The sequence below is a fragment of the Phascolarctos cinereus genome, unplaced genomic scaffold (genome assembly GCF_003287225.1).
Source record: "Phascolarctos cinereus isolate Bilbo 61053 unplaced genomic scaffold, phaCin_HiC Scaffold_5;HRSCAF=322, whole genome shotgun sequence".
NCBI lineage: Eukaryota > Metazoa > Chordata > Mammalia > Diprotodontia > Phascolarctidae > Phascolarctos > Phascolarctos cinereus.
Window position 1 is genome coordinate 221,828,693 of NW_027555958.1, and position 144,179 is coordinate 221,972,871.

Below are 144,179 nucleotides of genomic sequence, written 5' to 3' on the forward strand. Positions count from 1 at the left end.
TGACAATAATTATATGTCCAGATCATATAAAAATTGTTGATAAAAGAATGCTGTCTTACCAAGTGCAGATGTTGACTGGCTGGCTTGTTTACCTTTTTTTTTTTTAATTTTTTTTTATTCATTTTTTTATTTTTTCCATATGCTTTTGAGTTGAAAATTTTTCTCCCTTTTCCTCCCCCCCTCCCTCCCCAAGACAGCACACAATCTGATATAGGCTTTATATTTACATACCCATTAAACATATTTTCACATTAGTGAAGTTGTAAGTAAAAATGAAAACCAATACGAGGAACCATCAGAAAGATGAAACAAAACTCAACTGAAGGTAAAAATAAGTGATAGCGATTCGACTTCCATAGTTCTTTCTTTGAATGTGAACAGCATTATCCATCCCAAGGCCTCTGGAAATGTCTTAGATCCTCATAATGCTGAGAAACGATCAGTTTAACGATCTTAGTCATTGCATAACGTGGCTGTTATTGTGTACAAAGTCCTCTTGGTTCTGCTCACTTAACTCAGCCTCAGACCATATAAGTCTTTCCAGGTTTTTCTGAAGTCAACCTGGTCATCATTTCTTATAGCGCAATAGTATTCTATTACATTCATATACCACAACTTCCTCAGCCATTCCCCAATTGATGGGCATCCTCTCAATTTCCAATTCTTTGCCACCACAAAAAGAGCTGCTATGAAGATTTTTGTACATATGGGTCCTTTTCCCATTTGTTTGATCTCTTTGGGATATAGCCCTAGAAGTGCTATTGCTGGATCAAAGGGTATGCACATTTTTGTAGCCCTTTGGGCATAGTTCCAAATTGTTCTCCAAAATGGTTGGATCATTTCACAACTCCACCAACAATGTATTAGTGTTCCAATTTTCCCACATCCTCTCCAACATTTATCATTTTCCTGTTTTGTCATATTGGCCAATCTGATAGGTGTGATGTGGTACCTCAGAGTTGTTTTGATTTGCATTTCTCTAATCAATAATGATTTAGAGCATTTTTTCATATGACTATAGATGGCTTTAATTTCTTCATCTGAGAACTGTCTGTTCATATCCTTTGGCCATTTATCACTTGGGGAATGGCTTGTGTTCTTATAAATTTGTCTTAATTCTCTATATATTTTAGAAATGAGACCTTTATCAGAGAGACTGGTTGTAAAAATTCTTTCCCAATTTTCTACCTTCCTTCTAATCTTAGTTGCATTGGCTTTGTTTGTGCAAAAACTTTCCAATTTAATATAATCCAAATTATCCATTTTGCTTTTCATAATGCTCTCCATCTCCTGTTTGGTCATGAATTCTTCTGTTCTCCATAGATCTGATAGATAAACTATTTCTTGTTCTCCCAGTTTACTTATGGTATCAGCCTTTATATTTAAGTCCTGAACCCATTTTGACTCTATTTTGGTATATGGTATGAGATTTGGGTCTATCTGGCTTGTTTACCTTGACCCATCCTCCTTCCCTCTCTCCCCATGGGTATGGGTTGGAAGATTCTTCCAAGGCTGAAGCTGCTGCCCCTCCCCCTTCTTCCTTTCCCCAGGTAGGGGAAGGTGAATTTGCAGGTGGGAACGGAAGGGCTTAACTCTTTCTAATCTGATCTGGGATGAGAAGGGTTGACAGAAAAAATACAGGACTGTTTGGAATCACCTTGCTGAGATATCTTTTTTACTTAAGAAAAGGGAGCTGGGGAAGGGAGTGACTAGGGTTGTAAGGAGGTGTTTTGAATCTCCTTAATGATCAATTTCAGGGGCAGCTAGGTGGCACAGAAGATAGAACACCAGCCCTGAAGTCAGGAGGACCTGAGTTCAAACGTGGCCTCAGTCCAAACACTTGACATTTACCAGCTGTGTGACCCTGGGCAAGTTACTTAACCCCAACTGCCTAAAAAAAAAATTAATAAAAATAAAATTAAAAAAAATCAAGCTGGAAACTTTCAGAAACTGCTAAGAAGTTTTAGCGGTTCTAACTTTCCTCAGCCTGGTCAGAGCCAGTCCCACTGAGTTGAGCTGTGAGGATCTGATGGCCCAGGAGATAAGGGAGATCCTGCCTGCATGGGAGTAGAGACAGGAAGTCTTGGGGTGTAGAGGGAAGGGAGTACTTGCAGTTTTCCCAATTCCCTAGTGCCCAGACAATTGAGAAAATTGACAGAATTAGGCATATGCTTCCAGATAGAGAGTCCATCCTCTACGCTGCAGAAGGTCAATGGCCTCTAACCACTGGACTAAGAGGTCAGGCCTTCCTAGGTGGTTGGAGAGCTATCTCAATGACAGGGTGAGAAAAGCGATAGGGAAAGAAAGGAGGCTTACATATCTTCCAGTCTTGGCTGGTAAGGAGCTGTAGTTCCTTGTGTCTTTTACCTTTGCACAGAGACCTAGAAACCGGGGTGCAGGGACCCCCAAAGAAAACCAGGTGCAAAGGCTCACTTCCCCAATGTCCCATAGGGGAGGGGAAGGAACAACACAGGGAAAATCAGGGTGCAGGTGGAATAAACGTCTGCTGAAGCAGAGCAAGGTGCCTTTTCTTTAAGTTTTGGAGACCAAATTTCTTACTGAGCTTGTCTTGTTTAGAAATCCCTTCACAAAGTATTTTTCTAGATTACATCGAGGTCAGGCTGTGTTACAATGGAACGCTAGGGACTTTTCCTTAAGAGCTCTTTCCCTGAATTTCCCATCCTAGCATTCTCCTAGCAGCCTCTCACTCGTCAAGGCACATGAGAGTAAAAATTGTGACCCACCCAACACAAAGGCATCCCCTTCCTTGTATGATGGTCAACAGTTCCACTGACTGTCCAGAGGTCAGTGTGTTATACTGAGAAATTAGCCAGTTGACCCAGACTAATTTAAATCATGGACTTTATTATATTAACGCGCGGCTGCCAGGGGTATTCACATCCAAATCAAGCCACAGCCATCAGGGGTCGAGCTACGGTTTATGTAGGGAGTATGCAGGACAGGGAGGGGGATGGATCTTTGAAGTCCGGCAAGAGGAAGAGTTTTTGGACTGGTCAAGGACACCCCTCTCCCTCTGTCTACACATGATAATGCTCTGCAACAAAGGAAAAAACTTTCTCACAATGGAGGCTTCCAGAGATATGATCTGAGGGCTGGGGCCTCAGCAGCCAGATAAGGATCTCGCTGAGGCCCATGCATGAATACTGCTAGGCACAGCGTCCTTGGGCTGGGGAGTGGTTGTCAGAGATAGTGTTTCTGAGACTAGGGAGGCATTTTTGGCGCAAAAGTATAAGCACAAGCATCCAAGCACCCCATCATTACAGGTCAGGGATCACACAAACCAGACCAGGTGTCCTGGTTTCTGGTATAAACATAATTATCTAAAGCCATTATATTGCAAGTTTTCTTATCCATTTGCATTGGAGGTATGGGCTATACTTAAGCTATGCAAGAGTACATTTCACTACTGTTTAGATTTAGGAGGAAAGAAGTCTGGGGCAAGATTAAGCAGCAACTTCTGTTTTCCATGGCCTAAAGGGCCCTACTACCTAAATGGTAAAATAATGTTCTGCATTACAAGTGGAGCTTCAGATGATGCTGGAAAGTGTCTGGGCACTCCAGGGGTCTCTCAGCCAGGGAGACAGTAGGAGCAAAAAGGTCTAGGAAAGAGAACAAAGAAAAGGGCGCCTACCTGTTATCCCAGTGGCCAGGAGAAGATCAGCAGAGTCCAATTAATATTAGGATTCCCCAGATTTCGGCACCATTTTACACTGAGGTTTAGAGTTGGGAGAGCTGGTTCAGGTGTGAAAGAATTCACTTAGTCCTTCTTTGTAACCATTGGAGCTTTATTTACATAAAAGCAGCAGAGTAGCCCTGGAAAGAGGACTAGCAACTTAAAGAGAGATAGGGTCTTGTTTTATAAGGACAGGATAAGGAAGATGGTTGCTTACAAGATAGTTTTAGATGTTTTTTTGGGGGGGGGGTTAAAGATTAGAGACAGGTGAAGGAAGGATTGTATGACATAGGATGAAGGAGAGGAAGGGAATTCTTTATGGTTTAAGGATTTAAGGACAGGGCACGAGGGCAGCAGGTTAGAAATTAAAGGACAAGTGGAACATAGGCTAAGGCACACAAAAGCAATTCTTTTGGTACTAGTTCAAGATAAGGGGAAAGGACTTTAGGACACCTTTCAAGTTACAAAATAAGCTAGGGTTTCAAAAAGTACTGGAAAAGCAACAAAATTCCCTTAACCCTTAGGGCACTGTATGTTTTCTGCATCATAGGGACATTTTTAAATTAAAAATCTCATTTGTTGTCCTTTTTTCCATTTTACCATTTTCTTTTTGTAATCAAAAATCCCATTTTCATTAAAGTTTTGAAATCACAAGAGTGTTTCTGCATCAGCAGTGACTTTATCAAAATATCACCTACAACTAGATAAGCATGTTTTTTTTTTCCAGTGATATCTACATGTATTCTGCACTGCAAGTAGAAAAGCAGAAAATTTTACTCAATAAACATACATGTTCTCTTTTGGTTCATTGAAGCAATGTTTGGCAGCACCATGTTGATACAGTCCAAATGGCTTCTATTTAGGGATGTGCTAGAACCACATAGGATTAAGAAAATCATTTGTTAAATATTCAATGTGGTTATACCTTGGAAATGTAGTAAACATTGCAAATCAGTGTTTAATTATTGCTTTGTTGATTGTTTAGACTTAAGAAGTGATGGAAAAATGTTAATAATTCAGGTTAAATTTAAAAATGTTTTGTGCATTTACCTTTTCCCCCACCACTTTTGTGTATCTATCTGCCACCAAATAACCCCTGTTCCATTCTCCCAAGTTATTTTTTTTGTTGTTGTTGTTGAGTCATTTCAGTTGTGTCTCTTTGTGACCCCAACTGGCATTTTCTTGGCAAAGATACTGGAGTGGCTTGCCATTTTCTTCTCCAGCTCATTTTATAGATGTGGAAACTGATGCAAGCGGGGTTTAAAGTGACTGCCCTCTCCCAAGTTTATATTTCTTTACACCCCTAGCCATGACTTCAGGTCTAAGAACATAGCCACACACATTACTTAATCAATGAGAAATGCTTCTTATAAAACATAGACATTTTAACCACAGGCATTTTTATTAACAGACCACTAGCAAAAATAGACATGGTAGCTACCTTTAGGGCACCTAGGTAGGACAGTGGATAGAACACTGGGCCTGAAGTCAGGAAGACTTATCTTCCTGATATTAGAAATACCCTTGAGGTGGTTCCCTCCCAAAAGTGGAAGGCAAATTCATCAACTATGTAAAGAATTGCTTCCGGATGTCTAATCAGGAGGCCATTCAAGATCTCTTTAAGAAAATAAGTTTGAACAGTTTGTTAAAATTTTCCATCTTATTTCTGTAACAGTTGATATCTGGCTGTCCTTCTTATAATGCAGGGTGAGAACTTTCCCTACCACGTCTGATAAATGTCATCCAGATTACTTTGACAAGAATGTGTTGTCCAAAATGCCTGTTTAGTTTTCAAAGATGGAACTCCACTGTTTGCTTCATTTGAGTATGTATGGAATGTTATGATAGGGCATGGTACTAGTGGTGGTCAGACAAATGGAAATGGTGGGAAGACTAAATATACATGTGAAATAAATTCAGTATTTTAATAAAGTTAAAAAAAAAAAGAAAGAAACACCCTTGCCAAAAGGTGAATGTTGAAGCAGCAAAATTTATTACAGGAGAATCTTAAGGAAGTTTTTACGTTTCTGGCTAGAAGTGGGCTACACTCTCCTTCAGGGAGGAGTGAGCACTGAGTACAGAAGTGAGAGAACCTTTATACTGTTAATTCGGGGGAAAGCCCTCCCGTCAGAAAGCTGGGTGGCCAACTTTCTTCCAGGTCACAATCAACCCCTCGTATGTTTGCTCCCAGATATGTCTAAACATGTTACCATGCGTTCCATGATCTGTTAATGAGGCTCTAATTTTATGCCGGGTGTGTCAGTTAATATTATATTAGCTAATTAAGCTTGTACAGTAGTAATTTTGAGCCATCATTGACCCCAACCGGTTTGAGCCAGATCGGCCCTTATTCTAAACTTGCATTTTTCTTGAAACGACCAGCTTACTGCTTATTGGCTAAGCCCACTTGCCGTGCAACTGTTTCTTTTTGCTTTGAAACAACTTGGTTGTTTTGTAATCCCAGCACTATTCTATCTTGGTGGAAATTTAACACTTATCTAACTCACACTGAGTTCAACTCTGGCCTCAGACACTTATCTATGTGACCCTGGGCAAGTCACTTAATCTTGTTTGCCTCAGTTCCTCATCTGCAAAATGAGCTGGAGAAGGAAATGGCAAACCACTTCAGTATCTTTCCCAAGAAAACCCCAAAATGTGGTCCTGAAGAGTGGAACATGACTGAAACGACTAAACAACAGCAAGATGTAATTAATCCATTCTTCTAATTAGCCTGTTTATGTGGTCTTCCTTGTTACCAGCCTTTATACCTTCCACAAAATGTGCCTTTTTTTCTTTTTTCTACCCTATGGACAAGATCATTTGAAGGGTCACAAGAAATAATTGGAAGTGTTGAAGTATAGATTTCATGGAGCAAGACCTTCATGAAGATGATTCTAAGAGATTTTGCAAAAAGGGGGTAATCAGTCCGTGTAATTTGCTTTTTCTTGATCTTGCCATAACTACATTTATAAATCCAAGTGAAAGTCAATCGTAGACTTTCGTTCTGAGTATGAAATGTATGATTTCATAATTCTCAGCATGTCAGTTGAAGCCTTGAGTTTAACAAATGGACCACTGAAGATCTGGCAAAAATACAGATGCTTCAATACCTTATGGATCTTTGGGCTGACACCATTTATTCTTATCTGATTCTAATTCTTAACTAATTATTATTACAAAAACAAATTTGGGTTCAACAGGTACATGAGTTGAAAGCTTTTTGTGTCCTTCTAGCCAGTCAAATTGGTACATCTGTGTGTATTCCTTATGGTAGACTTTGGTTCTTTCAAAGATAACTTTCTTCCTTACGTTCTTAAGTTCTTTTAAAATCATCTTCTTCTTTCAGGTATTTGACCTTCAGTTCTATAAAGGCCTTTTTGCCTTTTCAGAAGGGAATAAGGAATAAATGGCAGCTTTGTCTTCTTTTTTAAGTAAGAAGCAGAAGGTTCAGGCTACTATTGGATCAAAAGAGGCTGTGAACTGGGAAGGCTCAATTTTTGAGGATGGAGGATACTCAGGGGAAGCATCTCACTTTATCATTTTCAATATGGTCTTAAAAACTATATATATATATTTGTTATGAATTTTTTCCTTTTTTAATGGGGTAGGGGATATGAGGGAGAGAAAATAATTTATTAATTTAAAAACCAGAGTTGGGGCAGTGTAATGCAGATGTGAAATATTGTATGAACTTTCAGATGAAGTCCCTGTATTTTTAGTTTTATTTAAATGTTTTATTTTGTTATAAGAACCCTCTCATAAAGTGGGATTAATCTGTAAATGTTTATAATATAAAAACAAAACACATCAATAAAACTTTTGAAATGTGTTGGGGGGAAACAACATATTTACTAAAGTCCCTAAACATAAGTATAGGTTTTATAATAGAAAGCAAGCCCGTGAATCAGGTACTGAAATCTTTGATAAAGGTGGGAAAATAGACTAGGAATGAGTAATACTCACTAGGATAATAATGATAATAAAAATAATTAGTATTTATATAACACTTTACATTTTGCAAAGCACTTTAAAATATTATCTCATTTTATCTTGTCAACAATCTTGTGAGATAAGTGCTTCTATCCTCAATTTTATAGGTGGGGAAACTAGGACAGTCAGAGATTGACTGTGGCCCAGGGTCACAGATAATAAAATGTCAAAGTTGGATTCAAACTTGTCTTCCTGATTCTAGGCCCAGGACTTTATCTATTGTACCACCTAACTTCTTAGACAGGGTTGGACAGACAGAAGTGAACTTCAAAAAAATTTCTGAATCATCAGTAGGGGGTCTGGAAATGACACTGTAGGGCCATGAGTCCATTGCCTGACCCAATGAAATGGGAGTTAGGAGGGTTGGGTGGGAATGAAAACTACATGCAGTACTGGAGAAGGTAGACAGGGATAGTGTCTTCTGTGAGGTAGACAGGTTTCCACGGTTGTAAGACAGAAGGATAAAAAGAGGTCTAAGGCAAAGGGAGGATTATTTATAATAGAAAGGGTTCCTAGAGGGCACAATGGAAATGAAGGGCAAAGCAGAATGACTAAGGAAAGGTAAGGCTGGGAGGGATAGCAGGGGAAAAGGTTTTCTTGTAGGTGCCTCCAACCCTGACTCACAGATTCAGAGAACAGTTTGCTAGTCAAAAATTAGTTTTCTCATCTCACCCTGTCCCTTCTAACTCAGCTAAATTTGCCCTATATACCAAAATTCCCAGTAATAGCTCTAACATTGTACATCTGCTACTTTAGCAGTCTGAAGGTATGACATGGGTCACCATATCTAACCAGACTCAACCATACTTCACATTCTCTCTTTTTTCTTTTAAGATTATGGAGTACAGTTTATTTTTATTAAAACAATTTTTTTTTCTTGTTTTAGTTTTTAACATTCACTTCCATAGGATTTTGAGTTCTAAATTTTCTCCCCATCTTGTCCCTTCCCCCACCCCAAGATAGCATGCATTCTGCATACCCCTTGCCTTAATCTGCCTTCCCTTCTATCACCCCCCTTTCTCTTATCCTCCTCCCCTTCTATTCTCCTGTAGGACAGGATAGATTTCTATACCACATTGCCTGTATATCTTATTTCCCACTTGCATGTGAAAACAATTTTTAACATTTGTTTTTAAAACTTTGGGTTCCAGATTTTCTCCCTTCTTCCCTCCCCACCCTCCCTCATTGAGAAGGTGAGCAACACCATAGAGGTTATACAGGTGTAGTCATGCAAAACACTTCCACAGTAGTTATGTTGTGAAAAACTAAGTGTATTTCCCTTCATTTTATGCCAACCCCCATTTATTCTATTCTCTTTTTTGACCCTGTCCCTCCTCCAAAGTGTTTGCTTCTGATTACTCCCTCCCCCAATCTGTCCTCCCCTTTATCATCCCCCTGCTCTCTTATCCCCTTCCCCACTATTTTCCTGTAGGGTAAGATAGATTTCCATACCCAGTTGACTGTGTATGTTATTCTCTCCTTAGGCCAAATCCAATGAGAATAAGATTCACTCATTCCCTCTCACCTTCTTCCACTTCCCATCTACTGTAAAAGCGTTTTCTTGTCTGTTTTATGTGAGATAATTTATCCCATTTTACCTCTCCCTTTCTCCTTCTTCCAGTATAATCCTCTCTCACCTCTTATTTTTATTCTCCAGGTATCACCCCTTCATCTTTAACTGACCCTGTGCCATCTATCTATCTATCTATCTATCTATCTATCTATCTATCTATCTATCTATCTATCTATCTACATATATGTTTTTTTCCCTCCAAGTACCCTAATACTGACAAAGGTCTCATGAGTTACAAATATCGTCTTACCATGTAGGAATGTAAACAGTTCAGCCTTAATAAGTCCCTTATGATTTCTCTTTTCTGTTTACCTCTTCTTACCTCTTCTCTGTTTACCTACTTCTCTTGAATCTTGTATTTGAAAGTCACATTTTCTATTCAGCTCTGATCTTTTCATCAAGAATGCTTGAAAATCCTCTATTTCACTGAATGTTCATTTTTCCCCATGAAGGATTATACCCAGTTTTGCTGGGAAGGTGATTCTTGATTTTAATCCTAGCTCCTTTGGCCTCCAGAATATCCTATTCCAAGTCCTCTGGTCCCTTAATGTAGAAGCTGCTAAATCTTGTGCTATCCTGATTGTGTTTCTACCATACTTGAATTGTTTCTTTCTGCTTGCTTGCAATATTTTCTCCTTGACCTGGGAACTCTGGAATTTGGCTACAATATTCCTAGGAGTTTTCCTTTGGGGATCTCCTTCAGAAGGTGATTGATGGATTCTTTCCATTTCTATTTTAACCTCTGGTTCTAGAATATCAGGGCAGTTTTCCTTGATAATTTCTTGAAAGATGATATCTAGGCTCTTTTTTTGATCATGGCTTTCAGATAGTCCAATAATTTTTAAATTCTCTCCTGCATCTATTTTCCAGGTCAGTTGTTTTTTCAATGAGATATTTCACATTGTCTTCTATTTTTCATCCTTTTGGTTTTGTTTTACAATGTCTTGATTTCTCATGAAGTCACTAGCTTCTAATTGCTCCATTCTAATTTTTAAGGAAGTATTTTCTTCAATGAGCTTTTGGATTTCCTTTTCCATTTGGCCAAGTCTGCTTTTTAAGGCATTCTTCTTCTCGTGGTGTCTTTAGCCATTTGGGTTAGGCTATTTATTAAGGTGTTATTTTCTTCAGTATTTTGTTGGGTCTCCTTTAGCAAGCCGTTGAATTTTTTTCATGATTTTCTTGAATCACTTTCATTTTTTCCCCCAGTTTTTCCTCTACTTCTCTTATTGCTTCTCAAAAACAATTTTGAGTTCTTCCACTGTGGGGCACTGATTCATATTTTTCTTGGAGGCTCTGGATGTAGGAGCTTTGTTGTCTTCTTCTGCTTTTGTGTTTTGATCTTCTTTGTCACCAAAGTAAGATTCTATGGTCTGACTGTTTTTGTGCTGTTTGCTCATGATCCCAGCCAATTATTTGACTTTTTAACTCTTTGTTAAGGTAGGGGTCTGCTTCCATTGTGGAGAATGTACTGTCCCAAGCTTCAGAGGTTTTGTGCAGCTGTTTTCTGAGATACTTCTAGGGACTTGTAGATTTTCAGTTCTTCCAAGGTGCTATGATCAAGGGTGAGTTGTTTACTCCTTTCCTGGCCTGGGCTCTGGTCTGTGAATGATCATAAGCACTCTCTTCTGCCTTGGAACTGTGAGGATTCTCTCTTCACCATCAACACAAGCTCCACCACACCAGTGCTCCTCCTTGCCCCAGGATCACCACCCAGAACTTTGACCCAAATCCAAGCAAGGGTAAAGAAAGAGAATCCTGCCTTAGAACCAGCAAAGAGATCCCTGAAATCCCCCTCTGATCAGCCACTGGATTCCCCCTCTGTCTGTTGGCTGAGAGCTCCAGAAGTAGCCATGGCCCCAGGGCTGTGCCGGGACTGGGGCTAGGACCTAGCTTCTCTCTCATCACAGTCACAGACTTTTCCTACTGACCTTCTAAGTTGTGTTTGGCTTTTGTGGGTTGAGAAGTGTGGAAACTGCCACAGCTGTCTGTGATTCAGTCCTTTGAGGGCTGCTCCAGTTTTGCTGAAGCCTGGTCTTTGCCTGTGTGGCCCACATTGAACTATGTTTCTCTCCCAGCCTGGTGCGATAGACCTTTTCAATCAATTATCCACTTGTCTTGGGCTGGAAATTTGTTTCACGCTGTCTTTTTGTGGGTTCTGCTGCTCTAGAATTTGTTTAAGCCATTTTTTACAGGTATTTGGAGGAGTTTGGGGTAGAACTCAAGCAAGTTGCTGCTTTCACTTGCCATCTTGGCTCCACCCCCCACATTCTCTCTTGATCATCTTACCATCATCTGCCTTGAACCCATAGCCTCATCAACCCATCACCCAGTCCCCTTGCCCTGGAACTATAATCAAATCAAATCAAATCAAATCAAATCAGTACTGCTATTGCTACTAGGAAGGTCATCAACTCTTCTCTGGTTCTTAGTATCCCTGTGATTTCCCAAAACACTCTTTCTTGGCCACTACTCCTTTGTGTTATTTTCTCTAATTAGAATGTAAGCCCCTTACTGTCTTGCTTTTCTATTTTTATTCTTAGCACTTCATACAGTTTTTGGCACATATTACGGGCTTAATAAATGCCCATTCATTCATTAATTCATTTATGGTGTAGTGTGCTATAAGTCAAATCTATTTGGCTATTTCTGATGAATATCAGAATAACCTTTTAAAGTTTGTAAAGCATTTTACATATATTATTACATTTGATTTAAAAAAAATTACGCTCATCTCCATATAAACATCAAAATATTGAACACATCTCCAATGGGTTTACTTTAAAAACTAATTTTTTTGAGGGGGGAGGAAAAGATTTAGTATGGAATAGAAGATAAAATATAAACCCATTTTGTTAATTGTTACCACCACAAACTAGTACTTAGAATGCCTTGTACAACAAAACAGCAAAGGATTAAAGTTAGAGGTGTTCCCATGGCGAGGCTGAAGATTTGTCTCTAGTATACAGAGTACTAAGGTTAAGGTGAATGCTACAGTCCTCATTATTTGGATGGGTTGATGCTCTAATCAGACTTTGTAACAAGGTGCCATTCTGTTAAAACTTCAGTGACTTCCATTACTTCCAGAATCAAATATAAAATGCTGCTTGGTTTTTAAAGGTTTTCAAAACTTGGCCCCTTCTTTTCTTTCCTGTATTTTTATACTTGATTCCCCATCAGCACTCTAAGATCCAATGATACTGGCCTCCTGGCTGTTAATTGCCCATAATACTTCACTTCCCAATACTGCCATTTTCATGTCATTGGCTGTACCCCATGCCAAGTATTCTCTCCTTCCTAGTCTAGACTTCCTGGCTTCCTTGAAGTCTCAGAAACTCAAGCTCTGCAAATTCAGCCTTTCCCAATCTTCCTTAATGCTAGTGCCTTCTCTATGATTATCTCTGACTTATCCTGTATGTATCATTTATACATAATTGTATGTCTTTTTACCTATCTCCAGGGCTTAGCACAGTACCCAGCACATACTAGGTCCTTATTTAGTGCTTGTTGACTTGATTTGAATGGCAGAATAGAAATTTGACCCAGTAAAAGCGTTTAGTCTTATGCATCACATAACTGCCAAAGTTAATCCCAATAAGTGCCAGGTGGAGTCAAGCTCTTTTTTGAAGTGGATTTTTATTTCCTTCTCTATGTAGTACTTCTCTGAGGCATGAGTAGCACACCCCATAGAATCATGCTGTATCTCCTGTGAGGTGTCTTCATTTTGATTACAGCTTTGTAGTCATACATAATTACACTATCTGTTCCCAGATGGACTCAGAACTTTAGCTGGACAATGTATCTAATGCAAGTGATCTTCACAACTTTGTCAAAGAGGTTCTACAGGTATTACTAACCCCATTTTAAAGAAAAGGAAACTGAGGCTCAGAGAATTTAACTATTTGCCTGTGGTTACCACCTACTGTGTAGGCAGGATTCAATCCAGCTCTTGTCTTACTCCAAATTCAGTGCTCTTTTACTAACCATTTATTTGACATCTTTTTTCTAATCTGTAAATTGGGGAATTAGAAGATTTTCAAGGTCTCTTCCTATCTTAGGCATTTGTGATTTTAAATAATAAGATATAGCTTTTATATTAATTGATGTAGAAATACATAACAAAAAGAAAATGAATTACATGTTAATATTTTATTTCATAGACAAACAAAAACCAACAGACAATGCCCCAATTTCCCCAAAGAACCTATTTCAACTTGACAGCTAATTATACGACTATTACTTGAAACAGCTTTTAAACTATATCACTTCACTCTGGTCACTCTTTTTTTTTTTTAATCCCTTCTTTCGGCCCTGGCCTAAAAATCTATCTAAAAAATAGGCTTTAGTTATTGAAGTGTTAAATTATTTTTGAGTCAATACTCTAATGGGACATAGTACACATGCATTTCTTTAGTAATCAGTCATCTGGGACACAATCATGCCTTCATGATAATCTGGAGGGGAAAAAAGCATTCATTATTTATGTGCTCACAGAAATAAAATATTGATGCCATTAGACATCCCTTTTGACACAACAGTCATTTATAAATCCCTTGGTTTCTCCAGTTTACCAAAAACATGGATAATTGGTGAAAACTGAGCCAGCTCATTGGAGGAAGGCCAGGGCCGAAAGAAGGGATTAAAAATAAAAAGAGTGACCAGCCATTGAAAGTTCAGTTATTTCTTAAATGTACATTTTAATTGTCTCATATCCTGTTTTATTTGATTGATACTTCAATTAAAAATCATTGAGCTACATTCAGCTGAAACTCTTGTCCCAGAAAAGCCATGATAGCTGAACAAAGCTTGGTTTTTGGGTGTCTGGTCCTAAGGCACACATCAGAAAGATGTGGAATGGGGAGACTATAGCACCCAGACCTTGTCATTTCTGATCCAGGGCCTCCAGATATTAAATTGATAGGAGATGCCCATTTTTTAAAAAGTGCTTGTGATGAATGGGGGATTTGTAATTCCCATGATGGTCTTATCATCTATAATATCAAAAGACTTCATTAAAGGTAACAATCACTTTCATTGATTTATAAATGTTAAATTGTCCACAACTATACAGTACAAGAACTCAGGAGGCATCCAGCTTCTTATAGGCTTCTTTTATGAAAGTTAACATATTCTTCATCTCTGCTGAATTATTCATGACATGCAGATCCTTTAGAACATCTTTCTGATTTGGGATCCTCTTCAAAATTTCCTCCTGTGGCATAAGAATGAAGAAAAATGCAGACCAAAAAAATGAGGTAAATTTAAAATGAAGTTACCTCAATATAGATTAATGTTCTTAAAGAGAAATTCAAGTAAAAAGACTTTCTCTTCTCCACAGATGTTTACACAGCAGTGCATTTTGCACTACTATGAACAATAACAATCATCTCTGTCAAGTTTATGAAAATGTAACAAAGCTTTTAAATGCTGTATTAGAATAAATCACAACAAAGGGAAGTTAGTGATCACAATGCAAAAGAACAAAAAGAAGACAACTCATGAACAGAAGCAAACAGTAAGTGGTTCAGAGAGAAACACATATAAGTCTGGGCCCTGACATACTGAATTTATTATATATTTTAAAAAGCCAATTTGTATATAATGGAGATTTGTGATTTTATGTACAATCCTCTTGTTCTGTTTCTCTTTGTAAATGGAGATGCTCAATTCGGTGATTTTTGAGTTCAGAAAAAAAAAATAAAAAAATCACAATGGTTTAATTATCAGGACTTCCAAATTAAAGCATTAGCAATTGTCTATGGCTCTAGCAGAGAAGTCTTGATTGGAGAATAAATATTCTTTGCTGGGAAACGAGAGTTTGTATCTTTATCTGGGGTTCTTGATCTTTTTGTGTTAAGGAGCCCTTGAGAAATCTGGTAAAGTCTATAGAGTACTTCTCAGAATATTTTTAAATGCATAAAATAAAATACATAAGACTACAGAAAAAACCAATTACATTGAAATATAGTCATCAAAATACATTTTTTAAAAGATACAAGTTCCCAAGTTTAGTACTCCTGCTCTATATACTAATCCAATCAAAGAAAAAAAAATAGTGAAGCCAACTGGCAAAAGGAAAAGTGGAAATCATTTTATAATTTCTTTACCACCACAAATAGTTTTGAATGAACTGCCACACAGGGAGTAAAATGAAAGACAACAACAAAAATGTTATACTCATCTACTTAGAGACGGAGACACTCCTTCATCCCCCTCAATTTGCTAATTTGGGACTTAGGATATCATAAGATAGTTAGCTTCAAATACTTTTCTGTCTTTGAAAGACAAAGTGCCTTGTATAGTGCTTTAAACGTTTTTTAGAAGGTAGAAACGACTTGTAGATGAAAGGATCCCATACATACAGATGAGAAAACTGAAGCTCAGAGAGATAAAGAAACTGATTTTGGTATGAGATACAGCAAAGAAATTTCCAGTGTCAAAATAAAACAGTATTTATTAAAAACAAATACATCTATTTTAAATTACAATATCTGCCATTTTATATGCCATGTTGATCTCTCATTTTCCCCTCAATGTTGATTTTAAACTTATATTGGCTTTCTTCAATTGTTCCAAGTTATTCTCTTTCTCTCTATGGCCAGGTCTCCCATAAGGACTGACATCTAGAGCACTAGTCTCTAATTTAAAAAAAAAATTATACCTCTATCAGTAATTCTCCCCTCTTGTAAGCCTATAGTGAGGGGTTGGGTTATCCAGCTCAGAAGGTGGGGGGAGGGAAAGATTGCATAGCTCCAGGAGGGGCAATTTTGAATTGTACTTGGTAAAGAGTAGGTGTGGTTGTATTGGAGACAAGTCCCATGAATGGCTATCTCAGGGAAGACAGGATGCAATGCATTCTTCCTACCCTCCAACTGGCAGACCATACATCCCTGGGAATCATGCCATAACCTCCCATTTTGGTAACCATTGACCTGGAGAACAGTAGAGTGCAGAAGTCAGAACGAATTCCCAAACAGGAAGGAATTTCTTTGTTTTCATTTACTCCTATGAAATTTCTGTTATGTCCCCAAAATTGGGTTGCTAGTCATGGTAAACCACTTTTCCTTTTGCTACAAGGAGAAGTATTAGAAAAATCTCTTCTTAATCAAATTATATTTTAGAATTTGTATTTTAGAAATGAATTACCTAAGGACTGCCACACGTAGTTATTCCCCAGGAAAAGGAAAGACAGACCTTTTCTAGAAAAAGTTTCAACAGAAGACATTTAAACCACAATATAAAGAATAACTGGTTATAATCACAATAGGAGGAATAAATACTTACATGAAGTATTGGGGCTTTAATACTTTTCTTGGGGAGTTCTGGAAGAGAAAGGGCCTTGGTACCATCTAACTGAAGCACCTAGAGAGGGAAAATATATTTTTTGGAAACAGGTTCAGAGTCAATCCATAAACTGATCAAGTAGTTAGTAAGAATATACTACATACCAGGCACTGTGTTAGGTGGTAGGGATATAAATAACAACTAATTTAAAATAAACCCTTCTCCTAAGGAGTTTATACTCTAGCAGGGGAGACAACAGAGGCATCAAAGCATATACAAAAGAAATATAAAGAGAATGCATACAAGTAAATATATAGTGACTCAGTATAAAGTAGTTGAAGATAAGCACAGTATCATGTAGAAGGTGATACTTGAGTGGCATCTTGAAGGAAGATAGATTCTGTGAGGCACAGGTAAGGAGGGTGAGCATTCCAGGCAAGGTCAGCCAATGCAAAGACACAGGATTGGGAGAGGGGATATCTAGTGTGGGGTATAGTGAGAAGACCAGTTTGGCTTGGTGACACAATAAGGCTGGAAAGATAGCCTGGTGTAAGGTTGTAAAGGGTTTAAAAGCTAAAAAGAAGTTAAGGGATTGATTCCAGAGGCAAGCTTACTGAGTAGCAGAGTGATATTGTCAGAGTACTTAACAAACTCAATCCCTATTCTTTTACTACTACTACAGTCAAGAATTACATCTTTAAATCAATTGCATTAACTTAAGTGATTTCCTTCAGGATCCAGAATCCTATAATATCCTAGATATTATAATACATTTTGTTATGTATTACATACATTATTATGTATAATACATATACATATATGTATATATTTTATATATTTGGTATACATTGTAATACATTTTACTATGAGTACCTGCTTAGCCTTTTCTTCTTCTTCTTCCAATTCACTCTCAAGAATCCGAATTTTATCCTGAAGGTTCTGAATATTCTCATTTATTAATTCTGTGGCCTTCACTGCTTTTTCAGTTTCTTCCTAGGTTAGAGGGGAAAAAAACCAAACCAAAACAAAGCAAAATACCATGTCAAGAGAAGCTTTCTTCATACGCTACTTCACAAGCTTCACATTACTAGAAGAAATTTGTGAATTACAAATTTTTTAAAAATGTGATACAATAGAGGGGACAAAAGAATCTTCTACCATACTGAAAAGCTGCAGGAGAACTGTCTAAGTGGTATGCTATGGTTGCTACCATTAAAGGTCGTGGTTGGAATGCTGCTGCTTCTTGCTGTGGTAGCTTTCTTCAAGCATTACATTACAGCAGCTAATAGCTATAGTCCTTGAAGAGCAACAAGTATGAACATAGCATCAGAAGGATGCTGACAAATGGAAGGTGATCTGTCTTCAGAGTTGGTGCTACTGATGGTTTGGACCAGATCCTTGCCTATGAGTGTCCAGTAAGGCAATCTTTCCTAACTGCAAGTTTGAGGACTGGTACTAGGCTACATAACTTTTACTATAAAAGATCCAAATATCCTTACTCCTTAAAACCAATAAGTATAAAAAATGGATTTCTTCATTTATTTTTATCCTATATCTCTCATCCTAAGTTTCCTCTTTAGCTCTCCACTGCCTGGAATTCTAAAGTTACAGTGGAAAATTTAGATAATTTTGTAGGTCTACAGTATAGTGAGGTTCAAGAAACAACATGTTAAGAGCTACAAAGAATGAGAGTAACCCATTTTCCACAAGTAGACTGTTCAAATATTTGAAGGCAATCTTAGGCCTTCTATTTTCAGGCATCTATTTTCCAGATGGTCGAGGAAATAAGTCAAAGCACTTCCTCGATCTGCCAATTTCAATTTCTGCACTGGAAGGCGCATGCTTAAAATCTATCCGGAACCAGAAACTGCCATAATTAACAAATAAGATGGCTTAGCGGCACAATCTTCCCTTATCCCTCTGTTACACTAATCTTCCCATTTCCTAAACAAGTCTGATGAAAGTAAAAAAGAAGGACATCTCCCCTCCCCACAAAAAACCTAAAACTGACAAGAAAAATAATAATGAGGAAGAAAAAGATAAATTAAAAGATAGTAAGAGAGCACCTAGCTAATTTAAATTAGTTCTAAGTCCAAATAAATTGCATCCCAGCATAATAAAGAACTTGAAGATGTGGATTCAGTGTTAAGTTATCTTTGAGAAATCTTGGAGAATGGGAAAGGTGACAGAAAATTGGAGATGGGCAAATGTTACCCAAATTTTTAAAAAGAGAGAGTCCAATTATCATTGATGAATACGCCTAATTAAAAATTGAGAAAAGCTAATCAGACAGATGTCTTGTGAGCACTAAGAAAAGAAACACATGAGCACTAGATGCCAAAAAGTGCTCCATAAGAACAACTCACACCAAATTTCATTCTTAGGCTCATTAAATTGGTAGATATACGTAGAACGAAGGGTTTAAATTAATAAAATGATAGTTACTAGGGCTAACTGCAAAATACTGCTCAATACAGGGTTTTGTAATTCATGTGATAAAAAAGAGCTAAGCATTTTAGTTGACAGAAACCACTGCCAACCATGGTCTCCTACACCACTCAGTACTCATGCCATAGATTTCCCTCTCAAGATACGGATACAATGGCCTTGACAAGAAAGGCACTGAATTGTAACTATTGTAATAATTCATGTTTATGTTGCTTTAAGGCTCACAAAGCACTTTCCTAGCAACAATAAGGATAAATAATGCAAGTATTATTTTGCCCACTACGATCACATACACTGGAAACTACTTGAGGGCAATGTCTATTTTTTTATTTCACTTTGTAATCCCAGAACATTTTCTTTTCAGTTCAGACACTTTCACTGATGTGGGGATACAGACTGGCAACTCTTCTGCAACTTATGGTTGTAGAAACATGCCTGAGGGCACCGAGAGGTTAAGTGACTTGCCCAGGAGTCACACAGTCAGTATGTATCAGAGGTGGGACTTGAACTGAGGTTGTTCTGATTCAAAGGTTGGCTCTCTATCCATTAATCCATGCTACTTTTCATTTGATTTCATAACCCCAGTGCATAATAGGTGCCTAATAAATGTTTATTAAATTAAATGAATTTTACAGATGAATAAACAGTATGGTTTGTAAACCATGATATTATTTGGGATGAGATAATTTTGGCTACCACATGTCATGCCAGGCAAATATATGTATGTCATTTTTTTTGCTGGACGAGGTCAATTGGAGGTTTAAGAAGAACAAAAACCTGGGATATTTTCAGAACACTGGCAAAACTGAGGGAAAATTTATTTACTACTATATTTGCATGTAAATTAAGTCAATGGTCATAGTTTGGATTAAAAATGAAAATAACATAAATGCTCTCCACCCTACACTCTTTTCCTCAAATAACATCAATAACTTTAGAGTCACAGGACTAGTCTCCAAATTCTGACTCTCTTATTTGCAGGAAAGTGGTTGTCACATCACATGTTTGAATTCACTTTCCTTACCTATAAAATGAGGAAATGGATGAGATCTCCATGGTCCTTTCTAGCTAGAAATTCCATGATCCCTATTTTACAGATGAGAAAACTGAAACTCAGAGAATTTAAATGACTTGTCACAGAACCATAGATAGTGTGAGTCCAGGTAGGCCTTGAATTTGGACTCTATTTATAAAAGGGTCTTCTCTTAGTTACGGAGCTTTTGTTTGAACATAGCAGCAGAATTTCTGATAGTACTCAACCACAAAATTAATCATAGTAAATTTTCAATATCCAGTTTGTGGATTACTATTTATAGAAGTGAATTCTAGGAACCCAGGCTGTTGTAAATGAAATCAAACTCAAAAGCGAAGAAGTTGGGCCTGAGGACTAAACTATGGTAAGGAAGCTTAAGGATATTAGAAGACACATGTCTTTGAAGAACTTACAAATACCAATTATTTTTGTGATATCTAATACTTTGTATTATCTGTAACTTCTCTTCCTCCTATTTATGTGTGTAATTGACTAAGGAGTACTTCGTACTGCCAATTAGATTATAAATTTCAAAGTCATATGAAATGGAAAATGTCTTTATACTTCTAAATATATGATGTTTCACTTATTTGATAGGCTGTTTAGGCAGAAGTAAGCACACTTAAAACTTAAATCAGATCAAGCACTAGAAGTGAGAAGTCAGAGTCCAAGGACAGGTCAAAGCCTACTTTAGTTCTGAGAATTAGCTATTAAATACATCCTATAATTTGCTATTACTGGCTTCTTGTTGTAATATAAACAAACAAAAATGATCTGGAGTCAATTTTGGCAGCTACTAGCACTGTTCAGTTAATAACATATTAAGTATAAGTGAAAGAAGATTCTGAAATTCTATAACATTAGTTAGAAAATCCACAATTTGATTACAAAATAATATCACATATTTAAGGGAATAAAAGGAGGAAAAAAAAAACCATACCAGATTAGTACTCAACTACTGCAGCCTACATTCGGGTACACATGATATCTTACTGAAAAAGGATTTATGATAAATAAGTTTATTCAAGATGGGGGGGAGGGGCAGCACTATTTTCTAGGTCAAATTGGCAGAGTATCACACTGACTTGTGATAAATTTTCAGTCCTTTCATCTCTCACCTTACTTTCCAGATATTGCCAAGCCATCCCACTTACATATTCATAGTACCTGTAAAAACGCCAGGCCTTCTTCATTGGCCTCGAGAGTCTCCATCTCCTTCACTAAGAGATTGGACACTTCCTTGAGACTATTCCACTCTCCCAGGGAGACTTTATGAGTTTCACACAATTGAAGAAATCTTCAACAATAGAAAAGAGAACATTACTAGTTTTTATCATAGATATGATTAATTTTCATTTCTGTTTTAGTGATGGGAGAACCAGTGCACAAAATCTTTTTTTTTCCTGTTTTAACCCTTTGCAATGACCTGATTATTACCTTTCCTTTAAGCAGTTAAGATGAATTTGAGTGTTTTCCTTTTCTTTTATTTCAGCTCTCAAAACATATCTAGAAGAGAAGTTAAATATAGTTAAAGAAAAAATGGACTTTTGAATATTAAGTAATTTAAACTAAGTGCATTTTTTCCTAATCTCTGTGATAATTCATCCTCATCTCTGTATTTCTAGATAAAATCTTTGGTTTATTCCCTTGTCATTTTATATCTGAATTACCTCATCTTCTTTCTATCTGGCTTCTCCATCTAGGCTTTCTCTGCTTTCCAGCTAACTCAGTTCTGCTAACTAAAAATCACCTCTTCCTAAGGACTTTTTGATGTCCCAATATTAAATTGGTGCTGTATCTTCAGGATTTTAATGTATGATACCAAGTTTAACTACCGGATTACAGAGTTTAAGCCTTGGCCATACATAGGGATTGTGAAAACATAACAAAAAAGTAAAATCTCACCCCCAAAATGACCAGAGGGTATTTCTTTCCTTGCATCCAAGGCTACAGAGAGCAGCCAGATTTCCTCTCCAAAGGGTTTTTAGCAGTTCACTTATATCTTAGGAAACCCTCCAAGGTCCATACAAACACATCTGTAAAGGGAGGGAGCTGGCTTTGAGATGGAAAGATAGGATTTTAATAGTCATTGATAAGCCTATCAATGATACTTTCCAATATAATTTTAGTTATTTACTAGAGCTGTGATAAAAGTATAGGAATCTTTGAGGACCTCTGAATAAAATAAATCAGACTGAATCTCAATGGCCCAAGAGAAGCTATGGACAAAAAGACATAAACCCAGCAGTATTAATGGAAGCTACTGAGAATTTAAATAATGAATTAGAGGCTTTATAATCTTGTCTTCTTAAAGTTACAAGTGAACTGTTACTTTGTATGATAAAACTTTGGGTATACATTCTTCTGAGACAGTAAAGAGATTTATCACTCAGAAAAATTTAATGATGATACATTCCCCATTAAGGCCCTACTCTAATGCCTCATCATAAAGTAGAGAGAATTCTGGGATCTTGAAGACTATTACCCTAAAGCACAAGTTTTGGTGGGTCCTACCAAGCTGGAAAAAAATGAACATATGTCTGTGAACTGCCCAGTTTGAATGATAAGAAGCTTATCACCAGGTTGGATGCACGGTAATGAATGTTTTTGTCAGAGAACCTCTTAAGGACTGCCAATCAAGTTGTAGAGAGGTTGTGATATGCACTGGTTAGTAGTCAGTTTTAAAATCACATATTCCTGAGAAACTGCTACAGTTCAGACTTGAAAATGAAATCAGTTAAGATATAGAAGCCCTGATTTGAGTAGGTGGAGATGCAGATTTGAGTTGAGTGGCAAGGTGGTACAGCGGATAGAGCGCTGAGCCTGAAGTCAGGAAGACTCATCTTCCTGAGTTCAAATCTGGCCTCAGACACTTACTAGCTGTGTGATTCTGGGAAAGTCATTTAACCCTATTTGCCTCAGTTTCCTTAGCTGTAAAATGAGTTGAAGGAAATAGCAAACGACTTCAGTATCTTTGCCAAGAAAACCCAAATGGGGTCACAGAGTCAGACACAACTGAAAAAAGACTAAACAACAAAGCTGTAGAAAAAAGAAAAACAGAAGCAAAAACAGTGGCACAGACTGCATACTCACCGTATCATAGAATCCATCATAGCCTCAAAATATTCTTTATTGTCTTTTGAGAGAGGCTGCCATGTTACTTTATTTTTGAGGGTTTTCTTTTTCATATTTGTACTTTTCCCAGTTTCTGGCAAAGGAAGAAAAATAGCATAGTAACTTGCTGAAAATGTAGCTCATTTTATTTTTTAAAATAAGGACCTCATACAATTATACAAATTCAGTTATCAGTCTTATGAAACCAGATCAACTGCTTAGTCACCTAATGTTTACAGAAAATGTTTCACGTACTCTGTTGTCAGTGAAGATACCCGATAAAACTGGCATTCTTAATTTTTTTTTTTTAATGTCATGGACCGCTTTGGAAGTACGGTGGAAACTATGTACCTCTTCTCATCATAACATTTTTAAATACATACAATAAAATACATAGGATTACAAAGGAATCCAATTACACTGAAATATAGTTGTTAAAATTAAAAATAGCAACACTAAAAACAAATTTATGGACTGCAGGTTAAGAATCCATGCAGTAAGGTCATATTGTCCAGCACTTTAACAGTGGGAATATTTTATTAACTGGTATTTCAGACATAGGCCTAAAATGCGAACCTTCAAAGTGAAATAAGAAGCAATAATATAATTGTTATTCAAAATGGAAATACAACTTTTATTCTCAAGAAGACAGTTGAAAAGAGCATTACTAATATACCCTGAGGGGGCAGAATGTTTTTCACTTATAGTTGTTGATTCAGGAGAACCAGTCTGGTGGGATGACAAGAGATTGGCTCAAGATTCTCTTACATAAGTAACAGTGAAATAGTTTGCCAGCATCAAACCAAGAAAAAAAAAAACCCAAACAGTTGCATAATCTGCACTGGAACTAAATATCATTTACCTGTTAAAATTCTTTCCCAGTTGCTCTAATTTTTCTCTAGTAGGTGCTACAGCAATGTCCTGGCTAGACTTTTTTTCATCAGGCTGGTATCATATTTTGACTATTTGACTATGGGGATCCTTCTTATGGGAAGTGTGAATTTTTAATTATAGAAGTGAGGCTAAGTGATGGATCAAGCTATTTTTATTATCATCATGAGAGTCATCATTATTATTATTATTACTACTACTTACTGTGTACTAAAATTTTTGTGTAACTGCCATTTTGGTAGATGCTTGTCTTAAGTAGAAGAAAGTTTTATATTTATTATGATTTACTGTAATCCTTTTGGCTTATACATTAATAGTAATAGGTGTTTTTAAAACAGTTATTTGTAGTCTTGTAAGTTTCCATGCTAAAATTTTTTTTCTTTCTTTTTGGCAAAAAGCTTTGTCCTCCCCCCACCTTCATTTTAAGATAACTGTAGCTTCTGTCAAGGTCATTCTCAGGATATTTATTAGTAGTCAAGTTGAGCATACTGCCCATCCTCAGATAAGCTCCACCTCCCAATGTGCTTGATTGTGTATCACCTTTAGCCTAATTATGAAAACCAGCCCCTCATAAGTTTTCACCCCCAGCAATGAGGTGCCTTCATCCAAGGCTGCTGAGGGTGTACAATGTATATACTAAGGTCAAGTTGCCTCAAAGACCAATAGTAAATACAGAAAATAGTGTTGAAAAGATTGATATGTGCACCTCACCCAATTAGAGCTCTTAAATCTTAAAACAGAAAAAAACAAAAACTTATGAGTAAGTCCCTTACTCATAAATAGTGAGTAAATGTCAGATGCAGAGTTCTTTCTGTATATCCGCTAGGGCAATATGGCTTTAGATTGCACTGATGCCAAAAATTCATTTTGTGACCTACAGATACAGGTTATTTGTATTAATTTGGAGAAAGTTGATATAGAACAGAAACTCTACAAGCCTAAAAGAGCATGTACCTCATATACAAGTACCTGAAGGGTCAGCTTTTGTACTCTCTCTGTTTGCTTTTAATCTGAGATCAACCCAGCTATAATTGAAATCCTTCAAAGAATTTAAATGAGTAGTTTCACCTTTTAGTGATGTAGACATAAAGTTTTCCATAAAGTTATTCCTTTGGAGATCATCTGCTGCTAAGTGTCGAGGGATGGGAAGGAGAACATAATCAACTCTGCAGCCACTGGAATTAGTCCCATGAACCTAGGACAAGCAGCCCCTCTAGGGTGTCTCATTAAATTAGAGCAGTTAACTTTTAGTTGCTCCAAATATTTGATGAACCACTAGGCCCTTATTCCTTCAGCATGACAACTAACATCTTTTATTGTACAATCTTTATTACTCAGAGGACAAATTAGTGAGATAAATTTAAATTATGTAAAGAAATAGGCAGAAGCAAAACTTGTATCTTTGAGGATTCCTGTTCTAGAAAACCAAATGAAATGGCTGAGGTATTAACTAAGCAGAGAGAAAACAGAATCCTGAGTTTACTATGAGTACCAGTAAGATTAGAGAGCTAGGCCTGGAGTCAGGAAGATCTGCGTTCAAAGATTATGAATTGTGTGACCCTGAGCAAGTCACTTAAACCCTGTTTGCTTCAATTTCCTCATCTGTAAAATAAGCTAGAGAAGGAAATGGCAAACCACTTCAGTATCTTTGCCAAGAAAACTCCAAATAAGTTTAATAAAGGCTGGACAGACTGAAAAATAAGTAAATAACAAAACAACAAATGAATAAGAGAGACAGTCTGTGTAGTAGTTAGCCTGCACTGAAATCAAGAAACTCTGCTAGATTCAAGTTCTGCCTCTCACACCTATTAGCTGGGTAAATATGAGTAAGTCATTTAAACTCCTAGTGTTTCAGGCAAGTGTCTAAGACTTTAAGAAAGTGGCTAACCTGAATCTGTGGAGGGAGTTACAACACCAGCATTTCCCCACTGCAATGAATCACAGATCTAGAACTTTCTGTCTCACCCCCACAAAGGTTACACGTTACATTAAGAACTACGGAAAAGGTATCTATATAGTTGTAGATAATTAAGTAATGAGACTAAAAACATACAGAATAATATTCAAATGCATTCTTCCTTACATAAGTCACCTCAAATCTAAACATTCATCCCAACAATACAGCCACATTTGTCAAGATTTTTTTAATCTCTTCCTTTAGAAAGGCTTCTATGAGAGTTAAAGAAGACTTAAACTGCCCAAAGATGTCCACTCTCCTTTTCTTTATCTTGTCTCATAAGTGACATATGGTCCCCCTTTGATCTAGCGCAATGAGCTATACTAACAAAGACATTCTTTAGCTCTTGTAACTAGCAATATATATTTTCCTATTTTTCTTTTTATAACCAGGTACACTGTAATTAGCAGCAATTTTTTTTTCTCTTTGTCTCATGTAACATAAATGTTAGTAGCCAAATTGTAAGGGGCACAGATGGCTATCAACTGCTGGTAGAATGTGTCTCACTCGGAGTGAATAAACTACAGTAATCCTGTTTCTGTGTATGTGGTTAGTTTATTGGCAGTGGCTAGTCAATGGACCCAGGAAGAACTCACACAATACATCAAAAAAAAAAAAAGTTTCCTTTAAGACAGGAAATGGAGAAGAGAATGGTTTGATTTTTATCTTTAGTCTGTGTTAACTATCTGGGCAATTCTTGGTGTGGATTTAACCTTCCACCAGTCTATATCAGCAACTCATCTACAACTTTTACTCTTATAGTGTTGTCTGGGGCCACTAAGAAGTTAAGTTACTTGCTCATAGTCATATAGCTATTCTGTGTCAGAGGTAATCAGGTAATTAGGGCTAGCCCTTCTACCTACTATGCCATACTACTTCTCTTGAATTCTTATATTGTAGTATATTCTAACGTACTTTGTTTTATCATACTTTGTTTATAAAACCCCACACAGTTTATTTGGCAATGACACAAACACATATTTTTAAAAATGGGATATTTGGTGGCAGTTGGTGGTGCAGTAGATAGAGCACTGGCCCTGGAATCAGGAGGACCTGAGCTCAAATCTGGCCTTAGACACTTATTAGCTTTATGACCCTGGGTAAGTCACTTAACTCCAATTTCCTCCCCTCAACCCCCTGAAAAAAAAAAAACCAAAGGAAAAAAAGTGATATTTGACTTCGGAAGGAACATTCTAGCTACAATTTAACTGCTACCTAGATTATGGTTCTAATGCAGATATAACTGTTCTGCCACCTTGTCACTTTCCATACTCCCTCCGTATTTCTTTATATACATCCAAGCTTTTGATCTAAAAGCAAGGAGCCAGATCAGGTACTGAATTTGTTGCCTGTATCTGATGTGTGTTTGCTTTCCATTTTTCCCCCTGCACCAACCATGACCCAGGATCAGCAGAACAATTACTACCACTAATAATTTCTAGGCACCTTTTAGCCTACTCCTTCAAAAAGATTAAAGAAAAAAATCTATTCAATCTTTTACAATTTATTTCAGAATAAAACTTGAGCTACAGTAAAATTTCCAACTAGCACTTGGTTAAAGCATGTTAAAATTCATGTGGGAAACTTTACAGTTGCCCTATTAAGAAGAAAAGTTGGATTAAAGATCGCAATAGATACTACACCTACGCCTACAACTACTACTACTACTACTAGGAATCAAAGAGAACATTATCCTGTCTAACTTTACATAAAATTTACAAAATGGTAATTTTTATCTTTTACATGTAGACAGGGGGAATAGCTTTACAAAATCTCCAGGACTTAAAGTCAATTGAGCAAAAATAAGAAAGGGAGATGGAAAAATACTAACCTGGCTGTTCTGGATTCTCAGATTGTTTCTTCATTTGTTTGCTTGAATGTCTTACCTAGACAAAAAAAAATGTTAGAGAAACAATTTTCCAACAATATCCTAAATATGTTGGCAGCTTGATACTCATTCTAGTTAGATAAGAGGAAAAGTATTGCTCAACTTTTAAAAGTATTGTTTTTAGTGGGGAGTTAAAATCGATGCAAAAATTTATTTTTGTGTATTATGTGCAATGCACTATGTTAGGCACTGGGGAAAAAAGACATAAAAATTAGATACGATTCCTGCATTAAAGAAGTCTACAATCTTATTAGTTTATATTGTTTATGCTATGTACAGAAGTAACTATGTTAGGAATTAGAATGTGGTAAGTGCATAGGAGAGATGTTCAACAGAAAAAGTGAAGATTGGGGAGGGTGAGATAATTTCCAAACATGCTGAAGCCAAGTATTCAGGATGGGATGGGGAGCTTTCTAATACTTAGAGAATGGACCATTACCCATCCCTGGAAGTTCATGAATGGGTCAGATGATACTGAGAAACAGAAGGAAGTAAGAAACCAGTGCTAGTTAAGATATTTTAAGAGGTAGTGTTATCATCACTACTGTCAGATGAAAGTAGTGATTTCAGAAGGGAAAGGCAGAAGAGAAAAAAAAAAGGACAGTGATGAAGCACTGTATTTTAAGAAAACAGACTCTTGTGAACAAGACTTGCTATTCTGGAACCGATTCTGACAAAGAAGGAGAAAATGGTAGCTGAAGTAGAAATGACTTGGGTGAGAAGTTACTATTCAATCTTAAAAACTCATAACAGAGAATGACAAAGAAGCTGGGCATATTCTGAAAGAAGAGACCTGCAAAAACTAAGAAAAGGACAGGTATGATCCCACAGTATAAAATTCCAGATACATGTGATCTAAGAAGATTAGAAGTTTTCGAGAATGAAATTCTGAAGATATAAACAGAAATTCATTTGATGAATAAGAAAATTGTCTAAACAGACTGATGTCTTTTTAGGAAACTCATTTACCAACTGAGATTTTTAAAAAGATATAGAAGAGGGAAACAAAGGCAGATAATGCCAAGTTGCATAGTTTTGCGAGAATAGAGTCAGGCAGGCTAAAGCATAGAATGGGATGAGGCTGGCCGGCCATGAATAATAAGGACCTGGGTTTATTTATTTATTTATTTTAAGCTAAGTTGAACGCAGCAGTAAACTCAAGCAACAAGGACATTTCTGGGGAAAGATGAGACAATGAAACAGACAAAATAGAGATAGCAGAATAATTAAATTATTATTTTCTCTGTCAAGAAGAATGATCTTTGGGAAAGATATAATAAAGTTAATTAATAGGGAGTTGAAACTCAAGATAAATGAGATCATAGTAGAAGATTCTACAGCTGGCCTCAATGAGTTTAAATTTACTAAATCTGAACATATACCCCTGGAGGTGCTAAAGGAAGTAGTGAAAGCGACTGCTGCCGATGGGCAGAGTATCTGTGAAGGACTGCAGAGAAAGTGAGAGTTACTTCAAGTCAGGGAAATAACCTAATTTCAGGAGAGAGAAGAAGGTGGAGTGTGCCAACCCTAGGCTAGTGAACTAACTTTTATTCTGGGAATAGTCTGTATTATTTAAGAAGTGACTTACATGCACATAGAATGTGGTGATCAGGAGGAACTCACGTGGCTATATCAAAAACATGCCATGTCATACAACCTTCCTTTCCTTTTTGATAGGTTACAAATACTGGTAGATCATGGAAGGCTAGGGTGGGCCTATTGCCCTTACATTTTAACAAAATGTTAAAAACTTCTGATGAAGTCTCTTTGCATTAGATGACAATAGTTAGGAGTGATTATCACTGAACAGAAACTGATATAGATAGATAGAACTCACTGACTGGAGCCTCAATACAATCTTTAACATATCAACATAAACTTGGAGGGAGGTCTCTTGTAGAGCGTCTTGTGCTAATCATTTTTATCAATGACAGCGATGAAGAAAGACATCAAATTTGCTAATAACATTATGTTTTAAGGGATAATTAACATGTTTGATTGACAGAGCCAGGATCTCAAAATATGTCAGCAAGTTAGAATGATGGGCTGCATCTAATAAATGAAATTTCTAAGTGGTTAAGTATGGTATTTGGGTAAAAAAAAATGAGCTTCACAAATATACTCTGGAGAGCCTCATCTGGAAAAAATAAAAGATTATCTGAAAAAGATTTCTTGACAAGAAGCTTATAGATGCAAGCTATAGAATGAGACACACATTTTGACCATAACAACTGTGTGGATTTATTTTGCTTGGTTATGCTTATTTGTCACAAAGGAGCTTTAAAAAAATTAAGGGACAGAAGTTTTGGGGAGACAGAAAGGCTATTAATAGTGGTATCACCAAATATCCTGATAAGCTTCTGGGATTTCCTATTATCTTTAGAATCAAATATAAACTACTCTTTTTGGTATTCAAAGTTTTTCACAACCACGACCCTGCCTCTTCCCATTTTTCCTACAGTTTTATTATTCTTCTCCATATAGTCAATGGTTTAGTCATACTAGCCTACTTGCTATTCTTCACACAAGACACCCATTTCCCACCTCCCATCTCTGTGCCTTTGCATTGAGTGTCCCCTGTGCCTAGGATGTACTTTTTAAAAAATTCTTTGAATTTTTAGTCCCTTTAAAACCTAGTTCTATGTAAGGCCTTTCATGGTTGACACCACCTTCCCCTACCGTCTCCCCACCAGCTATTAGTGCCCCCCTCCTAAAACTCTCTTTTATTCATTTTATATATATTCTGCATGCACTTATATGTATACATGTTTTCTCCCCATTTAGAATGTAAGCTCCTACAGGGCAAGGCCTGTTTCATTTGGGTTTTTATATCCCTGGTATATGACATAATGTCTGACATAAAGTAGATACTTGAGAAATGCTTGTTAGTTTAGATAGTTATTATTGGGCAACAATCTCCTTTTCTACATAAACATCAATGTCGGATGGGAGAAGTGTAATATAATGCAAAGATGACCCAGTTTAAAGTCAGATCTGGGTTCTAGTTGTGGCTCTGTCATTAACTATGTATTTTTACTTTGGATAAGCCATTTAATGTCTCTGGGCCTTAGCTTCTGCACTTCTAAATTAAAAGGACTGGGACTAGGTGAGTTTGAAAACACTTTTCAATTCTAAAATTTTATTACTTATAGTTTTAGCATTTTTTTTTCATTTTTCAATCCTATTACCAAACTGGTTTTGTCTCTAAAATCCCTTTCCTCTATTTCACAGAGAATGCTAAGAAAGCAGAAAATGTAATTTTATCCCATTTTTCCCCCTAAATGGTTAAGACATTGTCAATACCTCTTTCTCTGACTCCTTAGTATCTCCAATATCAACTTTCCTTTTTCCAGCTTTTTTGCACTGTTGAGATTTGCTCTCACGCTTTGACTTGGTTCCTGTTGTGCAATTTGCACCTGCTCTTCTAGGCATCGTGACTTATATGGAACAAATTAGTACTTTAAGATCTTCAGAGAAAAAAAAAACAAAGATAAGGGGAAGATTCTAAAAATGTCATGCAATTTTAATTAGTTCAACAACACCAAGTACCAATTAATATTACAAATAAGCCTATTTTACTTTTTGGTTCTTCATTATCCTAAAAAAGTTATAGTAAATCAACTGTAATGTCATTAGGGACTCATCTAGATAAGAATTTATTATATTTTTACTACTAAAAATCTCAGCATTTGTACAGTATTTTACTTTTTCAAAAGTTTTCACATGTCTTTCATTTTAACCTAACAACTATATATATTACATGTGAAGCTGTCATTATTATGCCTATTTTTTAACAAAGGATCATGGAGAATTTAAATGTCTGGCCTATGGTCCCAAAGCTAGGCACTATCAGAGTGAAGCTAAAATAAAATCCACATCTCTCAACTGACAAACTGAAAACTTCTGTCTATAGCTTAAAACATATGTGCTAAAGGAGAAGCAAGATGGAATAAAGAAGCATTACTAAGGGTTGGGGTCCAAAAAAATTGTGATAATTTGCTTTCCCACTACCCTGTTCATTCTTCCGAACTTCTTGTTTCTCTGGTTTGTTCTACTTCTCAATTTTTGGACCAGTACTTCTTAACACCCCACCCCCCCAGCTGTCAATACTCTCTACTGTGGGTGTATCCGGAAACCCAGATTATATGTATAGATTACCTATTCACTACACCCACCACAGTCCCTTTGTGAGGAAATGAGTAAATGAAGAGTGGCACAAATAAGTGTTAGGATTTAGTGTTAAAAAATAATTATATTTGATAAGGCTTTCTCAAATTCTACCTCAAGACACACTTTTAAACCAGTATCAATTGCATTCTAAAATGAAGTGTACTTTAATACTCAATGAGTTGTTTCAGAGATTGTCAATGGACTAAGTCCTCTAAGTAAATGTAATCACCTCAAACTTTTTTCTTTGAAAGGAAAAGACTTCAAGCACCACCTAGTGGTTACTTTTTCCTGAAATTGTGGTACCTCAAATAACTCACCCAATAGGGTTAAGAAGACAAAGGAAAAGCAAAGCTCTGGACAAGGCAGAATCTAAGAAAAAATTTCTCTCTCCCTTCCCTCCTTAACCCTTACAGACAATGGGGCACTAAAAAGAAAATATAGTCTCTTCTCTCTCTTTAGGGATGCAAATACTTGATCGTCACTTAGCCCTTTTGTTTAAAGAGATGTTTAAACTTTTTAATGTCTCTTAAATGTGTGTATGGTGGATTTACTTTTTTGAAGGCTCTGTACAGATCTTAATATTTCAACAGGAAGGCTTAGAAAGCATCAATTCTGTTAAAGTCCATATTCCTACCCTCTTTCTAACTCTCCTTCTTCATACATAAACACACATAGGACGATGCCCAACTTTGCAAGATGTTATTCTTAGATGCAAACTACTTCCTTTTGCTTTTCAGTATGTCATAACCACTCTCTGCTTTCCTTTCTCATGGCTGATATGTAGTTCCACACAATTCTGACTGTGTTTCCTTGGTCGAAGACCTGTCCCTTCCTGCAATATTTTTTCTATGACTTAGAAGCTCTAGAACTTGACAAGTTTATGGATATATTTTATCTAACAGTTCTTTGTGGTGGAGATCTGTGGATACTATCTCCACCCCCCTGAGCCCCTCCACTCTAATACTTTTGGGGACTTTTTCGATTCCTTGAAATTTGGTATTCAGGTCTTTTGTTTCAAACCTGATGATTCTTAGACTTTCTTTCTGCCCTGATCTCCAGGTCAGCTACTTTGACAGTAGACATTTCTCAAATTTGCTGTATTTTGACTTCACTATTTTTGTTATCATTTAATTTTCAGTTGTTTCCTCCACAGCACTCACTGCTTTGTTTAAGGTTTCTCTAACTTCTTTTCAAGGCAATCCATTCCACTATTTATCTCTGCAGTCAGTTCCTTTATTAGGTCATCTAGTCATTTCCAGAATTTCTGTGACATTTTTTTCTTTCCTGAGATTCTACTGGCAGTTACTGCTGAATTATTCTTACTTCCTAGGGTTTTATCTTTGGATTAGCTTACAGTATAGTAGTTCTTCACTTCATCACAAAAATTTATTTGCTTGTTCATTTCTTCTGTTGGCAAGCAGGATAAAGAGAGAACAGAACTTCCAAAAGTTGGGCTTGCCTAATCACTGCAAAGCAGAGATTCTGCTAGTTTACAATAGTTGTTTGGATGACTTGGCTTTGATGCCAGTCCCCGGCTCCTGACTATGGTGCACGGCCCAGAATAGGGGGTTAGAGGTAAGCAAGCAGAAAACATATGTAACAGCAGCAAAAGACACCAGGGACATTGGTCAATGCCCTTCATAGGTACCTCCCATTAACCTTCCCCTCCCTCTCATGTTGACCCTAGCTTTCTGCTATTTCTAAAGTGCATAATGTAGGGCCCAAAGTGGAGGCAAATATCAATACTGATACAGCTCCAATAGTATGTCAATTTGCTAATCACTACAAAAAAAATCTCAAATTTAGAGTACCAAAAGTTAATGCTTTAAAGTGATCTAAAAACTGTGAATCTTAACACTCTATGTTTCTTTCTCTGCTACTCTATCACCATCATTGTTCAAGTAGAAAGGGGTCAGACAGGATTAAAGGGCCATTTTCTACTTTTCTTTGTGTCATGGTTATCATAACCAAAGAACTCACTGCCAATCTATTAGATGATGTTCTTATCAGGTTGATTCTTGCATAGTACAGCTTGCTGCCAAGACCAGACTACAAGAATTTCTAGCATAGTAGACTAGGCTAAAGCTTATGCTCTACTAGCTCAGTATTTGAGACTCCTGGGTTACCTTTACACTACATTTTTTTGTGGATATTATATTATAAAGGTAATGGTTTTATTTAGTTGTAGGTAAGAGTGCTGTTTTTTTTGGGGGGGGAGGAGGGGTGAAGATAATGAATTCTGATTAGAACTTGTTAAATTTTAGACATCTGGGAGCCTCAGCAATTCTGGCCATACAGGCCTGGAGCAGTGGTTCTCAAATTCTTTGCTCCTTGCACAATATTAAACACTTATGGGGTTCTTAACCTGGGGGCCTATGAACAGTTTTTCAAAATATTAAATATTCTGATAATTGTATTTCAATATAATTACTTTCCATTGTAATCCCATGTATTTTGTTCTATGACTTCAAAAAATTCTAAGAAGGGGCCCATGGGTTTCACCAGGGCCCAAAAGGGCCCATGACATTAAAAAAATAAAAATTTAGAACTCTTGCATTAAGGAAGAGTTGAAACACTGTGAATGTAACTGTGATTGTTAAGTTTTCTACAATTCATTGACACCTCGTGCTAATATAACATTTGAGAACCACTGGACTAGGATATACTAGCTGAAAGTAATCTCCATTGAAATTATAATCGAATCCATGAGAGTTCATGAAATGAACAATGGAGGACATAGATGTAGTTAAGAATTGGGGCCAATAAGGTCCTAATTGCTGGAGAAGCAAATGCAAATAGCTCCAGTATTTCTGCCAAGAAAACCCCAAATGGGATCGTGAAGAGACAGACATGACTGGCAATGACTGAACAAGGACAACAAAGGTCTAAATTAAGGGCAGGAACTATTTTTCCTTTTTTTTCCGGTACAGATGCCCAGCACCTAGAACACACCTTTGTATACAGCAGACTCACAATGAACAATTGTTGGATTTGGATTATTATAAATAATGTCAGGCTTGCAGTCCAACCAAAACCCTGGAATTGCTTTATTTTTTCAAACTCTCTCTCTCTCTCTCTAAAATACATCTATCTATCTATCTCCACCTGTCCCAATCTCTTCTGACTCCATCCTACACTTGAGCAGTCCGTGTTTTGAACCTAACAGATCTTTTTTTACTTTATATGATGGCACTGTCTTTCCCCATAAATGATTCATCTTTTTTTTTCTTTTCAGGCAACTGGGGTTAAGTGACTTGCTCAGGGTCACACAGCTAGTAAGTATCAAGTGTTTGGTCAGAGGGCAGATTTGAACTCAGGTCCTCTTGACTTCGGGCCCCCAAGCTCTACTCACTGAGCCACCTAGCTGCCCCATAAATGACTTACCAAATAAATTATAAGCTCTAGGATGGCAAGGATCCTGTCTTGTATGTGTTCCTCATAACTACCCAGTAAAGAGCTTTGCTTATAGTAATCTTGAAAGAACATAACTTTTAAGATGCTGCCTCTACTACAGGCATCATGGCCCACTGTCAAGCTGTTCTTTTTAAGGAGAATATCAGATTAAAAAATACCTTCAAAACCTTTGTAACTTGATCTTTAATTTACATTGGCTGGAACATAGCGTGGTTGACAGGAAATATATCAAAATCGGTATAAAAACCTAGACTGGAGGCAGATCGTGAATAATTTTAAAGGCTAATAATCAATCAATGAGCATTTAAAAACCCCCTACTATAGGTGACAATATGGAAGATGGGGGGGGTTAGCAGATAGTTGTAGAGAAATGAGAGGAAAGCTCATATGGTAGATTCCCTTAATCAATCAATTAGCAAGGCTTCCTTAAATACCTACAACTCTGTTACTTACACAGGAAGAAAAAGGCATTCCCTTACCTCATGGAACTTATGTTCTATTGGAGGGGGAGGCTAAGTGCATATGCTAACAGATTGTAAGCTTCTGGAGGGCAGGGACTCTGCTCTTTTTGTATCCCCAGGGCTTAGTTCAGTACCTGGCACATAGTGTTTTTTCAGTCATTTTTCAATCACATCGGAGTCTTTGTGACCCCATTTGGGGTTTTCTTGCAAAAAATACTGGGGCAATTTGCCATTTCCTTCTCTATCTCATTTTACAAATGAGGAACTGAAGCAAACGGTGTTAAGTGACTTGCCCAGGATCACAAGTGTCTGAGGCCAGATCTGAACTCAGGCAGCCGAGTCTTCCTGCCTCCAGGCCCGGCACTCTAACCACTTTACCACCTAGCTGACCCACATAGCTTCGGGGACATAGCAGGTGCTTAATAAATGCTTACTAATTGATTGCTAGCACTAATATTGAGCCTTAAGACTTTGCAGTGTTTCAAATGTTGTCTTTTGATCCTTACAACTGAGCAGCATTCCTGTTTGACAGATGAGGAAACTGAGGAAGAGGTTAAGTGACTTGATCAGGGTCACACACCTAATAAGCGTCTGAAGGGAAGATTTCAGCTCAAGTCTTCCCGACACCAAATTCAACACCATCCACTGAGCAAACTAGCTTGCTACGTTTATATGCAAATACGACACTATGGAGGGTGTTCCCAAAGTCTCAGTGCAGTTTTAAACTTTAATAGCTTTGTTGACCAAGCTTTAATAGTTTGACACCCTTTCTAGGTAATATTCTAAGTCGTTATATCTACCTACCACCTTCACTTTCCTCCCTAACAAAAAGGGCTTCGTTTCCACAAATATCCTCTCACCCCCTAAAAAGACCTTTGCCGGCGCGCAGCACACAGAGAGGGGCCACCCTGGTTAACCAGCGCGCTCCGCTTCTCCAAACGTTACCCTCTCCCTCTCCTTCCGGCTCCGCTCCAGAAAGCTGAGAGTCCTTGACCTTTGGATCAATCACTTACCTGGGGACAACCTGTCTGCAACGGCTTTCCGCTGGCGCACGCGCACTCCGCACAAAGCTGCCCGGGGTGGGTCACAACTCCCGCGCAAACTGTCAAAATAATAATAACGGGAAGTGGGCGGAGACAAGGGCGTCTTCCGGCTTGCACTGCCCTCCCCCACCACCGCCGAGTCCCCGCAAGCAATTCGCCTCTGGGAGGGAGTCCAAGAGGAACGTTCCCGGATTGGCTGGGTGGCCACGCCCCCGTGGCTGTATGGATTCTCCCGGGCTCCTCCCCCTGTACGCCCAGTTTCAGCCAACCCTTGTACGCATGTGCAGAGGGCATTTTTGTGAGGGTAACTGTACTCCGCTTGGTCCGAGGGCCGAGGCCGAGGCGACCAAGAGCTGGTCAGGCCTGGGTCCTGCAGTGTTTAGGTTAAGGGTTACGTGTCTTACCCTAACTCCACTCGGGGAAAGGCCAAAAGGGCCTATAAATAGGTACCGGTAAGTGAGTACACGACCATCTTGATTCTCTCCCCTTTTCCCGTGACTCCCCTTTCTCCCCCCCCTTTCCCTGCTCCCTCCTCCGTCTCCCCCCTTACCTCCCCTTCCCTTTACTCTTCTCCTGCCCCTTACCAGGAAAGGTCCAGGCTTGTTCGTTCATCCTCCGATGCTAGAGAAGACAAAGAATCGTGCATCCTGAACTTGACCATAACCTGTTGTTTTATCCAAATCTCCTTAAACCCCCCCCCATGACTTAATGCCTTATTTCAGCATAGGTACGTACAGGACCTCAGTAGCTGTCACCATTCTGCGCAAAGAAGGTTCTGTTTGTGTTCTTTGTTAAGGGTGACACCCCTTCCCCCACAACATTACTTCCAGCGTATAGGGGTATCCGCTTAAAATTGCAGGTGTGACCTGTCCTAAGGCTTTTGATACGCCAATTATTGTAATTTAGCCAACTTTTGATTATCAAGCAGATTTTATCTTTTATGTTTCCCCTTTGGGAGTATAGTGAAATCTCAGAATAATGTTTATAATGCATAAAATAAAAAGCATAGGATTATAAAGGAAACCAATTACATTAAAATACACTCCTCAAAAATTTAAAAATAACCACCACCACCAAGTTTATAAGATCCCTGGTTTAGAACCATTTATCTATGATAATGGGAGGCAAAGAGGTTGTAGAGAATGGTAGCATAGACAATCCCAAACAGTAGATAGCAAACATAATATTGATGTTCGGTCTTTTAAATAAATTTTCTACAGGACGTTTACATGCCTACTTGGTTTTGCTTTCCTTAAAATAATTATTTGCCTCATGAGCCTGCTGAATGGCAGAATGAAGGTAGCAAGGGATCAGAGTTTTGCTTTGAATGGTTGACATGTAGATAATCACAAGTTGATTTATGGTTCATAATGCTAGCTAGTTATATTTTTTGCTTCTCTGTGCAACTCTTTTGGCTATGTGCTAGAACCACTTTTCCTTCCTAGCCATTAATAACTTGAATTGTATTGTTTTATATTTTACTTAATTTGTTTCTTGAAGCTTCTCTTCGAGTCCATGTCTTAAATACTGAAATAAAGCATTAGAAATTTCTTATTCACATGAAAAATTGTTGAAATGCCCATATATGAAAACTGATTCTTTAACTTACTGACAAATTTTTCCCCAAGTTTAGGAAGGTCATAAGTGTATCCCAATAAAATGTTTTTTTTTTTAATCCTTTGTGACAATATAGACTGTTCTCAGGCAGTTTTTGGAATAACTATGTAGTATTATCACACAAAAGATTTTATTTTTGGACTTTTTAATGTTTATTTTCTTATTTACAAAACTATAGAATAGGAGCTAAAGCTAGCAGAAAGACAGGAAGATGGAAAAGCCTCATAGGTACAGCTGTGTGGCACAGTAGATATACTAGGCCTGGAGTCAGAAAGAGCTGAATTCAAATTCAGTCTCAGACACTTCGCTGTGGAGCGTGGGCAGGTCACTTAACCTCGGTCTGCCTCTATTTCCTCAAGTGTAAAATGGGGATAACAATATCCCTTCTAGGGTTGTTGTGAGGCTCAAATGAGATAATAATTTTAAAGTGATTAACACATTTATGTCATGTAGTGTTGTATAAATATCATTGTTATCATTATTATCATCATCATCATCATCATCATCATTATTATACCTTGGAGAATGTACTCTAACCTCTCTTTACTTTATTTCATCCAGCTGGTAAATAAAGATGGCTATTACCATAAAGTATAGTCAAGTTTTATAAAACATCTTTTAAAATGCAGTGTTAGTGCAGTGACAAATTGTATGCCTCTGCTATCCTAGGACCAGCCTAGTTATCTTGTTACAAAATGGGCCATGATCAAGTTGACCAGATGACAATGAGTTCTTTTGGTTTGTGAGGATAAAATGAGATTATATTTATAAAGCACAGGGTAAGCCTTAAAGTGCTATATAAATGCTAGTTATTATTTTTACATTAGCTTAAAAAGGTATGGAAAAATTATGATCTTTGTCCAGAGAGTGTTGGTTTTTAACCTGCAGTTCATGAACTTGTTTCTTAAAAAATGTTTTAATGGTTATATTTCAGTGCTTTGCTTTGTAATCTTATGTATTTTATTTTACATATTCAAAACATTATCTGAGAAGGGGTCTGTAGACTTTACTAGACTGCCAGAGGGATCCGTTATTCAGAAAAAGTTATGAATCCCTGCTATAGACAAAGTACCCATAAAAATTAGGGTATAGACCAATGAAATATTTAAGTATTTTCTTCTGACAGCTCCTGTTGTACTAGTTAATAAAATGTTTAGTTATTTAGGTGAACTATACTTAAAACTATAAATATAAAAAAGAAAATTATTCAGAATCTAACATCAAATTGATCTGTTATTTTGTTGTTTGTAATCTAAAACAGACAAAATGAGAAGAAAAGAAAGTAAATGAACAGATAACTAGAGTGCAATAGTAGATTTAGAATAAAAATAGTATGTAATCATAGGATTTTAAAGCTGGAAGGAACCTTGAAGATAACCATTGAGGGGATGAAGAAAAAATATACAAAGAGGTTAAATCACTTTGACAAGGGCCCACTGACAAGGCTGGCCAAGCCAGGATTCAAAACCTGGGGCCTACAGCTCCAAATCTAATAATTGCTTTCTTCTTTAAATCACTAAGGTCACAGTTAGAAACTATCATAGTCAGGATTTGAACCTAGGTCTTCTGACACCAGATCCATTGCTCTTTACACTGTATGGTATTAGTATTGTGTGTTTTTATTATACAAAAGATCATGCTTAGAAGTGGAAAGGTATAGTACCTGCAGTCATTTTATTAGGAAAAGATTTGCAAGGAACCTATGTTCCTTGAACATAGATGCTTAATAAGGAGATGGGGATGGAAATGAGAAAACGGTCAATTCCAGGGTGCAAAATGTGAAATTAGACTTTTCCTGCATTTTCCTCATCTATCCTTTTCACCAAATTCTCATGAAACCCCTATTATTCCTTGGAGGTTTACTTGCAGCATTTTTCTTTTGTTTCTCAGATCATCCCTTATTCCTGGTGAGTGACTTTCACAGTCATGCTAAGGGCTAAAATTGGGCTTCTTTTGTTCCCTCCGTATCACCTGAAGCACCTAAAAGAGTCCAAGTTTCTGAGGTATACATGTCAACGCCTTCTTCATCAGCAGCTCCCCCTACATCCAGAGTGGGTTGCCTTGGCTAAAAAGCAGCTGAAAGGCAAGAACCCAGAAGATTTGATATGGAAAACCCCAGAAGGAATATCCATAAAGCCCTTGTATTCTAGCAAGGATACCGAGGAATTACCTGCAGAATTACCAGGAATGAAACCATTTACTCGTGGGCCATATCCCACCATGTATACCTTCAGACCGTGGACCATCCGCCAATATGCTGGCTTTAGCACTGTGGAAGAAAGCAATAAATTTTATAAGGACAACATCAAGGGTAAGATATTTTTGCCTTCCAGTACTTAGTCAAACAGATCAAATGGAGAAAGGCCTGGATTTTGGGGGACTTGAGAAATGTATTTATAACTGGAGTTAGGGTAATTTTATATAGAATGGCTATATTCAAGCTTTAAAGGCAAAAAAAATCGCCCAAACCAAAACTTTGTCGTTGTTCAGTCATGTCCCACTCTTAATGACCCCATTTGGGTTTTCCTTGGTACAGATATAGGACTGGTTTGTCATTTCCTTCTCCAGCTCATTTTACAGATGAGGGACTGAGGCAAAAAGGGTTGAGTGACTTGCCTAGGGTCACATATCTAAGCAAGTGTCTGAGGCAGGATTTGAAATCACAAAGATGAGTCTTCCCGAATCCAGCCCTGGTGCTCTATCCACTTGTGCGGCCTACCTGCCTATAATAAATAGTAAAAAAAAAAAGCAACAAAAAAACCAACAAACATTTAAATGAAAATCAACACGAAGTGTATTGGGTAGAATAGGAAAATAAAATATAAACAAAATATAGAGACAATACTACCTAAATTAATTTACTTAGTGCCATACCAAACTACCAAAGGATTATTTTGTAGAGCTATTACTTTATAGAATTGGAAAAAAAATTACAAAATTCATCTGGAGGAATGAAAAGGTCAGGAATATCAAGGGAATCATTTAAAATAAATGGGAAAGAAGTGGCCTTAGCAGTACCATATCTCAGAATATATTAGAAAGATGTAATCTTCAAAACAATTTGCTACTAGATAAGAAGTGAAGAGGTTGATAAGGAGAACAGATCATTTTATAGAATATGCTGAAGCAAATGAGCACAATAATCTAGTGTTTCATAAATCCACACATTCCAGCTGTTGGGACTATAACTCATTCAATAAGAACTATTTGGAAAACTGGAAAATTGTCGGCAGAAACTAGGTGTAGACGAACATCTTACATAGTGTATACCAACATAAGCTCAAAATGGGTACATGATTTAGACATTAAAGATGACACCACTAGCAAGTTAGTGGAGCATGGAAGAAATTACCTGTGAGATCTATGGATAGGGAAAGAGTTCTTGACCAGATGAGACTGGAAGACTCACTGGAGGTAAAACAAATAATTTTGATTACATGAAATTCAAAAGTTTTTTCCACAAACAAAACAAATGCACCAAAAATTAGAGGCAGGAAACTGGGGGAAATTTTTTTCAACAAGTTTTTCTGCTAAAGATCTCATTTCTAACATGTATATATGGGGAGTCAAATAAAGAAGAATAAGCTCCATGCCCCATTTGATAAATGGTCAAAGGTTATGAAAAAGCTGTTTTCAGAGGAAGACATGCAATCTTTCAGTAGCCATAAGAAAAAATGATCTAAATCACTAATAATTAGAAAAATGGAAATTAGAACAACACTAAAGTACTACCTCACATCCATTAAGTTGGCTAAGATGACAAGAATGGAAATTGACATGCCAGAGGAGATGTGGAAAAACAGATACATTAATGCACTCTTGGTGGAGCTGTGAGCTAGTCCAATCATTCTGGAGATCAGTTTGGAACTATGCCCCAAAAACTATTAAACTGTGCATACCTTTTGACCCATTGATTTTGTAGTTAAGTCCATACCCTAAAGAGAGTGGACCCACATTTGGGCTAAAACTCAGTATTAAGACTACTCAGTATTGTGCATAAAGTTAAAATTACTGATTTAGCAAATTTGATTATTTAGTGTCCCTTGGTCATTTTAATTCTTTTCTTAGTTATAGTAGATTATAAGCAGTGACAGCTGACAGGGAGGAAACAAAAGAGTCACTAACTAAAAAAGTGTAATATTTTAGGGACATTTTATATGGGGACAAATGACCCTAGCATGGTAATTTAAATTTGTAGTGATGACCTTGAGTCCTAAGAGTTAATTTACATTCAGTATACTCTAAAGAGTCAGAAAACTGAAATTCATTTTTAATATATTTCCATTAAAATTATCAAAATATAAAAAGTTTTGATGCTTTAAAGGCTGTTATCCAAAAAATTCACTTATATGTAACATCTCATTCTTTGTTGATAATTGGATAAATAAAGTGTTGCACTGGAATTATTTAGTTCATTCTGTGTCATAATGAAGTGTGGTGCCCAATGTAAGCATGTTTAGAGAACTGCTCAGTATCTTAGAAAATGAGATATCTTTAGTAAACTTAAGTTGTTTTGATGTTCATAAATATTAAATTAATCTGTAAACCATGACAGTGTAAGCTTTTGTGAGGTTAATTAGCTGATTTCCCTGTATTTTGATTAAAAATAATGTTTTATTTTAGAACAGCCCTCTCAGATTCTAATATTCTTTGCTTTTTACACTTAGCTGGTCAACAGGGATTATCAGTTGCCTTTGATCTTGCAACCCATCGAGGATATGATTCAGATAATCCACGAGTCTTTGGTGATGTTGGAATGGCTGGAGTTGCCATTGACACTGTTGAAGACACCAAAATTCTTTTTGATGGAATTCCTTTAGAAAAAATGTCAGTTTCTATGACAATGAATGGAGCAGTTATTCCAGTTCTTGCAACATTTATCGTAACTGGGGAAGAACAAGGAGTACCTAAAGAAAAACTAACTGGTACAATCCAGAATGACATATTAAAGGAGTTCATGGTCAGAAATACTTACATTTTTCCTCCAGAGCCATCCATGAGGATAATTGCAGACATCTTCCAATATACAGCACAGGTATCCTTTGTTTTGCTTTACTTAGCAAAATTTACAGCTATATCCATCTTAAAAGCTTATAGGTGTAATTTCAAATTTGTAAGTAGATAAATTAGTAATTGAATATTTATACTATAGTAGTCACTTAAAAAAGAAAATAATTTCCTGCAGTGTTACTTTAATAAGTTTTGTTCTTTTGAAGAATAATTCAAAATATAAAAATGCAGTTTGTATACTTTTTAGGGACAGACTGATTTTGTAATGACAAAAAATGTTACAGTAATTAATAGTAAAAATTAACAAAGTATTCGATACAGACAAAACTAGATTATTTTTTTCTCTGTTCATGTATCACAAGTGCTATATCGAGATTTTCTGAAATTTAAAATTTAAAATTATTGAACCAATTGACGTTTATCAAGTTATCTTTGTATGTTTTCCCCTACACTAACCAGATTTGAAGTGCCTTGAGGGCAAAGACAGTATTTTAATTTCATCACTCACATTGAAAGCTTTAATGTGGCATAGCATATTAGTTCCAATAGATCTTCTTAGTAACCTAAAATCTGAATTTTGATTTCTTAGAATCAGTAGCAAGTTTTGTTGTAATATTTTGAGAAAGTGGATACATTTATACAAATAAACCATATTGAAAATGGATTAATTTCAACAACTTGTAAAAAATCATTGGTAGGGTCTAGAAGAATGTCATACAATGTGGCAGTTAAGGAAATGCTATTAATTTTGTAGAGAGAAGTTTCAGTTGAGTAATTTAAGGTCAGAACATAGCTTGCAAAATGTTGAGAAATGAGAATAGAGGATGTGGAAGTAATGAGAGTAGAAAGCTTTTTCTTGATGTTTAGCTCAAAAAAGAGAGGAGACAGGATGATAGCTTAAAGAGATAGTATGGCCGTAGTGAGTTTGTTTATTTTTTTTAAGGATGGAGGACACCTGGGTATATTTGCAGGCAACAGGAAATGAACCAGTATATAAGGTGAGAATGGAGATTAGAACCAGGGGAAGAAGGAATGGTTGTGAGAGCTGTCTATAAAAGTTAATTTTTAATATTTCTATCAGTCTTCATCCTTTTATGGGAAGAGTCCTAATTTTATTATTTTGATTTCATATAGATAAGCCCTTCCGTTCCTTTCTTCCTTTATGATTTTGTTATTCCTCATAGTTTTAGGGAAGAATGAATGAGATGATCTGTGCAAAATACTTTGCAAAGATTTGAAGGGTTGGAATGGGGATTTGATTTCACCTGTGTGGGGAGTTATTAGTAAAGAAAGAAAGCTAAACTCCCTCTCCCAGTGCAGATTTGTGCCTACTTTATATTTCTAGGCTTAGAGAGTAGTCGAGGTTACTGGGTACCCTTTTGGTCTTTCTTGAGCTGTTACCTTTTTTTGAGTTGTTGTGACCTGAAAATTCCCTTAGTATTCTGGGTGATATTTGTACCATAGCCTTGTACCAGTGTAGAGTCATGTTTTATCTTTTTTCATTGCACTTCTAGATGATACCCCAAATTTTATAAACCTTTTTTAAAAAATCTAGTAGCATATGTGTTTATGTCTATTTCTTTACTACCCACTCAATTCTTAACCCTTTGTGCTTTTCTTCACCCTTCCCAATCCACTCTACCAAACTATTCTAGCACGTACGAAGAGGCTGCCCAGTGCAAGGGAAAGGCAGCATGTCGTAGTGTAGAGAGGACTGGACTGGAGTCAGGGTCAGTCTGCCAGCACCGGGCCAGGGAATTGAATCATTTCTATTTAAATTATCTTAGGAAGATTCTAAAGTTCACTTGACCAGATAACATACCAGACACTGAGGTCATTTCTCAAGCTGAACTGCCAAGCACTCATACTCTACTGCAGAAAGCGCAGTTCTGATGGTCTGGCCATGTTGTTTCAATGCCAAATGTATGTTTGTCTAAAAGACTATTTTATGGAGAACTCACACAAGGCAGGTACACATACGGAGATCAGGAGATGCAATGCAAGGACACTGTCAAGGTCTCTGAAGAAATTTGGTATCAGTTATGAGACATGGGAGACATTGATTCAGGACAATCCAGCATGGCCTACCTGCATCAAAGAAGACACTATGAGCAAAGCACAGTTGTGATAGCTCAAAAGAAATGTGAGATGCTCAAATTTAGAGACATCATCCCAAATGTTCATACAGACTATTTATATCCAATCTGTGGTAGAACCTTCTGATCTTGTATTGATCTGATCAGCAACAGTTGGGCACACTGTACATTGACCTAAACTTTGGTATGTCATTTTGGTGCTTTCTGAATATGAAGAATAACAATAAAACATAAGAGTAATCGAATTCAGCTCATTACCTGATACATAAATTCCCTGTCAGTATCCCTGATGTGTAATCAGTCATCCAGCCCTGCTTGTACACTTTCAGTGTTAGGAGTTCTTTATGTAGTTAGCTGTGTTTCAGTTTTAGGAAGCCCTTTCTTAGATTGAGCCAAAATCTGATTCTCTGAAGTTAGCAACAACAACAGTAATTATTGTTCCTTCTACGTTCTCAAAGGAAGACCAATGACATCAGGAGGGTGCTGTCTTGACTTGCAACTGAATTGGATTTAAGAGAGACAGAGCTGTGCAAAGTCATCAGCCCCACTTTCTCCTCCAGAGTCATTGCAGTCCAGGAACAAGACATAGATCAGGGTGACTGGTGATGGCTCAGAATGCAGTGGGAGACCTTGGCCTTTTTATGCTAATGTCTTTCCTAGGTCTTAGTTTGAGGCAACCTCCATTCGGTAGTTAAAGGCTAGGTAAGAATTGAGGTAAAAGATGGTCTGCTTTGTCTTCACAAAAGAATCAGTCAGGGAGGGGAAGACCCTCAGAGTTTTTACAATAATGGTAATAATATAATAGTAAACATTTATATTGTGCTTTAAAGTTTGCAAAGCTTTTTACATATGTTATCTGATTTTATTCATTCAGCAGTTCTATGAAATAGGTGGTATACTTATTTTTAGAGATGAGGAAATTGGAGGTGAGAAACATTGTGACTTGCCAAGATTCACAGAGTCTGAGTCAGAATTTGAACTTGGGTCTTCAAAGTCTATTACATCCTCTACTATACCACCTAGCTGCCTCAATTTATGCTCTTTAGTCAAAGTTCTGCTTTTTTGAGTCACATGGCCAATCCATATTCCCTGTGTCAGCCATTCACATATTTGAAGATAACAATCATATCTTCCCCTGAGTCTTAAGTTCTCTAGAGTAGTATACATTCCCAGTTTCTTTAACCCTTCTTCATATACTATCCATTTAGTAATTCAGTAAGCATTTATTAAATGGTAGGCACTGAGATGTAAAACAAAAAATGAGATAATCCCTGCTTTCAAAGAGTTTACATTCATTTTGGAGGGGGAAAATCTATAAGAATTATATATATGAAGTCAGTGCAAAGTAATTTCTAGGGGGAAGACAATTTGTTGTTCATTCGTTTTCAGTCATGTCCAAATCTGTGTGACCCCATTTGGAGTTTTCTTGGCAAAGATACTGAAGTGGTTTGCCATTTCCTTCTGCAGGGGAAGATAATATTAAGGGGAAATAATCTTCTTATAAGAGGTACTTACTTGAGATGGAATTTGAAGATCATAACTCTATGAAGGAAAGTTGAGTAGGGAAATATATCCCAAGCATGGGAGGCAGCTTGTGCATAGTCATGGAGAGAGGAAATGGACTATTATGTATGAGAAATGTAAAGACACTGGTGTTTCTTGAGCATGGAAATAACATAGTCAGATGTTTGCTTTAGGAATACTGATTTGCTAGCTGTTTGGAGGATGGATTGGAGAGGGGAGAGACTCAACACCAGAATACCAGTTAGAAAGCTATGTTAAAGCTTGCTTAAAGACAATAAAAAGCTAAACTTAGAGTGATGGCTTCGAGAGTGGAGAGAAGGAATAGAGTGAGATAAATTACGGAAATAGAATCAACTAGACCTAGCAGCTGATTGGACTTGAAGGAGAGTGAAGAGTTCAGAATAACTCTAAGGTTGCAAACCAGGGTAATAAAGGATGGTAGTACCTTCAACAAAAATAGGGAGGTTAAGAGGGGCAAAGATGATAGGACATGACTACAGGTTTCCTCACCACCCTTTCCTCCTCCTTCGATATACACTCCAACTTGTTAATGTGTCTCTTAAAATTGAACATAATTGAACACAATATAAATAGTATAGAGTACAGTGGTAGTATTATTTTCTTTTTTCCTAGCACTATACTATGAATGTAACTTAAGCTCAGATAGCTAGCTCATTCACCTTAAAGTTTTATTACCTTTTTTGACAGTCACTTCATTTCGAATCATTAATTGTTGATTTAAAATTTTTTTATATAGCATATGCCAAAGTTTAATTCAATTTCCATTAGTGGATACCATATGCAAGAAGCAGGAGCTGATGCCATTCTGGAATTAGCATATACTATAGCTGATGGTTTAGAATACTGCAGAACTGGACTCCAAGCTGGCCTTACCATTGATGAATTTGCACCAAGGTGAGTGAAACTCATATAAGATCTATCTAGCATTTGTAAAATGATTGAAAAATTTTTAAAAAGTGATAGAGAATATGTTAGCATTTAGCAAAATAAATGATGAATTAAATATGTATAAACCTCAAATTAGATTGTTTACTGTCTTTTCTTAGTGATTACACAGAAGTCAGCTAATGAAATTTGGAATAAAAATTTAGTTTATAGTTGTCTATCATTTATATTTAAATATTAATTGAAGAAAACATCTAAAGCTTATGTATGAGCACAATTATATTTTAAGAGGAGCTGTCATTTTAGAACTTTAGAAGCTTTAATAATTTAAAATGAGATGGAATGTTGAAAGCAAATTTGCTTCCTTTTTAAAAAAAACATGCTAATACTTTTATTCAACTACAAAAATGTTCTGTTTTGTTATTTTGCTTTTTGATGAGGTAATCAGGGTTAAGTGACTTGCTTAGGGTCACTAAAAATGTTATTTTATCCACCTACCTAATAGTGTGTAGACCATTAAATGTGAAACAATAATAGCAGGATAGTGACTCGTTCCCAGAGCATTTCTGTTTGAATCTGATTGAAAAAGATGAAAAAGGTGAGATAATATTTATTATAATAACAATGTATAAAATATATGTAACACAGAATAATAATTGAATAAAAGTCTACTCTGTTTAGTTTATAATGTTTTCTGTAAGTGGCAGATTAAGGATTTATTTTAGTGCATTAATATTTCTGCCATATTTAAAAGTATCTTAGTAATGTTGCATGAATTTCTTAAAATGTTATGCTATATGGATATTGTTGTCTTTCTACTTTCTGAACCACTCAGCCAGGGCATTAGCATGGAGCAGGAGAAAGAGTGTTGAACTTGAAGTCAGCAAAAACCTGGGTTCAGATCCTATCTTTGTCACATACTGGCTCGCTGACTGTGGAAAAGTCAGTTGATTTCTAATCACAGGTAGTTTTTAGGAATATCAATTGCAGGTATATAAACAGTATAAAGAGCAAATGTTCTCTGCATTATTAAAGGAATATTGTTTATTGGGAGTTCCCTACAGGAATTACATTGTGGGTCTAGCACAAAAATAAAGGTGATGATGATGATGATAATAATAATAATAATAATAATAATAATAATAATAATAAAAGCTGGTGCTTATGTAGCACTTTGATGCTTTCAAAGTGCTTTAGAGATATTGTGTCATTTAGCAAATTTACTTTCTATCATGTGCTATTATTTTTGCATTTCTTAATGTGTAAATTGACTTGTGAATGTCATTTTGTTTATAAAAATTAGTGTAGAATCATTGTACTTGGTTGCAGGACACTTCAAAAATACGCTGTAATGAATCTATTAGTGAAATGTTATGAAAAATACATTTATATTTAGTTTTCTGTGACATATAAAATAAATTAGTGGTTCATTGATACCAGGTAATACAGATTTATCAAGGAAACAAATTGTTGTCCAGGAATAGTACCAACGGTTTTTCACCTTTTAATATGTGTTTATGCCTCTTGTTATGTGCTGTATGTTAAATGAACTAAAGAAGTTACATGTGTCAAATTTTGTAAGGTGAATTATACTTTGGCTGTATGAGAGAATTTACTATTTAACAGGAACCTATTATAAAGAGGAGATGGCGTTTATAATGCCAGTAATCAACTCTTTTTTTAAAAAAAGTGTGTAAGTTGGCATTTTTAGGTATTAGGCTGAAAATAAGTCAAATTTTCTTTTATTTACTTTATGTTAACTAATTTGAATTTAAAAAATTAGATTTTGTTTTTTATTATTAGAATATTCTAATACATGTAGGATAACCATTTTTTTTCATTGTATGCCATCCTATATAAGTAAATTTTGGTACATTTGTTATTCTTGCAGATTATCTTTCTTCTGGGGAATTGGAATGAATTTTTATATGGAAATAGCAAAAATGAGAGCAGGGAGACGACTCTGGGCACACTTAATAGAAAAAATATTTAAACCCCAAAACTCTAAATCTCTTCTTCTGCGAGCACATTGTCAGACTTCAGGCTGGTCACTTACTGAGCAGGTTGTGTGTTTTTTAATTTTATTTAAAAAATCTTTTAATGTATATCATATTGATAAAAACATAAGGTTTTTTTTGGGGGGCAATTCATCGTTTTATCTGACACTTAAAAAACTAGTTCTTTATTATTTCCTTTTAAAAATAATTTTTGTTTATCTTGCCTTTAATTTTTGAAACAACTTTCATATTTGTTTGGAGATTGATAATTTGTTATTCTGCTTATTTTAAATGCAACCTCTGAATTCATTAGTCTCCTTTCAGCATAAATATTCATGTATATAGATTTCCTACTGGAATTGCTTCATTTCACGTATTCCATTATATTGTCTCATTATTTTAGTATAATTTTTTTATTCTTTGACCTACTCATTATTTAAGATGCTTTTATTTTTTTGTCTCCATCTTTTATTTGTGTTTATTATAATTTGTATTGCTATGCTGTGGTGTATAAAGGATATGTCCAGCAGCATTTCTGCCTTCTTTTATGAATTCTTTGTATTTTAGCACATGATCATTTTTTGCATAAGTCCAGTAGACCCTGGGACTTATTCTTTAACATTTATTCATAAGGCTCCCTAGGTCTAGTAGATCTAGTTTTCCTAACATTGTGCTCAGGTTTGTAATTTGTTCTAGGTTTTTTTTGTTGTTGAAGAATTGTTCATTCTGTATGTGGATCATTAAGTTTTTGTAGAATTAATGTCTTATTATTTAGGTGCTGTTTTTTATTTTCCAAGAATTTGGTTGCTATGCCGTGTGTGTGTGTGTGTGTGTGTGTGTGTGTGTGTGTGTTAAAGCAGATTTTTTTTAATGTACTTGTGATTTCATCAAAGCACCTAGTGAAGAGTTTCCCTTCCTAATGCATATTGGCACCATCTCTGCCACAGATAGTCTTAGAAACTTGCCTGGAGTGCTGAGAGGTTAAGTACCTTGCCACACACCACGTATGTGTCAGAGGCAAGACTCCCTGATTCTGTAGCCAGTGAAGACGCTACCCATTAAGACACCCTGCCTCTCTGTTGAGTTCTGACATTATCTATACAATTTCCATGTTTGACTAACTTTCATTTGTGGTGCCTGCTTTCTGGAAATGTTATTCCTTTCTCTACCTCATCTCTATCCCTCTTGCAGTTTTACAGACGATCTACTTCTTTGTGTCTATTCTCCTTTAAAAGATTTCTTCCCTCAAATGACAAGCCCTTTATAAAATAATCCTTATACCAAGTGTGTTTTAAAAGCTAATTTAAACTTATCATAGCTTTATAGCCTATTATCATTGTAATCATCTTTTAATTTGTTATTCTAACTTCTTAAGTGCTAAATTGTAAAATCCTTAAAAAATAACCCCTCCACTCCACTAAACCAAAGAAGAGTTGCATGATGTTTCCAAAGAGCAGAAAGAAAAGGAAAAGGCATGAGTCTTCTCCTACTTGCTTCTAACAAATCTCCATCAGTGTAGTTTTATGAAAATTTTCATATTTCTTCTCCTACTTAATTCCTACCAAATTAATCTGATTGGTGGAAAATCTAGGATAGGAAAGAGGCAATGCGGGAAAATACAGTGGGTTGATTCAATTCAAATAAACAGTTATTTAAACTGTGGAAGGTACTGCAAATACAGAAACTGAAATAGTGCATGCAAGGAACTTAACGTTCTGACTGGGACACCCAAATACACACAAAATAAGTGAATACAAAATATAGACCAAGTACTTTCTAGGTGGAGAGAGCTTTAACATTCAGGAAGGGAGGGAATAAAGAAGAGATTAGGAAGGTGTTCTGATTGTAGCCAGACCTCTTGAAAGAAACTGGAGGTTCTGTGTGGCAGAGGTGATCGAGGGGAAACAACTATGTAGAGGCATACAAGTGGGAAAGGAAGTAGCATGTCAGGAGAGCCAGGCAAATTTGATTGGAACAGAGAATACATGAAAGGACGTAATATGAAATAAGACTGGAAATGGAGGAAGGAGGCACTGTGGAATGCTTTAAATGCCAGGCTGAGGATCTTGCATTTTATCCAAGGAGCAGTGCAGAGCTATTGAAGGGATGTTTTTATTATTTTTTATTTTTTTTGAGTGGGAAGTAATATTAATAAGATCCTAGGAATATTTGTTAGGAGGGTTTTTGCAGTAATCCAGGAAAGAGGTTGAGTGCCTGATCTAGGCTCCTGACTGTATGTATTGTGGAGGTGGAATTGCTAATTTTGTAACTGATTGGATATGGGTATTGAAAGAGAGTGAAGTGTTGAGGATGACACTGGGGTTGTGGATCTGGGTGATTGGAAGGATGGTAACACTCGTAGCAAAAATAGGAACGTTTGTGTGAGGGATGGGTTTGGGAGAAATTATCACTTCCATTTTGGATGTTTTGAGTTTGAGGTGCCTGCAGAAATAGCCAGTAGGGACTTGGTAATATGGGAATGGAATTCAGGAAGGAAACGAAGTTATAATATGTAGTTTTGGGAGTTGTGTATAGAGGTAAATCCTAGGTCATAGAGTCTGTGATATTTCGGTATTTTATAAGCTAGTCAAAGATTTAGGGTGCTGTATTTTAATACATAAATGCAAGTAGGAATCCCTAAGTGTAACATTTAGATAGGTAAAATTAAATTCAGTATGATTCAGAATTCTTTGAAAATAACAATATGGGGGCAGCTAGGTGGCACAGTGCCCTGAAGTCAGGAGGACCTGACTTCAAATCCAGCCTCAGACCAAGCACTTGACACACTTACCAGCTGTGTGACCCTGGTCAAGTCACTTAACCCCAATTGCCTAAAAAAAAAAATAACAATATGATTGCATGTCACCAAGATTAAAAATAGATTATGGGTAATATATTTTGCCTGTTCGGGGAACATAAAAGTCAGAAATCTAACACACACACATATACACACTGTCACACTCATAATATATATTTAATCCAGAAATAATAGTCATTAGTTATATAATTACTTTATTTTATTATATAATGTTAGTTCATAAACTGTAATTTAAATGTTTTTATGGTACAGTTCAGTTGTGTCTGGCAGTTGTGACCGCATTTGGGATTTTCTTGGCAAAAATACAGGAGTGGTTTGCTATTTCCTTCTCTAGCTCATTTTTGCAGGTGAAGAACTGAGGCAAACGAGGTTAAGTGACTTGCCCAGTATTGCATAGCTAGTAAGTGTCTGAGGCCAGATTTGAACTTAGAAAGATGAGTGTTCCTGATACCAAGCCCAGTTGCTCTAGCAATTGAGCCACCTAGCTGCCCAAGGCTTTATATTATAAACCTTAAATACCTCACTGATTTCTAATCAAAATATAGTCTACTTTGCATAGTGTTTTACAATTTCCAAAGGGCTTTCTTTATGTATGTTATGTCATTTGAGCCTCAAAAAGCAGTGTCATTCTAGGTAAATGGGAGCAGTTGAAGTAATTGATCCTCAAGATTGTTTGCTTTTCCAAATTTTTTGCCAGACCAGGAAAAAAACAAAACAAAACTGAGAACTTTTGTTCTAGGAGGCTACTTAAACTTGTGTTTTTTTACTCTTTAGTTTGTATCAAGCATTCAGTATATTGCATTTTATCATCTTCATGAGTGAAATGTGCTCCTTCTTGTGGTTGACAGCAATAAGCTGGCCAGTTCTTTGATGATTCCTCTTGAATGAGGTAACGTGTCACTAATATAAAGTTATGATCAAGAAGCATTAAAATAAATATGACCTAATTATATCAATGTCATTGAAAGTTATCTAAACTTTTATCATACAGTTATACAAAGAACAGTTTTTTAAAAATACATAAATAGGAACAGTTTAGGAACTTTCATCTTTTGGTCTAACTGATTGAATTTCAGTCCATTTAGATAGGTTTCCCTAGGCTGAACTCTTCTACTCTGCCTGCTTTACATGATATAGAGCCATGCTGGATTTAGAGCCTAGAAGATTAGAGTTCAAATCCAGCCTCAGACACTTTTTAGCTTTGTGACCATGAGCAAGTCACTTAAATGCCATCTGCCCCAGTTTCCCCATCTGTAAAATGGGGAAAAAATTTAGAAAAGATTGTTGTGAATATAAATAGGTGATATTTATAAAGCACTTTGTAAGCCTTAAAGTGTTATTTAAATGATATTTTTATTGTTCAAAATGGGATTTAATAAATGTGAAGTAGCAAAAATATAAAGCATATGTAAGGGAGGATCTCAGTATTCTTTCTCTGACATTGAGACCCTCTTGGAAGGAAACTTGGGATTCTTTGAAGTGTAGGTGATGTGGGAATATATTCCAGACATGGAGAAAAGGATGCCTGACAGGACAGAAGTGGGAGATGGAACATTATGTTTGTGAGTGTTGTGTTGCAGAAATTCAATGCTAGAAAAGACTGGTAGCTGTTAACTGAGTTTTTTCATCTGTAGTAAGAGGCAGTTGACTGGATCCCATAGAGATTATCTACTTCATTCATGTTTATACAATGAATTGGTAACAAAGTCAGGACTTTATCACTATTTTCTGGCTCTTGATTTATAGCAGTCTTCAGTTTAATTTAATAAACATAAATTTGGTGCTATTGTACGTCTATTGATATGGTAGGCATATGTTTCTCGACTTGAAGAATTGATAATTTATTTGGAGTGATAATATAAACAAATATTGAACAACCAGAAACATTGCTAAGTCTGTACACAAACATATATTAATGAAATCTGTCTGTATAAATTAAATTTACATTTATGGAAGTGATAAGATAATAAATTAGAAGTGTAGGCTATTAATTATAATCCTGCTGCTTCTACTGATTAGTCTTTGACCTGAGGTTAATTCCTTGTGACTGAGAATGAATGTTCACTCTGTGCTTCATCATATCACAGCTGAAACATAAGCACAAAAGCAGTAAATGGAATAGTGTATTGTCTATTTAAAGATTTTTTTAAAAATTTCTTTAGGATCCTTACAATAATATTATTCGTACTACAGTAGAAGCAATGGCAGCAGTATTTGGAGGGACTCAGTCCTTGCATACAAATTCATTTGATGAAGCCTTAGGTTTGCCAACAGTGAAAAGTGCTCGAATTGCGAGAAACACCCAGATCATAATTCAAGAAGAATCTGGGATTCCCAAAGTAGCTGATCCATGGGGAGGTTCATATATGATGGAATCTCTCACAAATGAAGTCTATAATGCTGCTTTGAAGGTAAGTTTCTTCTTGGTTTTGTTACTTTGTAATAATTTTGAATATATGAGAGATGAATTCTCCAACTTTGATCATACACGCTTCTAAACTGAAATAAAGTAGTAAAAAAATTATTAGAATTGCTGTTGTGTATCTAAAAGAGTAAATTGTATTTTCCTTCAGTGAATATTTGTGTAGTTATTTGCCATGTCATTTTGACTGTTTTTGTTGCTGCAAAAGTCAGTTTTCAGTAAATGTGCTCTTCCCAGACAATATTTTCCCTTAAAAATATTTAAGCAAAACTGAGAAATACAGTGATTCCTAGTGACAATACATACCACTTTCTACTTTTTTTTAGTTTACTGATTCTTAAAGGATATTTGCTTTAGTTTTAATAATAGGAACTTAATATTTACTCTTGTACTCAACTTGAGTTTTAATGTCTTTTAGTATAATATTGTTTTACGTTTTTGTAATCATTGTGTCCTCTTGTTCTTTTGGTTTCATTTCCTTTGTCTTGAATTAATTCATATAACACTTCCTAAGTCTACCTGAATTCTTCATATCCATCGTTTCTTATGGTACAATCATGTTTCATTATATTCATAAGCTACTTGCAAGCTGGTCTGAGCATATTTTCTAGCAGACTGCTTTCCTTTTCTCTCAGGGTGCTCTTAGGTTTATTGAATAGCAAATTATATTAAAATATCAGGGACTTTTAATCTTAAAATTTCTATCAAGCTTTATTCTCATCCCCCCACCCCATTTTATGAATTAGAAAGGAGCAAGAACCTTTTTCACTTTCTCCTAGTCTTTCTTATTCTTCACTAAGTCCATAGATTAAAGTTGACCAGAGCACATTTCTTGAAGTGTTGTTCTTTGGAGGAAGTTATATTGAATGATCTTAAAATAATACGATCTGAATTGGAAGGAGTGAACTTCAGTGATCTAGTCAGCCCCTTTCTTAATACATGAATCTACAATATACTTGACAAGTGGTCATCCATCTAGTGTGTATTTGAAGAATTTCATTGTCAGGCAATACGTTACGTCCTAAGAATGCTTATTCCATTTTTTAAATAACTCTAATTATTAAGGGGGGTCTTCCTTATGTTGAGTTAGAATTTAACTGTACATGTGATTTCTGGGGTTAAATGTAGTTTAATTTGACATTTTATATTTTCCTGGCATATTCTCTGCTGACTTTGAAAACAATTCTTAAAGATAAGTTATAATAAATAATGTCTTTGGTATTATCTTGAGCTGTTTCACAGTATTTGTATTTTAAAAATTGTAATCAACCAGTTTTATTGTCTTAGGGTAATAAAGATCAGAGAGTTAAAAAGTATCAGTGTACTTATTTTAAAATTTGGCTAGTTATCTTCAAGGATTCTGTGTTATATTAGTATGCTGTAAATAATGTTTTTGGTATTATCTTGAGCTGTTTACACTATTTGTAATTCAAAAGTTATAATCATTCAGTTTCATTGTCTTTTAGGGTAAAAAAGATCGGAAAATTAAAAAAGCATTGCAGCACTTATTTTAAAATTTGGCTACTTATCTTCAAGGATTCTGTGTTATATTAGTATGCCAGTAGCCCAGTATCTTGTGCATTAACATGTTCAATAAATATTTCTTAAAGGACATGTTTTTTTTTCTATTTTAAAAAAATTAATAATTGGTTACAATGCAGGCTTTTAAGTTAAAAGAATTTTAAACCTTAATTTCAGGAGCCAACTTTCAAATGATTTGATAATATATGTAAAGTTAAGTGATTTGGCCAGTATGCCCCAAATATGAGTGATTTTTAAAATGATAACAAGTGTCCTCTCATAAGAGATTATTAGGGCTGAAAATGTAAAAGTGGAGAAAATGACAACCCTTTGCAAACAAAACAAAACTTAAAATATTTGATGAATGTTGACTATAAAATAGTTATATTACTTTATATCACTAAATGTCCTAATTATATTGCTGCCCTTACAGCTTATTAATGAAATTGAAGAAGTGGGTGGAATGGCCAAAGCTGTAGCTGAAGGAATCCCTAAACTTCGAATTGAAGAGTGTGCTGCTCGGAGACAAGCCAGGATAGATTCTGGTATAATGAAATGGAAAAATTTATATCTAGAGTCTTTTCTTGTCTTCTATGGAGAATGTGTCTGCTAGTTTTGCATTCGGATACAGGATCCTCTGTTCTTTGCACATGTCAGATGCACTATTATTATTGTCTTTGATTTGATTTGATTTGTTTTTTATTGGTCTTGATATATTCTTTATCCTCCACTGAATCCTTCCTCAGAAGAAAGAAGAACAGTTAAGCAAAAGTGACTGACAAAACTGTAGTTGGATTTGCCACAGTGCTCTTCCAGTGTAGCAGTTATAGAGGACGGTATGTAGTTTTGTGAGGAGAGGGAAGTATGTTTCATCATTTGTTCTTTAGAACCAAGATTAACCATTTCAATTAACCTGAGTTTTGGGTTCCTTTTAGAACTATTTTTATTTACATTATTTGGGCATCATGTATATTGTTCCCATGATTGTAGGTGAAAAGTTCTGTACTCCATGGTTTTAGCCAGTGTTTTAACAGATGCAGTTTATTAATACACAAGTATTCTTGCTTGGAGGGAGATACAGATGGATAGTTTCTAGCTACTTGCAATTCCCCTGAATGTAAGTAATTTTCTACTTATGTTTTTTAGTAACTGTGAGACAAAAGACAAATTCCTGGAGCAAGAGTAAAACAAAAGTATAAAATTTGGGTTTAGCAAATTTTGATTTATCAAACAGAAAAATAGAAATGTCAATATTGGTGCAACCTTGTAGAAATATTTTCCTGAAATCATTTCCTGTTTCTTTACTCTCTCTAAAAGTGGCCCTCTTAATCTGGTCAAAAGTAGAAAAGGAGACTCTCTTCTTTCACTTTAAGCAAAAGTATTTCCACTCTTTTGGTCAGATCCAAGGTAATTAAAAAAAAAAACAACAAAGGATTGCTTTTCTTGATATGGTTCCTTACAAACTAAGGGACGCTGCATTTGACTATTTGGAATGCCCTTGTGGTGGGAAGTCTCATCACCAGCAGTGCCTCCCCCTCCTCCTTTCTCTCCTTCCTTTCCCCCTTTCCTGGCTTCAACTGTCCCAGAATGTATCAGAGATGCTTGACTGCTCACAACACTTGGATGGGATGTGAGTCACTATGTCTGTTCCTTCTGGTGAGATGGAGAACTACCAGGCTTTCACCATTTGCTCAGCCCCTGCACGCTAAGGTCCTTAAATATCTTATTTCTATGCACTTTAGACTCTTAGAACCATTATTTGGCCTGTGAAGTGGGTACTGGACCCATGGGCCTTCCCATCCACCCAGAGCCAAACTGTTAGATGTAGGCCTTTTAGAAGCTGAACTTGTTTTAGTGGGTTATCTATTTCTCCCATTTAAAATGTGAGCTTCTCAAGAACAGAGTCTTGCCTTTTCTGTTTATGCCCTCTACGCTTAATACAGTGCTTAATATATGGGTTTTTTTTTAAATTTAAATAAGTTTGTATTGATTTCTTTTGGTTGTTTTTTTTTTGGTTTACATTAGCAGTTTGCTCCCTGTATCCCTCTCCTTACTCTCCCATAGAACCATGTCATATATTATACTATAAAATAGTATTTTTCAAAGACAAACAAGAAAAAGTAGAGGGAAAAATCATTATAATAGATGAATATATAAAAAGTCTGAAAATATGTACACTGTACAATACTTGTATGCATCCCACTTCTTCAGAGAGGTGAGTGAATGTTTTTAAATAAATAATTTATTCAGCAAAGGGATATTCATTTTATTTAATCTTACTTTCATGAAATTAGACTCCTTCCTTGAACTTGATTAGGTTTTATAATAAAAAAGAATAAAAAAGACATAATAAAAACTATATCTTTGATTTAATTGAGCCCAAATACTACTAAACCAGTTGTACTAAGAGTAGGGCATCCATCTATAAAAAATATTTCCGTTTCTATGCCCATTATAATCATATAAATTGACAATTAGCACATGTTGACAGGACAATTTACAGTATTTTTATTTGTGGAAGTAATTTTGGGATTATAGATTTAGAGCTGCAAGGAGCATTACAGGCTGCTTTGTGCCTTTATACTCTTCATTATGTCTAGAATGTCTTTTCTTCCTTTCTTACTTTTTGAACTCTTTACTCATCATGAAAAACCTGGTTCAAATGTCCTCATCCCAACTTTAGTTAGTGATTACCATCCCCCTCAGTCCTCATGTAGCACTTCTTTTTTGGTAATTCTTCAGTGCACTTATCATATAATGTTGCATATTATAGTTTGTATGTTTGTTTGTCATCCTTTCCTAAATTGTTTATTGTGGGGATTGTGTCTTATCTAAAGTTCCTACTTTCTCTATTGCCTAACTATACGATGTTATGCATATGTTATGTATAACATAATAAATGTTAGAGGAATCTGAATGAGCTTGAAGTGAATTAGAAAGATAATAATAAAGCTCTATGACTGCTTCATCCTTTACACATGAGTTGACTATCACTTAGTCCCTGGACTTATTCACCTTAGTAACTGATAGTCTCCCTGTGGCCAAAGAATAAAAGTTCTAAGGATTTCTAAATATAAGCTTGAGGCAAGACTTTGGGAAATAGTGAAAGATAGAAGGTCCTGGTATGCTGTAATTGGTGAGGTCACATAGAGTCAGACACGACTGAACAACAACAACAGCAACAACACCAACAGGAAATTTGATGTCTTCCATTTTATTTGTATATTAATTTCTTTTGGTTATTTTCTTCTTTCATTCTTCAGGAAAACTTGTATGAAATCCTAAAATAAATTATAAATAATTGTTCCTTTGAAGTAAATTCTAAATAATCATTAAGCTTTATAGAGACTATAACAAATGCCTTGCACCATGATAAAGATATACATGTAACATACATGAAAACTCATTAACTTGGTTTTTTAAAGTATTCAGAGCAGGGATTCGTTTCTGTTTTTGTTGTTTGTTTGTTTTTTGTTCTTACTTGCCAACACTGAAATCAATGGAGATATTTGAAGCAGCATCAAATAGTGGATAGAATACTGGACTTGGAGTCATGAAAACCTGGATTCAGGCCTCCCCCCTGATAGGTGCTCTCTGACTGAATGACCATAGGCAACTCACTTAACTTTTCTGAGCCTTAGTTTCTTCATCTGTTAAGTGGGCTAAAGGATCTACTTAGCAATTTTGTTGTGAAGCTCACATAATAAAGGTGAACTATTTGAAGAGCTTAAAAGACTATTTAAATGTCATGTGGTTTATTTACAAGTTTTAAAATAAATGTGGCATTTAAAAAAGTTTGAGAGATAATTTCTGGGTAATTTAATCGTTTTATTAATAATACTAGCATTTTAATAAAAGGATGTTTATTTGGCCATCTTTCTCAGACCAATAGACAATCAAGGCGGTGGGCAGTTTATAAGTCGTTCAGAGTAAGTGTTCCCCAGGGTGATAACCCTAATTGGTTAATAATTAATGGGAGAACAAATATTATAATTCGGGGTTGGACCTGAACTTTGATTAAGTTATCTACTTCTTAAGTTAACCCCAGTCTTGGGCCATCTATTCAAAGAATTTATGCCCTACCCAAGTCTGAGCAGAGGACAATGGCTAGCCTACCTGTCTAGGATGTGAACAAGAAAATTAGTTCAATCTCATTATCAGCAATATCCTTCAAGAGACTGAACTTTTCAAATCAGGACTTTAGGAAAAAAAGGTGGGGGTGGGGGTGAAGAGGGACTCTGGATCTCCCTAAATCATTGGTTATTAATAATCATTTCTCTCATAAACAAACCACTTAGTTGCCCCAAATCTTTTAATTTATCTTCTCCCACACTAGTGATGTTTCCTTTACAACTGGGATGAAATAAATGAGGTAGATTAATTGTTCTAGTTACTAGGATTCTTGGTTTAAGGTGGAGTTACGAGGCCAACCCTCGAACTTGGACAACCAGTGTAGAACTGTTTATGGCCTAACATATGCCCATTTTCATGATGCTGCTGTTGAGACTTTTTAGTATTTAGCAAGTTTTAAATGTTCCACAAAAGACCCAAAGTTCATTAAAATCTATTTTTCTGTCCTTAACACTGGCTCTGCTGTCAGATGAGCTGAGTTTAAATCCCACCTTTAGCATTTATTATCTGCATAACTTTTGACAAGTTGCTTAACCTTCCTGAGCCCCAGTTTCCTTATTTGTAAAATGAGAGGGTGAACTAGATGTCCTGTAGAGTAATTTCCAGCTCTAGAAATATGAACCTATGATTCTAATAGCAATTATTTGAGAAAATAGGAATATTATTGTGCATTTTTTTGTTCTTTGCCTGGTACCTTTAAAAAAATAGGTGAGATTTTTTTTTCCTTTTTACTCTCTATCTCGAGTTTAGATTTTTGAAAACTGATTTCTGTATTAATGTGTTTATTAATGTGTTTAACTTCGAAAGGAAACTGCCTGCTACCTAGAACTTTATTCTTTAATTTAAAAAATGCATTTCAATGAAAGTTAAAGAATTATAGAAAACCTCAAGCAAGCATATAATCTAATAATGTTGTGATTTCCCAGCTATTTATGAACATTGTCTACATTTTTCCTTTTGGAAATGAATAGGATCTGAAGTAATTGTTGGTGTAAATAAGTACCAGTTAGAAAAAGAAGAGCCTGTTGAGGTTCTTTCCATTGATAACACTTCAGTTCGTAACAAGCAAATTGAGAAAATTAAAAAGGTAGGTCTACTTTCTGAAATTATTAACTTAAATTATATGCTGTTGTCACAAATAAATTGTCACCACAGATTTTCATTATATAAGAACTCACTATATATTATAATTATTTATGTACTTTGAGATTTTAGAAATATACAATACTTTATAGCTCAGGTTTTGCCCCTGAGCCAACTTGAACCTATTTAATCTCTTATATTATTTTTATTTTGTTCATATATTAATCCGTTAATAAGCTGTGGTTCACAAATGTGCCTTGTTGTTTTTTTTTTTCAATCTTAACTAGAATGCTAGGGGTTGTCTTTAACCCCAAATTCTGATAAAGATATGTAAGATTACATTAAATATAAAATCTATAAAAGCATTATCTTTCATTGACATGATCCTAAATCCCTGAATCCCCTTCATACTCCCTTCTTACCCTCAGAAATATACCCTAGGTTTAGTTGGTTTGGGCTTTTGCTTTTTGCTCAGTTAGGAGAACCAAGTCTTCCTCTTACCCAATTCCTTTTTCCTATTCAGTTTCCCCATGATGATTCAAAATGTTTGACCCTTTGCCCCCAGTTAAAATCAGACTGTGATGTAATTTAGAAAGACATCAATGAGATATGTTTTTAAAAAATAAAATAAGATTAGGATATTAGACATGATGATCTTTAAGATCTTTTCATCTTTTAAGTCCTATGATCCTATGAATATATTGCTGTTTGCATGATTCATTGATTTCCTTTTGCTCTTGGAAATAATATTTTTCTTATTTTATGGTGTATTTTTACTTATATTAAACATTTCCCAATTACATTTTTTAATTATTTAAATTTAAAAAAATTTTTTGGTTCTGAATTTTCTCCCCACCTGCAGTCCCTCCCCTACCCATTGAAAGAGCAAGAAATGAGAAATCCGTTATACATATGTCATGCAAAACTTATTTCCACAGTAGCCATTTTGTGAAAGGAAGAAGCAAAAGCAAGAAAAATAAAAGAAAAGAAAATGTGCTTCAGTCTGCACTTAGAGTTCATCAGTTTTCTGTCTGGAGGTTGACAGTATTTATCATCATGAGTCCTTTGGAATTGTTGTGAACCACCGTATTGATCAGACTAGCAAAGTCAGAAATGATGTTAAAATTTTCAACTAATTATAGGCTATTTTCATCTATAATATAAACTGGTTTTTGAACTGAGAATACTCATTCACAACTTTACAGTATTTTAGTTGTCAGGTTTTTTTTGTTTTGTTTTTATGTTTTTTTTGTTGTTGTTGTTTTGGTGAGACAGTTTGGGTTAAGTGACTTGCCCAGGGTCACACAGCTAGTAAGTATCATGTATCTGAGGTTGGATTTGAACTCAGGTCCTCCTGACTCCAAGGCCAGAGCTCTATCCACTGTGCCATCTAGCTGCCCCCTTTTCTTTTTTTGTTTTTGTTTTGTTTTTAAAAATACAGTTAGGTAAGCTTTTTTTCCTCCCATTTTGATATGGGAACCAGATAATTGTAACCAACTACCAACTCACTGTCAATGATTATAATGGGACTTTGATCTTGACTTAAGGTTTAGTTGCTGAAGGAAATGAATAGTTGAGTCTCTATACTAGTTTAATCCAAGGTATTTGCAGATGTAAGCTTTCACATGAGGTGACCGGCATGTAATTTAATGTATTTCAGGGATAATGATGTCATAAAACAGTTGTTTAAAAATAATTGATAGGATTGAATTTAGTCCCAGCATATAAATGCCTTAAATCCTTCCTCTAAACTTTTTGCTTTTTTCCTTCCCAAAACTGTTTTTAACTTTCTTTATCATAGCTTTTAAATTTGGCATGTAAGGTTTCTGCAGATGACATAATGAAAATAACCATTTTCTTGGAAAACTTAGGAAAAGCTAAATTTCTGTTCGTCTCTTCATGTGGTATATGTGTTTCCTAATAATTGACTCTATCTGTGTGTATGTTTCCATTCAGTATAAAGTAAGCTCTTTGAAGGAAGGTCCTTCCTCTTTTATATTTACGTCCTTAATGCCCAGAATAACCCTTTCACATAACAGAGACTTGTTTAGTGCTTCATCAATGAAGATACTAAATAGCAATGTGTCTTTCTCAGGATAACACAGCTGCTAATTGTTAGAGTAAGGATTCAAGCATAAACCTCTTGATTCTAATGTTATATACTACCCTACAACAAATTACTTCTCTGAAATAATTATCAAAATATTAAATAAACTTTTAAACAATTGATACAAGAAGATATCCTATGGAAATAAGAATGTCTTACAGGTGCTGAAGCTTGGGAGACAAAAGTGTGGTCCAAATAACTTTATTCAGCTAAGATGCTAGCAGAGCAGAGCATGGTGTGGAACATCATCTTGACATATTAGAGGAGGAGTTGTCCTTGAAACTGTAAAAAGAAGTTCTGAGCTCTTAAGCTTTGACTTATTTTTAATTTAAAAGCAGTATATCTTTTTTTTTTTAATATCACCTTCATTTCCAAATATCTTTTTCCTACCTCCTGGCCTAAAAATCCGTCTATTCTTGTAACATAGAACAAAGAAGAAAAACACTTCAGTTAAAGTTCAGTTCAGTTTAGTCGAAACTAAACAACATATTGACCCACTCTAATAGGTTATGGCCATAGTTCACCACCTATGCAAAGAAGGAAGAAATGTATGTTTTTTTCTTCCTGTTTTCTGAGCTAAACTTTATCTTTATATTACTCTGTGCAGTGTTCACATTGTGCTTTTTGTTGTTTCCGTTTTCCTTGTAGTCATGTATATTATTTTCCTGTTTCTGCATACCTCACTTTGCATCCATTCCTGTCAGCCTTCCCAGGGATCTGTGAATTCCTTATATTCTTTGTTTCTTTCAGTACAATAATATTTCATTACATTCAGTCCCACAGTTTGCTAATCCATTCTCTGATTGATGGGCATATGCTTTGCTACCACTTCTTTGCTCTCACAAAAAGTGCTTCTGTAGGCATTTTGGTGAATATGCGATTGTCTTTTACTTCCTCAAGATATATCATATGCCAAAGAGTATGGACATTTTAGTCACTTTTTAAAAATCATAATTTTAAATTGTTTTTTAGACGTTTTGGGACAAATTCACAGCTTTTCCAGTGTTGTATTAATTTGCTTCTCTTCCCATAGATCATCCCAACATTGACTTCCCACTTTTGTTGCTCTGCTAGTTTGTTGAATATGAGGTTCTTGTATACTGCACCTACCTGATTTTAGGCTGGTCTTATGATTCAGATTCAGGATTAGGATAAAATGAGACACTTGCAGAGCATCTAGCAGTTAACAAAAGTCGGTATACTTAGGTATATGATAAAAAGGATATAGCACTGGTTCAGGTATGCTCAGCCCCATTTGTTTCCATATAGCAACGTATAGGGTCAGAAAGGTGTATTGACTCACATGGCTTTGGGACAGCTGTCAAGTCTGAAGGGCAATAACTCCTTGTGGGCTGCCTTTTTTATATTCTGCAAGATTGAAAAGCATTACTGCATTATGGCTCTCTCTTGATCCGTTAAGTCTCAGGGTCAATTTCTCTTCCTTTAAGGAAAGAAGAAGCCCAGTTTGCGTGTCAGGGCTTTAAGCGACTAGGGAGCTGCACCAAGGCCTTAGTTCTCTGGAACAGTCAAGTCTCAGGGAAAATTTTCCTGCCTTTTAGGGCAAACATAGGAAAACAAAATAGCTAGCCTAGCCTACATGATAGGTACTGCTTCTACCAAAGAGGTGAAACCCTAGAGTTGTTCTGATTTGCTTTTCTCTTATTAGTGATTTGGAAGAAACTTTTCACTTGTTAATAGTTTCTTCTTTTGAGAGCTTTTTGTCCATGGCCTTTGGATAATGGCCACTGAGGAGTGGCTTTTTGACTATTTTGAAAAAAAACATTTTTCTAAGTGTTACTGAAATATAGTTGGCTTATATTTTATTTTTCTTGTTTGCCTTTTTTTTTTAAAAAAAACTTGCTATCTTAAAACAGGAGTTTGTAATAACTCAGTGAATGTAACCACCAGTACCACTGACTATTGGTAATTCTTAAATATTATAAAATGTGTCAGTTCAAAGTCTATTATTTCACCTTCCTCGTTATTTCACTTTTAGCATATCTTTGAAACACTCAATCCAGTGTCCATTTTTATCCCCTTATGTTTGCATTATTCAAATACAAGTCATGTAATACTAGAGGAAATGATTACATTATATATCACTCCCCTTTGGTTTCTAATTGAATGAATTAGTAGTATTGTGCCATAATTTCTGTGGTTTTCTCAGGTGACTTTTGGTACCAGTATAGAGCTACATATATATGTACTGATATTCTTTTCAAATTGGTCATTATCAATAGTTGGATGCCATTCCTTTAATTTACTTCATTTTCTCTTTATTAATGATATTTTATTGCTACAGAAATGAGGGAAAAAATTTCACATGGCCTGTCTCTGTTTCTCTTAATGTCTGCTGTGCTCTACATTTGCCTAATGTGTGTCTTTCTGTGATCTAAAACCCACAAGGTGAAAGCCAGCAGAGATCAAGAAGCAGCTAAAAAATGTCTTGCCGCACTCACTGCTTGTGCTGCCACTGGGGAAGGAAACATCCTGCATCTTGCAGTAGAGGCAGCCCGAGCAAGGTATGGAGCAGTACATTTGAAGATTTAAAATTGCTGAGATTCACTTTTGTATGTTTTTGTTTTATAAGAACATTCTTAAATAGAGGAGTTGTCCATTAAATAAAGCAGAACTCTGTATGTCATCTGACCCTTAAAGAACATAAAGGAAACCAAAGACAGTTTTCCTTTTGTTTCTTACAACTCTGTTTTTGGGGAGCTTAAAATATGCATAATGAAGCATTTTTGTGGTAATTTTGGTGGAATGCATAAATATTAATTTTAGATTGCATTTTGCTGCTGTTAAATTCATTTGAAACTAGTGTCATAAGTTATTTCACTGGCCTGATATAGTTTGTAGGTCGTATTGTAATATTTCAGGTATGTGATCAAGAATTATTCCAATCACCTTGATGTGCCTTTAGCCAAATGGCTCCTTTGACAAGTGATAATATTTTTGGCCTATGGTTACAGAGCTCATTCTTTATTAATCATATCAACCAAAACAAGAAGATTAGAAAAGTGTGCTACATATCATATGTTGGCATATTTTGAATCTTTTTTCAGTCCGTGAGCTTGGCTGAGCATTTATCCAAAGCAACTCTGTTATTTATATGGAAAGACAGCTTAGTCATTTTTTATCATGCTACATTTCTGTGGAAAATACCTAAGACCAGTAAAAGGAAAAAAAATATGATTAATACTTATGATTTGGGGCAAGTAAGTACCTTCCTGTTCCTCAGTTTCCTTATTTTAAAATGTGAGCATTGGACTAGATAATCTTTGGGGTCCCTTCTAGCAGTAACACTCTATGAACACATATGAGCATTTACATTCGTTTTAGAAAGTGATCTTTGAGTCCAGTTACTGAACTCAATTTTGTGTTAGCTATACAAGAGTTTAGTGGAATGACCCCGAAATACTACGTTACTTTTTTGTTAAAATATGCCACTTAGCCTTGGGAATTGCAAAGCATTTTTCTGTGAATTTTTTTGAATATAGGAAACAATGAACTCTGCTGTGAGATAAATCAGTAAAGTTACTATTAAAGTTGTTCAAAGTTGGCATGAGGAGGAAATCTAGGGATTTGTGCCTCTTTCTTATAGAAATAGAAGTTCACTTGAAGGTTAATGTAGTTTGCCTCTATACTCTGAGTCTTTTCTTGTTGTGACCTATAGCATATTTGTTATTTTATCACTCTTAGTCTCTTGGGCAGAACTGTCAAAATTCATGAAATAATGTATGAATTTTAATGTGCATAAACATTCACTAGAGCATAGATTGTTATTACTAAACTTTTATTAATTCAGAATTCCATCATATTAGAATTTACTATGATGCCTCATGTATCTTGTACAGTAATATCCATCGGTTAATCTGATTTGTCACTAATTTATCATACTGTCATACTAACACTGAACTTTCAAGGCATAATTGTCTAATAGACAATAGTCTAATAAAATTTTTTTGTACCAGCTTAATGTTTTGAGTAACTTTAAGCTGCACTAATAAAGCAAGAGAGAGTAAATGGCCAATGTAGAATTTCCATTTTCAAACAATTTCATTCAAGACATTTATTTTAACAAGTAATTACACATAATTATTGGTAGAAGCAAAATTATTTTTTGAGGTGATTGTCTTTTTCCTTATAATCCTTAAATGCCTGGATTTAAAAATATCTGTATAATATTCTCTCTCAGTTTTATGGTGTTTAGTTCACTGGGTAGAATGGATAATAAAATAATAGCTCTGTATATTTTTAAAATTTTTATTAAAATTATTTTCATGGTTTTCAAGTTATCTTTTTTATGAAGGCAGTAAGATTATTGTCTGCTTGCATGCAGTTTTATGATAAATATTTCCATCTTCTGAAATAAAAAATATTAAGACCTTTTATTGTATATTTTAGATGTACAGTTGGAGAAATAACAGATGCAATGAAAAAAGTGTTTGGTGAACATAAAGCTAATGATCGATTGGTGAGTGGAGCTTACCGCCAGGAATTTGGAGAGAATGAAGAAATAACCCTTGCTGTTAATAGGTAAAAAATTGAAATTTCTCAAAAGTATCCAACAATCATATTCCTGCTTTCTCAGAAACAGACCATAAATAAGTGTATGTAGCAAAGACAGTCTTCTCTATGACACATAAATTGTTAAAAAATTGTAAAATAGTGGCCATAAAACTTACGGAAATTTAGCAAATGTTAATGAGGTTCTATGTCTGCATTTTTTAACTCAGCAGTTTTGTTTGTCTCGTGTTTGCCAAACAGTTAAATTTACTTTCACTGTTTTCTCTTTGTATATTTAAAAGTTTCCCTTCAAAGTTTCATTTTTATGGTCAAATGATAGCTATGAAGCACTTATCTGCTCAGAATTTTCTATAAAATATGTCAAATTACAGCCTTTCCCCGCCCCCACCTCCTGAAACTACTTAGAATCTAACTTACCCTGGGATGCACTGCCGACTCATTTCCACAGGACTTTTTGTACCCCTGTCCGTGCCCCAACTCCCATTCATCTCCCATATTAATAGGATATCTTCACCTATTAGAATGTAAGCTCCTTGAGGGCAGGACTGTTTTTCTTTCTGCCTGAATTTGTATTCCCACGGCTTCATACCATGCCTGGCACATAGTAAGCGCTTAATAAATGCTTCTTGATTTGAGTTAACTTGTGTATTCTCCTAGAAGTCAAGTGACCTTGGTTCTAATCCAGGTACTTCTGCCGACAAGCTACATGACTTTAGAGAAATGCCTTGACTTTTTTAAATTAGAAAAATTCAATTTTCTTATCTGTAATATGGAAAGTTTTTAACTGGATGATACGTTGTCAAGTTGCCCGTTTCCCCTATCCTGCACGTCTGTGATCTTCTCCATGCTGGAAATAGACACTGTATTCTAAAATGTTATAAGTCTGGCCTTTCAAATTTTCTTGGAACTGTTTAGATTTGAAAAGAAATTTCTTACTTTAAAGAAAAATAAAAATAATTGGAATATCAACCTAGTAATTACTAACCGGTTGAAGTACTGTTAATAAACTTGAAAGAGTTTTGATAATAAATCACAATTTGCATAATGTACTATTGAATAATCAGTTTGAATGTAGTTATAACTGTTCTTTAGGGTCCAGAAGTTCATGGAATATGAAGGGCGTAGACCTCGTCTTCTTGTGGCAAAAATGGGACAAGATGGCCATGACAGAGGAGCAAAAGTTATTGCTACAGGGTTTGCTGATCTTGGCTTTGATGTGGATGTAGGCCCGCTTTTTCAGGTAACCAAAAAAAAATAAGGAAATTTTAAAAAGAATACCATGGTTTGCATTAGAGTTAAAAATCTAATGAGGAAATTTCCTTTATAAGAAAATAAGGTAAGAATCAGGTGTAAACTTCCAGTGTGAAATCAATAGAAGTTGTGGGTAAAGTAGCTAGTGAACTGTTCACAGTGTTTGGATGAAGAGAATTGAATTTCATTGTGATAAGGAATCAAGGATAAATTCAGTATGATTTAATTGTATCTGAGTTACTTGTGCTTTTTGGAAGGCAGCAGGATATAATGGAACATCAGACTAGAGTCTAGGACTAGATTAGGACTCTAATTCTGGTTCTTTTAGTAATAACTACATGACCATGAGCAAGTCATCTTCAGTTTTCTAATGCTCATTTTCCTTCTTGCTAAATTAGGGGCTCAGGCAAAAGATAGCTAAGGGTCTATACAGATCTAAAAATGTTATGATTCTAATCAGATATTTTGGAAAGAAATATTACTTAATACTCAATTTTCAAGATATTTACTAAGTTTGTGTAATTAGCAAAGATTAAGATTAAGGATCTCATTCTGCCAGATGTTGCAAAGTGAATTGCTTTTTTTTTTTTTCGCTGTTAAGCATTAAATTGACTCTACTTCACATTACGCATACCCTCAGACTTCTTATATGCAACTTATCACATTTCCTTGGACAAAAACAAGAAAGCTATCTCGGTGTTGTATCTAAAATAATGAAAGAAAAAAAGTGGCAATAATAATTCTTGTCTAAATTACAGGGATTTATTATCATCAGTATTTATTGAATTTATTACCATTTTTGCCAGGCTGTACATTTTTGCCAGGCTACATCTCCCCAGAGGGTTTCCTTCCCATGATGATGGCTGTAGATACTGGCCTGAAGCACTGCTGTTCCATCAGGAGCTGAGGGTACATGGTAGTTAAGGTGGTAGTAGTGGTGGCGATTGTGGTTTGACTTGCCTGGCACATGCTTCCTCCTGTCTCTCCCTCAGGATACCACTCACCTAAGGCCATTTTTGGAGCCAGGAAAACCTGATGGAGACAGCCCAGGACCCCAAACCTAAGAGCTTTTGGAATAGCAGTGCTTCTAGGCCAGTGTCTGTAGCATCATCCTGGAAGGGAAGCCCTTCATGGAGATGCAGCCTGGCAAAAATGTTCCTGTAGGTGCTACAGCTATAGGCACTGAAGACCCTGAAAAGAAAGTTCTTGTCACGAAAGGCCTTCACACTGTCATATGTTTCAGTATCAGTAAATAATACAATTTATCAATGGAAATTATGTTTAAAAAGAGGCATTACCATTTGCTTTGCCTCTGACCACCAAGGAACAATCCATCTGACTCAAACCTGAAGGTTTCTGAGTTGAAATTTTTTATAAGAGTTTCGTCAATGAGAATGTGAGCTTTGTGAGAGGCAGGGGATATCTTTTGTATTTATAACTCCAGTGTTTTGCCTTTGCTTCCTTCAAGACCCAGAGTTAAAATTGTATCTTCTGAAAGAAGTCTTTCCTGATCCCTCTTGATTCTAGCACCTTCTCCTCTGTTGATTATTTCCAGTTTACCCTGTATAAAGCTTGTTTGTACATAGTTGTTTACATGTTATCTCAACTATCTGCTCCTTGGGAGCACATCCTGGCTTTTAGTTTTCTTTATATCCCCAGTGCTTGGCACAGTGCCTACAACCAAATAGGCAAATAATGCATGTTTATTGACTGTTGATTGACTGAATGAGTGCTTAATAAATGTTTTATTCATTCATTCATTCATTTTATTTATTCTTAAACTATTTACCTTCCTAATAGAACTTAAGGCACCTTTGTGAAGAATATTCTAAAGAACATTAATATCATTGGTAGAGTTTTAATCTGTGAACTAAACCAGGTTTTAACTAAGCCATCTTAATCCTAAGTCATTTCATGCATCTGAAATATGATGTGTACTTCATTTTGAATTAATAAAATGTTAAGTAAGGTTAGGTACTAGAAGTATGATTTCACTGGTATAGGGAACTCCAGGGTGAGGAAACTTCTTCCAATAAAGATTAACCCTTTGTCTGCAGCTTCTATAGTCTTATACACTTGTCTGGAGCCTGGAAAAGTTAGGTGACCAGCCCAGGGTCACGTTCATCAGAGGAGGAATTTGAACACAGATCATCCTGACTTCAAGGTCTCTCTATCTACTCTGCTGACAGGCCATTACTATGAAGTAATATTTTTAATCCACTCAAGGTTTTCTAAGGAAGAAAATGATTTTGTAATGTTTTTGTTTAAGTAGTATGTACTGTTCATAATCACTTTTAAAAATCTTTACCTAAAAGTAATGATTTACCGTCCTTCTATTTGTTTAGACTCCTAAGGAAGTGGCTCAGCAGGCTGTGGATGCAGATGTTCATGTTGTAGGTGTGAGTACACTCGCGGCAGGTCATAAAACCCTGGTTCCAGGTCTCATCAAAGAGCTGACTGCTCTTGGACGGCCAGATATTCTTATAGTGTGTGGAGGAGTAATACCACCTCAGGTAATCTTCAACCCTATCTGTTTTAAGTAAAATTATGTAGATGGGACTTCTTAGTAAAGATATCTCTTATACAGTTCTTGTATTTACTGTAAGATTTTATTGGAGAACAAATATATTGGAGAAATGAATCTGTGAAAGAGTTTCGTGAGGATTTTACTAAGTTAGCTCTAAGGACCGAAAGGTCTTTCCTTTTGCTCTGCAATGGAACTTTCTCTAGGTGTTATCTCCTCCCATTAGAATGTATGCTCCTTGTAAGCAGAGATTGTATTGCTTTTCTGTTTGTATTGCCAGTGCTTAGCACAGTGCTTGCCATATAGTAATTGCTTAATAAATGCTTTTCCATGACAATTCTACAGAGCCCAGGAGAAGTTAATGGCATCATTTTCTATCAAACTACATTCTAATTTATTTAAGCAACTTATTTTTGAAAACTTAACAGGCTTATAAATACAGAATACAATTCTGCTTTGTTTCTGAAATAACTGACATCCTAAAATACTTATATTGTAAAAAATTGCAACATGAAATAGTTTTTTTTACTACTTTTAAAGGTATCATAGTTTCCTATTTGAATCAATCAATCAAATAATTATTAAGCACCTACTATATGCAAAGTACTGCATTAGGCAAGTACATTCTTTGTACAAGTATAAAGAATGAAATAATCTTTACTCAGTAGTAAGCTTATATTCAAATGGAAACAAGTATATGTGTGCTGTGTATGTGTTTGTATGTGCATGTATTAATAAGACTAAAGTTAATAAATACATGCATCAAATTAGTTAAATCCATAGTAATTTGGGAGGGAAAAAGTCATTAGCAACTGGTGGGAATCAGGCAAATCTTCATGCAAAAAATGGCACCTGAGCTGTATCTTACACGAAGAGAGGGATTCTATGAAATGGAAACAAGAAAGGAATGCATCCCAAGTATGTGGGACAGCCAGTCCAAAGGCATGGAAATGGGAGTGTCATGAGTGAGGAACAGCGAGAAGGCATTTTGATTGGATTTGCAGTATATGAGAAGGGAAATAATGTCCAATGAAACCAGGTTTTGTAGGGCTTTAAAAGCTAAATAAAGGAATATGTGCTTAATTCACAAGGAAAACAAAACCACCGACCCTCATTTTCATTTTAGGTGAGATGCTCTAAACATCTTAGCAATCCTTTCTGTAAAGAATAAAGAATGTGAAAAATAGCTCCCTTCTCCTTTTCAGGGACATGCTGACACTGTGCCTAAGCTTTCTTCATGTGCTGAAGAACATAAAGGAGATTTGGGTGTTCTGGAGAATATAAAATACATAGTCAAAATAAACCTGCCCTAGCGCTGATATCACATTAAAATGAACATTCCATGCTCATTGTAGCCTTGCTTTATTTCACATACACTCTATTTTCAAGTGGCATGAAATGAAGGACTATTTTTTTTCAATAGGCCAGAATGGTATGTGGGGGATTGACTAGAATGGAAGGAAGTGACAATCAGAAATTATGCAGCTGCCCTTGTAATTGTAATAGAATGGAATGGAGAAAAAAAGAAATGACATGTTACCCTGATAAAAAGAGAACACATGCCACAGTCCACTCCTTTATTCTTAGACTCTTTTAAGATTCGAACAGTCAAATGTTGCTTTTACCTCATTTACCTAATTTACCTTTCCCTTATTTTATGTGTATATATATATATATATATATATATATTTAAAATTCAGCAAAAAAAAATGTGGAATGAGATCATGTGAGCAAGCAGCTTAGTCTTAATGACATTATGAGGACATCAGATAAGGCCAGAAAAGGAAGTTTGATTTGACTTGTCAGAGCCTACATTCCACTAACAGCCTTTGAGAACCCAGGACACTGCAATGAGGCACTGGTATAAGACTTCAGTGGGATTTCAAACAATATCTTATTTTTTAAAAAAATACAGAATTGCAGTACAACTAAAGAAGTTTACACTACTTTAGAACTTACCATGATGAAAATCGACATTTCAAAGTCTTAATTAATGCCCTCTGTAGTCAAAATTAAAGAAAATAACTTGACAGTCATGCAGAGAACATAATGAAAAGGGGAAGGGCTAATGAAAGGGAGGTCTATATCTTTGTTTAAAATCTTTAAGTTCTCTTTAGATGTGATTTTTTAAAAGTTATTTTCCTGTAAGTTTTGTTTTATAAATTTAAGTTCCTTCAGAAAATAGCTTTATATCTTATTCTGAATATGATGGTTGTTAAGGAGTTATCTAATATTAATTAGAGTTGGAAATAAATTCTGAGTGCCATGGGGAAAGAGCTACGGCTAAGAGAAGTGAAAATTATCCCCTTCTGATAAAAGACCAACATCAGACTTTTACAATAAACCTAGAGGTACTCTGTGAATAATTTTTTTTCCTCATCTGATTTCCACCAAGTCAAATGAGAGAGAAAAGGAGAATTTTGGAGACAATAAGATTAAGATCTTTATGGGAAACTACTTTTGAAGTGAGCCATAGAATGATAATGATATTTATGTAGTTAGTCAATAAATATTTATTATGTGCTCACTGTATGCCAGTACTGTGGTAAGTGCTGGGGATACAAAGAAGCAAAAATAAACAAACAAACAAAAAACCCTATCTTCTTAGCTCTGTAGAACGACGGCAAATGTCACAAGATAAATGAAAGGTAACAGGAATCAAAGTGAATGATTACTATCATTTAGATGTGAGTTTGGAATAGTGAGGACAGAGAAGAAACAATGGATTCGTGTTTTTTTTTCCTTAGTGTCCTTTACCATCACAAAATAATGTTAGAATAAATTGTCTCTTCCTTGCTCCCTGAATTTTAAAATTTCTCTCAACAGGATTATGAATTCCTATACAACGTTGGTGTTGCCCATGTATTTGGTCCTGGAACTCGGATTCCAAAAGCTGCGGTTCAGGTGCTTGATGACATTGAGAAATCTTTGGAAAAGAAGCAACAATCTATGTAATACCAATTATTTTGTCTTAATGTGTTGTCAAATTTCTATTATTAATACTTGATTAATGAAGAGAAAAAAGACATGTCTAAAAATGATCTATACAACATGTTGCCTTGTGCACTTTCTGAGAAAGTTTGAAATCTAAAACTTGTAAAAATTATATAATGCTTCAGAAATATATACATATATAGGTATACATTTCATCTTACACATGAAAATCTGTTGGTTCTCAGAAAAAAAAAATACACTTTAAGATTCTGCCAAAAATCCTGGATAATTAAAATTATATTTAAATTATTCTATTTAGAACTACTTTTTTTCATTGATCCATGTACATTCATATGTAATAAATCTTTATGCAAAAGGAAAATTTCCTAGTCCTGATCTTGATTTCATCATTACATATTTATATGATTTAGTTCAGGGCACCTCCATAGTGTAACAACAACTGAGATCAATGGGTGGAATTTTACACTGAGGTGAAATTTGGCTCAATATAAAGAAAAAACATCGTAAAACAGAGTTGTTGATAAAACAGAATGGGTTCCCATCACTGGATATCTTTAAGTAGGAGACTTGATGATTATAAAGGGAATTGATGCTTCATTTGGAAGTACCAGATTACCACTTTTGAAAGCCAATCCAGCCCTTCGATTTTGTTATTCTATGAGTAATATTAAATAATGTTATGGTAGAGAATTTAATTGAATCAGAATTAGAAACTATAACATTGTGGGAGAAATTATTCAGAGATTTTTTTTTCTGTTGCTATTTCTTATCCAGTAAGGTGACATATGTGAAAATGCTTTGTAAACTGTCAAATGTCATACAAATGTAAGGCATTAAAGTATTAACAACATTTTTTTAAACTTTATTACATTTTCCATTGTATCCTACCTCCTCTTACAATAAGGAATAAAAAAGAGTGGAAAAAGTCATCAAAACTAACCAACGTATTGAAACCTGTTACATTCTATGGATATTCCACATCTGTAGTCCTCTGCTTTTGCAAAAAAGCTGGGGATGCTATTTAAGACATTGTCATTAGCATGAGATTATAACATGATCACCAGTTAAATCCAGGATAGTATTTTATCAGTATAAAATTTCTGAGTTAGGAAGAATCTCAGAGGCCCTCTATTGTAAACTGGAACAATAATCCCCTCTACAAGATAACTGACAATTGGTTCTCTAGGCTTAGTTTGAAGACCTTTAACAAGAAGGAACCCATTACTTGCCCTTGTAGCTCATTCTACTTTGAGATTGTTAGGAATTCTAATTGTTAGGAAGTTTAGTCTTATATCAAACCTAAATCTGCTTCTTTGGAACTTTCACCTATTGTTTCTAGTTCTTCCCTCTGAAGGCAAGCACAATAAAGCATATTATCCCCGTTTCTCATAAGAACTCTTCAAATACTTGAAGAAATCTATCATTTACCTTGTAAATCTTCCTTTTTTAGGTTAACCATTCCAGGCTCTTTCAGTTTTTTATCATGTGGCTTACTCTCAAAGCCCTTTATACTGGTCACCCTCTAGATATTTTCCAGCTTATTAGTATCTTTCCTAAAATATGAGACCCAGAGCTGAACACAATGCATGAAATATGATCTTAATCAGGACAAATCATAGTAGGATTGTTGCCTGCCTAGTCCTGTGTACTTTTACTTGTCTTAACACAGCCTCAAATCGCACGTCCTTAGAACAATCTATGGGAAAAATAGCAGACCTCTCTATTGTTGCTGTCACATGGAAAATACCTTCTTGTGTATCTTAAAAGGGAGTTGTAAACTCCCATTTCCTGCCTTTTCTTCCTCTGACTTTTACTGGATATTCTTTCATCTGGCAACATCTGTTGATCTCCATCATTATTCTTTGAAGAACAAGATAGCTGTTTCTTCCTCAGACTATTCAGTTGCTTCTTCAAAAAGTGCTTTATTGTATCTTTTACTTAGCTCTGACTTTTTGGTGATCCTTTTCCCCTCTTTCCTCCATATCAGTTTCCAATCTTTCCACACAGGTTAGCTTCTCCTTATCTTCATATTATTTATTTTGTTCCTTCCTTCCTCATCCCTCCCATACTCCCTCCTTCCTTTCTCCCTCTCACTCTCCCTCCCTTTTCTCATTGAAGCCTTCCTAACAGGAAAAAAAAAATCAGTTTTTAACTGAATCGGTATGTAAATTTTAACATTGAGAGAAACTAGAGCTGTCCTCTTTTGTTGCTATAGAGTATCAGATGAACTGATTTATATGAAAATGCTTTGTAAATCATCAAGTACTACACTAATATAAAATTATTAGCAGATCTTGTAAGTGTAATAATGTTCAGTGATAACTAGTTAATTGCAGTGTATTATTCATCCTACCAATACCTGGAATGTTGGAGAGATCTCTTTGGTCCCCTTTACCTTTTCTTAGAGGAGGGGCACTAATCTATGCTTTGAGCAAAAATAATAATTACTTGACTAGCCGAAAGACAAATATCGTATACTGTATTCAGGTCACTGCAAAATATTCCCTGCTCTGCATACTTTCTGGAAGCAAACTTCTTAGTCTGTTATTCTGTTGACATGATAAGTTGCATTTAATTATGTTCAATTGTGTTTAAAAATGGATCTTAATTTTAATTTTAAATGTTGGCATTATTATAGCACTATTTAATTCACTGCTTTCTTAGCCCAGTGCTAACCACATAAAGGCTGACTAAATAATTGTTGATTAAAGCACCTGACTTTTTGAGCATTGTAGAGAAAGGGTACTGATAGCAATATTTTTACTATATTTCTTGTTAAATGTTTTTAGGCTGAAATAATCACTTTGCCAACTGTTGACAAAAGAGTAACACACTAAAATTAAATGTTACATCATTCAAGTGGAAGCTATATAATTTCAACTTGGCTGTCAGTGCTTCACTTCAGTCCTTTTACTCTTCCCTATTACCCTGCCTGCCCACAGTGTCTTTTGCAAATTATCACCTCTCCTCAGCGACTTGCATCACCTTCCCCCTCCTCCCTCTCAGCAGAAGACCTTGCTTCGATGAAGTAACTGAGGTTATCCATCATGAGTTCCCCCTTCTTTCTAATTCTGTGCTTAAAAATCACCATAATAGTATTTCTCTACTCTCTCCTTTTCTTCCCTTCTTCTTTCAAATCCTGTGCTTAAAAATCACTGTAATAGTATTTCTGTCCTCTCTCCTTTTCTGCAGTTTTGGCAGAAGAGATACCCTTTCTTGTCAACACCATCCTCTTTTACTTGTGTCCTTCTTCCATCTTCATCTGTTAGCTAACCATTTTGATCATTCCCTCTCTTTCCTTAATTGTCAAGCTTCTTATATGTACTATCTTCCCTCCTGTGTATAATTATGCCTTGATCTCTGCATCCTTAAAAAAACAAATGAAAAAACCCTCTTCATTTGATTTTCCCACCTCTTCAAGCTATTACCCTTTATCTTTCCTTTCTTTTCTGCTGAACTCCTTGAAAAAAAAATCATCTCACATTCCACTTGCTGTCTTCTTACTGTCCTCTAAATATTTTGCAGTTTGGTTTCCAGCCTCATCCCTCAACTAAAAGTGCCAAATTTGCTGGCCTTTTGTCAGTGCTTATTCTTTATTTTTCTGCAGAGTTGATACTGTTTATCCCCCCTCGTAGACATTCTCTCCAGGTTTTCATAACACTGCTTTTGGTTCTCATTCTACCCATTTAGCTACTCTTTTTCTGGACAATCATCCATGTTGCATTCCCTTTGCATAGGTAAACCCCAGGATGCCACCCTGAATCGTCTTCTCTCTCTACACTCTTAGCCATTTTATCAGCTTCAATAGGTTCAGTAATCATCTTTGTGGAGATGACTTGGTCTAGGAGCATTTATTAAGTACCTACTATATGGTAGGCGAGCTATGCCAAATCCCTCAAAGAGCCATTCCTTTCAATAGATTAGTATGTTGCTTGACTCCAGCATACCTTGTTCATACTTATTCTTGTCCAGCTGCTTTCCACTCCCGTTTTTCCCCATTTACTATCATTTTGTTATGCTCATATAGTAATCAGAATCTGTGATGTTAGTGTCCATTGATTTTGTTGGGGGAAATTGTGTTATTGAAACTGATGGATCTTTTCTATTTTTTTTATCTGCTTGTTTTACTCTTTTCTGTTTCATCTTCAACTGTTCTTTGAATCTGGCGTAATTAGGTCTCACCTTAAGTTTTTTCTAAACTTGTTTTTTTTTCTTTTCATTTCTTCCTGTTCTGTGGGATGATATTACTTATAATATTTCACAACCTTTCTCCAGAAGCTCTTAAACTTAATTTCAAGACTAAACCTATTTGTTAAAAAGATAAAGTGGTTACTGGCCAAGATGGTTTCTTGAATCTTATTCTTGGGACAGCTGCAGTTAAATATCTCCAGTTAAATATCTGTAGGAAGTATTGCTAGTCCCTATTTTATATCCATTGTCCAATTTTGGGCCTCAGCGATTTTGATTTTGTACCAGATCTTGTTTTTTAATTTGTTCTAACACATTGATAGTCTGGCTGTACAAACACAGTTGATTCAGAAACAATGAATGAAAAAGCATTTTTTAAATGCTTACTATGTGCCAGGCTCTGTGCTAAGTTCTGGAGAATACAAATAGCAAAAAACAAGGCAGTCAGTCCTTGCCAAATACATAAGTTTTGGTTAAGGAGGGCTGTTTTGGTTCAAGGAAATCACAGAAATGGTATGAATGGAGCCATAGAGCAGTTAACACATCTTTCTCATGATGGAGTTTTTATTTGATTATTGTTCCCAGTTAGGGGCAGAAAACAGATTGTATTTGTGTGCAGTGGGCTATGGTGTGAAAAGAGCCAAGAAACAGCTTTAATTTAGGATCTTTGAAAGTAGAATAGGTGTGAAAATAGCATAAAAACATGTTCACAATATGAAATGGTACTTATTTCTTGAATTGGAAGCAGCATTTTTTGCCCTCTTTGCCCCTTGTACCTTGGACTTTACCTATACAGTTGGGGTCCCAACCCTCTATATAACTGACTCCAGGGGTGGTAGGGCTGGTGATGAAAGGTGAAGAGAGAAGCATTCATTGAATGCAAATAATAATTCAGTAAATATAATAACAATAATAAAAGCATTTATTTAGTGGTTTAAGGTTTGAAAAACACTTTAATGTATTATCTCATTTGATCCTTGGATCAACAACCCTTGGAAGTTGGTGCTATTATTTTCTCCATTTTATAGGTGAGGAGACAGAGGGAGACAGAGGTTAAGTTATTTGCCGAGGGTCACACAGCTAAGTGGCGTGTGAGGCAAAACATGAATTCAGGTCTTCTTGACTTCAGCACTCTATTCACTACACCACCTAGCTGTAACAAGCATTTAGTAAGCATTTGTTTACTTTGTGTCAGGCTAAGTGCTAGGGATGGGGAAAAAAAGGCAACAAATCCCATTGTACTGACTTTGTTTAGAACTGAATTAACCCTACTGAGCATTAGGACTGCTTAACTGCATTATTCTAGTAGCTATTATTTGAAAATAGTTCATCTATGATAATAAATAACTTCCTTTGACTACATAGGCTGCAAAGCCAAATAAGAATGCATTGGTCTTGTATAGTCTCAGCCTGCTCTCTGACTTCCCTATGGGGAGACTGGGCTTGTTATGGTTTGCGGCAGGCAGACCTTAAACAAAGCTACCTCACACCAGAGATTACCTATTGATGTGCAGAGCAAACACCCATTCTGTCAGAACCAGTAGATGAAAATAAATCTGTCAGTTTCACATTTTGCATTCACGCAAGTCCATCCCCAAAGGAGAATTATATTGTCAGCAGTTTCTAAGCATGATATGTAAAAGAATCTCACCCCTTTTGGCCCCTAGGTTAGGCAAAGGAATGCCTTGGGGAGCTAGTAAATGCATCCCATTTTAAACCCCAGAGAAAAGAAAGAATAATTACTAATAAGAAAGAAGCTTATAAAATGCAAATTGTGGTTATTTCCTTACTAGTCAACATACAGGTCTGTTAATTCCATTGAAGCATATTTCATTTGGGGTAGGGCAAAGTGTTGTCAAAAGCTTTTGCTATACTTTATTCTACTTTGGTGTTAGCCACAAGGACAGGCCTGGGCACGAGTCTTTTCCAGAGAGACCATCGGCCGAAGTTAAGAGCCAGAGAGACCATCGGCCAAAGTTAAGAGCACAAACATTTTCTATTTCTGTTAGAATGCAATGTAAACTCTGGTACAAATTTTTTGCCTTGAATCTCCTACCCCTTGCCCCCTAATCTCTATATTTTGAAATAAATTGATCTCTCAGGGCTAACCCAGGTTCCATTTTCTCTGTGAAGCCTCTCCTAATTCTCCAGGTGTAATTTTTCCTCTGAACTCCCAGAGCACTTTATATCTTATGGCATTTATCGAGCCTACCTTATAGTTTCTTTCCCCTTTCCCATTCTCTCTGTTATTGCTACTTTTTTGTTTTGTTACATCAGCGATATCCTCCAAAACACACAAGCAACACCTTCCTTAACATAATCAAACAGCTATCTCAGAGTGATTACAAGTAAAATAAGTATCTCTAATTTCATAATTTACCATTTGTTAATGGAAAGGAAAGTTGTGTGCTTTGGGTACCAGCATTGTTTGTTAAATTTGACCTGTGTTTTATTGCATTTAGTGTTATCTTCGTTTACATGGTTGCAGTCATGTATATTGTTCCTTTGGCTCTGCTTTCTTCATTCTGCATCTCTGAATTCTGCATATTTATTATTCCTTATGGCACAATAGTATTACATCATGTTACATTAACGCGTCGCAGTTTGGTCACCCATTCCTTAATTGTTGGGCATATTTTAGCTATAGTCATTTGCCTTTCCAGGTAGTGCTGTTACTAATATTGGTGTATGCCTCTTCCCCTTCCCTCCACCACAACTTCTTTGTGGATAAGCAGAAGTGGGATCTCTAGTTCAAAGGGTATGAACAGTTTAACAATTTTTCAAACATTCCACATTGTGAGCTCTTTTATTAGATTCTAAGTTCCTTGAATGCAATTTTGTTTTTTTAACTTTCTTTGTATCCCTAATGCTTATCACAGTGTACAGCATTTAGTAGTTGCTTCATATATACTTGTTGACTGACTCTTTGCCAAAAGAGTTGACCTATTTTGTAACTTTACCTAAAACTATTATCATTTATATTATTATACATATACTTTATGTTCCCTGATAACTTGTAAGCACATTCATTCATTCAAAAATATTTAACATTGTGAATATTTAACTATGTGAAAATCCTTGTTAGAGATACTGGGGGAGAAACAAAGACAAAGAAAGGAAAAGTCCTATCTACCTGGAGGAATCATCAAAGGATTCGTGGAAGATGTATGTATCCTCTGATCTATAGTGGGTAGAGTTTTAGGAAGTGGAGAGTGAGGTCATTACAGGCATTGGGAAAAGAGGTTGGATAGTACAGTGAAAAAGGGAGGCAAGTAGTCCAATTTGATGCATGTGGAGGGAGGAAGTAGAATGAGGTACATTTAGGAAGAGTGATAGAAAGGTGCCAGGTTATTGCAAATAATATCTGTGATACTTAGGTTAGAGGATTATATCGAGCATCAAATAAACATCTTTATCATACCTATATCTATGTCTTTATCTTTATTTACCTGTGTAAATGCATACATATCTCAAACACACATATGTTATATATAATAAAGGCAGGAATTTAAAGCATAGGTTAGAGGTGGGCAGTGATGCCTGGACCTGCCTTCACCTAGAGGTTTTTCTTCCTATGCCTTTTCCCCTCCCCTTCATTTGCACTGAACAACAATGACAACAGAATCTCAGACTTAGGAAAACTGAAGGCCTCAGACCCAGATAGCACTACATTAAGAAAGAAGGTTAAGATGACACTCTGAATAGGAAATGGAGGTTTAAAAAAATAGGTGATGTCTGTGGGCACTACTTAGCTAATTGGCTGCTCTATATTCCAAAAGAACTTGAATCCTAAAGACAAGGTTCTGCTTTTGGAAGAGAAAAGCCTATCCTAGCCAAAGCCATGATAGACAGCCTCTCCTATCAATTAACAAGTATTAAAGCACTACTATGTGCAGTCTTTGGTAAGGAGGCAGCTAATGTAATACTGGGGGCAGTTGTTTCAGGAGACTATCCACTCTAGCACTTGCCTTAGTGTGGGCTTAGGGGTGGCAGTGGGGAATTTAGGTCAGGAAAAGGGCACCACAGTAATAGGGTATGATACCTGTATCATGTAGCTGCTCAGACAATGGATCCCTAGAAATCAGGGCTATGTGGTTCAGTCTAGGACAAGATCAGAGGCAAAATATAAGCACTCCATCATCACAGGTTAGCATCTCCCTTGGTGATACTGATGAGTTCTAGGGGCTAGGGGTGCTGGGATCCCGAGATCACAACACACGGGTCCTGCATAAGAGAATTTGACCCAAGCCTTCTTTCAGCCAAAGACAAGGTTTATTAAAGAGCCGCCATATTAGCCAGATTCTTGAGGAATCTGAGAGTCTGTGAGGTATTGGCTAGATTCTAAGAATCAGAGCAGTGACTAGATTTTAGGAATCTGAGCCTCTTAATGGAGACAAGATGGACCTTATATACAGAAAGACTGTGGGAGGGATCTAGGAGTGGCCAAGTAGTTTGGGGTGACTGGAGGAGTGTTCTAAGGAAGATCTGAAACTGGGGTGAACAGAACTCCTGGGACCTGGACAATGGAGCCTAGCTAGGATTAAGTGTGGGAAATGGCTGGGGGCCGTAGGGAGGGCTAGGCTAGGTTAAGGGTAACAGAATTGGTAGATTGGGTGTAGCCACAAAGAAAGACCATTGATGGGATTATAGCCTTAGGCAAATGCTGGAGATCTGGCCATGTAGGAAAGTACAGGGTTTTTCCTTTTTGGGATTTAGCTCCCATCCTCATCAATACTGTGAAACAGATTTCTGTTTGCCCTATGACAGTTATGGCCTACATGCTTATAGAAGATGTTGTGTTATGTTGTGTCAGCCTTGATAATTTGAACACTATTCAGTATTGAACATTATTCAGTCACTGAAAAGTTTGTGCAGTCAATAGTAGGAAGGATAGATTAGAGCAGAAGACGTTGAAGGCAGAGAACAATTTGATCTTGATTAGTCCTTTGGGGGTGGTAGAGAACACCTGGACCATGGTGGAGGATGGGGGGGAAGTGGAAGAAGGGGATTAATTGGAGCTCTAGCACATAATTAGGATGACAGGAATCTATAAATTATTAAATGCGTGAGCTGAGAGAGAGGAAAAAATCAAACTTAAAAATGAAGATTGATCAGGGGTGACTGGGTAAATGGAGATTTCATTGACAAGAATTGGGAAAGTCAGAAAAGTCTACCTTTTAATGTTCTATTCATCTTTGAATCTCTAAGAACTTTAGGCATTACTCTGAAATGATCGACTGAATCAGTCAATGAATGAAGCAACATAATTAACCATAAGATATATTGAAGTGGGGTTGATCAGAGAAGTACCTTATCAGTTTGATGAACTTCCCAATCAAGTTAATGATAAGTGGGGTTGATCAAGGAAGTCCCTTATCAATCTGATGAACTCTCTAATCAACTTGATGATTTTGGCTGTGGGGTTCTGAAGGCACTTGAGGGCATATCTCCTTATTTCCAAAAAGATATAGGAGATTAGTCCTTGCTAATAGGATATAAGGAATTCAACATAATTGACTGACAGACACTGTCTTACTGGAGGAATTGCCCCCTTTCTATGGTTTATAAAAGTAAGCTAAGATTCTGTCTGTCTTTGTCTCTGTATCCCTCCCTCCCTCTCCTCCGGACCAAAACACAGCAGAACAAACCTGCATTTTGTGAGTGAAGGTGAGTGGGGAGAGCATATGAGGAACCTATGCCCATTAGCAGTTTTATACCTTCCTCCCATCCCCATGAACAGTTGATGGTTACTTGCTGTATAATCACAAGGTTGTGGTAAACATGAGCTGACACATACCTTTGTGTAGAACACCCAGGGCAAAAAGACTTACCAATATCTCAGAGGGTTGCTCTGACAGCTATCTTAGAGTTGTTTCCCCTTCCCATGGTAGAACTGAGGGACCACTTGAGTGCATCATGTGATTCTCTATCTGTTTATGAGCTCTTGTAAGCGCTTCGTGTTTTATTCATTTCTATAGGATGAAATAAAGGCTCTCTCATGTCCACTTTCCATACGCTAACCAGTGCTTGTATAGGAGTTAGGCACCCATTTTACACATGTTTGAGGAAATCTAGATTTTAGTTATACACTGAGTATAGTAGATTTTCTTAGAGCAATTCCTTTAAAAATTTTTTTTTTCTGTGAATGAAAATTGACTTTCTTACTCCCTCTTCCCTCCACTCAAAAAGAAAGAAGAACAAAACCTTTGTAAGAAATATGTGTAGTCAAGTGAAACAAATTCCTACATTGGCCATCTCCAAAAAATATGTCTTAATCTGCACTCTGAGTCACCTATCAGGAGCTCGATAGCATATTTCATCATGAGTTCTCTAGAGCAATTCCAGAGTTAAAGGGGAAGAGAGAAAATTACCCTCTTAGGCCAAGTCTGCAGGATCAAACTGTATCTGTTTAATATCAGACGCTTTGGGAGGCTATAGACCATGAGTTACATGTAGACTATTGTCTGTTTTATCTTCTTTTAATTTCAATAACTCTAAAATATGTGCATATATATTTATTATTGCTTTAACATACACAATAGATTGCAAAAAAGAAAAAAAACCAAAACAACAAAATTTAACAAAACAAATACCTCATATACCCAGTGGGTATTTGAGATGTCACAATTTTTAAAATATATCTTTTGACTGTGGTGCAGGATGAGAAGGAAGGCAGCTGCAGGCCACAACATAGAGAATGAGAACGCAGATGCATCGAAGTGTTAAAATGTATTTTTGAAGTTAGAACAGGTAGCAAGTGTCTGAGCCCATAGCATTAATGATTTCATAGCACTAATTGCTTTTTTAATATTAGAACTGGCCTTTTCCTCCAAGTTCATTTATGAGAAGCAATAAATTCAGACTTTTGCAAGCTGATATTTTGATTGTCATCTTGTTAAACTTTAGGTTTACCTTCAGCAACTCATGCTTTGGGCAAAATTATATATCAGGTAAGGTATGACTACATCAGGTAAGGTAGCCTCCCAGTTCTGTACCATTTCTATAGTTCCCCGAAGTCCCCTTTCAGGTGCCCAGTTTCCTCCTGGTTTCAATAAAAGAAACTTTTGCTCAAAAATCAGTTGGATTAAATTCCTACTATCGGTCTTTCCAAGCCCAACATTCTACGATTCTGTGACCTAAAATACATTCACACTTACATGATAGCTTAAAATATTGCCTGCCTCAGGGAAATTTGCATCATAAAACATATCCAAGTATTCAAATAAATGAATGAAGACTAATAAATGGGAGAGGGAAGAAAAAAGGAATTTTTCTGGGTCTCTGAAATCATCCCTTTGAGGCTTCATTGCTGTAGTAGTCAACAGAAAGTGGGAAGAATGGCTGACTTTGCTTCTTGCTAGTATGACTTTGCATTAGCCAGTTCTCACTGGGTGACATCTATAAAATGAGGTGATTGGACTTGATAACTCCAAGGTCCTTTCCAGCTCCAAAACCTGTAATTCACATCTTGCTCTTTACGTATTTACTCAGGTGTAATGCTAAATATTTAAACCTAAAATTTACACTCCATTTACTTCTGAAAAAAAAAGGATATTAAAAAAAAAATCACAGAACTGCTCATATGCCTGGTTTTAGATATTCTCTCTTCCCTGGCTATTTTACAGAGAATATCAGGACCATGTTCAACAGACTATATGCTCCTGATGTGTGTTCCTTCAGCACAAAGTGAGAATCTAACATTCATGTAGTACTTCACATATGTTATCTCATCTGATAACAACTGACATTTAAGAAATATTTTGCTTACCTAACACTTACTTAGATTTGAGTCTCATAACAACTACATGAGGTGGGTGCTACATTTGTCATTAAGCCAATTTTATAGACAAGGATACTGAGGTTCACAGAGATTAAATGACCTGCAGCTAGTATGTATCAGAGATGGGATCCTCAACCCAGTTCTTCCTGACATCCATCATACTAGCCAGTACACCATGCTGATTCTCATCCTTACCATGGACCCTTGGTGTATTTTTGATTCTCTGTTGAGTGTGAGAAAAAAAGGCAGCATAGTTTAATGGACCCAGAACTGGTCTCAAAGTAAAACTGACGTTCAAGTTCTGTCTCTTATATATAATGACTATAACCTTAGTCAATTCACTTAACCTTTAAGTATCCCCAGGCAACTCTCTAAGACTCCTAAATTTCAGAATAGGTACTGATTTGCATAGACAGGGTCCCTCACTGGGAATTCCCTTTAACTATAGAATTACAGATCTAGTCTAAAAAACAAGCAAACAAATGAAAAAATAAATTCACAAACAAATGAATGAAAGCATAAATAAAAGTAGAATGAGGAAACTGGAGCCCAGAGAGGTTAATCCTATTTACCCAAGGTTATGTGAACTAGTATCTGGCCTGGATGATATTAAGAGACAAAGCTTCTGATTCCAAATCTTTCTGCTACACTAAAATGTCTTAGAAAAATAATAGACTCTATTACAATCTTTACTTACCCCACTGAGGTTGCTGAATTTAGAGGAGCATAGATTCAGAGTTGGAAGGAATCTTAGAAATGACCTAGTAGTCAAACTCCTTTATTTTAGGTATGAAGAATCTGAGTCCCAGAGTAGTTAAACGACTTTCCCAGGTCATAAGTAGTACAGGTGGAATTCAAATGCAAGCTTTCTTGACTGCAAATGTAGCATATTCTACAGTCCCCCAATCAAATCATTGGTTATTTGGGGGAAAGGAGTAGGAGGTGAAGGAAGGTAGGAATTATTTGCCATGCATTATGTTGAGTGCCTTACAAAATGTTATGTCATTTGATCCTCACCACAACCTTACAGCAATCCTTAACAAAATCTCCCTTTTTGACTTCTTTTTATGTGTCATCTTCCCTTCTAAACTGTAAGTTCCTTGAAGGCAGGGACTATCTCCTTTTGCTTGGACTCATATTTTTAGGTCTCCCATTGTGTCCATGATCATCTCCATCCTAATTTATATCTTGCCACTAGACCCAGATGGCTCTGGAGGAGAGAGTAAGGCTGGTGACTCTGCACAGCCCTCCCTCACTTAAATCCAATCCACATGAAAGTCATGGCATCACCTTCCTGATGTCACGGTCCTCTTTGAGAACAAAGGACAAACAACTACAACGACAACAGCAATGACATTCTCAGTGCTTAGCATGGAGCCTGGCACAGAGAAAGGACTTAGTAAATGCTTGATGGGTAAGTTATGGACTGACCAAATTCATGACTCTATAACCCAGAAGGGCAGTAGTGGTCTGGCCAAATCTAATGCATTTTTATCCCCCTGACTTTTTCATGGAATTTGATATGTTTATGTTCCTTCCCTTCCTTCTTGAGATTCTTCCTTGACTTTTTTGTCATTTTATTTTTCTAGTTTTCCTCCCACTTACTTTTTATTTTCTCTTTGAGTGCTTACCTACCTCTCTTCTACCCTCTTTTATTTTTAAAATTTTATTATCTCATTCTGAACTTCAACACAAAAAAGAACATTTCTATATACATAATAGCACAGAAAGAGGATTCTGTATGAAGGTGTGAATTTTCATTCCATACTGCTTGTTTTATTTTTTTAAAGAAGATATGATAAATTCCATACATTATCATCAAAACTGTTGCTCTTATTTACTCTTCTTTTTATGAATCTATTGTTCACTTAAAAATGTTTCAATGCCCCCCATGTTTTGACATCACTACTACTAGCTCCCCCACCCACATCCCTCTCAAAGAACTCCTTCCCTAACTAAAAATTAAAGGAGAAAAATGCCAAAATAACCTACTGAATCAGTCAGCTAGAATTTATCAGGCACCATCTATATGCCAGGCACCATGCTAAGTGCTGGGGATACAAAGAAAGTTAAAAAAAATCAGTCCCTACTCTTAAAGAATTCATAGTCTAAAACTATATGCAATCAACTATATAAATCTATTACAATAGTCCAGGATGGTGGTCACTGGTAAGAGAGCCCGGACCAGAATGATGCCATTAGGAAGAATGCTAATGAAATCATATGCTCAATCCCTTGATGAGCTAGTTATCTTTGTTCTCTTCACCAACAACTGATGAATGTTGGTACAATAGCTTCACTTTTCATACCAAATGTGGCATTTAATTAATTTTGTCTTCATGCCCATATTCCAAACAACATTAGTACAGTGGAATAACTGCAGTCCTTGGGGGCAGGCAATGATAGATTCAGTTGGTGATTTAAAAACATATGAAAAGGAAAATAATCTTTACATTACAAGTTAATTTCCCATGCTAAACCTATTTCTTCTCATGTTAAATAAAGGTTTTGTACTAGATGGTCTTTAAGCTCTTTTGCTAGGTCCTAAATCCTAAAACATTTGTATTAACACATGCCTAAGAAAAAGTTTCTCAAAAAACCAAATGTCTTGAAAAGGTAGCCAGATGCATGAGGGTCCAGTGGCCCTGAAAGATTGTATGTCAGACTGCATTGGGTTGGATTGGAAAACCCAAAAGCGTGACTGAGAAGGACACAGCTGACACAGCCGTTTTAGCCTAGAGGAGCTACCACTTTTATTGTTCTTCAAATATTGCTTTGATCACAGACTGTGGTGCAGAAATTTCACTGTCTACTGCATGGATCAAAGATGAATTGAGCTGAGCTGAAACTGTAACAGAAATAAATGGGGTCTCAGAACCCCAAGTAGAGTGAACTCTGGTTACTCCTCTACTGATTCTCACAAAGCACTTCCAGCAGTGTTTCAAGTTCTCCAGGCAGCTCACTCTGTTGCCAGGAGTCTTTTAACAGGAAATATTTTCTCTGGGGATCAGCAATCCTGGCCCACCTCTCTCTTGTCTTATACTTTATTAAAGTATTGACTCTTACTTGAAAAATTGTAAAATAGTTTTATGGAAAGAGCTCTGGATTGGAGGGATCTGGAGGTGGGAGTCACATAACTACTTCCAACAAACTGTTATTGAGCAAGTGACTAAAATTCTCTGTGCCTTAGTTGCCCTAACTAAAAATCAAATAGGCAGGGTGGTTGGAAGGAGCCCTGCACTTGAAGTAAGTGGAACTTGGTCTACCACTTTCTACCTGGACATTGTTGTTGTCACTGATGTTGTTGTTCAATCACGTCTGACTCTTTATGACCTTATTTGGCGTTTTCTTGGAGTGGTTTGCCATTTTCTTCTCCAGCCTATTTTACAGATGAGGAAACTGAGGCAAACAGGATTAATCGACTTACCCAGAGTTACCCAAGTAGTGTCTGAGGTCAGATTTGAACTCAGGAAGATGGGTCTTCCTGGCTTTAGGCCCTGAACACTATTCACTGCTCCACCTAGCTGCCCTTAGGTAAATTACTTAACCTTGCTGGGCCTCAGTTTCCTCAACAATAAAAAGAGAGGGTTAAAATGGATGCTCTTCAAGGTCCTTCCTATTCTAGACCTATGATCTTGTCAATCTCTCTTTTTTTTTCTTTTAAAAATAATTTCATTCTGGATTTAAACACCAAATAAAGTGGATATGGTTGCATGAAAAACTGTGGGTCTCTCTTTTGTACCACTTCCTTTTCTTTTTAGGTATTTAAATTCATCTTGTAGCTTTCAAGACTGTGCTGCTGCCTCTGCTTCTCTCTAGATTTTCTTCTATTCTCTTCCCTGCTTTTTAAAGCTAGACTGTATATCTCCCAGGATATAATGAGAGTAAGTGGATGCATGTTTCAAGTTTTCCAGCACCTAAATTCCAAATGAAACTGCCATACCCTCAATACCTCAAATTTGAGCTACTATAGACTGTTAAGTGTTTCAACATGTTCTTCAACTTTCTTTGACTGTAGTTTGGGAGGGAACATGAAGTCATAGAGGAGACACTTTTTGAGCATCAAATCTGGAATCAAAGCAAAAGCTCTCCCAAGAGCATGTAAAAGCTGCCTTGGAGGATTTAGATAGTAAGGACATTCTCATTATCATTACTGCTACCTTCAAGGTCTTCACTCATCAGGCTGACTAAGGTTTTGAGCAGGCTGGTTACAGATTTCCAACCCCCAAGAGAACATTCCTAAAGGTGGCCTTTGTATTTCATCTGGGTGAAGAGGACCATTTGTTGCATCTCTTGTGTCCTGGGCTGTGCAGAGGTTCCTGAATTGTAGAAGTAGTTTCCTATTTGGCTCTGAAAGAACAGGCCCATTTTGTTCTTTGAGGGTGATGCTCACATGGGATTTCCAGGACCTTTGACCTTCCATGACTCTTTCTGCTTGGTTTCCAAGTCTCTTTTTAAGTTTCTTCTTCTCTTCCCCCTCCCTAGTGAGGGTTTCCAAATGTAAGGACAAATTATTTATTTCTTGTTCTCTGTGCATCAATTGAATTTTATGTTGGTCTTCTGCTTCCATAAACTTTTGTTTTACATTCTTGCTAATTTTCACTTGTTCCTTTACTTGTTCAATTTTGCTAGTTCTTCAGCATTGCTGCTACATTTTGCTCTCTCATCTAATAGTAGTTATTTGCATTTCTTATAATTTTCTGTTTTCTCAACAGTTTATTTAGTCATTTCACAAACTTGTCGCCTTGTCCCCATCTCAGAAATTATCTCAGAAGTAGCAAGTTCGACGACAGCAGCTGATAGTTTGATGTCAGCAGGGGAGCCGGCCATATTCTCCATGTGGCTTGAAGCATCTATCTCTTCCTGTTGGTTTCCAGTTTTAGCCTGCTCACTTGCTTTTGGAGCCTCTGACACTCCTTGAATTTCTCTCTGTAATTGTTTGCAGCCATTTGCAGAGGAAGCTTCCAGTCTTCCTCAAGTGGCTTTTTTTTTCCCTGTTGCTTTTTCACAATTTCACCTCTCAGTTTGACCACACCATTCCCCAGGTGATTTTTTGACTGTTTTCCAGCCTGCCGCTATGGAGATCAGTTATTTTCTGATTCCTCACATTCACTGCATCACTCAGCTTTTTGGCCAGAAACATGACTTCTTTGGTCTCCTTTGTAATTACTCTCTGTGTCATGGTCACGAGATCTTCCTCAAACTGGAGAACATTCAAAGGTGATTCACTGTATTTTTCCTTAAGCTCCTTGTTTTCCATATTTAGATTTTGTGGTGCTTCAATAAGGCCCTTTTGCAGCATTTGCAGCTGGTTACATCTCTTTTTCTTCAAGTTCCTTTTCTAGTTTTCCAACTTGTTATCTGAGCTGCAAATTCTCTCTTTTTTAGAGCCTTTAATGGATTTCTTCAGTTTTCTCAATTTTAAAATCAAGAAGGACAGTTTTTATAGTTACCACTAGCATGCCAAAATTTCCTTCATCTTCCATAATTAAGCAGTTCCTTAACTGGAGAAGACACTTGAAATTAGAATTGTGTACTTGCTCCAGAAATCTCACCCTTATAGGTAACATAACAGAATCGATAAACTTCCCCATCATTGTTTGGGAGGTAATACTTGGAAGGACAAAAAAAATGATTGTTGATCACATAACGCTCCATCACCGGGGACCATAAAAATGTATAATTATCTTGAGCTTGCCAACCCAATCTTTGGGGTATGGATGGATATAATGAATTGGAAAGATAACATTTAGCCACATTTTGAAAGATGATGTACAAAGTTGGAAGTCTCTTGAGTGCTTGACAATGAGACCTCTTGAATGGATGTCATAGTTTAGCAAAAGTGGGTCCCTAATGTTGGGGATCTGTAAGGATGTAGAGGGCCACAGGCTGTTCAAGAGGTCTCACTGATGGGTGAAGGCTCCTCTCGGGTGCTGATCTTTGAGCAAAGGTCACCTGGTTTGGTGCTCCATTGTATGGATCTTTAACAATCTTTAACTCCCCTAGTTATTGTATGGTCATTAGCAGTCTATTCTGGGATTGGAGTCAGATAAGTGCACAGGACGTGCATGCACTACTGTCCTTGAGCACAGCATGGGCTATCCGTCATTGTAACTTGAGAAAGAGTTCCTGTTATTTTACTATATAAGTACTTTGTTAAAAATAAACGGAGTTGCTTCCATCTTGTCTCCCGCCTCATCAATGCGCATTCGAGATAGAAGGTTAAGCTGGTCTTATTCCTTCAAAGTTAGGATCCTGCCTGTAGCGGCAAGCTGAGTTAGCTGTGCACAGCAATCTGGCGCCCAACGTGGGGGCCCCCTTTGGTAGTCTGAAGACTGAAGGGCAGGCAGCGGAGGAAGCTGAGAAAACAAACCACGATCCACAACGTGGGACACCTTTTAGCCTGAGAAGTGAAGGGCCGGGCCGGAGAAAAGGCGGAGAAATCACCCCACGGTCAGGACACCGAGGTCTTTGGGAAGCCAGGCAGCCTCTTTATGAGAGGTCTCCGAATCGTATTCCCGTGGCACAAAACTACGGAGAGGTAAGGTAAAGTTTTATCATGAGGCAAAATCTAGGTAAACTCTCAGATAAGGAACAGAATGTTAGAGTAATATATAAAGTGATTAGGGAACAGGGGTGCTTGGAAACTCCTAAGAAAATAAGAGAGTTTCTAGATATTATTGATATAAAATCTCCATGGCACCCCAGAGAAGGGAACTTAAATTTAGAACAATGGAAAATAGTGGGAGAACAATTGACAGAATTTTATAACACCAAAGGCCCAAAATCAGTTCCTCTGGGTACTTTCACTATCTATAATCTTATGAAAATGGGCTTGTAGGAGCTGTGAGAACAAAGGAAGCTCCCGCCATGTGCCATGAGGAATTTCAAAAATCCCCAAGGGGAAGTAGAAAAGAAACGTGTAGTCACAGCACTATATTGTGGACATTGTGGAGCATTACAAAGTGAAAAAGTTTCCTTTTGTAAAAACCAAAACCTTAAGAAAGATTTTGCCTGGTTTTAGAATATCATGAAAAGAAAAGATTAAAAAAAATATATAAAAATAGTATTATTTCATTTGTGTAGGGAATTTCTGACAAGTTTCTCGCTTTTGGATTCTCCCTGTCATTTTGTTCTATGTTTGTCTGTGTCTGTGTGAATGATGGTCTGTGCTGAAATGCTGTTAGTGACTTTCTTCCCTTCCCCCTCCCTAGTACCAGCCGCATTTCCCGGGAGCGGGTGGATGAGGGAGAGAATGGGAGAAAAAGTACTTCATTATTTAGGTTATATAATTTGATAAAAGGCAAGAAGGTTTAAGCATACAGGAATAAGAAAAGTATGGATAGAAAGAATAATATAATCTGTTTGCATGAATAGCAGGAATAGATGATTTGAGAGTAAAAGATTTGGAAACTTTTGGAGAAAAAATTCTCTTTCTTTTTTGCATTCTAAAGCTCTGGCAAAGCTTTGGGTGTAAGATTGAAAGATTATGTTGAAAAATATTCTCTTCCTTTCTCTCGAATTCCAACCCTGGCCAGGTTGGGGGGGGAGAAAAGAAGGAGAGGAGTTTTCCTCTTCAAATCAAAAAAAAAGTTTTTAAGTATTGGAACACAATCTAAAGATAATTTAGTTCATTCACATTAGTAATATGCATGTTTCAAGTTTTAAAAATCTAGTCTCATTACAAATTGGTACACTTTTATGTGTTATGTCAAGCAATTTTTAATAATTTTGATGTTATTAAAACGTGAACTAAAAGAAACTGAAAGGTAGTGAGATAACTGTGTAAATCCAGCTAAATTATTTTATCAAGTCCAGTTAATCTTGTTCTATGTTTTATAACTATCATTTAGAAAATCAGGTATTTCTATCTTTACCTATGATTAAAAGAACAGCTTAGAGCTAAAATAATTTAACTATCACTCATGAAAATTACCAAAATTGTTAACTAAGTTATTTGAAGTTACTGTTTTAAAGCTAAGACCTAGAATTCTTAATTACTTCTGAGTGAAAAGGAGGGACACAAGGCAATTCCCTTAACTTTGTAAGCTTGCCAAAAGCTCTACCAACTGTGTCAAGGTCGTCTGCTCTGAGAGAAGAATTTGTTTATGTTATTGAGTTCCTAAACAATTCATTTAGCTTACTGAGAAATTGCAACTTTATATAAATGATTTCTAATAATTGGCTTTTTCACCAAGACAAGTTTAAATGTGGGAAAGAAAGGATGTTAAGTAAAATTTCTTATATATGTGAGTCCTAGTAAATCTTTATTGATTATTGCACTTCTATGAAAATAATTAACTGTATCTGGCTTTAAGCCATAATCAGTGAAACTTACTGCTTGAGGTAAAAGACTCTTAGAACTATAATTAACTTTGTTTTGAGTTTGAATTTGGATATGGTCATCTCATTAAATCAGTATTTCCCATTTTCCCTATTATGATCCTTTAAGGAGGAATGTTTCTTACCATGTGCCAAAATTTTGTTCATCACACTGTTAAACCTGTGAGTCAGAATATTCCCAGACAAAAATAATTTATTGTATGGATGATAAACTTTGCAGTTGTCCTACTACACCAAACTTTCCTTATTAATGCCCAAGTTTTAACAAGCTTTTCAGTCAACAAGCCTTTCAATCTCATAGATTTATAATTACCCCTGAAAGGGCACCCTTTGCTTACTTTGGGTGTATTGTTCTGCAGTCTGCAGGTATACCACCAAAATGTTACAAATTAATCAAGATTCCTTGATAATTTTTAATAATTTTCACATGACTTTTACAGATATTAATTACTTTTAGCTTGCCTAATAAATCACCACTAATCAATTATTTTAAGATAAAGTTAAACTATTAGGATAACAGATAGCTAAAACTCATCATTTCCCCTAATTTGTGGGCGCATATTTTACATTTACTGAGAGCTGTTATTTTCTCCCCTGCTGTTTGTGCTTTTTCTATCCATAAAACTGACAAAATACAAAATGAAATCCATGAACTTGTTTGGGTTCTTAAAATTCACCTGTTTTTATTATTGCAAAGAAGTCAGGAAAATTAACAATGACTTTATGACTTCCTAGCCTTTGATAGTTATTGATTTAAAAGATTGCTTTTTACTATTCCATTACAAAAAGCTAAAAATGATACATTACATGGATGACATTTTATGTGCTCATCCCAATCCTGAAGTGTTGGAAGAAATCTTGTTAAAAATACAAAATTTGTTGCAAAGTCATGGGCTTCAAATAGCCCCAGAAAAAATTCAAAAACTTCCTCCATATCAATATTTAGGTCACCAGATACTTCAAGAAAAAATAGTTCTACATCCTCCAAAAATAGACCTACAAAAGTTGAAAACACTTAATGATTTTCAGAAACTTATAGGAGATATACAGTGGCTTCGGTCACAGATAGGCATTCCAAATTATGAATTGATACCTTTATATGATTGCCTTAGAGGTGATCCTCAATTAGATTCACCCTGAATACTGACCCCTGAGGTGAAACACACATTGTTGTATATTCAGGAACAAGTAGTTGGAGCACACACAAACAGGATTGATAGGCATGAAAGTGTGGAGGCTTCTATATTTAACACTCCAAATTCTCCAACAGCAGTGATACATCAGAAACAAAGGCTTTTAGAATGGGTATATTTACCATCTCAGCCAAAAAATACTTTAAGTAATTATATGGTCCTAATAGGGGACTTAATACATAAAATTGACAACACGTGTTTAACATTATGTGGCACACATCCAGAAGTCATACACCTTCCATTTTCTCAACAAATGATTGAAACGGCAATACAAACAATGCCTAACTGGCAAGTGAATATCAATTTGAAAATTGTGTATGGAAAACCCCTTAAATATCACACAATCTTTGAGAATTGGCCTTGGATACAACCCACACTTACAGCAGGTGAACCCGTACACGGGATTAATGTCTTTACTGATGCCACTAAGATGAATAAGGCCTCTATCTGGTGCCTTAAAAGAAAGGAGCTACATGTGATTGAAACACCCTTTATATCCACACAACAGAATGAATTATATGCTGTCTATTGTGCATTTCAAAAATATGAGGAGCCAATGAATATTATCACAGATAGTAAATATGTTGAAGGAATTCTAAAACATCTAGAGACTGCTGTAATAAAAAATACTGGTAACAATATATGTCAGCTGCTTAATGCTATACAACTTATGATACAGAATAGGACAGAAAAATTTTATGTTTTGCATGTTCGTTCCCACACTCTTGCCCCAGGACCAATTTTTGAAGGTAATGATATTGTTGATAGGTCTTTAACAATGAATGTGGAAATAGCAAGGAATAGTCATAATAAGTTACATTTATCTGCTAGGTCTTTAAGAACTTTATATGGCATAACAAAATCACAAGCACGTGAAATTGTTAAGCACTGTGCTACTTGTGTGCCTTTTCAACCCCCTTTCCATGTTGATGTCCATAACCCCAAGGGACTTACACCTAACACCTTATGGCAAATGGATGTTACTCATTATTCTCCTTTTGGAAGACAAAAATATGTTCATGTTTCTATTGATACTTATTCAGGCTTTATTTTTGCTACTGCTCAAGCGGGTGAGGCTGTTTGCAATGTTGTTAATCATTTGCTTCATTGTTTTTCCTTCACTGGCCCACCTCAATGCTTAAAGACTGATAATGGTCCTGTACATATTTCTCAAGGTTTTAAAAAGTTTTGTACTGAGTTCTCTATTAGTCACACTACTGGCCTTCCCTATAATCCTCGTGGTCAGGCCATAGTTGAACGTGCCAATCGTACCTTGAAAATGGTGCTCCAAAAACAAAAAGGGGAGCTAAGGGATCCCCTTGGCATCAATTGAACACTGCACTCTACACTATAAATTATTTAAAATTTGATAGTTGTAACCTCTCCCCTGCAATGAAATATCTGGCAGGAAATGACAACAGTACTAGTGACACCACTAAATCAAACAGATTCCTTTCTCCTAAACATAATATGAAAGTTATGTGGAGAGACGTTGACGGTGTCTGGCAGGGTCCAGGGCAAGTGCTAACCTGGGGGCAAGGGTTTGTTCTTATTTTCACAGGTGATGGAGAACTTTGGGTCAAAACAAAGGATGTCCGCATTATCCATTCAGAAGGGACAAGGCAAGCAGAAGAGAAAACACAGGCCGGCCAGGAAATTGAAGGAGCCGAAAGAATAAGAAGAAGGCACTACAAGAACTTTTAACCAAGCTGTGCCTCTTGTCATTATCGTCAGCAGGGATACAGAATACAGCAGCAGCAGAGACAAGAAATACAACACGATGAGCCTTTGTGACAAAACCACCATGGCCCAGACTAGTTACATGGGGAGAGACAATACCTGAGGTCATTCTGCAAGGAAATGCCTCCACAGGTTTTGGCAAGGAATTTCATTTCATATCACCTAAGAACACTGTAAAAATGAACTTTACTGGTGTGGCTTTGGTGCCACCTATTTGTGTTACAAAAGGCAATGACACCAAAGACTCCATGTGTTTACAATTTAATGTCACCACCCGTTTTGATGGGTATGTGTTTAATAACATGGCACCCCCTCCTTATACTGTTGTCTTTTCTCAATTTTATAAGGTTACTTACAGGGGCATCTTGGGGTCACAGTGTGTTAATGACATACCTATCAGACTTCCAAGTAATTCAAAGCCATGCTATCATGTGACACCAATTAGCAAGAGCTTAGGGTATCCTCCTTGGTTATCTTATCATACTTCAGAGCGTCATTGTGTTGCATTACAAAAGAATTTTACAGTTCAATCCTGGCACAATTGTACTAGGGAGAAAAACAAACATACTTGGGCTTTTGGCGGGTTTCCATTTCCTCAGTGGGTTTCCCTTCATGACAGAGGGGTTGAAAATCAGTTGTGGAAGGTGTGGGCAGCCTCAGGCCTCATAAACATCACAAATTTGCAAGGGACCTTCCATGATAATATGACTGGTAATCATGCATTTATGTGGGGAAGAGCACAGAATGTTAATATAACGGCCGTGGATTCAGGGGAATATAGTGTCACTTGTATTAATTGCAGGGTGTCTGAATGTATAGGAACCAAGATTAGAGACCAAATTATTTTTGTTATTACACAACAAAAGTTTGCCTTCATGCCTGTAAAAAGCAAAGATTGGTATGAGTCACGTTCTGATCACATTTTTGGAATAATAGACTGAAGTAATCAATTAGCAGTTGCTAGGAAAAAGAGATGTATTTCATGTGTAGTATTAGGAATTGTTTCACTTAGAGCTATCATAACTGCTTTTGTATCTTTATCTCAGTCTGTGTCTATCGCAAGAAATGAAATGGTTCAAGCTGATTTTATGAATCAATTAGCTCGCAATGTATCTAAAGGTTTTCAAATAGATGATGAATTTTACCATATACTTGAGGGAATGAAGGAAGCCATTATCGAAATAGGTGATGAATTGGATATTTTAGAATATAGAACACATTTGAAATGTGATTATAGGTATAAATTCATTTGCCTTACCAATGTTAAATACAATAAATCCCAGTAGGATTAGCAAAGAATATGTAGGGCATCTAAATGGGCTGTTTGGCAATGCTACTATTGCAGTGGATATTGATAACTTAGACGAAATTGCTAAAGATATTGCAAGGGCGGCTGATAAAGATTTGACGCCAGATAAAACTGCCCAACATATACTTGATTGGCTAGATAAACTCCGTAACCCTTTTGATAACCTTGGACGTTGGCTTATGTCTCCATTGTCTTCTTTGTTGCCACTATGTTTGATTTTGCTGGCCATGCTGTGTTTTGGACCGTGTTTGCTCAGGTGCATAGCTAATCAGATAGAGGACTTTGGAACTGAGCTTCATATACTCCGTCTCCGTCAAAAACAAATGGGGGAATTGTTGGGGATCTGTAAGGATGTAGAGGGCCACAGGCTGTTCAAGAGGTCTCACTGATGGGTGAAGGCTCCTCTCGGGTGCTGATCTTTGAGCAAAGGTCACCTGGTTTGGTGCTCCATTGTATGGATCTTTAACAATCTTTAACTCCCCTAGTTATTGTATGGTCATTAGCAGTCTATTCTGGGATTGGAGTCAGATAAGTGCACAGGACGTGCATGCACTATCCTTGAGCACAGCATGGGCTATCCGTCATTGTAACTTGAGAAAGAGTTCCTGTTATTTTACTATATAAGTAAGTGCTTTGCTAAAAATAAACGGAGTTGCTTCCATCTTGTCTCCTGCCTCATCAATGCGCATTTGAGATAGGTTAAGCTGATCTTATTCCTTCAAAGTTAGGATCCTGGCTCTAGTGGCAAGCTGAGTTAGCTGTACACAGCACCCTAGTAAGACCCTGATGAAGGTTTGGCAGTGTCAACAAAGCTTTCTGCCCAGAGCCACCATTGACTGTTGAGTGCCTTCTGCTATAAACTAGCTAAACAGCCCTGTCGATTCATAGAAACCGTCCCTTGAATCCACTGCTCTCTCCTTCCTTTCCCTGTCTTTCTTACCATCCATTCATTCCTAAATTCTTTGCCATTTGACTTCCCTCAGTATCAATGTACACTGCTCTCTCCAAGGTTATCAACAACCTTGGAGTCATTAAATCCAGTAATCTTTTTTCTTAGCTCTGAATTCTCCTTGACTTCCCTGTTTAATTTGACTCTATTACCCATCTCCTCCATAAAATATTACTTCTTTTCTTCTCTCACCAACAAAAAACTGCTCTCTCCTTAAATCTCTGATACTAATCATGTCACATGACAGCTTCCTCCCCTTGTTGCTTCCCCCACCCCATAAATCCCCATTACCTATTGAACAAAATACACTTTTAAACCTGTTATGTAATGACATTTATATAGCACTCTAAGGCTTATTTGTACTTTACGTACATTATCTCATTTCATCCTCATCACAATCCTGTGAAATATATCCTGTAACCTTCATTTTGTAAAAGAGGAACCTGAGACACAGAAGGGTTGAATGACCTATGTTCATCTAGTTTTAAATGGTAGAAGTGGGATTTTAGTCCAGATCACTCCTGATTCTGTGTCCGGTGTACTTTCTTCTTTACCATACTGTTTTTGAGGTAAGTTCCTTTACAGTATGATGCCATAATAATCTTAGGTTTCCAACCTCTTCACCCATAATTTCTGTTAATGTCCCCCATATGCCAAACTTGATTATTCACCTTTCCCTGAATATACCTTATTCTTTCTGACTGCCATGACTTACTTATATTTCCCCCCCAACCTGGAATACTTTCTTCCCCATTCTTAGCTTCATTTCTACCTATTAAAATCCTACATGTCCTTCAGGGATCAGTTCAAACCCCATCTTTTCCAAATACCCTTACCAGCATGGCTATTTCTCCCTCCTAAACTCATAGCATTATGCACCATGCTCATCACTTAGTTGGTCAGTTAATAAAGATTTATTAAGTGCTCACTATTTGTCAGGCCCTGGGGATGCAAAGAAAGGTAAAAACAGCCCTTGCTCTCAAGGAGCTTACAATTCAATGGAATAGTGAAGAGCAAAATGAACAGAGCCAAGAGAGCATTTTATACAGTTAGAGCAATATTGTTTTAAGAATGACTTTGAGTAAATAAGTAATTTTGACTATTATAAATATCCAAATTAACTGCAAAAGACATATGAAGAAAGGTGCCAGCTGTATCCAGAGAAAGAACTGATAAATAGAATAATTTTACCTGGATAAACCTATTTGTATCTAATAGTAGGCATCTCTATGGTATGTGAGAAAGAAGGAAAAAAAGGAAAAAAAGAAAAAAGAAATTTGTTATGTATGTTATATATATATATAAATATAAATTTATTATAAACATAAATGGAATAGCAAGTAAATAGCAATCTTTACTATTAGACTGTGTTATGGAAATTTTTGTTTTATCCCATAAATTAAACATAAAATAAATTTATAAAATAAAAGAAAAACAACTAAAAGAACAATCTAATGGGGGAAGACAAAGGGGAGAGGACAGAACCTGGTCATGGGAACATGATGAAGACCAATAGCCTGATGGGCAATGATGAGGTAGCTCCCCTGGGAGCCCTTAAATGGAGGATCTGGGAGAAGTTTTTCAATGTCCACCCTTCACCTTCTCTAATCAGAAAGGAGGGGCCCCAGAGACAGGGGATACTGAAGAGGTATAAGTTTCAGAGCCAATGTGATATTACATGAAGATGAGTTTCTGGAGACCATGATGAAGTCTAGGGGAGCAATCAGGCAAGAAAAGACATTTATGCACATGTGCTATTTCTCCTAATATATACTGTAAACTTCTTACGGGCCAAAATTATGTGTATTACATATTTTTCTACCTCCGAGAGTATAAGTGCATATATTAGCTGTTCAGTTAATATTAGCTGAATGAACGAATTGGTGAATCTAGCGGTATTGTTTTTGGACCAGACTTTTGATTTCATTAGTATAAGGAACATCTTGTGAGGACATTGCCTCCACCAACATTGAGCTGCATCTACTCTGTAGTCTATGATATTGGGGAGTTGCCTATGGCATTGAGAGATGAAATGATTTGCTCAGGATTATACAGGCAGTATGCTGTAAGTAAGACCCAGGTCTTACTGTTGTAGCTTAAGGTTCAAGCCTGCTTATCTGCATAAGATTTTTCTCTCCCAAACTCTTGACCGTTCTGTTCCTCATGTAGACCCAGAGCTTTGAATTATAGAGCTGAGGAGAGTTATTCATACTGACTTTAAAGTCCGCCTTCTATACACGATTGCATGTTGTCTCTCCTGTTAGTGTCAACTTTAGTAAGCAAAAATGAAGTTTGAAAACATGGAGATTCACCTGTATAGAATGATCAAAGGATCATAGATTTGAGAGCTTGAAGAGACCTTGGGGATTACCTTGTCCAATACCCTCATGTTATTTATGAGGAAACTGAGGTCAGTATCTAAATTAGTGGAAACAAATTGCATTCCACTATCTAACATAGTCAGCTTCTTTTGATATTCCATGAGTATCCAAATGGTTTGGTTTTGATTCTGATAAATAGAACTCCATGTCTTGTTGAACCAATTATATTTAGAAAGTAAATGAAAATTCATTCTGAAATGACTAACATTGGGGCCGTCAATCTCAGATGTTCCTTGAGCAGCTGACATTGAATGGATGTTAGTTTTCTTACATTCCCCAACTTCAGAACACCTGTAGCTCCATAAGGGACAAAAAACCCTTCTATCTTAGGATTTATATTTATTGTGTTTTTCCAATGCAACTGTCAGCATATTGACAGAAAGTGTTTGTCTGGGGCGTCTTACTTGCCTACTCAGCTAAATTCAAACTTGCTTTCTAATTTCTGGGCTCCGTTAGATACTGGCGGCTGCAGTAACACAGTGCCAGATTTCAAAGTAATTTGTAACCACTTTTCCTGGTAAATCCCTACCAATCAGTTGCAGTATCTCTTTATAAAGTGTGGACAAGTAGTGGGAAATTTTAAAGACCTATAATTTTAAAAAATCTTAATGCAGGTGTGAATATTATATTTTCAATCTAAATAACATCAAATTTATTGAAAAGTGATTGGGAGAAGTTTAAAAGGAAAAAGAGGTAAGATGAGATCGTTTCTGAAGACTGACTATAACAAATGAAGAAAGTAAACTGGCCCATTGTTCAGTATGAGGAGGGAAAATCATTAAGGGAGAATCTGAATGAATCAGGTTCCTTCCTAATGCTCAAAAATGCTGTTCTCTTTTTTTCTGAAAATGAAAGTACAACAAATATGAATTTCCTTTTTCATTATTATTTAAATTTAAAATACCCTAGTCCATCAACTTTTTCATTCTGCTGCAACTTCATTTTTAGTAAATGAAATTATGAATATGTTATTTCACTCAAATAAGTTTCTCTAGGACTCTGGGCAGTCATTTACCTACTAGTTTATTCAAAACATTCACTCATTCTATAGGTAGAATTTTCTTTCTTTTGGTTTGATTTATCTGCCAGCTATATCATTGCTAATCAGGGTTATTGGGGTTGAGCCTACATACAGTCATTGACTAAACAGTATTTTGCATACATCTATATCTATATATCTATATCTATATCTATATCTATATCTATATCTATATCTATATCTATATCTATATCTATATCTATATCTATATCTATATCTATATCTATATCTATATCTATATCTATATCTATATCTATAGTATATGTGTATGTGTTTATGTATGTACACACATATTTATATATACATATATATGTGTGTGTATATATATATATATATGTATATGTTCCTCATCCACTTGATAGCAAGAAGTCATGTCTTAAGGTATACAAATTAGTTGTGTACTTAGATGCTTATACATTTTCAGGTGTTTATCCTTTTCTGAGCTCTGAAGCAAATTTTGGAACCTGGAAGAAGGAAGGAAACAAGGATTTATTTAGCACCTACTATGTGTCAGGCATTGGACTAAGCATTTTACAAATATTATCTCATTTGATTCTCATAATACCCCTGGAAGGTCGGGTGCTATTATTATCCCATTTTTATAAAGTGCTACAAATCACTACAAAATACTTGGATGCTTATGGGCGTTAAAGGTTAAACATCTTATTGAGAAAGTTATTGATTATCCTTACCTTTACAAATCTGTCCCATTGTTTGTCACATTTTTCAATCAGTTCCAATCACTATCCATTCAATTAAGAAGCACAAGAAACAGAATGTGAAAAAAAAAAGTCAAGCTAGTTTTGCTGTCTTAATATCTTCAAACTATTCCAAGTCCTTAGAATAGGCACCAGACTTACATGAACCTTGACTCTCTAGAAAGCCCAAGTAAAAATATTCTTTTTTGGGGGGAGCTCCAAATCCAAAGGTGGTACTATAAATCCTTGAGGACAGGTGAAACTCATGGAGACCAAAGTAGGAGAGTTGTCTATTTATGGGCTCCTATAAATCCTTTGTTTTGAATTCTCTGTGGTGGGTAAAATAAAGACTATCCTATATCCTATTTATATTGTTAGCTTGAAGGCTTACACAACCACAGCAGCAGAAATCCTTTTTTTTTTTTTTTAATAAATCTCCTTTCTTGGGCAGGGAGTTGAGCAGTGGAGGTGATGGGGAGGAGACCTTGGATGAGGAAGCATAAGGAGACAAATACTGAGGTTTCCAAGATAAGCCCTGGATGGGGGTTTGAGTCAAAGAGTAATTTATGAGAATCTCTCCCATCTACCCCAGGTTAAATTCAATCTATACAAATCTAAAGCTTTGGATTCCAGGTTATGAATCACATTTTTTTACTAGTTCTTTTTTTCATCCAGTCCCATGTTTTCATCAACATGGGGAATGCTCAGTGGGAAAACTTTCTCAGTAGTTACACATCATTGCTATATCTATGTCTATCTCTATGTATACGTATATAATAAATTTATTTAGATTTAGAGAATTGCCTGAAGGTGCTGACTGATTAAGTGATTTGCCTATGATCATATAGTTATCATACGTATCAAGATGAAACGTGATACTTGGTTTTATTAACATGGCTAAATTATCTATTTTAAGTAAGAAAAAAAGTCACCACAAAAAAAAAATGAATTACTTTTTAACCCCACTTCTAAAACATTCTTGGATTAGAACAAGAACATGGCCTAACTTAAAAAAAATGTATGTTAGAAGAATTTTCCATCCAGTTTAGGTCTTGTACTAAATTTAGATTTTTAAATGTTGACCTGCTGTATTTTTAGTCTGTACACAAGGTGTCTGCAAGCCCCAACTTAGGTTCAAGTCTTGATTTAGTCACTTGGTAACTGTTTTTTTAATCTCTAAATATAAAGATAACACTTCTTGGAGCAACAAATTCCAGACATTTAGTAAGTGCTTTGTAAATCATTCTTTCTTGTTATGACTCCATTTGGCACTTCTCAAAGTTTAATTTAAAAGAAATTTCATTTGTTATGAAGAGACAGGGTAAATCTTATCAAGATAACCAGCATTATTTCCAGATTTGATGGTGGTAGGTTACAGAACTTTTGTAAGTTATTAAGGAAAATTGATACATCAATTTTACTTAACATTATGCTCTATCTTTATTTCTCTAATATTCTCTTTCAGACTTCTGATTAGGGACATCTGTAGTTTAAAGGAAAGATAACCAGGTCTGGAGTCTAGCCAGTCTGCTGGAAATTCAGCATACTAACTGTGTGAACTTGGGAAAATCATTGAGTTTCTTAATTTCTTTTCTTTCAATTTTCTCATCATCTAAATCAGAATGATACTTGTACAAACCTACTTTACAGAGTTAACTGTGAGGAAAGTACTCCGTATCCTTAAAGTGCTAAAAGACTAAAATTCAGTTATCCTTTCCCCATCGCTACTTTCCCCACCTGGTTTTGATACATTGTGGATTGGTGTAAGAAATGAAATAGAAATTTTTTGGGAGCGTTGCCTAAGCTGCAGACGATGTGCAAGGGCCAAAAGACGACACAGAAAAAAGTTCAGAAACTCAGAAATGCATTAAAAAACATCTATATATCTATATAGTATTATATAATATCAAGAAAAAAGAGAAGGAAATCCACAAAACCACAAGATTTCTTCTCTGATACAAAGGGAGGGCTAAAAAATATTACACAACTTTTTCTGGATCCCAAGGGTGCTATGCTCTTAACCCCGACATGGAAGGGATAACTGTGAGACTAAAATAATAATAATTATGACAAGTCTCATCCAAGGATATAAAAATTTAAAGCATAATTCATTCTCCAATATCCTTTAAGATAATATTGAATGCTGTTATTATTATTATTAGCTTTAGCAGCTCATTGAATTTAACAACAAACATTTATTAAGGAACTTCTGTGTGCAGAGATTTATGGTAGGTGCTGAGGGAGATACAAAATCTAAGTTAGCAGTTATAAAGCCTTTCTTTTTAAAGGGAAAAAGCTATATGAGAAAATCCATGAGTTTCCTATTTCCTTTGCCCTTGAAGAGATTCCTGGTCTACCATTCCATTCCATTCCATCCTTGCAGGCAAGAGCATAGAAGCTTTCTGTCCCACCAAGAGGAGGCCACAACCACTTGGTTATTTGCCACTCTTGCCACTGCGACTGAGTCTCTGTGTGTTAAAGGAAGAGCCGAGACATTCGAGAGTGCAGCATTGGCTGAGACAGAGACTTGCAGTGGAGAGGTAACCAAAGCTTTGGAGATGTGCAAATCAGCAACCAGAAGCAAGAACAATGAGACTGGACTACATCAGCAGTTGCAATGAAACCTCTGTAACTGACCAGCTAGGTGACCAATTTCCAGCTTAAGCACTTCCCTCTCATTTTCTCTATTGGCTTCTGATTTCCATGGGCTCTTAACGTGTGGTTTTTTTCTCTATCTATACCTCTTTCCCCCTCTACTCTCTGGGATGAAGCTTTGTTGGGGCTCATTCATCTAATTCTTACGGATGAGACTGGTTAACAGAGACAGATTTTCTAGAGGGACATACCAAATTGAGATTTCCATAATATTAATATTTAAGAGCATTTTCCCTTTTTTCCCCTTCTTTTCCAAATTGGACCTAGGTCCACACTGAATTAGGGCTATTAGATGCATAGCATGTTTTCTGACACCTCTGGGAAGTGAATGGATTGGTCAGGCATTTTACCTTGTAGGCATGTGCCCTCTGGTGAGCAGTGAGAATACTACAGCTATAGGGAAAGCCCAAGGCAGGGCCACTAGACGCTTTTTAATGAAACCACTGAATGGACAGCGAAGGTAGTACCTTGTGGCCCAAGTATATAATTCACTCCCTAGAGAGTCAATTGATTACTTAATTAATTACTTAATTAATCAATGGAGTAATGGTTTGCTTTTTTTGTAAGTGGTAGAAAACAGGATAATGAGCCAGCTCCATGTGAGCATCTATTACTATGGCAGAATCTCAAGTGTCAAGTGTTCAAGAACAATGACCAAGCATACACCTATTCAACATCAATGTCACAGAAGTAAGCTCCAATCCCTATCCTTATTGAACTTTAGTTGAGGTATATGACACATATTAACAATAACTATATTACAAAGTACATAGCATGTTCATCAGGGTAGCAGGGTGGCAGCATTGACCTGGCAATGCTGCGTAAGGAATGGAGAGCTGTCCTCATGGTCGGGAAGACCTGGCTTTGAGTCCTCTTTCTGACACACACTTGCTATGTGACTCTGGACAAGTCATTTAAACTCTAATGCCCCAGGCAATTCTCTAGGATTAAAAACTGCAAAACATTCGCAAATTTGTATTGGTAGAGGGAGTTTCCTCACTGGTAGTTCCCTAGACCAGTGAAATCACAGGTTTGAATCTCTTTGTGCCTTCTCCCTACCCCCAAGAAAGGCGTTTCCAGAAGGTATAAAGTGATATTCTTAGAGAACAGTCAATAATCAAGATAGATCACTATGTTCAATATGACTATGAACTTGGTAACACTTTTCAATTAAACTTCACAGGCATTTATTAAACATCTACTATATGCCGGGCTATGTATATCTCGATTTTATTAATTGTAATATCCTCTAATAAATTTGAAAAATAATAGGGCATATACATGTGAAAATAGTATTTAGTCTACAGAAGATATGTTTACTTATTTATGGATTTTGATGTGAATTTGGAGATTCTTGGCAAAAAATCCACGGCCCTTGGCCCACAGGTTGCCTAAGGTTGCCTTAGTTTCACTGTGTTAGGCCAATCTTTGAATTCTGAAGGAGAAAGGTGTATGAATAGACACAATATTCCTGCTCTTGGGTGAGTCTGTGTTTATATAGAGAGTTGAATTGTAAACAGAAGAGATAACACTAAAATAGAAAGAATGATTAATTTGGAATTTTACTGCTGGAGTTAGCCATGCTGCTAGAAGAGCTGTAATAACTGGCTTAGAAAAGGGCACCGGATTTGTGGTTGTAGAACCTTGGTTCAAATCCAGTCTCTGACACTTCAAGGAACCTCACTGTGTTTCAGCTTCCTTATTTGTAAAGTAAGAAGTTTGAACTAGGTGCTCTTCCAGCTCTATATCTTTAACTCAATATCCTAATATCAAAGATGCTTAGGCTTGTCCCAAATGGCTAAGAAAGGTCATTTAACCTGAGAGAGGCTGCTTTCTCATGTATACAATGAGTTCAGATCGGGTGTGCTCTAAATATTCATCCAGTTCCAAATAATTTGCTCTTATATGTAGAATATAGCTTAGCATAAATGCTTCCATTTCTGACAATGGTCCTCCATCAAGCTTAACGTGAGAGAGCATATACTCTAGCTTTTCTCCTTTGCTTCAGTATCTGAAAGTTGTTACATTTTTTCCTCAGTGATCTCACACTGTTCCCCTTTCTGTACTCAGGCAGGTGTTACCCCTCTTAGCATCAGTTTCTTTATTTAAATGAAGAGGTTGTACTGGCTAATCTCTAATGGTCTTTTTAGTTCTAAATCTCTAATTTTTGTAGAGCTTTTTCTGTGTCACTACTCCCTTTAGATATCCAATGGTCTCGTTCTTTCTAACTTCTCTTCATTCAAAACCTCAGTTCAACAAAGTCTGATAAATTCATTCACACAAAGGTGTAAATGACTGATAAGCCTGAATCTTCTTTAGGAGACATTTATGTTTTAAACAGAAAATAAACTCTTAGGTCAAAGTAACTGTAGTAGCTAGGATTTATATAGGTTTTTAAGGTTTACAAATGATCTTTTAAGGTTTAAAAATGATCTTATTTGATCCTTATAATTCTGGTAAGTAGGCACTATCATTGTCCCCATTTTATAGAAGAAAAAATATAGGTTGGTATGATTTAAGCAACCTGTCAGGAAAACATGGCTAGTAACTGTCTGAAGCAGAATTTGAACTCAGATATTTCAGATTAAATTGTAACTGTAGTCTGGCACAAAGCAAATAAAGATGTGGTTGTTAATGATGGTGATGGTGATGATAATGATAATTTGTCATTCAGTAGTTTTCAGTTGTATTTGACTCTTCATGACCCCATTTGGGGTTTTCTTGGCAACATACTGGAGTGGTTTGCCATTTCCTTCTCCAGCTCATTTTACAGATGAGGAAACTGAGGGAAACAGGGTTAAGTGACTTGCCCAGGGTCAGCTAGTAAGTGTCTGAGGCCAAATTTGAGTCCAGGAAAGTGAGGCTGACTCCAGGCCTGGCACTTTATCCACCGCACCACCTCTGGAATTGTCTTGGATCATTGTCTTGATCAGAGTAATTAAGATGTTCAGTCATTTTAGTCCTTTTAAGTCATTCATTCAGACATGTTCAGTCATGTCTGACTCTTCATGACTTCATTTGGGGTTTCCTTGGCAAAGATAATGGAGTAGTTTGTCATTTCCTTCTCTAGCTCATTTTACAGGTGAGGAAGCTGAGGCAAATGGGATTAAGTGACTTGCCCAAGTTCACACAGCTATCAAGTGTCTGAGGCTGAATTTGAACTCAGGAAGAGATGTGTTCCTGACTTTAGGCCTGGCACTCTATCCACTGAGCCGCGTAGGTGCCCATGATGATAGATGATATGGTGATAAAAATGATGAGAGAATTTTTTGGGGGGAAGTTTCATCTTTTAAGTAAGAAAACTTCATTTCATTTCATTTCATTCTGTTCATTCAATTCAGCAAATATTTACTATGGTCTACTTTGTTCAAGATTGGGGAAACGAAGAAGGACATGATCAATCTATCAACAAGCATATATTAAGTGCCTACTGTATGGCGAATTGTGCTAGGCGTCGGGGATATTGAGACAAATAATGAAATAATCTCTGTTTCAAGAAGTGTGCCCTCTTGGGAAAGACAATATGTACATGTATAAAGTAAAAGGTAATCAGGGATTGTAGGAACTATCAGTTGGAGGGATCAGGAAAGACTAGGTGCTGGAGCTTCATCTTGAAGGAATTAAGAGATTTTATGGGGCAGAGGTGAGAAGAGACTGCATTCCAGGGATAAGGGATAGCTAGTACAAAGGCATAGTGTTTTGAGATGGGATACTATGTGTGAAGAATAAAGGACAGATTGACTAAACTGTAGAGCAGAGGTGTCAAACACAACACTTCCTAGTACCACTGAAACCAGATTAAAATGTAATTGGGGAATATTTAATGAAATAAATAAAAATATAATAACACCTAGTTAGTATTAATGTGTTGCTTGCTAAGTTAATATATACCCTCAGGAATTCTTATGTATGCTTTAGTAGCCTTCCTTTCTATTTGAGTTTGTCACCATTGCTTTAGAGTGTGGGAAAGGAATGCATAACAAGGGTAGAAATATGGCTTGAAGCCAGGCTAACAAAGGTTTTATTTTTTTAAAATAAGTTTTCATTGATGTCTTCTGTTTCTTATGTCATCATAGTTATCCCAAGTATCCCTTTCCTTTCCAGAGAGCCATTTAGTATAATGGAGCATTTCTTGAAGATGAAAAAACCAATCAATACATTGAAAAAGTTTGAAAACATGTGCATTGTGTAACACTTGTGGCCCTCCTACAATCATGGAGAGCTGGGTTGGGGGTGTCTTCACTTGAATCAAGTTTTATCTTTTTAATTTTACCCTAAAATGGTCAATTTTTGCAAAAGTTCTATGTGGTACTGAGAAATACGAATTTTCTTTTGGAACCCAATTTAGAAGACCGTATACATCTTTTAACTCTAGCTTATACAGCAATTTGTTCAGTTCCATCTTTCCCCTTTTATCTTTCTGTTAGACTTAACCAAAACTGAGAGAGGGATATTGAAATTCTCTTCTCATTATTACCTTACCATCTTCATCATCTTGTAGCTCAGATAATATTTCCTTCATGAATTTGGATGCTAAGACATTTTCAGTATATAATTTTATTAGTGATATTGGTTTTTGTGTGTGGTTCCTTTCTACATAATGCAGTTTTCTTGTTTTTCTTTTTAGAATGTTTGCTTTTGCTTTGTCAGATAGCACAATTACAACTCTTTTTTTTAAACATTCACTTGATTCATTGTAAATTTTTTTCCCGTCCTCCTAAGCTTATTTTGTATGTGTCTTTATTTTTTAATGTATTTTCCTGTAAGCAACGGATTATAGAGATTTGTTTTCTTATCCAATCCATCATATTTCTCATTTTATTGGATTGCTTAATTCCTTCTATTTAAAGTTATGAGAGTTAGGTTTATATATTTTTCTCCATTTGACTTTAGTATTAGGTTTTTTCAACTTATGTTTTCCCCCCTTTTTTTGCTGTTAGCTCAGTTCCCTCAGTTACTGTATCTTAATCTTTTTTTTTTCAATTTCCTCCTAGCACACTCAATCCAAAGATCCCATCCCATATCTTTCTTTTACCATAGAATCATTTATTAGTGGAACCTCTTTCTTCCACTAAATCAATACCTCCCCCCCCAAACTTTTCAGTCCTTTCCTCCTCCCCTGTAGTTTCATCCTTCCCCTCATTGCTAGTCCTCAATTTCATTTGAGCCTATCACACATTCTCCCACATTCCCCCTCTCATGTACCCTCCTATTTTGTAATGTAGTCCCTCACCAAAAATTGGTTCACCTGTAGGTCCTGTTCATAATGTATTAGTCTTGTTTCTTCTTTGTTATCATCACAAGACTTCTTCCTTTATCACTGTATCTTTGTGTACCTTTAGAAATAAGTTTTTTTTTTTCCTGGTCAGTCTCTTGTCCCTCTGCCATCACTCTGCTACTTTTGCTGTCTTTGGCTGCTGCATTTATTCACCCCTCCTGTATTATTATTATTATTTGGTCTAGGGTGCATGAAAATCAAATAATCTCTCAGGTATGGTTTTCTTTCTAAGAATGTTTCAAACATCTCTATTATTGAACATCCTTATTTTTCATTTATGGGTAATCTCAGATTCACAAGGTAGGTCATCTAGGGCTGCATTCTAAGCCATGTCATTCTTCAGAACATATTATTCCATTCCCTCTTATGTTTTCTAGTGGGTGCAGAATAGTCTTGTGTTATTTGAATGTCCTTTACTTTGCATTTGAGGGTTTTCCCCCCTAACTGCTTGCAGATCTTGTTTCTGAATTGAATTATTACATTTAAACACTAAGTGTCTTGGAGTCTGCAGCCTTCAGGTTTTTTTTTTCTTTCTGGAGGCAATCTATGGATTCTTTCAATTTTTATTTCATTTTCTGTATTCAGAAATGCTGGGCAGTTCTCATATTATTTCTTTCATTATGGTGGTCAGGTTTTTCATCTTACTATGTTTTTTGGGAGATATATAATCCTTATTTTGTCTCCCTGAATACTTTCTTCAGGATCAGTATATTTTACTTGCATAGTGAGCATATTTTCTTTTAACATTTTTGCTTTTTTATCTTCTTCTAGATTGTCCATTACTTCTGCATATTTGCATTTCCAATCTATTATTCTCTCTCTCTCTCTCTCTCTCTCTCTGATTTGCCATTGCAGATTTCAGTTTTTCTGTTCTTTTAATTATATTTGCTATTCAGGGTATACAGGCTACTCTCATAATTCTCATTTCTTTTTTGAACCAATCAGGTTCTGCCTGATTCCACGTTCTTCTCACATTTCACAGGGTCCTCTATCTCATCAAATGTTGGATTAATTTCCTTTATTTTAAGAATTCATAAATGCCTGAATTTGTTTACTAGATCTAGAGGTCATATTTCCTTCTTTTGCTAATGTTTTCCCTATTGATTTATGTTCAAGGTCCTTGTTTTTTTTTCTTCCTCAGATCTTTGGCAGTTTCAGGTTTCCCCCGTTATTTTTCTCTATTGTTCACTTTTGGATTACCATCCTCCTTGGGGGTTGTATCTCAAAGCATCTTGGTCTCTTCCCCACACTGGGCAATTCACAGTTCTCCAGCTTAGGTCTTGGCTTCAAGTAACTTTTGGGGGAACAGTAATTGGTTTCTTTTGGATACTGAGTTCTTTCCCTCAGCTTAGTAGAGTGCTGCACATCCCCCTAGTCACCCTCCTCCCCCCATACAGTGTGCCTGGTGTTCTGTCCTTCTCCCTCTGTTTCTAAGTTCTCTGGCCCAGCATTAGTGGTCCAGAAAACTGTCACACTGGTGCCACAGGGCTGGTTTTTGTAGTTTACATCTTCAAGGCTTTAGAAGGAGGAGGAGACTGTAAGGTCTCCTATTTCAAGCCCAGATGTGTCCTGACCCTTTCCCTCTGTTCTTCCATTCTTTTGCAGAGATCTTTTGAAGCTACAGACCACTGTCTGCCTAGGAGCTGGTTGTTTTTTTTTGTGGTCTCAGCAAGCTTCTGTAGCCTGGAGTGTTTCCAAAGTATTAGGTCTTTATGCCATCCCAAACAAACTTAGGTACCCTAAAGCTGGGATCTCCATGACACTGGAGAGAGAGAAAAGGGACCTAGGTGTGGGGTTGGGTTTTGTAGCAAACCCATGTATCGGGTTTTGCTGGGTGCTTGTGTGAGCTACTGCAGTATTGCTACTGATAGCATGGGAAGTGTGAGGGGGTACTTAGTGTGCTCATGGTAGGTATCAGTTCATTTTTTTTCCTTCTTTTGGATTCCAGGTGACCATGGAGACAGCTGCAGTTGCTTTATCTTTTGCACATAATTTCTATGGAGAGGTTTGAGAAGTTGTGATTATCAGAGAAAATGCCTAGTCCTCCATCTTACTAATTATATGACCTGACTGTCAAGGGTTTTAAAGGCTAAACAGAGAAGTTTTTATTTGCTCCTAAATGCAAGAGAGAGCCTCTGAAGTTGATTGAGTAAGGGAATGACCTGGTCAGCTCTGCTTAAGAAAAATAACCTTGATAGTCATGTGAACGATAGATTGGGATAAGGAGAGACTTGAGACAGGAAGACCACTTAGGAAGGCATTGCAATTGTCCAGGAAAGAGGTATGTGCTAAATAACAGCTGTGTGAGTGTATAGATGAGACATTTACATATAGTATATAGAGAGACATTTTAAAGATAGAGATGGAAAGATTTAGCAACTGCCTGGATGGTAGTCTATGCTGTCAAAGAGTTTCAGTTAAATAGTGAAGGATGAGATGGACACAATTAATTAAGATACAGGGAAGAATTCTTCAGGGGTAAAGGGAAGATTCAAGCTAAGTATTATGAGAAATTTGAGGAGAGAGAGAGATCACTAGCAGTTGGGGACAACTGGAGAAATATGGCATACTCTTAAGATCATCAGTCAATTGCCTGGACACCTTCTGGGGTAGTCTGACCTTTTATCTAGGTTGGGTTGATGAGAAGAAAAAGTTTGTGCTAACTTTTATTCCTTATTAAAAGGGGGCACTTATCTGAAGGCTTATCTAGGTTAGCCTAAAACAGAATTACAATCTGTAATATCATGGATAAAAATCTTGATGTCTGATTCAGTAATATTAAGGAGTTAGTAATTATTCAGCCTAATATAAGAGTGCAGCAATTTCTTCTTCAGAGGTTCTTAACCATGGTTCCCTGAAACAGTTTCTAATCTTTTAAATAACTGAATATCAATATAACTTATTTACTCTGTGATCTTCTTCATTTTGTTTTATGACTTTAAAATAATAATCTGAGAAGGGGTCCATAGATTCAGTTACACTGCCAAAAAGTTTTGTGACAGAAAAGGTTAAGAAGCTTTGTTCTTCAGAAATTTGTATAAAGGTAGAATAGTGGATAGAATTCTGGACCTGGAGTCCAGAAGTCCTGAGTTCAAATCCAGCTTCGGGTACTTTCTAGCTGTGTGACGCTGGGCAGGTCACTAACTTCTCTTAGGCTCAATTTCCTCACCTGTAAAATGAGGATAATAATAGCACCTACTTCCCAAGGTTGTTGTGAGGACCAAATGCGATAGTAATTGTAAAATACTTTGTAAATCTTAGAGCCCTATAGAAATATTAGCTTTATTTTTTATTATTACTTGGGCACTGAATGGAAAGAGAATTCATACTGCAATCTGTGAAATAGCCACTAGGTGGCAATCCAAGGTAGAGCTATGTGTCTCAAGCACCCTTAAGTCAAATTCAAACATGAGAAATGAGCTGAGTTCTCCCTTTCCCCTGGTTTTTTTGTTGTTTGTTTGTGATCTATTTCATTTAGAATAAGGTACAAAAATGTAAAGATCATTGTACCATATTTCGTAAATTTATAAAAACTGTCTTAATCCCCATTTCCATTAATATTCTTACCTCCCTCTTCCCCAACTTCCCAAGACCCAAAGAAATATGCATTAACATTATAAGTTAGATTATAGTTATTTAACAGAATTAGAAAAAATAAGATATGACATAAAAACTTCTGGCCACTCCAGTGCTTAGTAATTCTGAAATCTCCACTTCTTGTTTTTCCAGGAGAACATATATGTCCAGAAACAGTTTACAAAACAGAATTATTAAGCATCCTCTGCCTCAAAATCAATATCACAAGGAAAGGAAATGGTATATACGGCCTCTCTGTATGATGGAATGGGGAGATCCTCAGGGGCAGTGGTTACTTCCTGGCTAACCACCAGGTGTATTCTGTAGTCAGCTGGCCTTCAGAGGTTCCTTTGAATGTGATATCTCTCTTTTCTCATAGCACATTGTTCATACTTCTTTTGTGGCACTCAGCAGATTCTACGTTATAGTTATTTGTGACCATGCCTCATTCCTCTTCCTACTACACTGTTAGCACCTAATATTAGGTAGACTAATTCATCTTCATAGCTCATGCAGTCCTAGCATAGTAGGTACTTTCTGGTTCATTCATTTCAGTTGTATCCAACTCTTTGTGACCCCATGTGGGGTTTTCTTGATAAAATACTAAAGTGGCTTGCCATTTTCTTTTTCGGCTCATTTTACAGATGAGGAAATTGAAGCAAACAGGATTAATTGACTTGTTCAGGGTCACACAGTTATTAAGTGTCTGAGGCCAGATTTGAACTCAGGAAGATGAGTCTTCCTGACTCCAGGCCTGATATTCTAACCACTGAGCCACCTAGCTGCCCCAAGTAGGTACTTTAAAACATAATTATTGAATTATAGGTTTGAAGGTAAAGCATTCAAAAATCAGACTTTTAAAAGAAAGAAATTGGTGAGGCAGCATGGTATAGTGGATAGAAAGAGTCATGACTTGGGTTCAAATCCCACCTCTTACATATACTAACTGTGTTACCCTGGGTACCTCATTTAATCTCTTTGTGGCCAAGTACTTCTTAAGACTTTAAGATGCAGAGTTGCTGATCTACATTGGTAGAGGCAGTTTTTTTCACCAGGGTGCTCCCCATTCCAGTGAGGTCACTGATCTACTCCAAAAATACAGAAAAGACCACTTCTGCCCAAACCCACCAAATCTCAAATAGGTAATGATGATTGGGTTTTCCTCTAAGAACTCACAAAATAAATTTTTCTCTGAAATTTAAATTCTTCAATTTATTTCTCCTAATGCAGCTGTAGAGGTCTCTCTAAGTCCAGAGTTTACTAGTATTTCCCTGCATGTACATTTGACATAGTTTTCAGCTTAGGAAATTCAAGCAAGGAAATCCTCTTCATGGGCAACCTTGGGGTGGGCTACACTAAGTTAATAACATACCTCTCATATGTTTTTTTAAAAAATTATCCTTTTTATGTGTGTCTGGGAGGGGTGAGAAGAGGTAATGTGAAGGGGGAAATCTGTTGTTAATAAAGATGAATTGTGAGGATTGTTCAAGAGATGCACTGTCTGTAAAGCTAAGGGGAATTATTCATTAACACTGATGCTTTATGTTACCTCTGCTTTGAGATTAGTATAGAATTCTTTTCAGGCAGCCCATTTGCAAATTCATACCCTAATTTACCAGCTCTCCACCCCAAAAGGCATTCACATGTCCAAAGTCCTTATAGTCATTCTTATCTTACCTTAAGATTTCTTGCATGAAATGGACATTTTATGCCCATAAATATGAACATTTTAATGTAGGAAACCCCACCGCCCTCCAAATACTCTGAAAAGTATAAATAAAGTAGAATTGATTCAGTTTCTAGGTTCCTTCAGACTCCTTTTCTGCTCTGATTAAATGGACATTCCTAATTAATGTGGATGTCATTAGAATGTAAGGTCTTTGAAAGCCAGGACTATTCTTATTTTGTCTTTGTATTGACGGTACTTAGCATGGTGCCTGGCACATAGCACTTACTCAGGGGCATATTTTCTCCCCCAAATGAATGTTAGCCCCTTGAAAGCAGAGACTATTTCACTATTCCACAGAGCTGGGCATATAGTAGGTGCTTAATAAATTCATTTTGATTGACTGATGTCATGAATGCATCACAATGTGATATCAAACTGATTGTCATTTAGTGGGGAGGGGGGACAACTTCAGTAGGATATTTATAAACTCTTTTCACTAATTTTACCAAATGTGCATAGCTTCTATATATATATATATATATATATATATATATATATATATATATATATATTATATATATATATATATATTTTTTTTTTTTGGTGAGGCGATTGGGGTTAAGTGACTTGCCCATGGTCACACAGCTAGTGTCAAGTGTCTGAGGCTGGATTTGAACTCAGGTCTTCCTGACTCCAGGGCCAGTGCTCTATCCACAGCTCCACCTAGTGTCACCCCCCTCCCCACCCTGTAAGACTCTATTATGTCTTTGAGGTTGCAATTTTTGAGTTGTTATGGATGCAGACATTTATCATCTCTTGGCTAGCCTTCTGAAGAGGAGCCATTCTGACTTAGAAGAGGTGATTCTCAGAAAACAGACTTGCAATCCATTGCCGACTTCATCCTCTAAGCATTTCCGCCCTGGTCAGGATCTGTCAGGACTCTGACACCCTGCTACCATAGCTCTTGAGAATTGTGTCTTCCTCATGCTCCAGTGTGACTTTAGGAGTAAGGCTTTATTAGTATACTAGATTAAATAGCAAAAAATTACATATGAAAAGGCTTCACATGTGGTAAGACCCTAAGTGCTTCAAGGAGCTGTCATGATGTGTCTTGATGAAGGCAAAATAGACATCTCTAGCCTCTTTTCCTCTTCCTTTCTCCAGTGAAACTTTAATTTCTCCCAGGAGGTCTTTCTCCTGGAAGTTGGGGCTAGGGGTTGCTCTGCTCTGCTCATAAGCAGGGGTACTAGGCTAGAATTGTATCTTTTTGCTCCCTTATTGTTAGTCTAGGGGATATGATCAGGTACAAGCAAACTTCTGATCATTGTTTCACTAAATGAAAGGGAAAGAGGACCCCAAGCTTTATAGGCAAGTTTTGATCCCTTTCATAAGAAATTAATGTTTCCCAAGAAATATTAGTTATAAATGAATACACAGAGTGAAAATCAAAGAAACCCATTTATTCATATCATAGCAAAACTGAATACATAGGAGAATACGTACCAGATAAAACAGAGTGAAGGAGCTATCCTTTTGAGAGATAACTCAGCTTCACCAAGAGAGAGTCCTGGATCTTGCCCAGGCGGAAACTCTCTGCAGTCTCTAGTGTAGCAATCTGGGGATAGGGATATGATCTAAACTTCCAGCTTCTCTAATGTCTTCCCAGTGCCTTTCCCTCTAGCACTCTGAAGTAAGGTTAGCCTCTTCCATCTTCCCTCTGGAAGCTGGAATCCAAAGTGTCTGAAGCAACTTGAAACTTGAAGACTGTTGAAGAAGACTGAATAAGGCTGAAGCTCTCCTGCTCTCTCTTACCACCACACCCCACCTCTCAGCCAGGAAAAGGCATTCATCTTCATCAACAAGGAGAGAGTCCCATACCAAAGGGCTTTGGGACTGGAGTTAGTTATGCTTAGATGTAGAATGATGCTTGGCCTTTAAGGACCAAAAGACTCAGTATCAAAAGGAAATCAAATATATTTTTCAATAGCTTCTAAACAGGTCTTCCTGCCTCCAGTCTTGTCTCTCTTAGGCTATCCTTCATTCCACTGCCAGACTTATCTGTTGTATGTAAAAAGGTTGTCATATCATTCCTCTGTTTAAAACCTTTCAGTGGGTACCTACTGCCAACTGAGTATAGTTCAAACTACTGGATAGAGTGCTGAGCCTGGAGCCAGGAAGACCTGAATTCAAATCCATCCTCAGACATGTTGTATTTGTGTGACTCTGGTCATGTTACTTAACCTCTATATGCCTCAGTTTCCTTAACTATAAATTAAGGATAATTGCAGCACTTACCTTTCATGGTCATTGTGAGAATCAAATGAGAAATATGTATAGAGTTTAGCATAATGCTTGCCACATAGTAGGTGTTTAATAAATGCTTGTTATCTTTCCCTTTCTAGCATTCAGGGTCCTCCACAATCTGGTTCCATCCTGATTTTTGTCTTATCTCATACTATTACCCTTCAGCTCTATGCTTCAGTTAAACTAAATTACTCCTTAGTATTCTTTCATACATTATCTGGTTTTTCCCACTTCTATTCCTTATGCTTAAAATGCCATTGAATTCCTTCCAATCCTTTAAAATCAAACTCAAATTTTACCTTCTCCATGAAGCCTTCCTTGTCCCCCTAATCAGTAATGACTTCTATTTCTTTTGACCTCAACTAGCATTTTTTCTTGCATCTTTTAAATTCATTTAACAGATATTATTTTGCATTATAACTAATTGGGTGGGGCCAGAATGGGAAGGGAGAATGTCTGTACCTATATTTTCATCAGTGTAGGAAACTCATGGTGAAAGAATTATCAAGTATTTATTTTTTTCTCTCTTTCACTTCTCCCTGTATTGAGAAAAAAGAAAAAAAAACACTAACAAATATGCATAGTCAAGCAAAACAAATTTCCATTATTAGTCATGTCTCTGGATGTGTCTCATTCTACATATTAGTCCATCATCTCTCTATCAGAAGATTCATAGCATGGTTTATTATTAGTCTTCTGGAATTATGGTTGATTATTATGTTGATCAGAGTTTTAAAAAATCTTTTAAAATTGTTTTTACAATGTTGATGTCATAGTATAAATTGTTGTTGTGGTTTTGCTCATTTCACTCTGTGTAAGACCTTTCTTCTTTCTTTGATCTCAACGGGATATAGATCTAGTAGTGGTACTGCTGAGTCAAAGGGTAGTGGCAGTTTAATCACTTTTGGGGCATACTTTCAAATTGCTTTCAAGAATGGCTTTACTAATTCACAGGCTCCACTAACAATGCATAAATGTGCCTGTTTTCCTGCAGCTTCTCAAACATTTGTCATTTCTCCCATTTTTGGAGTCAAATTTTCCAATCTGATAGATGTGAGGTAGAAGCTCAGAGTTGTTCTAAATTGCATTTCTCTTTAAGAGTGATATGGAACACTTTTTTTAAAAACATGGCCACAGATAGCTTAGATTTCTCCTTTTAGAGATGCCTGTTCATATTCTTTGACCATTTATCAATTGGGGAAGGAAATTCTTATAAATTTGAATCAGTTACTTATATTTTGGAAGTAAGACATTTGTCAGACAAGTTTGCTGCAAAGATTTTTCCACCCGTAGTTAACTGTTTTCCTTCTAATCTTAGCTTCATTGAATTTTTTTTTCTGCAACTTAGAGTCTTAAAGAATTCCTGGGAGTATTAAGTATCTAAGTAACCTCCCCAAAATCACACAGCTAGTATGTGTCAGAAAAAGATCTTGAGCCCAGGATTTACTTACTTTCTATTATATCTTTCTAACCTCAACAGCATGTTGTCCCGTAGCAAATTATCATTATTATCAGCAACAACAACAACAATAATAACAATAATGAGAGTATTTCATAACAATGACATAGCTCACATTTTTAAGAAGTGAAGGCTCATTCTGAGTTGGTAGTAAGGAAGAATGAAGAATAAGTTGTTACCTCCAGGGTAGAACTTAAGGGGCTATGGGAAAGATTTTTGCATGGTAAGCAGTTTTCAGATACCTTAGATCTAGACAATAAGTTTTAGTTTCAGATTCAGATTAGTTCTGCAAACAATCAATGAAAAGATATTTTTTAAGTGCCTGCAACAAAGCAAACATTGGGCTAGGCACTGGGGATATAAAGAAAAAAAAACAGAATAATCCTTACCATCAAAGTGTTTTAATTCCATTAGAGGGAGGAGGAGTTGGAAATCAATGTATTCCCATTTAAATAAATGCAAAATACCTGTGTAACCCAAACCTCAAAGCCCATTGGTATAGGACTCGGTCCTCATTGGTGGAGATTGATTACTCAATATCCCTTGTTTGTGTGAGGGGCAAAGTTGGGGAGAGCTGAAGAGTAGAGAGATCTGGTATTTGCTAATTTCCAGTTTTGAGGGAGAAGATGTCCTTCCAGCCTCTCCTCAGGTCCCTGAAGGGAGAGAAAGAACCAGAAAAAAGTAGAGGGCCTGGCAATTTCTCTCATGTCCTTATCTCTAGTTTATTACATTAGATATTTTAAAGAATTTCTCCTTTAGTGAGATCTGAGATTCTCTCTCTCTCTCTCTCTCTCTCTCTCTCTCTCTCTCTCTCTCTCTCTCTCTCTCTCTCTCTTTCTCTCTCTCCCTCCATTCTTTTCATCCTTCACCCCTCCTTCCCCCCCATCCACTGTCCTTTCACTCCCACTCTCTGCTATATAATCTAATACTTTTTCTGATTTCTGTTTGCTAACTTTGGATAAATGAGTTTGTTTGCTCTTTGCTAAGTGTGTTCATTGTGGAACTGATATTTGATGGGAATGGAATGAAGCCTTGGATATATTATAGCCTGGGGCCTCCTTTCCTGTAAAGGGATAGCAATCAAGAATGTTCTTTGAACCTAAAAATTACTTTTCTTATACTAAGTATATTTAAAGGAGCAGATTCTATGTCTGCCCTGGTGTACCCTCTCTCTGAGGAGAGCAGAGTAGCTAACCTCTGGCACTGCCCATCTGTTTTCTCTCCTGGCAGGAATCAAAGTTTTCCTTAAAGAAGGGTAGGAAGAAACATTTATTCTTGCCTCTCTGTGAGCCGCATCTAGACAGACCAATGTGGGCATAACCCATACGGGCATAAACAAAATAGCACACACATACCACACTACATTACACATACAAAGACAATACAAAGTAATTTGGAGTGGGGGTACTATCAGTTGGATGAGGGATTAGCAAAGGCCTTAGAAAGGAAGTGACATATGAGTTGAACTTTAAAGGGACTTAGGGATTTTAAGATGCAGAGGTGAGGAGGGATCGCATTCTAGGAGTGGGATGGGACAAATGTCTTAGGGGAAACTAGCCTTTTATAATTTCTTTGAGGAACCTATATCCTTCAGCTCTTTCCTTTGCTTACTTCCATCTTAGAGGCACCACTGAGCCCGTGGATATTCTTTACTTAGGAAGGACCAAGTCTGGGAGAGGAGCCAGACTCAGTTGGCTTTCATTTTGTAAAAGAGCCAAGAACAGACCACAGTAGAAAAATCTACAGAGCCCAAACTCCAGCAGATAGCTTTTGTAAAAAGTTTTTGAAGATGGGGGGAACAGTTAGGGTTAGACTTTTAATGTGATTGGGCCATGGACCAGACTTTTTGGCAGTCTGAGGATTTTATTGGGAGCTCTGGACTCAAAGGTAGGTCTGTATGCATCGGCAAACGTGTATTTGTAAGGAAAACAGGTTTACATAATCAGGGGGGATGAACCAGTCACAAGTAGAAAACCCATTTTCCAATGACTTAAGTACTGTACTGTAGTGTTCAGATAGAGAGAAGTTTTTGTCCTTTGTAATCTACTGTGATCAGACCCCACGTGGACTATTCTTTCCAGTTCTGGGTACTGTGTTTTAGGAAATATATTGAAAAGGTGAAGTAGGGCCAGAAGAGGGCAATCAGAATGGTGAGGGGATGTGAAGCTGTGTCATAAAATAATTAATGGAAGGAACTTATGCTCAGCATAGAGGTCAGAGGACTTGGTAGGAGGCTGGAATAAGTATATTTGAAGGCTTATAATATTTGCTTGATCTCAGAAGGCAAATGGTTGGAAGTTACAGAAAAGCAAATATTAGGTGAACATACAGGGGAAAAAACATTCTAACAATTAGAGCCGTCCAAAAATGGAATTAGTTACCTCAGGAGGTAATAAGTTCATTTCTGAAGATTTTCAAACAGAAGTTGGATGACTACTTGTAAAGGATATCAGCAAGGAGGTACCCTCTAAAGTAAGGGTTAAACTAGACCCTTCCAAGGTCCCTTCTTATTCTGAGGGTCTGTGATTTTAATCAAGGGCCTTCTTGGGTGACAATAGAAAGTTTAGTTCTCTTTCATTTCCTAGATTTTTTAATTAAGCTGAACCTGTTTTGTTTGGACCTGAACTCCTTGTTTTGCTTTCAAAGCCCTTTGTAACCTTGCCACAACTTATCTTTTCAGCGTTAGTGGACATAGTGTTGACTTCTGTATTCTGCAATCCAGACAAACTAGCCTTTTCTCATTTCTTAACACATGACATGCCACTGCTCATGTCCATGCCTTTTTATTGGCTTTCTCTCATGCCTGAAATATATTCCCTCCTCACTTCTGACTCATAGAATCCCTCTTTTCCATCAAGATACAACTCAAGCACCATCTTTGACAAGAAGCTTTTCCTTATCCCCTTAACTGTCAGCCCCTCCTCTTGAACTACCCTATAATAAAGTCTTTTCTATTTCTATTGTCTTAACATTTATTCTGTGTGTAAAATGTGTTTATATATGTATACACACATATACAATAAAAAGGAGATATATATATGATATATCACACACACAAATATATATAATTTATATACGAGATAATCATATCTGTCGACCTTACAATGTTATTGTGAGGGTCTGATGAGAGGAAGTGTTTTGAATAATGTATTATTAAATGTAAAGTATTATTATTGTTATAAATTAAATTTAATTCAAACAACATTTATATATCTATACATATACACATGTATAGATACTCCTCTCTCTCTCTCTCTCTCTCTCTCTCTCTCTCTGTCTTTGTCTGTCTCTCCCCCCCTCCCCCCCACACAGGGGTATGTGTGTGTGTATGTGTTTTGTTTGTGCAAGACCTTTTCAATTTAATATAATTAAAATAATCCATTTTACATTTTTGTAATGCTCTCTCTTTCTTGTTTATTCCTAAAGTCTTCCTTTATCCATAGATCTGACAGCTAAAGTATTCCGTGCTCCCCTAATTTGCTTATGATATCACCTTTCATGTTTAAATCATGTACTTATTTTGATCTTATCTTGTTATACAGTGTGAGATATTATTACAACATCATATAAATACATACAAATCCAATTTATATCTTTGTTGCCAAATACATACTTGTGGATTCATTGATTATGCCCAGTCATAACTGACTTCCATCTATATTAATTATTTAGTTGCACTTGACATCTAGCTGAATGGACTAATAAGCATAATTTAATTACATGTAGAAAAAGACTTACAAGGGTAGGAAAATAAGGAATTTTAGATGTATGGTTTCTGGTTCTGTTTAGATCTTGACCCCTTCTTATGCCTCACTTTTTCTTTTACACTCTGTGTATCATACATGAAACTCTTTGTTAATGGTGGGTAGAGGGGGAATAGGGAAAGCTGTGAATTGTTAACTCAGTTGCTAGACACACTTGATCATGTATCTAAGTGTAATATAGTGTAGTGAAAAAAAATTAGATTTAGAAGAATAATTCAAACTGTATTGTAAAGTGGTAGTAATCAAAACAATCTGGTCCTGGCTAAGAAATAGAGTGGTGGATCAGTGGAACAGAGCAGGTTGCAGGAGAGATGCTGATCTGGTCAGTGCCATACCAATCAAACTACTCAAAATTATTTCATAGAGAAAGGAAAAATAATAACAAAATTCATCTGAAGAACAAAAGATCAAAAATATCCTGCAACCTAAAAGTCTTAAAGACTTGCCTGGGAGCCTTGAGAGGTTAAGAGAATTGGCCAAGATCACAGAGTCGGTATATGTCAGGGGTGTATTTTCTTACGTAACTCCAAGACTAGTTCTCTATCACTACACCATGACTGCCTCTCCATCTCCCCATTTTTTTCTGAATAAAGAAATATAATCAAAGAGGTCAGACAACTTTTTCAAAATCACATAGATAGTAAATGGTGAAAATAAGATTCAAACCTAATTTGAATTGTTCTTCTAAATCTAATTTTTTTTTCACTACACTATACCATGCTTAGATACATGATGGAGTGGGTTTAGCAACTGAGTTAACAATCCACAGCTTTTCCTACTCCCCCTCTACCTATCATTAACAAATAGATTAGGTACACAATACATTGTAGTAAATGACCATGGTAATTTATTGTTTGGTACACTCAAAGCTTTTGGGACAAAGACTCATCATTTGATAAAAACGGCTGGAAAAACTGGAAAAGAGTATGTCAGAAACTAGGCATAGACCAGCAACTCACTGTGTATAACAAGATAAGGTACATGATTTAGACCTAAAAGGTGATATCATCAGCAAATTAGGGGAGTGTGGAATAGTTTAGCTGTCAGATCTATGGATAGGGGAAGAATTTAGGACCAAACAAGAAATAGAGAGCATTACAAAATGTAAAATGGATAATTTTGATTGTATTAAATTAAAAAATTTTGCACAAAGCCAATGTAAGAAAAGTTAGAAGAAAAGAAGAAAATTGAAAAACATTTTTAGTAAGTGTCTTTGATAAAGGCCTCATTTCTTAAATATATAAAGAGTCAAATTTATAAGAATACAATTTATTCCTAAATTAATAAATGGTCAAAGGATACGAGCAGGAAGTTTTCAGACAAAGAAATCAAAGCTATCTATAGTCATATAAAATATTCTAAATCACTATTAATTAGGGAAATGCAAATTAAAACAACTCTGAGGCACCACCTATCTGATTGGCTAATATGACAGAAAAGGAAAATAATAAATGTTGGAGAGGATGAGGGAAAACTGGGATACTAATGCACTGCTGGTGGAGTTGTGAACTGATCCAACCATTCTGGAGAGCATTTAGGGATATAAAACTGTGTATGCTCTTTGATCCAGCAATACCACTACTAGGTCTGTATCCCAAAGAGGTTTTGAAAAAAGGGAAAGAGACCTATATGTACAAAATTATTTATAGCAGCTTTTTTTTGGGGGGTCTAAGAATTGGAAATTGAGGGGATTCCTATCAATTAGGGAATGGCTGAACAAGTGGTATATTATTGTATTGAAATAATATTGTGCAATAAGAAATGATGAGCAGGTTGGTTTCAGAAAAACCTGGAAAGCCTTACATGAATTGTTGCAGAGTGAAGTGAGCAGAACCAAGAGAACATTGTACACAGTAACACAATATTCTATGATGAACAACTGTGAATGACTTAGTAATCCTCAGCAATACGGTGATCCAAGATAATTCCAAAGGACTCATGAAAAATGCTGTCTCCAGAGAAAAAACTGATAGTGTCTGACGATAGATTGAAGTACACTGTTTTTCATTTTCTTTCTTCCTTTTTTTTTTGTTTGGATTTTCTTCCACAAAATGATTAATATGGAAATATATTATACATAGTTGCATATGTATAACCTGTATCAGATTGCTTGCCATATCAGAGAAGGGGAGGGGAGAGGAGAGGTAGGGAGGGATAGAATTTGGAATTCAAAACTTGAAAAAAAAAAGAATGTTAAAAATTGTTTTTACATGTAATTGGGGAAAATGTTATTAAAAAAGAAGAGATCCTGATATATGGGGTGGAGGGAATTTTGGGATTTCTGGGATGAAACCATAGATATAGTATAAATGAAGAAAACACCTTGTGTGAATGTACATAGACATATATGTACATAATAAAAAGATGCATGTATGTAACATATAGAACACATAAACACATATATGTGTATGTATCTATATAAAAATAGAGATAATTATACCTGACCTATCTTATCAAGTTTTTGTGAGGATTTAATGAGAAGAAATGCTTTGAATACTGTAACATACTGTTAAATGTAAAGTATTATTATTGTTGTTGCAATAAATTATGTTCAATTCAAACAACACTTATTAAGGATGCATTCTGTGGAAGGCATTAAATAACTGAGGTTATGAAGATGAAGAGAATAACAATATCCTTCCTCCCAAATAGCTTGAAACTAATGGGGCAGGGGGAGGGGGATAACATGTACACATGCCCCCCCCCCAATTATGTGGAGTAAGGAGAGATCAGACATGGTAATCTAGGGAAATTGTGAAGAAAGAGCTCTCTTTACTGGAAGGATCATCATCACAGCATAGTGGAATGAGCACTGCCCATGGAATCAGAGGATCTGTCCTAATAATGACAAAGTTCTTAGGAGTTACAAGTATCATCATCCCAGATAGGAGTGTAAACTGTTTAACCTTATTGAATTCCTCATTATTTTTGTTTCATGTTTACTTTCTTATTTTTCTATTGAATGTAGTATTTGAAAATAAAAGTTCCTATTTAGCTCTGGTTTATTCATCTGGAATGCTTAAAAGGCTCTGATTTCATTAAATAACCATTTTCTCCCTGAAGTATTATGCTCATCTTCACTGGGTAGATGATTCATGATTGCAATCTTAGCTTCTTTGCCCTCTAGAATATCATATCTCAAGCCCTCTGCTCCTTTAATGTGATAGCTGCTAAATTTTTGTGTGTTCCTTACTGTGGCTCTATGATATTTGAATTGTGCCTTTCTGGGTGCTTGCAATATTTTCTCCTTGATGTGGGGCCTCTGGAATTTGGCTATAATATTCCTGGGAGTTTTCATTTTGGGATCTCTTTCAGGAGGTGATTGGTGGATTCCTTCAGTTTCCATTTTTTGATCATGGCTTTCAGGTAATCCAATAATACTTAAATTATCTCTTCCCAATTTATTTTTCCAGGTCAGTTGTTTTTCCAATGAGATATTTCACATTTTCTACTACTTTTTTCATTCTTTTGTATTTGTTTGGTTGTTTCTTGATGTTTTATGGAGTCATTGGTTTCCATTTGCCAAATTCTAATTTTTAATGAATTAATTTCTTCATTGAGCTTCTACACTTCTTTCTCTATTTGGCTAATTATATTTTTAAGGTGTTATTTTCTTCCGTATTTTTTTTGGTAATTTTTTTTCAGCCAAAGACAAGGTTTACTAGAACATCGGTCATATTTGTCAGACTCTTAAGGAGTCTAAACATTAGTGAGTTAGTGGTGAAATTTTAAGAATTTGAGTTGTGACTAGATTATGAGAACCTGGGCCTTTTTGGTAATTCTTTTACCAAAATGTTGACTCTTTCTTCATAATTTTCTTGTATCACTCTTAATTTCATCTATTTTTCCTCTACCTCTCTTATTTAATTTTTTAAATCCTTTTTAAACTCTCCCAGGAATTCTTATTGGGCTTGTGTCCAGTTCACTTCAGACTTTGCTTGTAGCTATTTTGACATTATTGTTTTCTTCTGAGTTTGTGTCTTCATCTTCCCTCTCACCATAGTAACTTTTCATGTCAAGTTTTTTTCTTGTTTGCTCATTTTTCCCAGTCTATTTCTTGACTTTTAACTTTATGTTAAAGTTCGGCCCTGCTACTGGAGGAAGAGGTCACTGTTCCAAACTTCAGGTTTTTCATAGTATTGCTTTCAGAACTAGTTTTGTAAGTTTTTGGTGCTTATAAGGTGGTATGATCTATGGATAAGTGTGATCCCTGCTCTTCTGGCCTGAGCTCTGGTCTTTACCTAGGAAGGCACCTTGTTTCCCTTTAGCCAGAAATACTAGTGCTCTTCTTGGCCATGAAACTGTTACGAGGTTCCTTGTTCTTCTACAGCCATAAGTGCTAGCATTCCTTTCTGACTTGGAACTAAGACCAGGGCCCTTACTTCCTTGTGAGTGATCACAAACTCTTTCCCCTGTAGCTAGAAGTGCTACTGCTCCTTTTGGCCCTGGAAATGTGACTTGGGCCAGTGTTCTGCAGCTGCAAGGGCTAGTACTCCTCTTTCCCCGGGAAAATCAACCCAACAGGTTCCTGAACTCAGCACCAGAAAAAGATCTTTTATAACCTCTTTCTGGCCAGTTATCCAACTCACTTTGTAGCAGGCACTGTTTTAGGTGCTGAACATAGAAAGACAAAAATGAAATAATCCCTGCCCTCAAGGAGCTTACATTCTGTTATGGGGATACAACACAGGCACAAGTAAGCAAATGAATACAATGTGCAAAGTCATACCCAGATACTTCAAGAAGGAGAGAATGCTAATATGGAGGAATTAGAAGTGGAAATGGAACAGGAAAGATCCCATGGAGAAGATGGCCCTTCAACTGTGTTTTGAAGGAAACTTCTATATAAGGCAGAGGTCAGGAGGGAGAGTATGTTAAATCTGAAGGATATGCAAAAGTATTGAGGCGGGACGAGAAATGTCATGTATGAGGAACTGCCAGAACATTGTCATATCAGTAAGGTTTGTTTTAAGGATATTCTAGGCATGTGAATTGAGAACAAATATTTTATTATTCCTTGGAGAATATGCTACCTCTCCAGGTTTCAAAGGTCTTAGAATCAGCCCCTTAGCTTAGCTTGAGAAGAAACTCAGCCTGGCTTGTCAAAGTATCCAATTGCACTTAGTTAGTCAGTAAATATGTAGAAAGGAAAAATAAAACCCCAATTTCCCTTTTTCTACCTTGATGATTGGAGACAGGAAAGGACATTGTTATCCTGCATGGTATTTATTTAAGCTATTTCCAAGGCGTGAGTTTTGGGTGTATGGAAATCCATAGCAATGCTTTCACAACAAGCTTTGCAGATGGATTTGAATTGAGTTTGCTTGTCAGCCTGGAAATAGTATCATAAATATAAATGACAAAGGCCCAAAGAAAGAGGGCCTTTAGGAAGTTTCATTTTTCATGAAATCTGTGGTGTATTTTTACAAAAAAATAAAATGTAACATCCATAGTGAACAGTTCTTCCAGGTGGCCTCTTATTAGCCACCACAACTGCCTCATCTACTGTCCATCAACTCACTGTATCATAGCAGCAATTTTCACCTTTCTCTGCAATGACATGTCAGAGTGGCAAGAAATGATGAATGGAAGTCAGAGAACCATTCCCTGTAATATTTTTGGAAATGCCATGTGTTTAGTATAGCTCATGTGGGAAGCTGCAGATCACAAATCCAGATTCTTTCCATATGCCTGAAGGTCATATGGTGGTAGTGAGCACTAGGGAAAGTCACCCCTCATCACTGTATCTACCTCTGAACTCTCCTTATTAAACTCTCTGTGATGTAAGAAATTGTGGGATGCTTTAGGGCAAGAAAACAATAGGTGACCTGTGTAAGTATTTGTCTTAGACTGAACAGAGAGTTACTTTCCAAAACTGGAATACCTTTATAAAGTCTCAGTTTCTTCCTTTCCTTCTCTTCTCTTGCCCCTTCTAACTCCATCTTCTGTCCTTTACCCTTTCATTTCTCCTTTTCTTTTCCCATTTCCTCTTTCCCTTTCCCCTTTCCTTTTCTGTTACCACTTAACCATTTTTCTTCCCCCTTAGCCCTTTTTTCTTACCCTTATCTTTTCCCCCTTATCCTTAACCTTTTTCTCTCTCCTTACTTCTTTTACCTTTCATCTTTCCCTTTCTCTTCCCTTTCTTCCTGAAGGGTGACCCCTTCTACAATATCCCCAGGAAATGATAGTCCAGTTTTCTCTTGACGACATCCAGATACTTTACTTTTGGAATCAGCCCTTTTCATTTGGGAGTACTCTAATTGTTGGGATATTTTTTTTTCAATTTAATGAGTTGGAATTTGCTTTTCTAAAGCTTTTACTTGATGTTTCCAGGTCTTATCTTTGTGTTCAAGTAAAATAAATCTAATTCTCTTCCACAGGATAACCCTTTAAACCATCAGATATATGAATATGGCTATCACCACCTCCCATCTTCCCCAGTTTTTTCTTTTCTAGGCTAAAATTCTTTCAACCAATCCTTATATGGAATGATTTCTAACTCTCTCATACCATGACTACTTTTCAGTGAATAATTTTTCAATAATTATATATATATATATATATATATATATATATATATATATATATATATATATAATTTTTTTCAGCCAAAACCAAGGTTTATTAAAGATCCATCATATTGGCCAGACTCTTGAGGAATCTGATACTCTTGTGATACTCTTATTGACAAGGCTAGATTGAATCTGAGCCATTGGCTAGATTTTAAGAATCTGAGCACCTTAATGGAGACAAGATAGATCTTATATACAGAAAGATTATGGGAGGGATCTAGGAGTGGACAAGTAGTTTGGGGTGACTGAAGGAGGGTTACCTCTGACCCAGAGGTAACAGAATTGAAGATTGGGGCAGGGTCAAAGTCACAATGCAGGGACAGTTAATTAACTAGGAAGGGCCTGTTTTCCCAGGCAAATGCCAGGGACCTGGATCACATGAGAAACTCTGGGGCTTTTCCTTTTTGGGGTCCAGATCTCATCCCCATCATTTCCCCCTCAAACAAATGGGACCCAAATTCTTTTGGGGTAGGGGGTGAAGGTCTCAGCTTCTGAAACTGTTTCCTGCTGGCAAGGGGCATAAAACTGTCCCTGCTTCAGGGGGGTCCCAAAGAGGAGTTTGACTGGAACAGAACACAGGCTGCATCCAGGGAGACACATTTGCTGGTACCCACTGTTTGCTACCAACTGTAGGTGAAAGGTCCATAGTCTGGAAGACACAAATCCGACAAGCAAATTTGCAGGGCTCAGATAAGCAGAAGTAAAAGTGCAAGAGCCCCATTAAAATTATTTACATTTGACCTAAAGGATTATCTGATCTTGTTACTTCCTCAAAAGTTTAAGTAACACTTTTGCAGGTTGAAGTTTTGCACCCCTGAGTTCAATAGTTACTTGCACAAGTGAATTTGCCAGAGACTGACTTTTACTGCAATTATTACAAAAATCTTGGGAGGATACTTAAGTAATGATTAGGCCAAATAGGTTACCTCCTTCTAAAAAAAAAAAGATGTTTCAGATTTAATTTCAGTTGTTTGGTGTATTGGATGACTACACATTTAGGTCAAAACAGCAAGGTCTCACACACTCGCATTGTTCTTATATCTTTTACTGTCTATTTGCTCTGACTACAGAAATTTGCTATAAAAGGATTTAGGGCCCAAATATGACAGGATAAAACATCCTTAGCTCTGTTTGGATTCAGATAATTCGCAATTTTCCAACCATACAGTATCAAATACTCATAGCCAGACTCAGGAATAGCCAGATGGGTAACATTCCTTTTCAAAGGAACAAAATAGGAAATTGAGCCAGGAGGATCTCATCTTAGACTGAGAATAAAATTGTCCTCTCAGCCTTTCCTGATGCAGACCTCCACCTGTATCACATTCTCTTTGAGAAGCTTGTGGCATTTCTCTCAGATGGTGGATTATTGACTATTGATTATTGATGGATTATTATGATCCATCAGACATCTCAAAATAAAATCATTTATGGTCCCATGAGCTTTTACCTCAAACAGCAAGTTTCACTAATCACAGTTTAGGAAAAAAAATTTTTCCAGGATTTACAACTTAAATTTAAATGTGTCCTGCTGTAAAAGCCAGTCATTAGAGAACATTTCTATAATCAAATTCATAGCAAGCCAAATTCATAGCTTAGGAACTCCATAACCCAAACAAGCTTTTTGGCAAGTTTACACATTAAAACAATAACCATCTTACAATTTTCATAAGTAATAGCCAAATTGTTATAGCTGTAACCAAATTATGAAAAGTTGCTTGCCTAAATTGATACTAAAGTTTACCAACTTGAAACTTGAAACAAGCACATTACCATTTAGGTGACTTCAATTTTGTTAATGCATTTTCAAATTACTTTACACAGAGAATCAGCATCTCATGATTAACATGTTAAAACTACAACTTTAAAGAATTAGGCTAACCCAAGTTCATAGGCTGACTGGCTTCTTTACCTTGACTCATTCCCTTTCCCTCTCTCCTCATGGCTGCTAGAAGTTAAGGTGGCAGGGGCTGAAGATGTGCTGAATCTGAGTGATGCTTCCAGGCAAAGGTTGCCCCAGGGCCCAAGGCCGTTGCCAGTGGGGCCTTCTTTGTAGTTGCTGCTCCTCCCCCCTCTTTCCAGGTGGTGGAGGGTGAATTTGAAAGGGGAGGGGGAGGGGGAAAGGGAGGGGGAGGGGGAGGGTGAAACTCTTTTCTCCTATGAGAGAGGTTAACAGAGAAACCCTTTTGACTCAAGGGAAGGTAGTGTGGGAAGGAAGTAAGCAGAGTTATAAGGAGGTGGAGGTGTTTCAAAACTCCTTAATGATCATTCACAAACCTCCAGAATCTGCTAAGATATTTTCAGCTGTTCTAATTTTTCCTTGTAGCCTCCATGAAGGAGGATCCAGGGGTGTAGAGGGAAGGGAGTAAGTAAGCCTCAGGGAACCAAAAAGCACTTACGGTTTTCCCAGTTTCCTAGCTGGGAGAGAATTGAGAGAATTGGGCATATGCTTCCAGATGGGACATCCTTGTCCTCTATGCTGTGGAAGATATGCCCAGGTCCATGGCCCTAAACCAAACCACTGGACCAGGAGCTTGAGAGCATCCGGCTGAGTGCAAGACAGCCTCTTAAGCATCTGCCTGAAAAGCATGTCCAAGCCTTCTAAGTGCTTGAAGAATGACCCAACTGCAGGGTGAGAAGGGAATTGAGGAGGGGGAGAGGGTTACATACCTTCCTGTACTGGCTGGAGAAAAGCTTGGAGTTAGGCAGTTTCCTGGTCAGGGAACCAAAAATATTGAGGTTTAGGGATGCTGTGACCCTGAAATAGTGACACACAGGTCCTGCCCAAATGAATTTGACCCAAGCCTTCTTTCAGCCAAAGACAAGGCTTATCAGAACACTGATTGGGGTGAGGGAGATTCTAGTGAGTCTGTACTATTGTCTAGATTTTAAGAATCTGAGCCAATATGTTTTCAAGTCTAACACCCTTAGGGATTTATGATGAAAAAACCTTCCCGCTCCCCATCATCAACTCTTTCCCTGCCTCTCCTCCCCACACACACACTTGAGAGTGGATGTACATATTCTCTGACTGCTTCCTTGTTGGCATGAACACTGTTTTAAGTGGCTGCTGAGTTTTAGCCACATGAATATTTGAAAGATATGTTCCTTGCCCAACATCCCTTTTCCTTCTTCTGGTTTTCAAGGGTTAATAATGGTCTCTGAGCTCTAGAACATTGCTGGGGGCTATCCTTCTCCCTACTATGCAACAAACCATAACTCATGCCCTTCTTAGCAAGCCTGTGTGTGGGAAGGGACTACCTTCTATGGTTTGTCTTCTTTCCTGTAGTACAGGGCCTTGTGAAATCTTGAAAGGCAGCTGGGGTTTTTCCTTCCTGGGCACTGGAACAATGAGGTGTCAGATATTGGAATAATTGCCTCCAATACACACACACACACACACACACACACACACACACACACACACACACACACACACAAATGTAAAATAGCTAATGAGCAGTCCCATTGAAAATGACCCAACAAAGCTTTAATATTAACTGCTTGTAATAATCTGTGATTTTTTTTTTATTGCTTAACATTCCCTTTATTGTCTGAGAACAAAACTGCATACAGTTTTATACTTGATTAATGTTTATTTTCTGAGTACCTGTTTAGACTTCTTTTCTCTTGACTGGGGGGACTCCTTAAACTAGAACCAAAAAACAAAACAAAGCACTTATTAATTGCTTACTATTTGCAGGAACCATATGATCTCATCTGAGCCTCACAACAAATGTAGTAGGTAGGTGCTGTTCTCCCCATTTTACTGTTGAGGAAACTGAGGCAGAGAGGGTAAATGACTTGCCCAAGGTCACAAGTGTCTGAGGTGAGACTTGAACTTAGGTTTTCAACCTGCTGAGCCACACAGATACGTATTCTTCAGGAATCTGAAGTGGAGGTGGGAGTAAAGCATGAAGAGCCTTATTCATCAGTTGAGGAGACAGGCCAGCTCAGAATAATGAACTTGTAAGGGAAGGTAAAGATTAGAGACTTACAAAGTTCACCAGCATCTATGGCCACAGTCTTTCAGTGCCTAGCTAGCTGCTTTGCTAACCTACAGTGTGAACCCTAGAAATGAACGCCCTATCCCAGGAGAGGTCTGAATTGGGCAGAGTACAGTGGGATTGTGACATCTTTTATTCCAAAATAGGGATTGTTTCATTCTTTGTATTTATATCCTAAGTGCCCAGAACATAGTAGGTACCTAAGAAATGATTGTTGAATGAATTATTGGAGATCATATAGCCTTAGATTTCATTCTCTTTTTTGGATGCCATGTTACAATGTTGTTTTACATTAAACTTACTGTTCACTGAAAGCCCTACATAATTTTTATACAAATAATTATCTAGCTATGTCTTCCCTGACATATTTTTGTACAGTTCATTTTTTAACTCCAAGTGTAGGTCTTGACATTTTTTCCTATTAATTTGAATCTTAGTAGACTCAGTCAATTGATCTAGCTTGTGAAAACTTTTCTGAAAAGTGATTTGAGCATTCTATGTGTTAAGTACACACCCCAGAGTCACGGCCTCCACAAATCTAATAAGCATTACTAGATTTTCATCTAAGTCATTGCTAAAAAAAATGTTTAAACAGAACAGAGCCAAAAGAAAAAGCCACAGCACTCCACTGAAGACCCCTTTTTAGTTTTACTTTAATTAGCTAATCACTAAACTCTAGGCCTAGTCATTTGACCATTTGACCAGTTTGAATCACCTAACTCAGTTACTGTTTATTCATATTTCTCTGTCTATATATCTCACATCTCAGACATATGGTAAGAAATGTTGCCAAAAGCTTATTGAATGTACTTTGTATTCTTGTCTTTCTGGTGACAGTGATCTTTATGTATGTCTTTTCCCAGTCTTCCCTGCTCCCACCCTTCCACTGGTCACCTCTCCTCCCCTACCACTCAAAATTAAACGCCTTGCATTTTGTAAGGTAGAATGGAACGATGGCTAAAAACCTATTTCCTTTTACACTTAACTGATTTGCTTATTCTGTGGAAATTTCTGACCCCCTACCCCTTCCGTCAAGCAACTGCTGCAATGAATTGGGACAAAATTGCAAAACATTATGTAAATATAAGTTGTTTTTTGTACAGCTAACAGCATTGTTGGTGTCTCCATGTATGGATGGAGCAGAAAAGTCTAAAGTAATGAGGTTGCAACATAAATAAATTGTCTGTAGATAGCATCCTATTCAAACCAGCAATTCTTTCTTGACTCGTAAGTATTGTAAATAGAGGGAATGTTGTCATAATACCTATATTGATCCCAAGCTAGGGGCAAGGTTGTGATATTCCCAGATGTCCATTTGGGAACTATTTTCACTCATTGATTCTGCCTTAAACTACAGTGCATTTCTCAAACCTAACAAACAGATCTATTGCCTAGGGAAAGCTCATCTTAATTAATGGAGGTGGCTTGGTATCAGCCTCTTTCTCCATGTCTGGGCACTGCAAAGATACTAGATCTGGCAGTATCTCCTCTGCATTAATGCCCATGCATTGTTTAATTTTGGAGGGAGGGTTGTTGTGGGGATCAATTATGATCTTAAATGTAAAAATTCTTGGCATGAAGTGTTGCCCAAAATGCAAGGAATGAACATTCAATTTAATATACCTTTATTAAATTCTACAAAATCACTGTGGTAGTCACATAGTATTATAACAATACTTCAACATTATAAACAAAATGTGTAATAGGGTTATTTCTGTGGGAATGGACTGCATTTCCCATGATACCTTAACCCAATGAGCAATTATTCTCAAGTACTGAGATTCCAAGATCCCATTGATCTGAAGATCAATTCTCACAACTTCATTCTGGAGAGATGTGTCTGTCAATGATTACATCATGATGTGCAGAGTCTGAGGGGAGCAAGGAGAGGAACCATCTAGATTATGGAGAAGTGAAGAGACCAAAGAACTCTCCAAATGGAAATCCAGCAACTGTCTTTTAGTACAGCCACACTTCAGACGTTACCATTTCCTCTTCTCACTCAAGTGTGAATCACTTCCCCCATCATTCACTCCTGAATGTGACTTTAATCTTTGGCATGCTGAGAGTGTTTTACTCTTCCTTTAGCAATTGTTTTAGTCCTGATTAAATATTTTGCTTTTCATTTGCAAGTTCTTTATGTAGTCCTCTAGTAACTGAAAAGTGAATTTATATGAATTTAGGGGTTCCCAGCTGAGCTAGAAAGGGGCTTGGGCCAATTAAGGTGGACTTTTCTTTCCTTATAACCCACTCAATCTGGTTGTTTGTATGAATCCAGAACTGTGTGGTGTGTGAGCCATAATAGTCTATGATATAAACGATAATGATAAATTGCAGGTGAGCATTTTGCATTATGTGAGTGGAGAGGGAAATCTGATACCTTTATAGCTCATCTCATAAAATCACTGTATGTCTTAATCATGGAAATTAGTGAATGCCTGCAGAATTTATCATTAGCTCAGGTCAGGATTATCCCTTCAGTGTTCCATAGGGAAATAAAATTATTCCAAGGGTCTTTTTCAAATGTTGATACTGGGTAAACCGGTAAATTAGTACTTAGTACCTAGCATAGGTAGTACATGATGAGGCAAACCTTGTGAGCTGATCCAGAGACAGTTGTTTTTGACTGGCCTCTAACATCCACATTTTGACTTCTGACAGGATGTCATTCATACTTGTGTGGTTCACTGTGGCAGTCACTATATCACAGATTAAAAGGGAAAAAAAATGAAATAGATCCCAGGCAGAAAGGAGACAGGTTTTGCATAACTCAGCTTGAGGTTTTCTTCCTTTACTTTGTGTCTTGATCTTTGCTGGCCTATTCTCTCAATGTGTTGTTTCCTTCTTCCTTCTTTCCTTCCTTCCTTCCTTCCTTCCTTCCTTCCTTCCTTCCTTCCTTCCTTCCTTCCTTCCTTCCTTTCTTTCTTTCTTTCTTTCTTTCTTTCTTTCTTCCTTTCTTTCTTCCTTTCTTTCTTCCTTTCTTTCTCTTTTCCTTCCTTCCTTCCTTCCTTCCTTCCTTCCTTCCTTCCTTCCTTCCTTCCTTCCTTCCTTTCTTTCTTTCTTTCTTTCTTTCTTTCTGGAAGAATGGTTTTTTTAAAGTAATTTTAAAAAAAAATACCCTTCATTTGTGTATCACCTGTATTTCCTAAAATGTCTATCCTTCTTACCAGCTATAGAGAGTAGTGTTTTGTAACAAAGAATAAAAAAAAGGATGGTTCAGTAAAATCTAGGCAACATATCAATAAGGTATGACATTATGTTCAGTGTTATACATCCATAGTTTTCTACCTCTAAAAAGAAGTAGGGGGTTGTGATTTCTCATATATCATCATCTTTGAGTTCAAGCTCGGTCATTGTACTTTTGCTTTAAAATTTTTTTTTCAGTACATTATTCTTTCCATTTATATTGATGTGGCCTCATTGCATATATATGTATATGTGTACGTATGTATAACACATACATATACATATGTACACATATACATATATAGACATACACAAACACATACAATTGGCTATGCTTAATTCATTTTGTATCAGTTTATATTAATCTTCCCATGCTTCTCCATACTCATACCACAACCTATTTAGCAGTTTTTCTGTTGATCAACATCTGCTTTGCTTCTGGTTCTTTGTTACCACAAAAAGTGCTGCTATATATATTTTGTTGTATATGGGGATCTTTCCTTTTGTTATTGATCTTCATAGGTTATATGACTAGCAATAGAATCTCTGGGTCAAAGGACTTGGGCATTTTAGTCATTCTCTTTGCCTGATTACAAATTGTTTGCATGGCTGTTTCTATATATTTAAGAGCTAACATCTAGCTTCCACTTGGCCATATCTTGAATTTCCACTTAATGCACCCAAGACAGGAGTTATTTTTAATACTAACACTTAAATGGGAAAAGGTAAAAATAAACAGATTTACTGAGTACGGTATTATTTTTTATAGGCCATGGGAATCTGACAGCATAGTAGAACAAAGCAACATCTATTAAAGGGTATTTATGAGATGTGAAATTTAAAAACTTTATTCTGATAATTTTGAAGTCAGAAAAATTAGGCACTACTTGGCCAAGGGTTATTTTATTCTTCTTAGTTCAAATTGCAGCTAATTGTGTGTGTGTGTGTGTGTGTGTGTGTGTGTGTGTGTGTGTGTGTTTTGAGCTATTTGGGATTACGTGATCATTAGATTTTTGAACTGGGAGGACCTTAGTCTCTTCTAATGACCCCTCTTAAGGGTAATTTAATGGTCCTGAATGAGTCTGCCTCATTTGGGTAGGGCTGTTCTGATTGTATGCAAATGTATGTGGAAAAGGATACATTTCCAAATATAGTTTGTAACATATTACTTTTTTTCCTCCCAGCATTTCTTTCTATATGCAGTTTTTTTTTCTATATTGTTTCCTCTTTTGGATTGTGAAGGGACAGTCAACATAGGAACTCTAACTCCTTTTTCCATTGCATCTCCATTGTGCCTATTGTACACTGTTCCACATACAATACTTAAGTTGAGTGAACAGGGATTTATTAAGTTCCTACTATGAGCTAGGCACTCAATTAAATTAAATTAAATTAAATTAAACTTTCAGGGATGCAGATATCAGTAAGTCATCTGTAAAGGATAGAGAGAGAACATAGAGAGCTGGATTCAGGATGGAGGACAAAGTATACAAGATAGGTATGGAATTGACTGTTCTGTTGTTTTCACCTATAAGATGGTTTAGTTGAGAGTCAAGGAACCATGTAAACACATACCAGAGTGGTATGTAAAACTAGGTCCTGCAGATCAGGATAAGGTGACACCGGGCATGGGATAAAGATTTAATAAATATTTGTTGATTGTTCATTAATCGGTGAGTCAAACTTTGCTATCCACAGAGTGAAGATCAGAAAAGCAATGGGAAATTATTGCTTCCCACTGATAGGAAGATAGGAAAATAGCAGTAGGACAAAAGTATTCAAGCACACAGCAAGCCAGGAAGTCCAAAGTCTAGGAGACCTGTTAGAACTGGAAGAAAAGGGCAAAGCAAGTAGAAGACCAGATTTGACATACAGCCTTGATAACTGAATCAACTTTTCTGCTTTAGACATGGGACTTTATATTGTTTCTATAGAGACAAATAAACCCATACTTATATGTTCAGACTGAGCAGGCTATTGAGAAAGTCTGGCAGAAGTCAGAGGTGGTGATATGTGGACAGAGATAGGCAGAAGTTCCTGATTAGTGGATCCTGACAGACTGACAGACCAACAAGGAAAAACTCGAGTAACCAAGCACCATGGGCTCCTTCTGAAATTCTTGGTCCTGGAGATAAATAGTCATGCTCCAAGGTTAATGTCAGAGTAACTCAAAAATAAGGAACACCCAGACAGGGGAATGATTGAAACCTCTGAATGTCCAAGATAGTTTACTTTTAAAGTATCGAGTAAGTGCTGGGCTTCATTTTTTGATAGACCAAAAAGAGCCCTAAAACCAAAGGGCAGTCAGCCATAATATAAATCCAAGCTGAGTAGTTTTTAAAAATGATTTGATACAGTTTTCAGAGAAAGAGTTGATTTTTGGCATGGCAGAATCAAGTTCCACAGAGCTAACTCTCAGTGGTTTCCAATTGGGTTAGCTACACTGAAGGACAGGAAATGCCTCACTTCAAGGCAGCCTCTTTTCTTGATTGTTTCATTCCATGGAATGGCTTCCACTCATGGGCGGTATGTTTCATCCACTTTACTTTCTTGGAATAGTGTTAGCTGTTCATAAAGAGGCAAATATAAGAGGATGAGTTGGAAGGAAGACATTTTGGCAGGTACATAGAGAACCAACGCAAAGGAGGTAGGAAGATGGGAACATCACATTCACCCAGAGACCTTAGTGTTCAATAAAAAGAAAAGCTTCTGGGTTTCAGTTTCTTCATTTCTAAAATGGTGGGAAGGGAGGTGAAATTGGCTTTGTCAAGTATTTTCTTTTTTTGACTCCCAACACAGTATTATTTTTTGATGTGTGGAACTATGGCAAAATTGGTTCAGGGACAGCCATGCAATTGTATCTGTTTCATAATCTGGCACCCTTCTGCCTTTCCAGTTTTCTTAAATCTTATTCTCTCTCCGTACCCCCATCCTTCTAAACTGTAATCCAGTGATATTGGCCTCTTGCTGTTTTTCATGCAAGACATTTTATCTCCAGATTCTGGACATTTTTACTGTCTGTCACCATGCCTGAAATTATTTCCCTTCTCATTTCTACCTCCTGGTTTCCCTAGCTTCCTTCAAGTCACATTTAAAATCCCACCTTTCTTGATCCCATGGTCAATATCATGTATGATTTAGCAGCTTCCATATTTAAGGATCAGAGGGCTTAGAATATGATATTCTGTAAGACAAAGGTGCTAGGATTAGAATCAAGAGTAATCTACCATGTTAAACTGAGCATAATCCTTCAGGGGAAAAATAGATATTTAATGAAATAGAGGACTTCCAATAATTCCTGATGCAAAGACCAGAGCTAAATAAAACATTGGACATTAAAAGAGAGGCATGTCCAAGATGGCAGAGGAAAAGCAGGGACTCCCCCGAATCCCTTGAAATACCTCTAAAAAGTGTCTCTGAACAAATCCTAGAGAGCCAGAACCCACAAAGAGACAAGGTGAGGCAAATTTTCAGCCCAAGACAACCTGGAAGGTTCACAGGAAAAGTCTGTTGCACTAGCCTGAGATGAGCATTCAGAGCTCAGGGCATAGTGCAGATCTGGCCTAAGCAAAGTCGGAGTAGGCCTCAGGGACTGAATCACCAGCAGCAATGGTGGTTTCCAGTCTTCTCAGCCCATAAACCCCAGAGACAACTTAGGTGTTGTCTTAGGGAGGATTCTGTCAGAACTGAGTAAGAGAAGGGCAGTCCAGCGAAGGGATGCAGAGTGTGTCAGTGCAGCCCCAGGCCCAGCAAACCAAGAGTAGGCCTTGGAAGTGATTGAATCAGTAGCAGTAGTGGTGACAGCAGTGGTAGCAGTGTCAGTAGCTGCTCCTGGAGCTATTAGCCCACAGACTGAATGTTTGAAAGTCACTTATTTTGACTTCTGGGAGCCAAGATGGAGGAGTAAACAGTAAGTTGCTCTCACCCTCCTTTATTGATCTTTAAAAAACTAGAGAATATTGCCCCAGAAAAATCTTAAATAGTAGAGTCAGCAGAAAGACTAGATACAGTAGTTTTTTAGCTCATGAGTCTAGGGGGGATTAATGGGAAAGGTCCCTCTTGCAGTAGCTGAAGGAGACCAGTACAGAAAGGGAGGTGTCTCAGCAAGCCAGTGGCAAGCCCCACCTCAGTAAACCAGTAACCAGGCCCCTAGCCCATAGCACAAGAAGCTTGGGACAGTGACCCCTGTGTTCCAGAAGTAGAGATCAACTTTAAAAGCCAGAAAAAAGGCAAACACCATGAGCAAAAAGCAACATAGAAAAACAATGACCATGGAGAAGTATCTTGGTGACAGGGAAGATCAAAACACAAATTCAGGAGAGGACATTGTCAATATAATCACATCTGAAACCTCAGAGGGGAACCCAAACCTAACAAGCCTTCTTGAAAGAGCTCAAGAAGGATTTTAAAAGTCAAATAAGAGGGGTAGAAGAAAAATTGAACAATTCCTTTAAAAACATAGTAGGCAAAGTGGAAAAAAAGTACACTGAAGAAAACAACTCCCTAAAAAAGTAAAATGGGCCAAATGGAAAAGGAGGTATAAAAGCTAACTGAAGAAAACAATTCATTCAAAATCAGAATTGGGTAATTGGAAGCTAATGACTCTATGAGACATCAAGAATCAGCCAAACAAAATCAAA

At 36.5% G+C, this 144,179-nt stretch overlaps 2 protein-coding genes and 2 pseudogenes across 5 annotated transcripts; 1 reads left to right on the top strand and 3 right to left on the bottom strand.

The window, feature by feature from the left end:
- Positions 1-12,704: 12,704 nt before the first annotated feature.
- On the bottom strand, positions 12,705-13,308 carry LOC110213547 (dynein light chain 1, cytoplasmic pseudogene; annotated as a pseudogene).
- A 76-nt stretch (positions 13,309-13,384) lies between these two features.
- CENPQ (centromere protein Q) lies at positions 13,385-37,675 on the bottom strand. 4 transcript variants are annotated; one of them, XM_020993872.2, is made up of 9 exons: positions 37,542-37,675; positions 36,928-37,016; positions 27,813-27,867; positions 23,113-23,227; positions 21,457-21,525; positions 21,187-21,316; positions 17,412-17,531; positions 16,539-16,616; positions 13,385-14,466 (listed from the first exon to the last, which is right to left on the bottom strand). In XM_020993872.2, exons 1-9 carry the CDS (start codon positions 37,567-37,569, stop codon positions 14,335-14,337), a joined length of 816 nt encoding a protein of 271 aa, XP_020849531.1. In that variant the 5' UTR covers positions 37,570-37,675; the 3' UTR covers positions 13,385-14,334. The 4 variants fall into 4 exon arrangements, with proteins under 4 accessions (XP_020849531.1, XP_020849527.1, XP_020849528.1 ...); XM_020993868.1 differs by lacking the exon at positions 37,542-37,675 and adding an exon at positions 31,173-31,336 and having other exon boundaries at positions 36,928-37,011; XM_020993869.2 differs by lacking the exons at positions 36,928-37,016; positions 37,542-37,675 and adding exons at positions 31,173-31,336; positions 36,775-36,918.
- MMUT (methylmalonyl-CoA mutase) lies at positions 37,224-76,314 on the top strand. The gene is made up of 13 exons (XM_020993865.2): positions 37,224-37,409; positions 40,465-40,885; positions 43,242-43,609; positions 47,962-48,119; positions 50,002-50,173; positions 55,088-55,336; positions 57,302-57,413; positions 61,971-62,086; positions 66,596-66,711; positions 68,597-68,728; positions 69,812-69,959; positions 72,316-72,483; positions 75,321-76,314. Exons 2-13 carry the CDS (start codon positions 40,501-40,503, stop codon positions 75,447-75,449), a joined length of 2,253 nt encoding a protein of 750 aa, XP_020849524.1. The 5' UTR covers positions 37,224-37,409; positions 40,465-40,500; the 3' UTR covers positions 75,450-76,314.
- A 15,225-nt stretch (positions 76,315-91,539) lies between these two features.
- On the bottom strand, positions 91,540-93,247 carry LOC110213548 (tax1-binding protein 1 homolog pseudogene; annotated as a pseudogene).
- Between the last annotated feature and the right edge of the window lie 50,932 nt (positions 93,248-144,179).

Bases quoted from the DNA above. Each gene is read 5' to 3' on its own strand.
- CENPQ (XM_020993868.1), bottom strand. From the start codon at position 31,301: ATGCCTAGAAGAGCAGGTGCAAATTGCACAACAGGAACCAAGTCAAAG. The intron at 27,868-31,172 runs GTATTGACAATG...TTTTTTGTCTAG, and splicing joins CTAAGGAGTCAGAGAAAGAG to GTAAGACATTCAAGCAAACA. The intron at 21,526-23,112 runs GTGAGTATGCAG...CTTCTCTTCTAG, and splicing joins ATGATGGATTCTATGATACG to ATATGTTTTGAGAGCTGAAA.
- MMUT (XM_020993865.2), top strand. From the start codon at position 40,501: ATGCTAAGGGCTAAAATTGGGCTTCTTTTGTTCCCTCCGTATCACCTG. The intron at 50,174-55,087 runs GTTGTGTGTTTT...AAATTTCTTTAG, and splicing joins GCTGGTCACTTACTGAGCAG to GATCCTTACAATAATATTAT. The intron at 68,729-69,811 runs GTAAAAAATTGA...ACTGTTCTTTAG, and splicing joins ATAACCCTTGCTGTTAATAG to GGTCCAGAAGTTCATGGAAT.